At 39.2% G+C, this 144,179-nt stretch overlaps 4 protein-coding genes and 1 pseudogene across 5 annotated transcripts in view; 1 reads left to right on the top strand and 4 right to left on the bottom strand.

The window, feature by feature from the left end:
• Positions 1-35,361: 35,361 nt before the first annotated feature.
• Positions 35,362-105,649, top strand: Jak2 (Janus kinase 2). 2 transcript variants are annotated; one of them, XM_051199950.1, is made up of 24 exons: positions 35,362-35,444; positions 45,045-45,295; positions 56,880-57,003; positions 60,504-60,621; positions 65,184-65,329; positions 66,479-66,800; positions 67,516-67,635; positions 68,880-69,037; positions 71,095-71,206; positions 72,930-73,116; positions 75,326-75,453; positions 78,197-78,331; positions 81,414-81,501; positions 82,352-82,479; positions 83,608-83,746; positions 84,453-84,604; positions 84,747-84,897; positions 85,682-85,818; positions 89,533-89,722; positions 90,261-90,385; positions 90,547-90,719; positions 101,897-102,014; positions 103,165-103,278; positions 104,350-105,649. In XM_051199950.1, exons 2-24 carry the CDS (start codon positions 45,070-45,072, stop codon positions 104,455-104,457), a joined length of 3,399 nt encoding a protein of 1,132 aa, XP_051055907.1. In that variant the 5' UTR covers positions 35,362-35,444; positions 45,045-45,069; the 3' UTR covers positions 104,458-105,649. The 2 variants fall into 2 exon arrangements, with proteins under 2 accessions (XP_051055907.1, XP_051055908.1); XM_051199951.1 differs by lacking the exon at positions 45,045-45,295.
• Positions 105,650-107,404: 1,755 nt separating this feature from the next.
• LOC127233475 (60S ribosomal protein L15-like) lies at positions 107,405-108,049 on the bottom strand (annotated as a pseudogene).
• A 9,032-nt stretch (positions 108,050-117,081) lies between these two features.
• On the bottom strand, positions 117,082-121,154 carry Insl6 (insulin like 6). Its single transcript, XM_051199965.1, has 2 exons — positions 120,884-121,154; positions 117,082-117,475 (listed from the first exon to the last, which is right to left on the bottom strand). The coding sequence occupies exons 1-2, from the start codon at positions 121,152-121,154 to the stop codon at positions 117,177-117,179; spliced, it is 570 nt and encodes a 189-aa protein (XP_051055922.1). The 3' UTR covers positions 117,082-117,176.
• A 5,570-nt stretch (positions 121,155-126,724) lies between these two features.
• On the bottom strand, positions 126,725-129,038 carry LOC127233478 (prorelaxin). The gene is made up of 2 exons (XM_051199966.1): positions 128,783-129,038; positions 126,725-127,032 (listed from the first exon to the last, which is right to left on the bottom strand). Exons 1-2 carry the CDS (start codon positions 128,976-128,978, stop codon positions 126,725-126,727), a joined length of 504 nt encoding a protein of 167 aa, XP_051055923.1. The 5' UTR covers positions 128,979-129,038.
• Positions 129,039-144,066: 15,028 nt separating this feature from the next.
• The window catches only part of LOC127233479 (prorelaxin-like), a 2,319-nt gene continuing 2,206 nt past the window's right edge, over positions 144,067-144,179 (bottom strand). The window contains exon 2 of the mRNA XM_051199967.1: positions 144,067-144,179. This exon is cut by the window's right edge and continues 195 nt beyond it. Within this exon, the coding sequence (XP_051055924.1) occupies positions 144,067-144,179 (113 nt within the window).

The following is a 144,179-nucleotide window of genomic DNA, read 5'->3' as shown; positions in this document are numbered from 1 at the left end:
TTAAGGTTTCTGAAGAATCTATTCCTTTTTGACCTTTTTAAAATTTGGATTCCCTGGAACTGAGGTCACAGGCAGTTGTGAGTCAGCTGATGCGGGTCCTCTGCAGTCCACCCTCACAACCCCTGGCCACCTCTGAAGCACCTTGACTGCCTTTGCTTTGTTTAGAGGGGAATTGGTTCTTGGAGATAGCTTTGCCCTCAGTCATTCAACATCCTCCTAGCCTACGTGAGTGAAATGTGTCTGTGTCGTGGTCCAGGTCTCGAAGTATAATGGTGTAATAGCGATCAAAACCAAGCCCGTGAGAAAGGGCAATCAAGTTTAGTCATAAAAATCGTTCTTTCAGGCATCTATAGTCCAGGGAGACGTCAACGATGCCCAGATTATCTGTGTTCAGTCCCACCTCGGTCACTACCTCCTCTCCTGTTCTGCACTGTCCCTTAGAAGCGTAGATAACCCTACAGTGTCATGTTCCCCTCTAGGAATGATTCTCCTCCTATGGTGCCTGCCTTGGGGAATGTTACCATCCTGTCTAAACCTGGCGCCTGTACATTTCCCTCCCTACCTCATTGTTTAGCCGCTGTTTTCATCCTTTCTCGTCCTCTGTAACTCTGTCACCCATTCACTTGTGTCTTCCCTCTTACCCCCAGGCTGGAGACCATCATTCCCCTGCCCCAGTCCCTAACAGAAGTCCTGCTCCCCTCCCCTCGTAACTCATTCTTCAGGACTCACTTTCTTTAGGGATTCAGTCCACTCCTGTAGCACAATTAGGGGACTTGTCTCTGCTTCTAAGACAACCCTTATTACACAGAACATTTATTTTTGTCACAATAAACAGGAACATCTTTCTTATCTTTACTCTTGTGTCTTCATTGAAAAATGTAGGCCTAATATATGATCAACAAATGATTTTTTTGAGACTTGAGTGTTCCTGTGTAGCCCAGGATAGCCTCATATTTGTGGTCCTCTTTCCCAGCCTCCCTAGTGCTGGAATCCATAAGTGTTCAAATAAATGAACTATGTGCTCGTTCTTTCTGAAAGAAAATTAGAAAATTGAACTTGTAACTTGGACAAGATAACAGGCTAAGAAATACTTTCTTTATATGGATTTTGAAGGTATCATTAGCACTTTCATGTGTCTTAATTATGTTCTGGTTTATAGCTCTGGCATATAGAATTGATCATCTCTTATGATTGCAAAGTGATTTCTGCTTGTCATCCTATAACCCACATTGTCTTGAAAGGAAGCGTGCGTTTTGAGTTCCCATGGTGCTGTTGTGATTTCCACCGGGCTAGGATCAAAGCCGTCTTTGTCAGGTGTGGGTATCAGAGGAGAGCCAGCCTTTTCAGGGATCATTCAGCTTGATGGGTTCTGCAGACGAGAACAGCCCCGCCCTGGTATGCCAGTAAGGGTTGCAAAAGGCCAGAGAAGTGGAGCTAAGTGAGAGTAGAACCAGGAAGGAGCAGCAGCTGTACATGTCAGGATTGTCAGAGACTGAGTGTCAAGCCAGTACCACACCGTCAGGAATGTAAGAATGTCTGAGCAGGGTTACTTATTGGATGCCCTGTCCAGATGTGGGTTTGTATTGATTTATCCTCAACCTGTATTTCAGGGGGTATTTAAAATACAGCATAGCTATAGCCTGGTCAAAAAATTGTGCAGAATGAAAGGGAGAAATCTGGCCAAAGAAGAGAAATGAATGTTCTGCTTAAAAAGAGTAAGCATGGAGCCTGGCCATGAACTTCACAAAAGACTTGGCCAAGCAGGGTTCATAATCTTGAATTCCTATGAAGTAGTTCTACAGTCTTGTATAGATGTTTAAAAAGAGTCTGTGTTAAGTAGAAGAGAGAATTGTGTTTTGCCTATGGACTCAGGAAGATTCTCCATGAAGATTGATCAGAGAAATGGTAAGCAATATAATAAACTACTTAGGTGTGTAGTTCTCTTATCAAGGCTTTGTCTTTTTGATAGATGGTGCTTGGAAGCACAGGATTTGAATTTCTTGATCTTGCCTATATTTATTCTTTCCTTTTTTAAATTCTTTCTCATCATAATCATAACCCAAATGCAGGATCATTGTTTCTCACATTGTTTCTCAGGGCTTCCACTAATTGTGTCTTTATTTATTGGTTAAATAAACCAATAAAAAATGTTTCTCAGTAGTTTTTGCTATAAAATTAAGATTATCAGATACTATAATTGAATCCTTAAACTGCCATCATCAGATTGCTTGAATTAGCTGTATTCTGAGTGATCATTGTCATGCATTCTTTACTCTTTGCTTTGAGTCTCTTCTGTGCCTCTTTCTGTGGGTTCATAGCCCACCCCACTTCCTGTTTCCTCTGATGTCTGTGTGGAGACAGAATATGATCAGCCAGCTCCTCTCTCCTGTTGCTGCTCTGTCCCCACCCACTGTGGCCTGTAGCTTCCTGGAGCTATAGGCCAAAGAGAACTGTCTCGAGTTGCTTCTGGTTATGGTGTTTTATCATAGCATCAGAAAAGTACCAACTACTGGGTTTCATATTAGTGGAAAATTGTTGAAATCTTATGATATATTCATAGACAATCTGGCACAGATTCCCACTGAAATATTCAAAGATATTTTTCTGTAATGCAACAGAAAAATAAAAACAATCTTAACTCATGAAGGGTTATTTTTAGAACTTTGAACTACAAGAATATATGATACTCAGTGATGAATTTACTATGAAAGAAGTCTAGAAAACGGTCCCATTCACAATAACCCACCCCCAAAATGTCACAAAAAACAAACAAAATTCTAGGCATAAAACTTAACTAAATATGGTAAAGACCTCTACAACGAAAACTATAAAGCACTCATGAAAGAAACTAAAAAAATAGAATATGAAAAGACTGTCCTTTTTTTTATGGTTCAGTCAAATTAATACTGTGAAAACAGCCATATCATCAAAATGATGTATGGATCCAATACAACCCCCATTAAATCCCAGTTTCATTCTCCATAGAAATAGAAAAGCAACCCTAAAATGCCTGTGGAAGTAAAAGAAATCCGAGGTAGCCAAAGTAATACTAAGCAAGAAGAATAAGGCTAGAGGTATAACAACATCTGACTTGAAATTATATTGTATAGTGTGTAATGACAAAATAAGCATGACATTGCAGCAAAACTAGACATGTAGTTTGAAGTGCTAGAGGGCTCAAAGTCAATCCACACACTTACAGTCATCTTATTTTTGACAACAGTCCAAAAGCATATTTTGGAGAAAACACAGACTCTTTTAATAAGTAGTGACAGGAAAATTGAGTATCTACATACAAACAAACAAAACTAGATCTGTGTCTCTCACCTTGTACAATAACTTATTATTAAGTCTGGCTCAATAACCTTAACATAAAATTTGAAACTACTAGATGAGGCCTGATGTGGTAGTATACACCTTTAATACCAATATTTGGGAGGCAGAAGTAGGCCGATCTCTGTGAGTTTGTTCAGCCTTGTCTACATAGTGAGTTTCAGGATGGCTAGGGCTAAATAGAGAGATCCTCTCTCCCCCTCCCCCCACAAAACAACCAACCAACCGAACAAACAGCAATAGAAATAAGACTACTAGATGAAAACACAGGGAAAATATTAAAAGATCTAGGAATAGGTATTGACTTTATGAGTAGGATTCTAATGGTCCAGGAAATAATAGCAAGAACTGACAGATTGGATTTCATTACACTGACAGTTTTCTGTGCATCAGACAGCAGGAGACAATCAGTAGATTGAGCACACAGTGTACAGAATGGTAAAAATCTTCCTCAGCTAGCCACCCGACTCACAATAATACTCAGAGTGTTTTTAAAAGTCAAAAATTAAGCCGGTCGTTGGTGGTACACACATTTAGTTCCAGCACTCAGGAGGCAGAGGCAGGTGGATTTCTGAGTTCGAGGCCAACTTGGTCTACAGCGCGAGTTCCAGGACAGGCTTTAAAGAAATACAAGGAAACTCTGCCTCGAAGAAACAGAAACAACAACAACAACAACAACAACAACAACAACAAAACCCTAAAAAACAAACAAATAAAAAAATTAAACACTTCAAGTAATTCAACCAGAAGACAATTCTCAACAGAAAGCTTAGAAATGAATGATAAATCTATGAAAGAAAAAAGCTAACATCATTTGTGGTGATGATGCACAGAAGACCAACTCAAAGTCATTTATCCAAGAGTAGGCCTGATTTATTCAGAAAAGTTCCCATCTCTCCTGTTCAAATCTGAGAGATGTCAAACCTAAGTATAGCCTAAGAGTCCTGAACAAAGGCCATCTTCTCTGTATATTGAACAGCACAGCAAATATGGTAGCAGAAAGGAAGGAAGGACTTTTGTCTTCATCTTTCAGGGAAGTTCCACAAGGGAGAAAATTGGTTTTCTGGTCCTATTGCTTCAGAGCAGCATACAGAGATACACCAACTGTTAATCTCTACCCACTGGTTATTTGAAACGTATGGAAGGGGCTGTTTTCTACGCCTGGCCACTTCCAGTGAATGCCTTCTGGTCACCACCCCTCGGCACGCTTAAGGCTGTTCTGAGTCAGGGCTGTGAAAGACTCCAAGAGGTGAAATATGGAGCATGGTACAGGGAGGAGTCCAAGGAATAGTAAGATTGATCACAACGTTCTCCTTAAAAGTCAGTCCATTCTGAACAGGTTGAATATCCAGTATATAAACAGAATGAATCCATAGTTATAAGTGATCTCAAAGCACATTACCAACATGGGTGAAAGTTTGATTTATAAAGGCACACTTTAAACAGCATTTCTAAGGAAAAAAATTCCCACATGTCTTGATTACAGTTCTATTGCTGTGAAGAGACGTCACAACCAAGTAAGTCAACTCTTGGAAAGGAAAGCCTTTAATTGGTGGCTTCATTACAGTTTCAGAAGGTCAGTCTATTATCATCATGGTAGCAGGAGGAAGACATGGGGTTGAGAGCTTACATCCTGACTCATAGGCAGACAGACAGAGAGACACTGGGCGTGGTGTCTCTCTTCTTTTCTTTCATGGAGAGAAGGAACTACCATTCCAGGTGGTCCCAGGTGATGGACTGAAGAGGTAACACTGTGACAAGGAGGCAAAGACTGTTGGGCTGACGTTCAGGAGATTGTTCCTCTTCTGTCAGGTTGTCGTCTTCTGTTGCCAGGCTAGGGAATAGCTTTATCAGTCATATTGAGATCTGGAGGGGAAAGAAAACAGAGGCAAAGCCTTGGCTCTGATCGATGAGTGGAATAGGAGGGATACCTGCACACTCCTTGCATACTCCTGTTATTGATGCAATATACAGACTCCTCCTGGGTGCTCCCTGAAGGATGGGGTAGGAATGTGTGGCAGTGTGGCATGAGTGCACAGTGGGGCTGCATTCGGTGACACAGAAGAATGAAATTATTAGTAGGAAAACTGGCAAAACTCGAAATCACCATGTTAAGTGAAACATGTAGTGAGGTAGTCCTTCTGTAGCACTGACCACGCCCATTGGGGGGTGGAGCGATGGGCGGAGGTGATCTGAGGAAGGAGGTCGGAGGGGGCCAGGAAGGCGCTTTTTTTCTGGCGTGACTCGGACAGGAGAGGATCGGGTTGAATTTCCTGGTGTTCATCTGTCTAGGTTGTAAGTTATTTCTCCCTGAATAAACATCTATTCGGCCTATTTGTTTATCCTGATCCTTATTTACTGCAATAGAAACAAGCCAACCTCAGGAAGACAAACAAGACACTTTTTCTCTCATATGCATTGCATAAGGGGAAAGAAACAGAGGAGATAGGATTTAAAAAAAAAAGAATAATATAGGAGATATGATCAAAATACATTATATTTTGTGTGGGAATGTCATGCTGTAACCCCTCACTGAGCGTTTGGGGGAAAGACTTGAGGGAATGTTTTAATTGGATGAATAAATACACACACACAAAAATGGAGAGGTAGCTAGGGCTAGAGCAAAGCCTGGAGGAGCATGCCTGTGATCCTAGCACTTGGGAAGCCAGGCCAGGGGGATTGTGGTGAGTTCAAACCCCTCTTGGGCAATCAGTGAGACTTTGTTTCAAAAATGGTTTGGGGGTGGACTTATTGCTTTACAAGCATGGCAATCTGAGTCCCAACCCCAGAACCCACATTTTAACAGCCAGGCATGGTAGCAACTATTTGTAGTCCCAGCACCAAGGGAGATGGAGACAGGTGGGTGCCCAGGACTCACTGGCCAGCCAGTCTAGCCTACATGGGAAGTCTCAGGCCAATGAGAGACCTTGCTTCAAAAACAAGAGTATGGTATGCTGTGGAATAATCCTTTGTACACTGTGTGAATGCATGCCATTGTGATTGGTTTAATAAACAAGCTGACTGGCCAATAGCTGAACAGGATAAAGCCAGGTGGGAAAGCCAAACTGAAAATGATGGGAGGAGGAAGGGCAGAGTCAGAGGAGTCAACAGCTTTACTGATATATCTGACAACTAAAGCTTGCCTGAAGATCAGAGTGCAGAGATAAGACATTAGTTAGCTACACCCCTAGTTAAGAGCTAAGCCACTAGTTAGCCACATACCTAGTTAGTGGCTAAGCCTCTAGCTAGCCATACACACTAGTTAGCCAAAGAGGACAAGCATTGGTGGCCACATTTTTAATCACAGCACTTGGGAGATAGGGGCAGATGGATTTCTGTGAGTTCAAGGCCACCCTGGGCTGCATGAGAGTAGATCAGTCTAAAAGAGAAACAGAGAGCACACCTTTAATCTAGCACTTGGGATGACATACCTTTAATCCAAGCTTTAGAAAGAAATATAAGGCAGGAGCTCAGTGCAGTCTCAAGGCAGTCTGAGGTTTGGTGGAGAGCAGTGCAGTCTGTAGTCATGCTGAGGACAGGATCACCCACCCCTCTTTGGTCTTAGCCTTGGTAGAAGAACTCTCTAGTGGTTTGGCTATTTTTTGATCTTCAGCTTGAACCTCAATATTTGTCTCTAGGTTTTTATTACTTGTGTTACATTGTGTTATAGCTAGCCAAATGGAAAACAAGTCAGACACACAAAATGGAATAGAGGTAAAAACCATGAGCCTTGGGGCAGCACGTGGATTAGTAGAAATGGGTTAAGTTGTAAGAGCTAGCTAGTAATAAGCCTGAGCTATTGGCTGAGCATTTATAATTTATATTAACCTTCTGAGTGGTTATTTGGGAACAGTCGGTCAGAACAGGAAAACTCTGCCTACGAAGGAGGTTTGGGAGATAGTTCAGCTGGTAAAGTGCTTGCCTTTTGAGTAAAATCTCTCATACTCCACATTAAAAAAAATAGGTGTGGTGGCATGCACTTATTATCCCAGCACTAGGGAGGTGGGGACAGGTGGATCCCTGGGGCCCAGCCAATTAATTTTAATCAGTGAGCTCTAGACCAACAAGCTCTAGGTCTGTCCCTGAAAAACAAGTTAATAGGTGTCTCAAGGAATGTCAGCCAAGGTTGACCTTCTCACACACACACACACACACACACACACACACACACACACACACATACACACACACACATATACATACACACAGACACACAGACACACATGCATATACAAGCATATACAGACACAGACACACACACACATGCATATACATGCATATACAGACACACACACATGCATATACAAGCATATACATACACACACACATACACACACATATAAAAGATACACACACACACACACACACACACACACTGTTGTGTGACAGACTTCCTAGAGAGACCTGAACAAATGTCTGTTCACCTCGAGAGGAAGCTGAATGTCTCAATCCAGTGCTAGAGTCCTGTAGGATTTCTGGAGCGCTGCTGATCACCCCTCTATATTGGAATCCTGAAGAAGCTGACTCTAACACCTGATGCAACAAGAGAGAGAAACATCCAGCGAGAGTGAGGGCAAGCAGGCAGAAAGCCAAGCTTCTGTCTTTCTTGTCCTTTTCTGTGGGCTGCCATCAAAAGGTGTGGCCCAGATTTAGGGTGGATCTTCTGACCTCAAATAATCTAAGATCTGAGAAAATGGGCTCAGCAGCTCAGGTTTTAGTTGGTTCCAAATGTAATCAAGTTTATAACAAGATTAACCATAGTGGCTGGCATTGAACTTGTGAGTCTGCTGCTTTAGCCTCTGAATTCTGGGATTACACTTAAGTACCCCAACACCCATGTCTTTTAAATAGTATACGTATCATAAATATATTTTGACACATTAGCACTTTAGCCATTGTGACAAGGCCTTTCTTATTGTTTCTGTCACTACTGTTCACTTCCAAAACTTTTCCCACCATCCCTGTCTTAGGGTTTCTATTGTTGTGAAGAGACACCGTGACCATGGCAACTCTTATAAAGGAAAACATTTAATTGTGGCTGTTTTACAGTTCAGATGTTTAGTCCAATGTTATCACATCGGGAAGCATGGCTGTGTGCAGACAGACATGGTGCTGGAGGGCCCATTAGCTCCTCCTTGTTCAGGTCAGCTGTCTCTATGTGTTTCTGTTGCCTGGTCTTGTCCTCCCTCTCTGCATTGGGATTCCAATTCGGCTCAGTGTTTAGTTGTGGGTGTTTGCTTCTGTTTCCATCACCTACTAGATGAGGGCTCTATGATGGGGAATAAGTTAGTCGTCAATCTCATTATCAGGGAAGGGCATTTATGGTAGCCTTTCCACTGTTCAGATCTCATTTCTTATAGACCACATTAAAAATTCTTCCATAGTGTAGTAGCTTGTATATAAAATTACTCACTCAGTGTTTGACAATTTTCTGTGTTGGGTTGGCAGCAGCCACAGACAACCCAAACTTAAGAATGGGAAAGAAGTAGAAGACACGTGATTCACAATGTATCATTTTCCTAGCAGAGGGGCAGCTCATCAAGTCAAGGACAAAGAAATTGCCCCAAAGTAATTTTGATTAACAATTAATAGGATCTTAGCTTGGAAGGAGCACCGAAAGTCACCTACACACTCTACGTACTTGTGATCTTCTCCATCACTCAGTTATGTACAGTCGCCCTGCACCCAAGCACACCAAGAGCAGGACCCTAAAACCTTAGCCCTTGAGCGACTCTTTCATTGCCTCAGAATTTCATTTCTTCTGAATACCGATAGTAGATTTGCCCATCAGTATCAGGGAAGCAAGTAATGGCAATGAGAGATTTGTAGAAGTCGCTATTCCCTTGAATTTTTGTGATGTTTTCTGAAGAAAGGGACCAGTGTGCTGTAAATAAGCAGGGGCCATAGAAGAGCCCAGGACTGGATGCCGCATTAGCTTCTGATACATAAATGTCTGGAGAGAAATGCGGGTTGGATGCTTTCATTGTGGGGCAAAGAATGAGGGATGATTCACTTAGTGTGTGATTTAATTTGGAAAGTGGAAATAATGAGATGGATGCAGTTTTTATTCCTGAGAAAATGAAACAGAAAGAGATAAAAGCTGAGTAACTACAACCATGGCGTCAATAACCGCAGCCACAAGAAAGCAGAGCCCATTACCCACAAGAGCTGAAACCTTCTTTCATTTGGATTTTGGAATCACTACTATCCCAGGGGAGAAAAAAAAAAAGCTCTTTAATTGAGTTTGTGGTTCCCTTAGTGTTGCATAAGATACGCCATTACACTAACTTAATTTTTAGTTATTTTAATGTCATATGTTTGCTAACTACATGACATATATAACATAATCTATAACTAATATATGCTTCCATGCTTTATGTTTAGAGCCTTTTCTTTTTCAAAGGAGATAATTTTGCATTCAAAACAGAGTTTTTCAGGGAGGTGGCAGTTGGTGAAGGGATAGTTTGCTTTTTGGACATGGGTTTCTCTCAGTCTGTTTAAAAAGCACAGGGGTTATGGGTTTAGCTGTTGTACTTTCCTGAAGGCCCTGGATTCCTCTCTGTTGCTATGACATTTTTACATGAGCTAAACATAAACTTGACCTAATGTGTATGTCTATTTGCACAGTAACCCTTTACATTTTAGGGACATTTAAAATTAATTCTCACTTTACACTTTAATGGAAACACACTTATGACCTCTTGTTTTAAGAGTGGGTTGTTAAGGTAATGGGGAGAGCTAGAATGAAGATGCTTGTGGCCTGAATCAGAGTGTGTGTGTGTGTGTGTGTGTAGGGAGGTAAAGATGGGAGGAAACTTTAAAGCCGCCTTCTTTTCCAGATTTGTAAGGAAAGCATTCTGCAGAGGCTGGCTGGCTGAATAGTCCGTGTGTAATTCTGGTAATGGCTCTCTGGAAGGGCAGTGTTTGAGTCATATTCTAGACCATAGTGATGGAACCTGCAGACTGGCAGAGGATAGTGCTAGCAGCATTTGGGAAATTTGAAGGGTCTTCTGGTGCTTCTTAAGTCATATGCAGCCAATGACATTAATTTATTAGATGACATTGGCATCTTAGATAAGCTCTAAATGCTGTGGGAACTTGTTAAAACTTTTGAAAAGGAATAGAGACTCGAGTTGCTAGCGCTGGTGGTACATGTCTGTAATCATAGCTGAAGCATGACAGTTGATGCAAGTTCAAGATGTGCCTGAGTTACACAGTGAATTCAAGCCCGGACACAGAGCAAACCTCTATCACAAACAAACAGACAGACAAACACACAAAAAAGTAAAAGCTTAATGAAATGAGATGCTTTTATGAATAAATAATAAATAAGACAAAAGCAGAAAGACACCACAATTAAAAAAAAAAAAAAACAAAGAATCCAAAGATTATTAAAGACTATTTTGAACAACGGTGTGCAAACACATTTTCCAACCCAGAAGAAATGGACAGATTCCTGGGGATGGACTATGATTTGTGAAGAAATAGAAAATCAGAACAAAAACTGTGTCAAGTAATGAGAATGAATCAATAATAAAAGTGTGTCCCAGATAGTTTCACTGCTGGGCTATCAAACATCTTAAGAACAACTTCTTGGTTCTTCTCAAATCACTCCCTAAAGAATCCTTTCAAACTCATTCTAAAAGATGAATGTTATCTTAATACCAAAACCAGACATGAGCACAACAACAACAGAAGAAAGCCATAGTCCAATATCTGTAACATATACAGATGCAAAAATGATTAATAAAATACCAACCTTGTCTTCCAAGCAGATACCTAAGTCCGCTCACAGCTCTATCACCCGATATGGAAGCTAAGGGACAGTGTAAGTACACTGTTACATTCAGGTTACTGGATGAACAGATGTTCTGTTCACCCAGGCTTGGGGGTTTTCTGAGGTATAGAACTTTTGGTAGTGACATAGGAACAATTCAGGACAACACCAGTTATTCCATGCATGTCTAATAGACACATCAAAAGTACACATACTTATTGAGTACTCTTTCATTTTGATACACGAATAAAATGTATAATGTTCTAATCAGGGGAAGCAATTCTCTCCCCTTAAAACAATTATTTTTTCTCTCTCTCTTTCTTTTTCTTTTCTCTTTGTTTTTTGAAGCAGTGGCTATTTATGTAGACATGGCTGTTCTAGAATTTGCTTTGTAGACCAGGCTGCTCTTGAACTCATCGAGATCTGCTGGCCTCTGCATCCCAAGTGCTGGGATTAAAGGCATGCACCACCACCACCTGGCTCATTCCTTTCCAGTGAAAGCATTCTATCTCTTTTGAAGTAAACAACTGTCTTAATATCATCTAATCCACAGTCATGTTGCTCTGCAGCCAAACAGCACAGCTCATTTCTCTATTCTAATTATAAATTAGAGACTACTGTCTACACTTGCAAACTCTGACAACCATAGCCTACTGTCAACTCCTCAAAGTCCAACTTTTTAGATTGTACATGTGAATAGGAGCATAAAACATTGGTTTTTCACGTAACACAATGATGTGACAACACATGTTGTGACAAATGAAAGAATTTCATCTTTTAATACCTAAATAGTATTGTATTATACATAAACACCATATTCTCCTCATCAGTTGATAGGTTTTTAGTCTGCTTCCATGGCTTGGCTTTGCCAACGCTGCTGCCATAATGGTGAAGTGCGGCTGTCTCTTTGATGTAACGATTTCATTTTCTTTAGAAACATACCCAGTGGTACGATTATTGGGTCAATATAATAGCTCTAGTTTCAGTGTTATTTATGGGTCTCCATAGTGTTGTCCACAAGGGCTGTACTAATTTACATTCTTATCAACTGGGCAAGCTTTCTCCACATCCTTCACAGTCTGTACTGTCTTTTCTTGTCGCTAATCATTGTTCTTATTCGAGTGAGATGCTATCTTTTGTGGTCTTAGCTTGCAATTCTCTAGGGGCTCATGATGTGAGCCCCTCCCCAATATGTGTATTGATCATTTCTGTGTATGCTTTTGAATAGTGTCTATTGCCCATTGCTATTGACTTGTGTGGTTTCTTTATGTATTTTTGATATGAACCTCTTTAAATGAGTAAACAGCTAGCCATGTTTGGGTGCTGGTCTATTATCTCACCAACATAAGGCAGTCCTGTCATCATCTGAGAACTCTCAAATGTAGTTATCAAAGAAACAGTCACCTGACTAAACTTCCCCAGCTGAAACCACCAGTAAGATGTTGCCAAATTTTAAGAGTATGTGATGATAAATATGTTATATCTGCTAATACCTTTTATTATGTGCTTATTTTCTCTCTTTGTGTGTTACTAGAGCAAAGAGAAGCCAGAAATCATAGCTAGACTTCTGTGCAGGTTTGTAGAGGAAAGAGGCAAAGCCAGCATTTACTAATGTCTGCATGTGAAGTGTTCTAGACAGGTTATTTAAATTGTTTGGTTTCATTGTGTAACTTCCTCATTAACAGCTGAAGCCCAAGGTGGCTGCCCAAGTTCTTATCGGAGGTAGAGCTTGAATGCCTCAAGATCTATGAATAGGCCTTTAGTTTACCGCAAGCTTTTAAACGTGGTGTCGTTTTTTCTAGGCTCCTGTCTGGGAAGCTTGTGGGGCTATCAGCCACTCATGGTTTAAAAAGACTGTTTCAAACTGATGGTCTTTCTAGCAGAAGTTTGTTGTTTTTAAGACTAGAAGTGAAGAGAATTCTAAAAACTGAGTGATGGGGATGGGGATGGGGGGCACTACATCTTGAGGGGGATGATGGCAACAGAAAGAGAAGTGGGAAGATCCTAACCAAAACCTCTATTTCAAAATCCTGAGGACGCTCGGCCCCACCCTCCAAAGGAGACAGTCACTTCTTCCTCTTTTGCCTGCGGGCAACAAGGTAGGTAGTTCTCCATTCTCAGAATCCAGAGTCTCGGGTTCAAGGGCAGCTGCTCAAGGGAAAATGAGTTTGGACTGACTTTAGAAACACGCAGGCAACCTGCCTCTGCTTGATAGCTGGTTCCCCCGAAACTGCACCATAGGGCAGCTTGTGTGCACATGGAACTCTGTGCATTCAAAGTCCTTTCAAAAGCATGTCTCCCTGAGAGGCAGAGGCAGGGGGATCTCTGTGAGTTTGAGGCCAGCCTGGTCTATAATGTGAGTTCCAGGACAGCCAAGGCTACATAGAAAAACCCTGCCTCAAAAAACAAAACAAAACAACAACAACAACAAAAGAAAGTGTGTCTCCCTTCATTGTCCCTTCATAAGTCCTGCTTCTGACCTTGAATTACTCAGTCTGTGTGTTTAAATTGACTTTGATCTGCCATGTACTATTGTTTTTGGCTGATTTGCAAAGTCTATACCTTCAATGCTTTTTGGATAAGGTTAAATAAATGCAGGTAACATGTTCTGAAGATTTTTAAAAAATTTTTGCAGTTACTCTGATATTGTTTTTGTAAAACAAAAAGTTCAAAGTAACAGACTTACCTTGTGGGATAGAGTCACATACAAATCCATAGGTTAATCCACATAAAACCAGTGGCTGTCTCTTTTGTTTTTTGTTTTGTTTTGTTTTCTTAATGATTTTCTGAGAGAAGGTATCTTTGTGTAGCTTTGGAGCCTACCCTGGAACTCTGTTCGAGGCTGGCCTCGAACTCAGAGATCTTCTGCCTCTCCCTCCTGAGTGCTGGGATTGAAGGTGTATGCCACTACCGCCACACTACAGCCTTATTATTTAATAGACCAGTCCTTACTGAAAACTATTTTATAAACTTCATAGTATAAGAATAAGGTGATAAGGTATTGACAAATGAGGTCATTTACTTAACCTATATGGACAGATGTTCCATATCACCCTTAACATTTGAAGAGTAAAAATTAAAACAAGGTACATTTTTTCATCCGATCACTTAGAAAACAAGCAGTACTCATAATGATATTCAAATTTTGTTAGTGCTTTTCACACACTAACAGTGGAATTAAAGACATCTTTCAGCACAGTCAATTAGCAGGATTAAGCAAGAGCTTTTAAAGTATGCTCACCCTTTTCCCTGATAGAATCATCTGAGAATTTATACTAAGGAAATAATCTGAAGATTAAACAATATCTGACTAAATGTGTACTCTGTTACAAGAAAGTTGTTTGTAATATTGGGAATTTAGTCACATCCTAAAATCCAGCAACAGGAAATGTTAAATTATGGCTCAGCTGCTAGAGGTAGATTGTTCAGCAATGGTAAATAATGATTGGGAGAAAGTACCTAACCTAGATAGTCCCAGGGGTAACATTGTAGACAAGTCTTTCCCGTAAAAGATGAAAAAGAAAAGAAAAATGAAGAATCACCAGTTGGTAGCCACATTTTAAATAAATGTAGCACACAATATATCCAAAGGCCTGCATAGAATTATTCTTATGATATAGAATGGAAGAAGAATTTTAATAATTAAGACAACAATCTGATGTGTGTGTAGAGTGACACTCCTGGGTGGTGTGGCCTTGTTGGAGAGTATGTGTCACTGTGGGCTCTGAGGTCTCTTTTTCCACAAGCTTTGATCAATGTGACAGTCAGTCTGTTTCCTGTTGCCTGCATAGCAACATGTAGCAGCTCCTTCTCCAGCACGTCTGCCTGCTCATCACCATGCTCCCCACCATGATGACAATGGACTGAACCTCTGAAACTATCAGTTGCCACTTTGATTAAATGTTTTCCTCTATAAGGGTTGTCATGGTCATGGTGTCTCTTCACAGCAATAGAAACCTTAGCTAAGACACATAGTATGTAAGTTAATTTCTCTACCATAGGATTATTGTCTAAACGTCCCAAGCTAACATTGACTAACAGAGATACAAAATTATTCCTATAATATTGTTGAGCAGGGCTTCAGAGATGAAAATATACCAGGTAGGGAGATAACTGAATTGCTAAAGAGCCACCTTGCAAACACAGGACCCTGAGTTCAATCCTCAGAACCCAGGTCGAAAGAAGAAGAGGAAGAGGAGGAAGAAGAAGAAAAGGAAGAAGATGAGATAATACTAATCACCATTATCATCATCATCAAGCTATGGAGAATGTGATCCCAGTGCTGGGGTGGAGACTCTTTGGGGCTCCCTAGGGGCCCCCTCCTTGATCAATCAGCCTAGCCTAAAGTGTGATTTCCAAAAATAATTATCTCCAGGTTATAGCCAAAATTCTATTTTTTTTCCTGTTCTACCCATCTAAAAAACAATAAAGAGAAACCATGGAGGAAAGATTTACCAGAAGCAAACTTTTGAAGGTTCTGTAAAGTGCTAACAGGAAGGAAGCCTCATTACTTCTTCTGGGATACTCTGGGATACCACTTCATCAGGTCTGATGTTGGTATAGTACCAATGTCAACAGTTTAAGTAGAGAAAACCAGAGCATTGTTTTACTGAGTGAAACGCCACAGGCTCTGACAACTGGCAGGGAACCGAGAGTGATACTACATGAAATATTCTACGGAAGCAGATTGCTCGGTTCTATACCAGCCTTCTCCTCACTCCACTATTCTTGTAGGGCTCTTACCGCTGTAGAATTTTCTTGTGTGCATGTGTGGACATTTGTGGAGCCCAGAAGTCAATGCTGGGTATCCCCATCTATCGTTCACCTTATAATTTTGAAGCTCACTGACTGGCTAGTCTGACTGGCCCGTGAACTCTGGGATGTGCCTATCTGTTCCCAGCGTTGAGGTTACAGACTCTCGCCCCTGGCTTTTTATGTGGGTGCTAGCGATCTAGACTCAGGTCCTCTCGCTTGTGTGACAGGCTCTTCCTTAATTGAGCCAGCTCCTCAGGCCAGCTGTAGAAGTTTCTTTTATTTTGATTTATGCCTTTATTTCACTTTATCTCCAGCTTCATTATGGAATATTATCTGGTATTTTTGTCTAATAACACTGGCTATTTGGATGTACTTGATTATTTGAGCCAGCAAAGTGCCTACAGTACATATTGTAAAGCTAACAATTATTATAAGAGTTATATTAAAACTACCAATCAATTTTCACACCTTTGTACATCAATTAAAAGAAAAGAAAACTAGCCTGACAGTGTTGGTGCATGCCTTTAATACCAGCAGAGGCAGGCAGGTGGATCTCTATGAGTTCAAGGCAAACCTGGTGTACAGAGTGAATTCAAGGACAGCCAATGCTACACCAAGAAGCCCTGTCTCAAAAAAAAAAAAAAAAAAAAAAAAAAAAAAAACTCAAATCTCCAAAACAAAATAAAACAAACAGAAAACAAAAACCAAAGAAAGGAAGAAAGAAAATCTAAATTAGTCAGCTCTTGTTAGTCCTAATAACTGAGCAAGCAACCAACAGCTTCAAAATTCAGTGGCTCAAGAATACATTTACTTTCCTAGTTTGTGGCTTTTTGGGTGAGCTAGAACTTCTCTGTGTTGCAAGAAAGATTGGCCGGTACTGGTGTTTCTGGTTGCCACCAGACTTAACTTCAAACAATCTACTTCAGAATCCCACTGAATATCAAAGGCACATTCTTCTCTCAGCTGGACACCAAATTCAAGAGGTCAAGTTGCATTACTCATTAAGACTTGGACCCATGACTCTATCATCCATTAGTCAAACAATGTCATGCAAATAATCACGTCTAGCATCAGCTGCATAGAGAAATAACCCTGATGAGAAGTTCACAGGACAGTTGGGCGTGGTGGTATATTCCTGCAACCTCAGTACTTGGGAGGCTGAGGTAAGATTGAGGGTTTCAAGGTAGCCTGGGGCGTACGTATAGGGAGACTGAGTCAACAAGTCAAAACCCCACAAACAAAAATAGAAAGAAGAGTACACGATAGATGGGAAATTTATTGAGAACCGGGGAGACAATAAGCAAACATTATCTCAAATAATCAAAAAGGAATACCTATTGGCTTGTAAAGCAAGTAACATTATTTACACATGTGAGTAGTGTCTTAAAGTCTTCATGTCATTTCTATACTATTTACCTTCACATCACACTGTGAACTGAAGATTGATGGTTAAACCACAACTGAGTTCTTGATTTTTAACAAGGCATCTCATTTGAAAATCCTATTTTTAAAATAAATGCCACGACAAAAGAATTCCCTCCCTCTTCCCCTCTACCCCAAAGGGAAGTAAAATTGGAGCTAATGCCTGAGGCTTTGTGAGGGAAAAAAACAAAACAAACTAAAACAAAAAAACCTAGAAACCCAAACCTACAACACCAAAACCACCACCAACAACAACAAACCCAGCCCCAGAGCTCATCTCTCTAAGGGATGTGTTAAATCTAAATCCTAGTCCTAAACTAGTGTTAAAGATACTCTTTCATCCGGGAAGGCAGCATTTTCAAATTTGCCATGCAGATGTGAAGATCTCTTCAGAAATACCATGTGTTACACATGTGTGTCTAAGAATGACTTTCCTAAGTTAAATGGATATTTTCACTAGATCGATTTGAAGATTGTTGTTATTTGGAATAAATACAGTTTAGATTGTATTTGATGGAGGCACTGATTAATTCATAAATGGTTGTTATCTTCAAAATCAAGAGTAAAATATGATGAAAATAGATTGGATAATTTATGAGCACACATTATTGTCACTGATGCAATAGAGGAATTTCCATTTTTGTCCTCATTGACTAGAAGAATGGGATGAAAGAATTGTCCTTCCTTGTCGAGAGCTAGGGCTGCCATATGGGCTTAATGTCATTGAGGGAGCATTTATTGTTCTAGGTATTTTGAGAAGTAATTTAGTGTGTTCCAAATTATTTGACCTACCATATAATCTTGTCTAGAAGCAGTGCTTCTGCTTGAAGCATACAAAGCATGAAGGAATAGAGGAAGAACACTGAATGTTATTACTATTTTCCAGATTTTTGAAAATTAATTCCAAAACCAAATGTCTGGTTTTTTTTTTTTTTGGGGGGGGGAGGTTCAGACAATAGCTGTCTTCAGATACTTCACAGTTTAAGTAGAATTACCAGCTGTGAGAACAGAACCCCCCACCATCTCTCAGCCTGTAATTTATACCACTTTTTACAAAAGATAAGACACACAAATTAGTTAAGACATAGGTGAATTTTATACTTAGTCTTAGCTATTGTCCCCAAGAAATGTCATTATGTACAGGCAAATATCCCCCAGTCTGAGACAATTCCAATCCCCAAGCATTTTGGACATGGATATTTAACCGTAGCAGTCACTTGCGAACACTCTCAACTTTTGCCCGGGTTTCACTTCCTCTTTCACACCTGGGAAAGTTCCAGTGCTGCTTGAGTTGAACTTTTTATTCTGAACTCCGGTCGTGGAGCTGAGTGTGGGTGGAGAAAAACCCACAACAACGCCACTGTTGAGTCCCATGCCAATTTTCTGCAGCCTGGTGGGTTTTTAATTCTGCCTAGTAATCAGCTAGAGTTCCCTGTCCTTTTCCCCCTCGCACCCACTAGATAACTGCCTCGTGCCTCCATTTTATCTTTTAAGCCAACATTTCTACATCCCGCCCACCCCCAGTTCTCTGTCAGTTGATCACGATCTTCTCTATGTAGGGGGGCGGGGATCGACCGGAAAATAAAAAGAATCAACAGTCAGCTTTGCGCCCTTATAATGTCTTCTGTCCCTTTGTCATCTGCAGAGTTTCTCTGCTCAAGAGAAGCTGCTGTGAGTTGCAGGGCTCAGTGGCTGGCTGCAGTTTCTCTTGCTAGGTCTTTGGCAGCCCCTATGCTGAAAGCCTCCTCCCCCTCCTCCCACCCCAGCCCGGCTCTTCACAGCCAATGACTGAGCATGATGAGGACACTAGCGCTATTTTTGTTTGTTTTATAAATAGATATAAATCCTTTGAACAATGCCCAGCATACTGTATGCACTTTGTTATTACATGCTGTTTTCATCAGAATTTTTTTTCTGCGTGTTTTCTACATGATTAATAAATATCTGTTGCACTTGCAGAATCAATGTGATTTAGGATTAAAATTGTCTAAAACTAAAAGATTCATAATATCCAGAGTTGATGTGGTTATAGAAGAAAGCACATTGATGAAATTTTTTTTGCAGAAAAACACCTTTATTATATTTTATTATAAAAATATTTTTAATGTGATGAGATTTTTAAATGTTAGCCTAGCTATCTATAGTCAGTAAATTTTAAAGGCATATTTCCTAACGTATATTGTGGGAAATACTTTTGTGCTTTGAAACGTATGTAAATACTAACTGAATTTATTTTGGTAATTATGAAAAATTAGAAAACTAAATGCCTGTAAGTAGAATTTCTGGCAAATTATGAGCTACCTGTTTCCTGGAGACTGTAAGAGTTTAAACAAATGAGGACAAACTATAAATATTGAAATGAAAGTTCTCCCAGGCATGTGAAGTGAAAAGCTGGTAACAGAAAGTGCTACATATGTAGGCCTGTCACTTTTGCTTCCAGAACTCAAAACTGTAGCTGTTGGAAATGTGTATGAAAATGCACTCTAGCAAGTTTGAAAGGTTAGACCTCCCTTCAGTGGTGGACTCTTGAAAGTGTCGGGAGATGGGAAAGACCAAGAGGAATTTATACTTAGTGTACTATTTTCCAAACTGTTTAATTTTTTCCACAAGTGCTATGTATTAACGTTTATTTAAAAATGTAAATCAGGAGGGTAGTTTTCTCAACGAATGCACATTGAAATCCTTTAATATAGATAGCAGATGTGAAGACAAACAACAGTAAATTTTCTTAAGCTTTAAAACATGTCTATTTCAGTAATTAACAGTTGTCTTAACAAATTTTCCCAGTCATCATTCTTACTAAAGCTGATTTTGCTGGAACGTTGTTTGCCAGCACGCTTCCTGTGTGTCATGGAAGAGCTGACTTGGCATCTGGGAGGGACACATGTGACACCAAACAGTCTTGCAGCCAAAGTCGGCCTAGGACTGTCACGTCTTTTAGAAATAATCGTCTTGTAACAAGTGCAGGTAAACAAACAGAAGCAACATTGTTCAAAATGAAGAGCAGCAACAATAAGGAAACTGGTGTTTTCCACCCCCAACAGGGTCACCTCGTCAGTTCTCAGGCAACATTTAGTGCATCAGACAGGGCAGAAAAAACGTTCAAGACTTGTCTGGACTTGAGTCTGAGAAGTGCTGTGCAGTGTATTATTTACTAGACGGCTCTAGAAGGTACCACATCTTCGATGGCTTCAATCAGTAGAAACTGGATTCTTTCGCAGTTCTGAAGGAGGAGCTATCTAAGGGGTCAGCAAAGGTTAAGCTTCCTATGAAGCCTCTGGAGGTGCTTCCCCTAGCTTCTTCTAGCATTTTTTGATGACCCCCAGGTATTCTTTAGTGCAGATGTGTCATGCGGCTGTCTCCCTCCATTCCTGTCCTGCAGGGTCAGGGTCCACCCTAGTGCTTTCATTTGTTACTTGATTACATCTGTAGAGACGATGTTTTCAAATAAGCATTTCCAAATTCACAGGAACTAGTAGTTAAGGACTTCAACATATTTAATTGGGAAAGCCAATTCAATTCATAATAGACCAGCTGAAGTTTGGTCTGTTCTGGATAACAGCTATTAACATCTGTAATTTTTTGTGCAAGACAGATTTAATGTGCTTTAAAACGATTCACAGAAGTTTACTATAATAATCTCAATAGAAGCCCAGAATGATGAAGGCTTTCTCTCCTCTCCTCTCCTCTCCTCTCCTCTCCTCTCCTCTCCTCTCCTCTCCTCTCCTCTCCTCTCCTCTCCTCTCCTCTTCTCTCTACTTTTCTTAAAGAAAGCAACTTTCTTTAAAGGGGAAAACAAATTCAGGTATGTGCTATTGTAATGGATCTCAGAATAGACCAGCGAGGAAAGAATCGATTTAAAGTGATCACCCAGTGCTCCCTCAACACCAGCTGCCACTCATAAGAACATGTCTACCTTCCACTCATCAACTCTCATGATGTGAAGATAAAGAGGCATAGTTTCAAGACTTCAAAAAAGGGAGGTACTAAAGGGAAAAAGAGAGAGAGGAAGAAAGAGGTCTAAAGACAAACGGGCATTTGCTTTAATGCTGGTGATTTGGAAAAGTTCCTCGGACTCCACTGTAAAAATGGAGAGAGTTGTCAGGAAGCAATTGTGTTAAATATGTGTTTTACAGGAGTTACAGGAAGAGGAGCTACACGGAAAAGATTGGGAGCTCCAGAGCCAGCATTCTCTTGTGGCTACCTTCCCCAGCTTCCCGCTCTGCCAGTCAGCTCCTGGGCAATTCCATGCATAAGAATCAAGACAACACTAACTTCAGTGTGGGTGACCTCACTGTGGGGAAACAGAAAAGGGATGTATGGTCTGTGACTCTCATTTCCAAATTCCCTGGAAGGGAACTTCTGTTGTCCACTATGGCCCAATTGAGGGAAGCAGGGAGGCTCACAAACAGACAATAGAGACTGGGCTATTCAGGACAAAAAGGCCAGGTTTCAGACTGGGCATGGTGGCACACATCTTTAGCCCTGGTTCTTAGGAGGCAGAGATAGGCACAGGTAGCTCTCTGAGTTCAAGGCCAGCCTGATCTAGAGAGTAAGTTCCAGGACAGCCAGGACTACACAGAAAAATACCTGTCTCAAAACCAAAGGAGAAAGAGAGAGATGGGAAGAAATTGATTAAAAAATAAAACAAACCCTATATTTAATAACTGTGCTAGCAATTAAGAAAGCTGGAGAACTTGGAGAAATGGCTCTGCAGTTAAGAGCGTTTGCTCCTCTTCAAGGGACCCAAGTTCAATTCCCAGCACCCGATGGTGTTTCACAACTGTGTGTGACTCTGGTCCCAGCAGATCACACACTCTTTTCTGGGCTCCGTGGACACTGCATGTACATGTAGGCAAAAACCCCATATACAAACAGACAAACAAAAAATAAAATAAAGGCAGGCATGGTGGCATACACCTTTCATCCCAGCATTGAAGAGGCAGAGGCAGGTGGAGCTCTGTGAGTTTAGAGGTCTGATTGGTCTACAAAGACTGTTATGCCCCATCTCAAACAACACCCCCAACCCCAGGAATGTGAGTTGCATTCCCAGGTATTGTAGGAGATTTGGAGGTCAGAGGACAGCTTGCATGATTCAGTTCTCTCTCTGCCTTCCAGGTTCCAAGGACTGAACTCCAGTGGTCAGATTTGGGTGACAAGCACCTTTCATAGCAAACTATCTGCCTCAGTTTCTGTTTTTAACAGTGATCTTGGAAGGAATTGTTTTTAAAAGAAAAATATTATTTGTAAGCATGCAACTCTTACCATTTTAAGTCAATTTTGTTGTTGTTGTTCTTGACTCTGGTGTCTGTGATCCCAGTACTCAGGGCATTGTGGGTTCGTGAGTTCTAGCCTAGCTTGGTGCACATAGTAAAACTGAATTTTGAAAAAAATGTTGTTGTAGTTGTTGAAAGTAGTGCATGTGTATTTTGTCAAATAATTATCTTTACCTGAGAGTGTTTACAGAGTGGAAAACTATTTGGTTCTAACGCACTATTGGTTCATGTGGAATGGAAGAGTTTTGCTCAGCAGGAAAACTTTTCCTTTGTGAATGTAAAGATGAAACCTTTCGAGGACCAGTGTAGGAAGGGGAGAATATACTACACTGTGAGGACCAGTGTAGGAGGAGGATGTACTACACTGAGGACCACTGTAGGAGGAGGATGTACTACACTGAGGACCAGTGTAGGAGGAGGATGTACTACACTGTGAGGACCAGTGTAGGAGGAGGATGTACTATACTGTGAGGACCACTGTAGGAGGAGGATGTACTACACTGAGGACCAGTGTAGGAGGAGGATGTACTACACTGAGGACCAGTGTAGGAGGAGGATATACTACACTGAGGACCAGTGTAGGAGGAGGATGTACTACACTGTGAGGACCAGTGTAGGAGGAGGATGTACTACACTGAGGACCAGTGTAGGAGGAGGATGTACTACACTGAGGACCAGTGTAGGAGGAGGATGTACTACACTGTGAGGACCAGTGTAGGAGGAGGATGTACTACACTGAGGACCAGTGTAGGAGGAGGATGTACTACACTGAGGACCACTGTAGGAGGAGGATGTACTACACTGAGGACCACTGTAGGAGGAGGATGTACTACACTGTGAGGACCAGTGTAGGAGGAGGATGTACTACACTGAGGACCAGTGTAGGAGGAGGATGTACTACACTGTGAGGACCAGTGTAGGAGGAGGATGTACTACACTGAGGACCAGTGTAGGAGGAGGATGTACTACACTGAGGACCACTGTAGGAGGAGGATGTACTACACTGAGGACCACTGTAGGAGGAGGATGTACTACACTGTGAGGACCAGTGTAGGAGGAGGATGTACTACACTGAGGACCAGTGTAGGAGGAGGATGTACTACACTGTGAGGACCAGTGTAGGAGGAGGATGTACTACACTGAGGACCACTGTAGGAGGAGGATGTACTACACTGAGGACCAGTGTAGGAGGAGGATGTACTACACTGAGGACCACTGTAGGAGGAGGATGTACTACACTGAGGACCACTGTAGGAGGAGGATGTACTACACTGAGGACCAGTGTAGGAGGAGGATGAGTTGAAGAGGAACTCTTTGGTTGATTTAAAGTAAGAAATATTTTGCTTGACTGTCTGCCTGATTCAGACACCTATCTTAGATCTGAAATAAATTGGCCTCTTTCCGTAGCTACTAGTTCCTTTTTACTTTCAGAAAAGCATATGTTCTCTATTTTGGAAAAAAAAGAAATACTTTTTGCATCTATCCTCAGACCTTTGTAAGAGTCTGTTTGCCAAAGAGTCAATCTTTGCCTTGACATGCATGCTACCCCTAAGAATATTTCCTCTAGGTGTAGTGCTCTACCCCTCTGGAGGCAGAGCAAGTTCCAACCCAGCTACATAGTAAGACTCTTATCTCACAACATACACACACACACACTCACACCAACAATACCAACATAACCAACTAAACTAAATAAAACACAGCAAAATACAAAAAAGCACACAAACAAAAAACAAAGACATTGTCTTTATTTCATTACACAAGAGTTCTCTTTCAAGTATTTTTCTTTCCTTTTCTTTTTCTTTTTGAGACAGGGTCTTACTTTGTATTTGAGGCTTGCCTTGAGATTGCTGTAAAGTTCAGGCTGTCCTCAAATTCATGATTATTCTGCCTCAGTCTCCCATGTGCTGGGATCATTGGCTTGTAATATAGTGACCAGTTATGAGCAGTTAGTTTTTGACATTTTAAAAATCAAAGGAGACATCTGCATGAGATATATTGAAAGAGTTAGCATAAGGAAAAAAAAAATAGACTTTACTCCAAGCACAGGACAGAAGGGGACCTTTGAAAACCCCCAAAGGTAATGTAGGTTATGGAGAAAGCAAACAAACAAACAAACAAACAAAACACCAACAGAGACCCAGCCAGGTGGCTGTCCTGGGAGGGGTGGGAGATGAAGGCCTCATCCAAAAGGTGAAGGAGGTCACCCTGGTGCAAAGAGATAAGGATGAGCCCATGGTTCATGGCCCTCACAAGCCTCAAATCCAGTTGTGGACTTTGGTGGAACAATAATCTGAGATGCTATCATTCTGTGTGACTCACAGGACAGGGACTGGGAACACCCAGACAAGGAAACTATTGCTTAACAGTGAGTTTCCCTAGAGGCCTGAGTGTAGCGACAACCCCAGGAGAAGACTAGCCAGTCACGGCTCACGGAGAGAGGATGGGATGGCTGCCAAGGGAGAAGGTGGCAGGAGGGTTAGCGAAGGGAGTGAAGGGCATGAGGAAAGGTAGCCTGGTCCTCAGAGACACAGAGGATAATCTGGAGTTTGCTAGCCCCGTGACTGCAGGTCGGAGTGTGAATCAGCCTTTAATTTACTTGTGTGCCATTCATCCAGGCAGAGGATGAGAGCTCAAGCTCGAGGGGGCTACCTGATACTCGAGCTGGGTCCCTCCAGCAGATGTTACTGAGGGACTGTGGAAGTACAAAGGCCGGTCCTGGGCTCGTGCACATCTCAGTGATTTTATTTTCTTCCCCATTTGGGAGGCACCCTCTGCCAGAACACTAGCCACAGAGAGAGTACAGTTTGGGGGGGGGTGTCCATAGAGGGTGAGAGACTGTACAGCCTACGTACTATAAAGGCAAGTGTGGCCAGCAGAGGCCTCTGATGTGCAAACAAGGGACGCTACTGAAATGAGGACAACTCTGGTAGACACTGGACATTTGCCCAGTACAGGTGCAATAAAGCATGAACTATAGGCATGACCTTCCCTCCCCCCCAGTGCTTGTAAGTGGCAGTCTCAAGCCTCCAAGGACAGAGAAAGAAGCTGATTCAGCCCTGTATTCCCTCCTTTTCTTTTGCTTCCAGCAATATGTATGTATGTATGTATGTGTGTGTGTGTATATATATATATATATATATATATAAACATACTTTCCTAAAAATTTTTGGTTTTGTTTCTAAAATTACCTTTGTGTTCACACAATACCGTTTACAGATTCTTTTTTCCATTACTGGGACATGTTTTTCTTTTTTTGTACTTTTCACACAGTTCTTTCTTATTTTATTTTTTGCCTTCTGTTCCTCTTCCCTTTTCCTTTCCAATATACACCTAGTGGTATTTTGTCTTTCTCATACTGTTTTTAAAATCCACACTTCATTCAGTCTTACTCCTTTTTTTTTTTTTTTTTTCATTTACCCAGTATTGGTTTTAAACGTTTTCATTATGTGTTTAATACTGAGAATTTTTGGTTTGTATTTTACTTTACTTTTCCTGCTGTCTTGCCCTTTCCTCCTCCTCCCCTTTCTCTTTTTTATTCATTTAATCTGTGTCAGGTGTTTGCTCTTTACCTATTGTTTGTTCTTTGTTCCTGTTATCTCATCCAGTCTCTGTTTTTGTATTAGTTTTGCCAGTTTTTTGTTTGTTTTATGGACACTGGCGATATATTAGTTGGTTTTAATTAGTTTTAACCACATGTCTTATTTTGTATGCTTTGATGTTCTTTGTATTATATCATTTTGTTTTATATTCTATAAGTGGCGTTAGGGGATTGAAAGGCTGCTGAATAAGAAGACCTCTAAATAAAACCAAAAGAAACATCCAACTTAACAGACATGAAAAAAATCACAATGTAGAAGCATGAATAATCAAGCAATAGGACAGCTCCTAAATATCGTTAACTTTCCAAGCACTAAAGTCAAACATACTGAAGTAGTTAAATCATCAGGTACATTTTTCTTTTTCAAAAGACTTCAAAAGCTATGGATGCTATAAAAGATGATACAGACAAGTAAAGGAATTCAACTGAGACCCAAAGAGGAAAATACACACAACAGAGGAAATGATCAGCAAAATGGATGAGAAAATCAATAATATTGAAGGAAGAGGGAACAACATAGAAGAAAGAAGAAACATTGCAACAAGGAATCAGTGAGTAAAAATGACCATGACATAAAATACCAGAACCCTGGGATAGTGTCAATGGTTGAAACCCAAGGATCCATGAAATGGAAAAAGGAAATGGGATCTAAAACTAAAGACAGAGAATCTACTTAATTAAATTATAACACAACACTCCCAAATATCTAGAGAAAGGGATGGACACAAGAGGAATTTCAGAATTCCAGGTAGATATAACCAGAGAAAAGCCATTTTGTATCATAGTATAGTAAAGATTTTAGGACTACAGAGGAAAGAAATAATATTAAAGGCTTTAGGGAAAATTGTAAGTCATCTACAAAGACAAACATGTTTTCATAACATCAGTTCCCTTAGCAACAACCCAAAAACCAAGTAAAGTATGGACAGTATATGTCAAACTCTGAAAGCAAAGACTGCTGACCAAGATTGCTGTCTGCAGGCAGGGAAGCTATCTCTTAGCTTCGACAGAGAAGTGGACATATAAGACAAGAACAAGTCAAACATGACTAGCAAGTCAAGAATGCAAAGCAAAACAGAGTAAAGCTAAAAACATCCCCAAGGAATATTCTACACAGAGGAGGGGAACGTCTCGGTCAAGAAAGCACAGGAAAGAACACATTTACTGAGAGGAACAGAGCAAAAAGGAGCTGGACAGGAATCCAGCACGTGCCAGGCACTAAACCAGCTAAGATCAAAGCAGGGGCAGGACTGGCGATACAACCCCAAAGTACGATAATTAATAAACAACTCGCAGTACTCGTCCATTGCGGATTATCTCAGGTTACCAATAAAGATGTAGACTGGCTGACTGGGTTAAAACACTAGATCCAAACATCTGATGTCCCCAAGAAACTTCGCTCACCAGCAAAAGATGCACGCAAACTGAGAGTCCCAAGATGGGAGTCAATCAATCAAGTGGATGGAAACAGAAAAGAAGCAGTCATAGCTTTTCTGATATCTGATAAAGTAGAGCTCATAACAAGCTTAGTCAGAAGAGATCAAGTGGGCCCTGCTACATATTAATAAAGGAAACACTTCAGCAAGAAGATACAGGAGATATAAATACATATATATACTGAGTGTAGGCACTCTCAATTTTACAAACACTAGTCAACCTAACAGTTTAGATAAATCTTGACACAGTAAGAGGGGTGATTTCAGTGACCCAATTACATATTCACAGAGGTCATTTGAAAGAAAAATTAATACAGAAATGTCATAGTTAAACTACACTATAGATTAAAGGAATATATATATATATATATATATATATATATATATATATATATATGGAATATACATATATAATTCCATCCATCAGATATAGAATACACATCAGCAGCCCTTGGAACATTCTCTAAATCAGACCTCATTCTAGGTCAGAGAGCAATTTTTTTCTTTAATAATTTACTTTTATTTTATTCATTGGTGTTGCCTGATGTATGTCTATGTGAGGGTGTCAGATCCCCTGGATCTGGAGTTACAGACAGGTGTGGGCTCCCATGTGGGTGCTGGGAACTGAACCCCAGTCGTCTGGAAGAGCAGCCAGTACTGTTAATCACTGAGTCATCTCTCCTGCTCCAGGAGAGCATGTCTTAACAAATAGAAGAAAATCAAACTAATTTCTCATATCGTATCAGATTATATTGCAGTGAAACTAGAAATCGAGAGCAGAAGAAGCCACAGAAATTGCAGAAATACTTGAGGCTGAACACTATATTCATGAAGGACCAGTGGGCCATTCAAGAAGTCCAAAGGGATTTTTTTTTATTTATTCTTAAAATCAAGCAAAAATGAAAGCAGTTCTAAGAGGAAAGTTTATGGCTGTGAGCGCTTACATAGGAAAAAAAAAATCAATGTGATGGCAGATACACAACCAAGCGATTATGTCTCAAGGGTACAAAAACAGACAAGAGAAGCCAAACCCCAAAGCAGCAGACAGCAAGAAATAATAAAGATCTGAGCAGAAATTAATGAAACAGGGTCGAAAAGAACAGTACGTAAAATCAATCAAACAAAGAGTTGCTTCTCTGGAAAAAATAAACAAGGTTGCCAAACCCATAGCCAAACTGACCAAAAGGAAATGTGAGCGAATACTCAAATTAATGACATTAGAGATGAGAATTGGGTGTTACAACAGAATCCAGTAAAGTCCAGAGGATAATAAAGAAATACTTTGAACATTTGAGTTTCAAAGACTGGAAAATCTAGAAAATAAAGATAAATTCCTAGGCACATATGGAATACTAATGTTAAATCAAGAATCTATAACCAACTTCTATAGATCTATAATAAGCAACAAGATTGATGCAGAGATTAAGTCTCTAATGAGGGAAAACACAGGGATGAAAGGGTTCACTAGTGAAATCTTTCAAGAAATGCCAATTACAAATAGCCTCAGGTTGTTCCATAATTAGAAAGAGAATAAAAACAACACTATGAAACAAGTACTACTCCTGTATCTAAAACCGGAGAGGGCACAAGAACAAAAGAGGAAACTATAATTCCCATGATGAACACACGTGTAAAAATCCTCAATAAAGTTCTTGAAAACTTAAAGTTAGAGAAATAGCTCAGGCGTTTTCTGCCTGTAATTCTCCTTCCGGGGGACATAATGCCCCCATTTTGTCTCAGGCATCTGCATGCATGTGGCATACATATACATGTGAATAAAAACAACAAAACCACTTAAAAACTAATTTTATAACTATGCATTATGATCACACACTATGATCAAGTTGGTTTCATTCCAGGAATGTAAGGTTGGTTCAATATATACAAATAGGTAAAGATAATGCAGAATATAAACATTGTCATTTTATTAGATGCAGAAATGTCCTTTGACAAATATCCCTTCATGAAGAACAGCCCCCAAAGAAACTAGTAATAAAAGGAACATCTCTTAACATAGTAAAGGCTATGTACAACAAGCCTATAGATGACACTATTCTAAATGGAAAAGAATGAAATATTTTCCTCTAATGTCAGGAGGAAGACAAAGGTGCTGCTCTCATGAATTCTACTCAACACAGTATTCAAAGTCTTAGCTAGAGCCATAAGACAAGACAGAGAAAGAAAGCAGATATGAGTAAGAATCGAAGAAGGCATATTTTACCTTTTTGCAGACAACAGGAGCCTATACCTAAAAGACACAATGGCACCACCAGAAAATGCTTAGACTTGATAAATACTTTCATCAATGAAGCAAGATACAAAATAAACATACAAAAATGCCAAGGTTATTATATCAAGGGGAAAAAATCCTATTCACAATAGCTTAAACAAATTTAGAAATAAACCTAACCACTCAGCCAAGGAGGCTAAAGACTAAGGTCCTTAATGTTTTAGTCTCCAAAGAAAGAAACTGAAGGATGTACCAGAAGACATAAAGGCCTCTTACATACTCATGGATTGTCAGAATTCATATGGAGAAAATGGCTATATTACTGCAAGTTATATACAAATGCAACACAATTCCCATCAAAATTATGATTAGTATTCTTTACAGAACTAGAAAAAAGCAAAAACAAAAAACAATTCCAAAATTCCCACAGAAGCACAAAGATCTTGAATAATGAAAGCAATACTAAGCAAGAGCGATGATGGTGCTGTTACAATACCTGATCTCATATTATACTACAGAGCCATAATAACAAAAACTGTATGGCACTGACACAAAAACAGACATATATATCAGTGGAATAGAAGACCCAGAAACAAACAAACAAACAACAACCCACAGTTCTAAACTTACATATTTTGACAAAGATGTAAAATACACACTCGGGAGAAAAAGCAGCCTTTTCAACAAATGGTGTTGGGAAAACTGAATATTAACTATAGAAGAATGAAACTAGATACATATCTATCTCCTGGCACACACATGTGCACACAAAAATCAGTTCCAAATGCATTAATGATTTTAGCACCAGACCTGAAACTATGAAATTGCTTCAGGAGAATATAGTAACATATTTCAAGATAAAGACAAGGACAAGAACTTCCTGAAAAAGTCTCCAATAGCACAGAAAATACTCCTAAGAATTGACAAATGGGATTAGGAGATAGTCCGTAGCATTAAAACGAATCTTAGCCAACTATATACCAGAAAAGGTGCTTACATCTAGAATATGTGGAGGGCTGAAAGAATTAATTATCAAGCTGGGCATTGGTGGCACACACCTTTAGTCCCAGCACCCAGCAGAGACAGGAGGATCTCTGTGAGTTCGAGTCCAGCCTGGTCTACAGAGCTAGTTCTAGGACCGGCTCCAAAGCAATACAGAGAAACCCTGTCTTGAAAAACAAAAACAAAACAAACAAACAAACAAAAAGAGAAATAATTATCAAAATAACTCAAACAACTGGCTAATAAACAGTAGACAATTTTCAAAATTTCAAGTTTAATTGTCTAATGAAGATTTGAAAAATGTTGAACATCCTTAACCACGAGGTTTACGCAGATTAGAATTGCTTGGAGATCCCATCTCACCCGTCAGAATGGCTGTTATCAGGAAAACGAACCAGAGCAAACACTGGTGAGGGTGTGGGGTGGGATAAACTCCTGTATGCTGCTGGTGGGAATGCAAACTCATGCAGCCAGCATGGAAATCAGTGTGACAGACAATCCCTTAAAAACAAAAACAAAAACAAAAAAAAAAAAAAAAAAAAAAAAAAAACTAAAAATAGAACTAGCATATAATCCAACTGTACCACTCCTGGGCACATACCACAGAAGTACTCGAACATTCATGTTTGTTGCTGCACTGTTATTCATAATAGCTAGGAAGTGGAAATGCTTGTCCATCAGCAGGTAGGAGGATACTGGAAACATGGTATGTACACACAAATGAAACAGTGACATTCGAGGGGAAATGGGCAGAACTGAAAATCATTCTGTTACATGAAGCCAGACTATGAAAAACAAATACCCTATATGTCCTCTCATCTGTACATGTGTGTAAGTGTGTGTGTGTGTGAGTGTGTGTGTGTGTGTGTGTGTGTGAGTGTGTGTGTGTGTGTGTGTGTGTGTGTGTGTTTTGAAAGATGGGCACAAGAGGGGAGGAAGAACTTTTGAATGGGAAGGAAGGGGAAAGGGGGTAATAGAATATATGTGATGTGAAAACAGAAAGAGGCACTCACTATTTAAGAGGAGGAAAAGGCCCAGGTGGAGGGGGATGAGGAGCTTAAGAGAGAACAGTGGGGAGAGAAAATGTCAGAAGAAAGTGATGACACGCGTATAAAAATCTTATAATGAAATCCATCACTTTGTATTCCTTTTAAAAATTAGTAAAAACGCAGGATAAATGCAGATTCCTGCCTTTGTCTCCATTACAGCTCTGCTTTTAGCATGGCCTGCTATACAGTTCCTTGTGGTGCAATTGTAACAACATCTTCAGGATTACTGATAAAATGGAGCACTTTGTATGCTTCCCAGCTTGATGGTGTCTGTAATCCATTTAAGAGCATTTAATACCTGTGCTTAAGGGCTTTAAAATACTTTTCCTACTATCTTCAAAATGTCTCTTTAAGTATGATGGTGCTATTATACTCAACCCTCATATTCTGATGGGGAAGGTATATTGTTCATTATATGACTAAACAGGAAGCTTGAAATGGCTGTCTTGGTAAAGAGCCTTGATTGAAATTTGGGCCACCTGGACTCTTTTGTAAAACTTTTCTTGGTTTTACTTATTTTATTGCATGGGTGTTTTGCCTGGATGTATGTGCACTGTGTATATGTCTGCTATCCAAAGAAGTCAGTTCCAGGGGATCCTAAGTTATGGATGGTTCTGAGCAACCAAGTGGGTGCTGGGAACCCTTCACTATGGATTTTTTTCAACCTAGGCTTGCTTGGAAACAAATTCTTATTTTGTAGCTCAAGCTGGCCTTGAACTCAGAATCTTCTTGTCCCCCCCCCCCCTTGGCTTTATAGCACAACTACTAAGAACTATAAAAAGGGATAGAACTCAGGGGCTGATGTCACACAATGGAATCAGTCTTGTTAGTGTGTGGATGTGGAACACAGCTTTGCTACCATGTTCTCCCACAGTGAAGGAACAGAATCTTTGGCCTGTCTGTACGCCCAGTGCCGCAGCGGACACCTGGCTATTTGTTTTTACTTTTGAATCTGCCCATGCAGAAAGATCTAAATCGTCTTATCATCTATCACATATTTATTTCTCCACCGTTTTTGAATGTCACAAAAGATTTTTGTCCAATTCCTTGGAACTCTCCCTTATCCTTATCAGAGAATGGGGGGAACTTTGTGAAATGATTATCGGGTGGAACAAATCTCTAGCTATTCCACTACTAGGAATCATACCAAGAGCTAGAAAGATCTCTGATACACAGAGTAAAAAGGGCTCAACATTCATGACTAGTACCGGCTCAGTCCTACTTTCTAGACGAGGACAAATAAGTTAGTTTTTCTGTGTGGGTTAATAGAGGACTGGAACCCTATAAGCTTATCGACCATCATTTATCTTTCCTTGCCTACTTTATCTTTTTGCTTTGGTGATGCTTACTTAAACTCTGCACGGTGTGGTGGTGCACACCTTTCATCTCAGCACTCCCCAGGCAGAAGCAGGGGGATTTTTGTGAATTTGAGGCCAGCAGGCACTACATAGAGAGACATTGACTCAAAAATACAAAAGGAAAGGCAAATGAAAATAAACCACCAGATGTACAATCTGAATAACTGCATCATGTATGTAAGGTGATGTAGGTGCTATAAATGCTTCATTTTGGTCGACAAACCCAGGGCTAAGAGTAGAGGAGGTCCTACACGGAACAGTTGCAGCGACTGCTTTGTCCTCTTACTAGAGCTCCTTTCCTTTACTGTTTTCCATAGACAATTCTTTCTTCGTCCTTAAAAGTGGCAAACACATTCCCTTCTCAGAATCCTTGTCATTGCTAGCTCTTTACTTGAAACCAGATAGTTCCAGGCCTGGGCCATTCTCACCCTTCAAATTTCTGCTCAAATGTCACTCTGGTAGGTCTTTCCTGGTCATCCCAAAATAACATCTCTACTCACTTTTTTCTCTCTCTCTCTCTCTCTGTGTGTGTGTGTGTGTGTGTGTGTGTGTGTACATGTGACTGGCAATCACACACCCAGCACAGTGAAGATTTAATGCATATTTTGTGGCTTCTACGAGACTACAAGCTTCAGCAGGACACAGAATAAAGGTTGCTTTCGTCTCCTATCATTGGGAGCCTGGTGCTTCGCAGGTGGTCTGTGAAAGGTGGTCTGTGAATTCCTCAATGAATGAATGGACTTGGTGGCTCTCTGGGACCTTGCGAGTTTCTTTTCCTTCCTTCCACCCGTTCCCCTTCCCAGAAGTGGTGGCTGACCGATGTCAGTGGCCGATGCACGGGTGACAAGTCCCCTGGGCCGAGCAATTATGGCAGGGAGCTGCATGCACGTGGAAGCGAAAGCAGAAAGGGTGCGGCGAGATCCGGAGAAGAAAAGTCTCCGCGGAGGCAGCGGCCGCCTACTCTATCAGCCCGGGAGCACCGGGGCCTTCCCGGCTCGGCTGACTCATTCCCAGCCGCCTCCTCGGCGAGCGGAGGCCGCCTGCCCGTCCAAGGCAGCGCCAGCCCGCACCCGCCCCGCTCCTCCTCCTCCTCCTGGCGCGCTCACGCCCGGGGGCTGCCCGGGAATCTCCACGCGCGCCTCCGCTTCCCGGGAGCCCGCAGCCGCGGCCCGCCTCCCCGCTCCGGCCCAGCCGGGAGGAGCGGGCCCGCGGGCGGCGCAGGCGCAGTGGGGCGTGCACCCCTCCCCCGTTCCCCGTTCCCCGGACTGGCGAGCCGGCGGCGCCCCGGGTCCGCTGCCCTAGGCCGCCCGCCCGAGGCAGCACCCGCGACGGAGCCCGCCGCGCAGGGGCGACTGAGCCCGCGTCGCCAGCCGAGCCCAGGGGGCGTGCGGCCCCGGAGGGGGGGCGGGGACGGGCTCGGCGGTGGGCGTGGCGTGGGCTGCAGGAAGCCAAGGCAGAGCAGAAAGGGGGCAGCCGCGGCCGCCGACGGCCTCCCGCCGCGCTGACAGGCTGGGCGGGCCCCGGCTCTGGGCGAGCTCGCGCGGCGTCGGCGCCTCGGCCGCGGCCCCGGCTCCCGGAGGAGGCGCCCGTCGGGGCGAGGGCTGCAAGGCGGCTGCCGGGACCGCCGCTGCGGGATGTGAGTGCGGGCCGAGCCCGCGCGGCGCGGGAGGGCCCCCGAGGGCCCAGCCTGGCGGCCGCTCGCCCCTGCGCCCGGCCCGGGGGCTCCCTGGACCTCGGCCCGCCCGACGCGACGCGGAGGAGCAGCCCCCGCGTTCTTGTGTGGCCCGACTCGTGTCGCCGGTGGGTTCAGTCCCTGGCTGCTGGATGCGGGCGGGCGGGCGGGCTGGCGCGGGGCGGGCAGCGGTTCTCCCCTCGATCCCTCGTCCTGCTGCCCACTTGCCCCTGCTACTGACGGGGGACCTGAGGGCAGCGGGTTCCCAGCAGCCTAGGAAGGAGTGTCTGGCTGTTGATCAATGTTTGCATCCCCGTGTGCCCCAACACCCGATCCCCTCTTTCTTATCCTTCTGTAAATTTTTCTAGGCATCTAAGCGCCAGGAAAGGGAAAAAAGAGCATCTCTTTGCCCTGGGTTTCTGAGGTAGTGACTGCCTCTTCTGTTTTTAGGTTCCAGAAGCAGGCGACGGGAACAAGATGTGAACTGTTTTTCCTCCCCTGAAGAAGAGGCCCTTCCTTCCCCTCCCGCGACGGTGGGTGTACGAGCTCCGGGTTGTGTGATTGCTGCAGTTAAAGGCAAGGGTGTCTGCGATCCGCAAGCCACTGCTTGCTAGGGAGGCTGGATGCTTATGTAGAACAGCAGGGGTAATTGTTGCTTACTCCGAACATGGCAGTGCTGAACTTTTCCTGTTGCTGTGGGAGAGTAATTGGTTGGTATTTATTGTGTCTCCTGGATCCTTTAAGAAGCATTCTTTGTTGGTTTTACAGAGTGACTTTGCGGAGAAAAATAAATCGCCCCCTTCTCTTTAGGTAGCCCGAGTCTTAATTTCCAAAATTAATAAGAAATACCTATTGAGGGAACACACCGGTTATTTTTTTTGCTGGGTGTCTGCTGCCACACTGAATGCTTCCTGTATTCACCTGCCTAAGCTTGCTATATCAGTTGAATGTACGCAGTCTGCTTTCCGGTTATTCATCTGTCAGGGGAAACTTCTGAATGAAAGGATAGGAGCAGCTGAGTGTGTCCCAGAGGGGAGGAGAATTGTGCAGAAGGAAAACAGAAGTTGGGAATAAGCGAGTCGGAGGTTGCTTTTGGTTTCATAATTGGTTTGTACAAGTGAGCTGTTTGTTGGCTTACTGCAAATACTCGGATACAATTCACAGCAGATTTGAAAATGAATCACCGATTTTTTGGTCCTTCTCCATGTTCTTCACCTGTTTACCACCCACTCCAAGTGTTAGGATCATTTGGCTGTATGTGAATTTGCCTGCGTGTGCGAGCTACATTGGCAGACTCGATGTGTCCAGGACTTATTCTCATAAGAGTACATAATAGTGCTACAGCGTTTTTACCTGTACAGGAGAGCTACAGTATGTGCTGGCTAGATAAGGACTTATGTTTATTTTTGTTTTTATGGAGTGTTATGGAACTCCGTTCTGAAGACCAGGCTGGTCTGCTACTCAGAAATCTGCAGGTCTCTGCTTCCCCAGTGCTGGGATTAAAGGTTCGAGCAGCAGCTAACCATCACCTGGTTTGGATTTGTTTCTTTTAGTGTCTTTTCCTTTGTGATCTGAAGGTATATCTTCAATATGGAAAGCAAACATGATGCTTTGTTTCTCTACTTCACCCAGATAGGTTATTCTTGAAAGATAGGATCCTTTTCTGGCAAAATACGAAAGACCAATGGCTTGCCTGTTAGGTCTGAGTGTGTCGGCTTTGTTTAGAATGGTGGTGTTCTGTGCATTTAAGAGCGGTATTACTTACAATTTATTTACGTAGATGATTGTGTGAGGATTGATAAGATGCATGCAAAGTAGTAAATGGTTTGGCCACTTTTTGAAAGTCTTAGGTACTCACACCTGGGCAGGTACAGGAGGTAAAGCTGGGTGGTGCACAGGTCACTGGCCAGTGGCTTTTCTTCCTTAGAGTAAGGGGAAACTATATACTAGTGTATTTACAGCCTATGCACGGAAGGCTTTGCTGCCTAAGCCCCATTGTGCTGCCCTCTTGTGGATAACTGTGCAAAGAATTTTCCTTTGCTCCTCCTCCATAGCTGTTTTTTTTTTTTTTTTTTTTCCCCTTTTTAGGCTCCTTCACTTAGTTCTCAGTTTCCCAAACTGTGTGCCAGGTGCCTTGAGCACCAGTGAGTTCAGGCTTCCACTGGTTATTTGGGGCTATTTTCAGAGTTAGAAAGCTCCATCCATTTTTACGCTGGCATGTCTTTGTAAGGCTGTATTTTCAGAGTTTGGTATGTGAAAAGCAGCTATTTAGTATTTGACAGTGAATTTGGAACAAGAAATGTCAATACCAATGATTGAGGATTTTTGGGTACCCCAAAAAACACCACACCCTAAGAATATTAATGCTAAGTTGTTTAAGCCTACTTTAGTGTTTCCTTGGCTTAAAACCATTAGGAGTCCCCAAATGAGGATGGTTTGGTTGCAGTAGGTTTTTCTGATAAAGTTTTTGATTCATAGCTAGTATCCGTTCATAATGAATGGTAGTACTTCTAATAATGCCTGTGTGATTTCTGCTAGGTTCTCTCCTTTTGTGTACTCATTACTCGAGTCATTTCATAGCTTTTATTTTATTATACACAGGTCTCTTGCTGCTATGTTTTTAATGATCTTTTTGTCCCAAATGAAAACTGTTATTTTATGCTACTACTATAATTTGGATCTTGAATGTCTCTCAAAGGTTTTTGTGTTAAAGCCTTTGTTACCAGGCTTTGGATTTCAGGAGACCATGGGTTAATGGGCAGAGGGGAGATGCTATGATGCTGTGATCCTGACTTCTCCTCTGGGTGCTTCCCTGTTGCCATGGCAACCAGGTCTCTACCCTTCTTATTGTAATAATTCTTTGTTGAACCAAAAGACAGTTTTTGAGCCCTTTGCATTTCCCCTCCCCGCAATCTCGTAGAACAATTGCCTCATGTTTGTAGTGTCTGTGTGGCTGTAGGTGAGACTTGCCAATATTATCTGAGAAGAATCTGCACTAATAGTGCTCAGGTTAGCCCTTCCTGATAATCTCTTTGAGGCTCTATTAGGCCTTTATTCATTTCAAGACAGGTTTTAGGTGGGTCCTCATCCCTTCCAAGCTACTGTAGAACTGTTCCTTACTCCAGCAGGTCTTAAAATTATGTACTGGACTTATTGAAACATCTACTGTTGGGTTCTGTCTCCAGAGTTTCTGTTTCAGTGGGCCTGGAGTGGAACCCTTGCATTTACATTTCTTATATGTTTCCAGATGAGACAGTGATTTTGACCTGGGGACCACGACACTTCGAGAATCCCTGATTTAAGCTAGGTTGGCAGTGTTTTTCTGTTAAAGACCAGATAGTTTTTAAACTGTGTTGCAAGATTGTCTCTTTTGCCACTCTCCAGTGGTGCCTGTGTAAGGCAGAAACAGTCATAGGCAGTACATAAAAAAACAGGCATGCTGGGTTCCAGTAAAGGGCTGTTTACAAAAAGAACAACTGGCTGAATTTGGCATATAAACTAAAATATGAAAATTCCCAGTGTACATTATTACATAATACCACAACCTGGGTGATTTACTGCAGGTCTTTCATTCATTTAGTTTAGAGCGAAACTTATTGAAAGAGCTGTCTGTCTTTTTAAAATTCGCTCTTAAAATTTATTTATTTTCTTGAGCAAGTAGCACATTTAACTTTTATAATTCAAAAGCAGTATCTTTTGTTTCTGTGTTATTTTGTTTGAGAAACAGAAGAGGGATTGTTGGATTAAAAGTGGTATGTGTTTCTGATTGCAACACATACATATTGCCAAGTTAGTGTAGAAACACTAAATGCTTTTTATATCTCGACTGTAGTGTTTTCAGGTGGTCTGACTCTAGCCAACTGGAGACATGAAAATCATAAGCTGATCATTTGACTAGCTTTCAATTCTGTTTTGAAATCTGTGTGTTCCAGAATCATGTCGTGCACCTTCTTCCTGTACCCTGGTTTTTAACACCCTGATCCCTGTGAATAACACTATGCTTTTTGTTGGCCAAATTCTCTTTCCCCCAGTCTTGTGTGTGCATATGCTTGAATGCTACAGGGATGCAGGTGCCAGGGAAGGCCGTAAGAGGGCACCAGGTCTCTAGAAGCTTCTCTTAGAGGTAGGCATGGGGCACCAGACAGGGCAGGTAGAAATCAAACTTGCGTTCTCTGCAAGAGTTGGGAGCCCCTTTAACCCTGAGCCAGGTCTCTTAAAATTCTTTTCCTTGTAAAGGTGGAGCCCATGTTTTGTTGTGTATGAAACGTCTAAAAACTTCCTGGGCCAATAACCGTGACCACTCTTTCCTTGTCACCTTTGCTGTTCTTCAGTGAAGAATTTAGTACTAATTATACATTAATTGAATGGAAATTACAGGCTTAGGAAGTGTGAGGAACATTTTAGATTTATTAATTACAGACATGAGGATGGTAAGATCCCCTTATCAAGCCTAATTAGTTTGCAATGAGAATGGGTTACGAGTCATTTTTAGTTTTCTTGGCTTCTAGTTTAACACTTTGCCAACCTATTATGTTATTTTCTCACTGTCATTTGTCCAAAGAGTGTTTTAGAATTATAAGGAGTAAACTTGGATCATATTAGATTATAAAATGATTGTATGTATATACATGCATAATTAAACTTCATTACAGCTCCTATTTAATCTTAATTTATTTGACATCGCTTTGGTTCCAGGGACTATGAATGAAATAATTAATGAAACATGATGCTCCTTACCGTCAAGAAACTTTCAGTCTGGTGATGAAAGAAGATCAATAAACAAAAACCTTTGAGAAGTCAGAACTGATGGCTTCTGGGTAGGGGCAAGGACAGGTGGAGAGGGATCCCGACAGCTTCGTGGAGATGATGAGTTCTAGAGGGTTTTGGGTGACATGGATGAGCATGGTCCAGACCATGACTACACTGTACACTTCATTTTATACGTGGGGGAAATCTATTGCGGTAAATAAGGATCAGGATAAACAAACAGGCCGAATAGATGTTTATTCAGGGAGAAATAACTTACAACCTAGACAGATGAACACCAGGAAATTCCACCCGATCCTCTCCTGTCCAAGTCACGCCAGAAAGAGAGAGCCTTTCCTGGCCCCCTCCGACCTCCTTCCACAGGTCACTTCCGCCCATGGCTCCACCCCCCAATGGGTGTGGTCAGTGCCACAGAAGGACTATCTCACTACAGAAATCCTATAAATACAGATCAGAAATAACTTAGATGCAAGTTCAGAATTAAGTACTTGAAAATACCAGCATTTCAAGAGCTAGCAAATTCAAAGTCAATAGCTTACAGCTACCTCTCTCTCACTAGTGTATTTTGAGTTTACCTTTTTTTGTTTTTAAAAAATGTTCTTTTTGGTTTAATATATTTATATATACCTTAATGAACTATTCAATTTTGCTCAGTGTATTTAAAGTGGTTATCTTAAAGCTTACAGTTTTCTACAACTTACTATTCTATTTTTAATATTTATTTTGTTACACAAAAGCTATAGGTTAATCAGGCGGTGGAAGCTCATGCCTTTAATCCCAGCACTTGGGAGGTAGAGGCAGGCAGATCTCTGTGGGTTCAAGGCCACCCTGGTCTACAGAATGAGTTCTAGGAAAGCTAGAACTACACAGAGAATACCTGTGTTGAAAAACCAAATAAATAAATAAATAAATAAATAAACACCCCCCCAACAATGAAAAATCAAAACCAAAACAAACAGACAAGAAAGGCAGGCCTGGTACAGACTTGTGCTACTAATCACTAGAGGGGCTGCAGCAAGTTCCATTAGGGCTACAGAACATCTTCAAGGCTAGTGTGGCTAACCTGTGAGACCCTGTCTCAAAATTTTATATCTTCAAAAAGGATTCAGAAAATAAAGATCAGTGGTGGGACACTTACCCAGCATGTGTGAGGCTCCATGTTTAACCCTCAGGATGCTGAGCACACCTTCAGATTACACGTACCAGTAGTGAGGGCACCTTGCTGGGTCCTTGTGTAGAGATTGGGGCTTTTTTTTTTTTTTTTTTTTTTTTTTTAATGTTTCGAGACAGGGGTTCTCTGTATTGCTTTGGAGGCTGTCCTGGAACTAGCTCTGTACACCAGACTGACCTCAAAATCACAGAGATCCTCCTGCCTCTGCCTGTCATGCTGGGATTAAAGGTGTATGCCACCAACGCCAGGCTGAGACTGGGGCGTTGTCCTGACTGAGTAACATGGACTCAAGTTAACTTACTGCTAGCCATCTCTTCTCTGTCAGTGAGCTTCTCACCAGATGCTGTCTGATGCTATAGCATTAGATGAGTTAAAGGCTTAGGAAGAAGCGCTGGTCGTGCAGGTTTTCAAATGCTGCGATGGAGCTAAGAATCTTATTTTTGTTCTGACTGGGTCTGCATCATATACCTCTCCAGGCTGACATTTTAACTTGGTATTGTCAGAACTGGTTCTATATATAGACAGCCAGGTAGGCTAATGTTGAGATTTACTACAAATTAGGGAGAAGTGAAGACAATATGGGTGTGTGTGTGTTGTGTGTCTTGGGGAATTGTTGGGGTATGTTAAGGTTTACGGTGAGGTAGAGAATAGTGAAATGTGTATGCAAACCACATTTCAAGAAAGATAACCACTTTAAAATTTAACATAATTCCATTTTATTTCAGATTTAATTTTTTTTCTTTTGAGATGTCTGCCTCTGTAGCCCCAGTTGGCCAGGAGTTCAACAGATAGTCTAAGCTGACCTTAGATTCACGATGATTCTCCTGCCTCAGCCTTTTAAGTACTAGGATCACAAGCACGAGGCACCATACCTGGCTTTAAAATGCTTTAAAATGAATTTTTAGTTTAAGTGTGGCACATCCCTAAGTACAGCCTGACAGGAATCCTCACCAATCACATCAAGAGTGCAGAGTAGTGCTGACATCAGGTGGCCTCCTGCTCATTTTTTATCCCTCACTGTCACAGTTCTGCCATGCTAACCATTGTCCTAACTGTCACCATATGCAAGAGCAGCTGAGAGCTGTGGAAGTAGCTTGAGAGGCTCCTGTAGTAACTAGGGTTCTGCTAATAGAAATCAGGAATGACAAAACGGTAACTTTTGAATGCCTGGTTGCTTAAATTTGCCTGGAATAGGAAGTAGAGACGTGAAGCTTTTGATTAAAAGCATACTGGAAATTTTCATCATGATAAATAAAAATAAGCTAACACCATTGCCAAGACACTGTCAAACTTGGCTGCATTAAATGGAACCAAACATCTTAAATCGCTAGTTGGAAAGACATGACAACAGATTACCATGACTGCTTGATAGATACAGAGCAGTGCAGTAAAGTCTTTCAAATGTGTCAGAGCAGAAGGCCTGCAGATAGAATTTTGAGAGTAAGGGAAATTCTTTTTTCAAAGATTTTGAAAACCCCATGGAGACTACTAAAAGTGTACTTCAGTGGGAAGAAATGAGTCCAGAAGGAAGTCATAGAATCACAATGTGAACACAAACAGATGCATTTAGCAAAATTACTCTTTAGTAATAACTAACGATCTGCTTTAATTGACCTTGTATCTGTTCAAAAACCAACTCTTAGCTTTGTTATATTTTCCATTGTTCTTAAAACTTGTTTCATTTATTTCTGTCTGCTCTTAATTGCTTCTTCCTTTCTTCTAACTTTGAGCTTAAATTGTTCTTCTTTTCCTCATTTCTGAGAGCAATGTTAGCTTGTTAGAGATCTCCCTTTGGTCTTCATGTAAGCACTTAATGTTAACTTCCTTCATAGAAATGCCTTTGCTGTGTGTAGTGGACATGTAGAGCTAACAAAGACTACACACAAATTACAAATATATTTTTAATTATATAAATGTGAACAAATTTAAATTCTTTTAAGGTTTTGCATATTTATTCAAAGATAATCTTCAGAAAGCTTGTAACTTTGTACCTGTTCTAACAGTTGCCAATTGGGAGTTTTGTTGTTGTTTATTTTATATGCTGACAGTTTCATGAGATGTAGATTTTTATAACTAAAGACTAGTTCTAATTTTTCTTTAGTAATTTAAGTCCTTATAGTTGTATGTATAAATATATTTCAAATTGTAATTATTTCTCTTTTTTGAGACAAGGTGTCACTGTGTAGCTCTGTCTGTCCTGGAACTCAATATATAGATCAGACTGGCTTTAAACTTGCAGAGATCTTCCTGCCTCTGCCTCCAAATGCTGGCATTAAAGATGTGTGCCATGCCAAAGTTATAATTCATATTCAGAGGGAAAAGGAGTCTCTCTACTATCCTGGAACTTCCTATGCAGACCAGGCTTGAATTCTCTTAGTAGTTTTTTTCCCTTCTATCAGAGGTAGTTAGAGCAATGCTTTGTGCATAGCAAATGCTTTCAGGTTTTGTTGGATGTTATTTTTATTTATTTGTTTTGCTTTTTCTACTATACTCTCACTATGCGGCTGTCCTCCTCCTTCTGTGGACCACCACTCCTGGTTTATTGTTTGCTGTTATAACTAATACTTTCCTTATGTCCATGATAACATATATTGGAAAGATTGTCAAGTTTTTAATCCCAGGTGTGAAATATTCCAAATAGGCAATCTCATATTTTAGTTGCGAGCTAGGTCCTGGTATAATTGTCTCACACAATGTAAATGAAAAATAAAAATGTGTAAAACAGTACTTATTTTTTAATCTTCTAATATCAAAGGGCAGCATCCTTACTTATGTTAATGGTTTTACAGATCTCCTAAGCTTGAATTCTGTACACTGTCTTTCACTCCCCTGGCTTCCTGCGCATTCATTTAGTCATTGGGTAGCATTAAGTCTTGTGTTTATATTCCTCTCATTGTCTACCAGTGCTGTTCGCATTCATGATCTCCTGTTGCCTATACCACAGCAGCAGCTTTCTAGCTTTATTTCTTTACCTTTCTAATTTGTTGTCTGTGGTATAAAGTTTAAATTCTTTGGTCTGGCATTTGTTTCGTTCTTCAACTTTGTACTATATCAGCCAAGATTGTAATCATTGTAAGTAACTAGATGTCTGGTGGAAGGTAGATGGTTCCTGACACTGATTCTGCTGCTAATCATATCCAAGTATGTTATCTCTTGGCCTTTCTTTCATGATTGCCTCATGGTTTTGAGCTAAAACTTGGTCATAAAAGTCTTGCGCAAATTCAGGTAGAAAGAGGTAAGAGAGAGAAAAAAAAAAAAAAAAAAAGCATAAAGATCATGCTGACAGGATGGGCCTCACAAAGCTCCCCAGTAACTTCTTGAGTTTTATTTTCTGAAACCGATTCATACAGCTAACCATTAATAGGGAAGTAGGGTTCTTTTGGGCCCTCAGTGATGCCCAACAAAATGAGCCTCCATTTCAAAGGAGGAATGCCCCCACAGATACCCATCTGTATTTGCACTTTTCCCAGTGAACTGTTGAACTCACAGCATACTGGTCCACTCTTAAGTACAGCGCATTTCTCTGGACTACATCTAAATCCAATGAACTTTTCAAAATCTGTTTTAAATCTGACTTTCTTTAATTTAGCTCATCAGATAACTCCCATCTGAAATGTTATTTCCCCCTTCACTAAAGCAATTCTCAGGTAATGCATGTAGTAAGGAATGTTTCTATGTGTGAACTCTGCTGTCTGTAATGGATTCTAATGCTTCTTTAAAGATTTGTGTGTGTGTGTGTGTGTGTGTGTGTGTATGCGCGCACGCGCGTGTGCACGCGCGTGTGCATGTACCTCCTGCATGCCTGGTACCTGCAGAGGACAGAAGAGTGTATTGTAGTCATTGGAACTGGAGTTACAGAAGATTGTAAGCCATCTGTGACATGGGTTCTGGGAATTAAACTAGGTCTTCTGGAGGAGCAGTAAGTTCTCTTTATGGCTTAGCCATTTCTAGCTCATGTTTGTTTAGTTAATGCTACACATTTATATTTTCCTGTTAGGTCTACAGCTAGAATTTTATAATTGTCCACTTGAAGCTATGGTATCTTGTGCTGTGCTTTCTGTGTAGTCGTGTACATTGCTTAGTCAGTTGATCTCTTTGGTAGAGTCATGGTTGTCAATAAGACTTCCTTTTATGTGAGGGAAACCTTAACTAATAGTACTTTTTTTGGGGATAACTGTATTGTTTTCTCTAATAGGCCAATGTTCTGAAAAGGACTTTGGATGGGAATGGCTTGCCTTACAATGACAGAAATGGAGCCCACCTCCACATCCCCTGTACATCAGAATGGTGATATCCCTGGAAATGCTAATTCTGTGAAGCAGATAGATCCAGTCCTTCAAGTGTATCTGTACCATTCTCTTGGGAAAGCCGAAGGAGACTATCTGAAGTTTCCAATTGGAGAGTATGTTGCAGAAGAAATTTGTGTGGCTGCTTCTAAAGCTTGTGGTAGGTAGTAAAAATCATCTTTTCTTATTTATAGGTTATTATTTTAATTATGTTACTCTAATACAATTTACATCTGTAAATTATTAGGGCTGTTAGCTGTGTTTTCACATACATAACAATTACAATAACATTACAGAATTTAAAGTGATTGCCATCGAGTAGATGTCAAAACAAATTGGAGCCTGTAAATGTTTTGAGATCACAGATTAAATAATCTGTCATGGGTTTCTCATAAGTCAATCTTTTTAAAAAAGTGATACAGGGTTTGATATATAGCCCAAGTTGGTCTGAAACTGACTATTATATAGCCTAATCTGGCCTTGAACCTGCCTGTTGTCTGGGTCTCTCAAATTCTGGGATTACAGATATGAACTATCATTTCCATCATTATATATAAATCCTGAAACTACATCTTGAGCAGTGTGGAAGTAGACTATCAGTTTGTTGGAATATGTATTTCAGTAAAATTCTTATTTATTTACTTGTATTTTGTGTGTATGTGTATTTTGCCTGCGTGTATGTCTGTGTACCATTTATGTGCCTGGTGCCTGTGGAGGCTGGAAGAGGGTGTGCGTTACAGATGGTTGTGAGCTGCCTCCCAGGCCCTCTTCAAGAGCGTTCAGTACTCTTAATTGTTAAGCCATCTCTCCAGCATCTGGATAAAATTCTTTATTAAATATTTTACAGCTCTAGGCATCAGATCTCTTTTTTTTTAACTCCTGAAGTTCTCTGTCAACCCCATCTATACTTGCCTCCCCCCCCTTCTGTCTCTGTTGTTTTTTGGTGTTCCTTGAAGTCACTTTTATCTTGAAACTCAATGAAACAGTTGTCTTAGTTAGTGTTCTTTCTGTTGCTGTGAAGAGGTTTAGTCCATTGTCATCAAGATATCATGGAGGGGAGCATGGTTGCTGGAGAAGCAGCTGAGAGTTTTACATCCAAATCTGCAGGAAGAAAGAGCCCTGGGCCTGGCATTGGCTTTCTGAAACCTCAGAAGTCCACTCCCCAGTGACACACTTCCTCCAACGTGATCACACCTCCTGATCCTTTCAAATAGTGCTGCTCTGTGGTAACCAAGCATTCCAATCTGTGAGCCTATAGGAGCCATTCTTATTCACACTACCGGGGATTATAAACAAGCACACAGCCATCCCACCTTCTTATATGAGTTCTGGGAATTTGAACTCAAGTCCTGTCCCTTACCCATGAGCCACCTCTTCAGCTCTCTAAGAAAGTTATGTTGGGAATTTCAAAAAGCTGTGTTCTTAATTTTTAAGCTAGTTTAGCTTTTTTTTTTTTTAATAGTGCTGGGGCTGCACCTCAGTGGTAGAGCTCTAAGGCCCTGAGTTGAGTCCTAGCAACACTCAAACATGCACATTTATAAACACACAAATTTAAATCTAAATTTTTTGCATTTCATTTTGGTGAAAGTTTTACCTCAGTCCATATTGAAGATCAAATAAAATGCTTGGCCTTTTTGGTATCATTGATAATTTTTTTTTATTTATCACATTCAGGATATAAGTGAAAAGGCATAAATTCCTAAAATGTAACTATCATCTATAGCGTTTTTAATTTTAGAAGCTAGTGAATAAGGATAAAGTATGTAACAAAATCCATTCTACTTTAGTAATGTTATATAGTTATGAGTGGAGACTGGGAATTTTAGAGCAATGAAGAAGAAGAATTATTATATAGGTGTAAAACTAGATTGCATAGGCCATCTCAAAGATTAACCTTTTTCCTTTCATGACACAGTTAAAGGTAAGTTAATGGAGTGTTTTATACTTTCCTAATAGCTTTGTTTTTGAGGGAGTAGGTGGCTTGCTCTTTTCATGCATAGCACTCACCCATCCACAAAAGCTACTAATAATGCTGGTATTTAACACTAAGCATATAGAGCCGGAACCCTTGCAGAGGACCTAGGTTTGCTTCCTAGCAACCACAACAACCCATAATCCCAGCTCCCTGTGAGTCATTGCCCTCTTCTGACCTCAGAGAGAACAAGGCACCCTTGGTGGGATACAAACACACATGAGGGTAAAACACTTATGCACACACATTTTATAAATCTAAAAATGAGATATAAAGGCTATATAATAAAATTATTAAAATGTTTAATTCTAGTTTAAATTTATAAGTATTTCTTTTTTTTATAAAAATTTGCTTTAGCTGGGCTTAGTGAAACATGCCTTTAATCTTAGTGCTCAGGAGGCAGAAGCGAAAGGAATTCTGTGAGTTCCAGGACAGCCAGAGCTGTGTAGCTAAGTCTTGGACTTAAAGCAGATACACACACACACACACACACACACACACACACACACACACGCACACGCATGCATGTGCACGCATGTGCGTGTGCATTAAGTTCAACAAAATCTTGTTTTACTTTGTTGAAATGCAGTGTAGTTAAATATTTGTTACCCTGATGCTGTTGCTGTACTGCTTGGATCACTGTGGCTTGGTAGTGTGTTACTGTTTATTATAGTGTTGGCATCTGAACCTAGTGTCTTTCCTATGCTAGTCAGGTGCTCCTAACACTCAACTGTCTTTAGTTCTGTAGCATGTTTTGTAAAGAGGAAGTAGTTGTTAAACTTTGTTGTTCTTTTATAAGATTATTTGGCAATTTTAGACCCTTTGTTTTTACCCCGTGAACTCTGGGATTCATTTGTCATTTCGGCGCAAAGGACAGCTGAGACTTCAGTAGCGATTGCAGTGCACATATAGACCCTTTGGGGGATGTTGCTATCTTTTTTAATGTTACCATTTTATTTTATAAAATTAGCTAACTTAATTTAGAAAACATTTCACACAATATATTGTAATCATATTCTTTCCCCTCCTCACCTCCTCCCAACTTTATATTCTTTTTCTCTGTGCTGGGGTTTGGTCTGGTTTCCACTTGTGCAAGTCTTACATTTGCAGTCAGTCTCCAATAGTTCCTGTGTGCATCAGTCCTTTTGTATCAGGAAAACACTGTTATTCTTGGAAATACCAACCATCTCTGGCCCTTAAAATGTTTCCTCCTCCTCTCCCTCATAGATGCCTGAGCTTTGAGAGGAGGGATGTGATAGGGACACTCTAGGCGTGGTGACTGCTCCCAAGTCTTTCAGGGTTAGCCAGTAGCCATTTTATATTCTTTGGTGTTTGATTGAAGCAAGTGGGAGCCTTGGTAGTTGGGAGCAGCACAGGTTCTCACCCTTCCTAATGCTGCAACCCTTTAATACAGTTCCTCATGTTGTGCTGACCCCAACCATATGCCGTTGTTGCTACTTCATCACTGTAATTTTGCTACTGCTGTGAATGGTACTGTAAATATCTGATATGCAGGATAGCTGACCTGCAACCCAGTGTTTGGTTTTACCCAGATCCGTGGAAGAAATAGGCTCACTCAGGGATGAATTTTGGCTTTGCAGTATCAGAGGAGCCAGCTTCTGGCAAACTGACTGACCTTTTTCATTGTTCTACAATTTACACTTAGACAAGCCAAAACCACTTCAAACAAAAGATGTCAGCAGCAGAAGGCAGCATCACAAAAGGCAGTTAAAGGCCAGGTGCTAACACCCGAATATAAGCCAGCTACAGTGTTCTGGGGAAACTTCCATTACAGGACTGCTAAAGCTGTTGCCACCCACAGGTTGAGAACCCCTGCTCAGAGCATTGCAGCTGTGTGTAGCCCTTGTAATAATATTCTTATCTCTACAAATGTTGCAGCTCTTAGGTGCCCACAGGAAGTTGCTGTATCTTAACCCTTAGCCACAACTAGAGTTGTAGATCCCAGGCAGGAGGCTTAGGTATTGACATCCCTTGGTCCTTGACAGTATTACAGTGTTGAAATTGGGGTATCTGAGACCCTTGACCTAAAGGTTTGACAGGTCTCCAGAAGGCTGCCAGTATCATGGGCCTGCACTTCCTCCTCTTCCGCTCTTTACAGAATTCGTTTATTCTCTCTGTACTTCAGCTGTCTCCTTTGCGTGTTTGTGCTTTCGAGCTGGCCTGCCCCTGCTTCAGTTGTAAAGCATTTGGTTACTTTGTTGGTTTTTACAGCTGAATCCACCAACTGCTAAACTGTTGCTGGGCTGCTGCTCCTGCCACTTCTTCCTGTTACCAACTAGATAATAAAGGGCTATTTAAGAGACTCTTTTCATTGGGCTTAATGTTAAAATATAGGGAAGTAGAACAGGGTGATGTCTCTTAGGTGGCTCATTTGCTACAGCTAGAGGTGTTTGGACCAAACCTTCCATGTAAAGGAAGGGTTATACTTTCACAGTCACAGCACTATCCCTTACTGCCAGTCACACAGTCCTTGTCAGGCTGCCAAGGGAAGTGTTTTGCTCTGGCCTGGCGGCAATGGTTACTTGATCACCCTCAGTACACCAGGGCTTATGACAGGAAAAGTTCAGCACAACCTTCTGAAATAGTGTTGGCTGAGACCACTTTAAGAGCAGGGACAAGCAGTTGTGTAGTTTTCTTAAGGAGTCCATGGAGTGCTCAGAATGGCCAGTGTTGGCCAAGGGTAGTCCAGCTGGCTGCTTATCCAGCCTTTTGTTAAAGACAGCCAGGGCAGGAAGAAAAAGTCTAACGGCTGCCAACTAGGGAATCACATTGCCCTGTTCTCCAATATCTGCTCATTTACAGGAAAGTGAGCACGAGTGGGAAGGCTTACAGTAAGAACTCAAAGGCCTAACCATGGACACAGTGAGTTTAACAGTGCTGACATGCTCTCAGTACCTCAGAGGTGGTGGCCTCTCTCTCCTGCCTTGAATGATTAATTCTAATGTATTGTGAAATTAATTTTTTGTTTTAATGTTCTACTTATTATAGTGTGGCCAGAGAAGATAACTGTTGATGGTTTTAACCTTATGAATGTATTGAGACTGTGCAAATCTGGAGTGTTTTTTACATGCACTTGAAGATGTGTTGTGTGGCGGCAAAGCTTTTTGTATGGCTGTTACAGCTAGTTGATTTGTAGTGTTGTTCAAGTTCTTGCCTTTATTGTTCTTTGTAGTTTTCCTGTCTATTGTTGAAAATAGTCTGTTGAATTCTCCAACTATTATTATTGAGTTGTCTATTTTCCCCTTTACTTCTAAATTTTTGCTTCATAGAGTTGTGATAATTGTTCTGTTATGTCTTCTTTTAATTATAATGCTTCCTTGTCTTTGTTAATTTTTCACTTTAAATCCCATTTTCTGGTATTGATAAAACTACATCAGCTTCATTTTGGTTATTACTTTTGTAGATTTTTTTTCCCCAATCTTTCTTCCCATCTCAACCTATTTGCTTGTTTAGATTTTGAGTGAGTCTCTTATAGATGCATGTAATCCTGGAACTCACAGAGATCATCCTGCCTGTCTCCCAAATGCTGAGATTAAAGGTGTGTGTTATCATGCCTGGCTCAAAATGGAACCATTTTTTTAGGAGAAAGCATGCTGTTAATTATGCTAGGACATTAGACATAAACCAGAACTTTCTTGGTCTAACTAGGCTATAAGTAACACACACACGATCTCTCTCTGTCTCTCTCTCTTTCTCTCTCTCGCAGTGTGTGTGTGTGTGTGTGTGTGTGTGTGTGTGTGTGTTATCTGCAGTTGCTATGCTACATAATACCTTTCTTTTCTCTGAATATGGTGCAGTTTCAGAAGTATTTGAAGGTAATAAACACACACTGCCATGCCTATGCAAATTATGACTTCTTTCTGGAGTAACATAGCTAAAGCCAGTTGCCTTCAGCTTGTGTATTACTTTGCAGAAGCCTTTATTGATGTTTTTACTCCACTTGCCCCGTGATAACTTTTATTATCTCTTCTGTGCTTTGTTTTCTATGTTCATAATTATAATTTCAATGTCATTTTTGTCTCATTTACTATATTGTAAGATTCCTAAAGTTACTCATTTATAATTACCCCCCCCCTTTGGAGACAGAATAATTTAGTTGCTCAGAACAACGTTGAAGTTGCTGTGTAGCCCAGGTGGGCTTGCATTTTTCTGCCTCAGACTCCAGAGTAGCTGGGATTCCATAGGAATGCACCGCCACACACATTTCATTCTTGTATGTTCAGTTCCTGCCTGTACCTATTACAGGGATGCTGTTAATGCTCATAGGATGATGATTTGTTTCCTCTGGAACATATAACTGAATCACATAGTTCTGGTAATGGCTTGGGAAGACACTGAAATGATTTTGATTAAAAAAATTAGATTTGGCATATGGGAAAACAAAGAGAGTTAATGACTAAGGTTTCATTGAGGTCCTGTCTTCTTATTATGAAATATATATGAAGTACAGTTCTCATTACTTATTGTTCTCTTTTAGAACAACTCTATTAGCAAACTTTTAAGAAAAACAGAATAAATAGAATATATAATTATAAATAATATATACATATTTAGAATAATCAGCAAGTATATATGACTTATAAATACTGTACTTTATTATTTTGTTTTTTTATGTATCCCTTTATGTTATCAAATTAATTTCTGCTTATATATTTTTTCTCATTTTAATACTTATAACTAATGTGTAGAACTAGTATTCATTATTTTAAAGGTCTCAAGACAAGTATGGTGGCACATGCTTATAATTTTAGCACTCAAGAAACTGAGGTAAGATGGTTGTGATTTCAAAGCCCAGCCTGGGCTTCCTAGTGAGTTCAGCCTGGTTTATATAACAAGACCCTGCTTCAGAAATTCCTGGAGGTAGGAAGATGGCTTAGTGGGTAAGGTGTTTTCTGTGAAAGTTTGAGGATGACAGTTCAGTTGTATAGCACCCATGTCAAAGCTGGATGCGATAGTATGTTCCTGTAGCTCCCAGAGCTGGGTGGGGCAGATACAGGCAAATCCCAGGGGCTTGCTGGTCAGCCAGTCTAGCCAACATGGTGAGTTTCTGTTCAGTGAGTAATGCTGTGGAAAAAAAGTGGAAAGCCATAGAGGGTCAAGTCAGCCACCCACAGTCAGCTTCTGACCTCCCAACATGTCCATGCAGGCAAGCACATCCACATACCTAAACATACATGTGAAGGCACACCCTACCACAAATATTCAGAAACATTGCACACACAGTCTTAATGGTCAATGAGTATGAATTAGCTTTTTGCATTTTGTGTAAGTGCCCTGTTTGAAAAAATGTGGCATTGTCTTATTCTTCAGAATCTCATGAGTTAAGAATAGTGATTAAAATTATATTTGGATGCTTACATTAAAACAAGTACTAGTTTTTAACTTAACTTTTCAGTGTGTGTGTGTGTGTGTGTGTGTGTGTGTGTGTGTGTGTAAAACATCAGGTGTCTTGTGGCCTCTTCTTGGACAATTTCACCTCTTGGCCATGTTTGTCCGGAACATTAAGTTCACAAAGCATGCGTGCAAGGGGGAGGAGGCATGTGCTTCCTGTCAGGAAAGACAGGGACCCAGAGGTGTGTGTTGTGGCTCATTAGAGGGTGACATTTGAATTTTCAACTTTAAAACATTTCTCAATTTAAAATAGTCAGAATAGTGTTTGTGTTATCTCCTGCTCCATTTTGTGCCTTTGTGGTAGTTTATATAATATATATATATGTGTGTATATACATATACACACATATATATATATTATATATGGTTATATAATATATATATATGTATATACACACACACACACACACATATATATACATATATATATATATATTTACAGAGTGAACCCTTCCCCTCCTCTTGTAATGAATCTTCTGTAATCCCCCACCCCAACTCTTTCCATTTTACACAAGGTTTTCTATTTAATGAATCCCTTTTGTTTTTAAGGTAGGGTCGTACCATGTCACATATATATATATTTACAGAGTGAACCCTTCCCCTCCTCTTGTAATGAATCTTCTGTAATCCCCCACCCCAACTCTTTCCATTTTACACAAGGTTTTCTATTTAATGAATCCCTTTTGTTTTTAAGGTAGGGTCGTACCATGTCACCCTGACTGGAACTTGGCATGTAGACCAGGATGGCCTTGCTTACAGAGATGCCTGCCTCTGCCTCCTTAGTGCTGGGATATTATAAAGATGTTCTCATCATGCCTGGCCTTAATGAATCCTTTAAGAACAAAGTTTCTTCTCCTGATGCTCTTTTCTCTTAGTCACATCCTGCTAAGTAGGGAAATAATCTCTTGTGAATGTTCAAATGTTTTCTGTGGTTATATACTACTCATATATTCTGCAATACTCCCTTGCCCCAACTGTAGGAATTTGAGATAATTTTATGAAACTGATATTCTAATGTGTATCTTGCTTTTCTTAAAAATTATCGAGGAAAGGATACTTAAGCCAGGGACTTTTATTCCCACTGTTTTGTTCAACTTTGTAACAGGCTAAATCATGGGTCATACTGCTCTAGGTTTTCTTCTGCCTGAAATTTATATCTTACTCTGTTACTACTCCTTTAGGAGTATACAGGAGGAAGTTCTAGGTTGAAGTGTTAAATGAATGCACATATAGGAGAACTTGTCTGAGCACTCAAAACTTATTCATTTTATTTTTCTTCATCTGCTGCTTGTTCTGTCTCTTTATTTTTCCTTTATCCCTTTTATACCACCTAAGACAAAGAATTCTATGCAAGAAATGATTACCTCACAACCACAAGTTACATATTTTCCAAAAACAAATAAAAAAATCTTTATGTAAGAAGAAATCACATTAAAATCTTTTCCTTAGAAGCTGACAAGTAGTTAAGCATTTTTCTTTGTATTAAGTTTCTCACCATAACATCTTTACCTGAAAGCAGTGATTCTTTTATAATTGATTAACAAAGTTCTAAGCAAGCCAAGTATATTTCAGCCAGCTGCTTTTTACTGGCAGGCAGCTGTTTGGTTTCAGTATAGCAGATTTCTATTCTATTTCTACTCCACTTCATAAATAAGCAGTCAGCTAGCCATCTTCTTTTCTTAATATACAATAGAGTATTTAGTTTTCTTTCACAATTTTGTTTTTTTCCAAGATGCATATGGAAACCTGTGATTAATTCTTGCAATCTACATGTCCAAGGAACTCAGGCCTAATCTTGGACATAATTGCTTTCTTTGGTCATCAGCCTGTTTTCCCATAGGTAGAATTAATGGGTCTGTAATGCATGAAACTTCCTTGTTCTTATTTTTTCATACTCTGAAGTCTCGTATCTAACAAGGGGAAGGTAACTTTTAGCCAATTTGTGTCTTTTTTTTAAGTCTCTTATTAAGGAGCAATTTTCCTAATCATCTTTACTGTCTTAGCTACCTATATCTTTTAGGCTGACCCAGGAAGTTCATTTGAATCACTGATGTTCAGCTAAGATAGAAATCATTTTCATTATGATCTGCTAGTAAATTGCCCAGTGAGGAGTGGGACTTTTCTCATGAAACAGTGACATTATGCTAGATTAGATACAGCGGGTCCTCTCGCACAGTAATCACACCGTGCCAAATACAGCAGGGACATGGACGACAGCAGCAAGCAGGAGGGAGCACAGTAGAAGCAAGGGGCCTTCTGGAGACACCCCATGGCTCAGCCTTGCCATAAGCTCCCTTGCTGACTGCATCTCCTCAACAGTACTCAGCTTAGGACTCTTCTGTTTATTTTGATAAGCAAAACTACTACTGGTTAATATGTCTGTCTGTTCTGGCATCACAGTTTCCTCAATGTAAAATGTGCCATTTCTCTGTAATAGTGGGTGGCATTGCTTCTGGTTTTGGTTGCACTTACTTGTAATGTTTGAACCTGATTTTCCTTTTAGTCTCTTTATTTTCCATAGAAAAATGTAGGTAGGGGGTGAAAGATGGCTCAGTAGGTAAGGGCACTGGCTGTTCTTACAGAGGACCTGGGTACAACTCCCAGCACCCACATGGCAGCTCACAGCTGTCTGTAGCGCCAGTTCCAGAGGATCTGATACCCTCACACATACATGAAACACAGGTACACATAAAATAAATAAATAAATAAATAAATAAATAAATAAATAAATAAATCAGATAAAAGAAAATGTAGATAGATTCTGTCTTTAATATTCATTTTGTTTTTATTATTTTTTGTTTATCTATTTAATATTTATATTTTTTTAAAAGTTACATTTTTATGAAAATTGTCCATCTTTTCAAACTTATTGGTGTAATGTTCTATCACTTTGTCTTCTAATTAACTTTACATATACTTTTAAAAATTGATTGTCCTTTTTTAAAATTCCTTGTCAGATTGGAAATCGCTTGTTAGTTTTGTTAATCACTAAAGAAAATCAACATTTATTATTTAATTTAATCTGCTTTATTAACTTTCCTTTTAAAACTTACGTGTGTGTGTGTGTGTGTTTGTGTTTGTATGTGTGTACACTCAAGCTCGTGGGAGTCAGAGGCATCAGATCTTGCTGGAGCTAGAGTTAAGGTGGTTTTGAGCTGCCCAGTGTGAATGCTAGCAACTATCTTGGGTCCTTTGCAAGCCACAGTATGCACTTATTATTATTATTATTGTTAATCAGTATCATTATCATTATTATTTGGTTTTCAAGACAGAGTTGTAGCCCTGGCTGTTCTCAAATTTACTCTGTAGACCAGACTGGCCTTGAACTAAGAGATCTCTGCCTTCTGAGTGCTGGAACTAAAGGTGTGTGCCGCTGCCACCACCACCGCCAGCACCACTGCCACTCATTTACAGTATACACTCTTAACTGATGGACCATCTCCCCAGCTGTCCTTCAGCCTTTTATGTATTTCTTAGCATATCTGTCTCCTTTGAAATTAACACTATGCCCTCACTCATTTAGACACGCTCTTCACCATTGTGCAGTATCCATACTTTGTAACACATTTGAAAAAGAGATGTTGGGGTGGTGGCAAGGCACACCCCTGTAATCCCAGCAGTTGGGGGATGGTGGCAGGCATATCAGCTGAGCCTGAGGTCAGCTTTGGCTGCAGAAGGAGTTTGAGGTCAACTTGGACTATATAAGACTCTGTTGCCAAAAGGAAAAAAGACAGAAAGGAAATGTATTTAGATCTGGTAAGATCATTTAACTTTATGGGACCCAGTGAGATAGATGGCTCAGTTGGCTTTTAATTTTTAAAATAAATGTAGTGTAACATAATTATTATCATATTGTGTAAAATACTTTCATTATAATATGAAAATGTTTCATTCCTTTTAAAGTATCCAGTGGGTTGTTATTGTCTCAGTGATTTGTTAATCACTACAATTAAAATATACACATGCACACATGTGCATACTCACACTACATATTTTTTCTAGGGGTTAAGAGGAACTTGGAAACTCATTATAAGACAGTTAAAAGCTAGATAAAGTGTATTGTTTATCTCCATGGAGATATATGAACAGTCATATTTTAAAATATAAAGAGGTATCTGATGAAAAAAGTTAGTTTTAAGGGGTTTTCCCACAATGTTCACCTGCTACTGAGGCTTCTGCTGACGGAAGAGCTGTCACCAAGGTTCCATGACAGATTATGTGTTCTGTAAATTCTCTGTTAGCTGTCTGCAGTCAGTCCCTTTTGCTTCAATTCTAGGTATCACATCATGACAGATTATGCACATTATGTAAATGCTCTGCTAGCTATCTATTTTAAGTCCCTTTTGTGCTTAATTTCTAGGTATTACGCCTGTGTATCATAATATGTTTGCTTTAATGAATGAAACAGAAAGGATCTGGTATCCACCCAACCATGTCTTCCGCATAGATGATTCAACCAGACCTAATATACTCTACAGAATAAGGTACTTTCTTATACTAAGTAATTTGTGTGTTGATAAAAGTCAAAGTGGGAGAGAATTTTGGCTATGCAATGTAATAACTAAGATGTTTTCTTTTGTTGGAATGTCATTTTATGACTTGGCTATAATTAAGTATAAAAAAAGAACAGATAAAAATGACTTGTGTAAAATCCTTAATGTTTGGAATATTGCCAATTTCCCAAGAAATATAATCTGTGTGCAGTAAAATACAAGCTTACATCTCTTCTTTACAAATAGTTTTTTAAAAAGATTTATTTATTTATCATGTATACAGTGTTCTGCCTGCATATATTTCTGCATTCTGGAAGAGAGCAACAGATTTCATTATAGATGGCTGGGAGCCATGATTTGTTTGCTGGGAATTGAACTTAGAACTTCTGGAAGAGTTATCAGTGCTTTTAAACTCTCAGCCATCTCTCCAACTCTACAAATAGTTTTTAAAGTTTGTTTGTAAGAGAATTTATTTAGTGATTTACGGAAATGTGCAATATATATTAATGTTCAGAAAAATAAAAATCCAGAAGATTTTCTGTATAAAAAGGGTAGCAAAGAAATAACTTTGATTTTACAAACAGCTACAGTTCTCTAAGCACATATATGTTATTTGATTTTCTTATGTCTTAATGAAATACTAAGCATTCCCTGTAAAATATAAAGGATCTGATGTTGTGACTTATACTCATACTCAGTCTTATAGGCTGGAAAAAGCATCAGAATTCAAACTTAGTTTGCTTCACAAACTGCCTTGTACCTCATTAAAGAGATAATGTGTGTGGTCCTTAGTGTTCATTATTTGATGGTCTCATTTATTTATTTTTTATTTACTGAAATAAGAACTCATGTATCCTAGACTTTCCCTGAACTCACTGTGTAACCAAGGATGATTTTTGAACTCCTGATCCTCATGCCTCTAACTCCCAGAAGTTCTGGGATCACAGGCATGGGCCACCACATCCAGTTTGGTTTTGCTGGAAGTCAAACCCAGAGGGTGTCATTCATCCTAGGCAGTATGGCAACATCATTAGTAATTGATGAGTTCTTAATAAATGTTCATATTTCATTACTTATTTTCTTCTCCTTAGTCTGTATAAAATATGTAGATGCATGAGCTTGAGCTTTCTGTTTTGAAGGTATAATTTTTATTGAGTATAAACATTTTCATGTAAAATTATGGGTAAGACATCAGTAAGAGTTTGGTGTCTAAATAATGAACATATGAAAAGCAGTGGAATAGGCTGGAGAAATGGCTCTGATTTAAAGCACCGACAGCTCTTCCTAGAGGACCAGATTTCCACTCCTAGCACCTACTTGGCAGTTTACAATGCAAAGGCATTCTGACATACAAGTTGTATGTAAGTTGTAACAAAGTAATGAAGCTTTTACAAAATAATTTTAAAGCTTTAACTATTTAGAGATAATTTAAATGTGAAAAAATAAGAAACAATATCTGTGTCAGAATTTCTAGAGTTATGATACACATCATTACTAGAAGAAACCTGGGGGATGAAAGGGTTTATGTCATCTGTGACTTATAGTCCATTACGAAAGAAAGTAAGGGAAGAAACTCAAAGGAGGAACCTGGAATCCGAAGCTGATGCAGAGGCCATGGAGAAACCCTGTTTACTGGCTTGCTTCCCCCTGACTAACTCAGTTACCTTTTATAGACAATGCAGGTCCACCTACCCACCTCCCACATCAATCATTAGTCAGAAATTATTTGACTACAAACCAATCTCATAGAGGAAATTCCTTAATTGACATTTCCTTTGCCAGATGACTCTAGCTTGTGCCAAGTTGACAAAACAAAACAAATCAAAAAAGCCATAACCAGCACAATGGATGAATTAGACACTTAACTTGAAAACGTGAAGAATGAGAATTTAATATAACTAATCCTTCAGTATCCATGTTGTACCCAACCTCTTTGAATATCAAAATTCATGTATGTTCGAGGCAAAGGACTTGAATAAAGATATCTCCAAAGAAATGTTTGATATGCAAATAGCCAATAGGCATTTGAAAATATATTCAACACCATTAGTCCTTTGAGATATGTAATTCAAATACTGGTATGTTAACAACTGATTCACTAAGATAGCAAAAGCAGAAAGGGCTGACAATAAGTGTTGAAAATTATTTGTATTAATTAGAATGCTCATACATTGTCACTTTGGAAGAAGATTGGACATTTCCCTGAAAGATATTAGAGAGTTATTAACATGTATCTATAAAACACTGCTCACAGAGTGCTAGTCACATTAGCATAAAACAACTCAAATGCTTTTCAAGTGACGGGTGGATAAATAAAATATGGTACATTATACAATCCAGTATTAATTCATTAGAAGAAAGGAATATATTTCTTATATGCCAAAAAGTTGATGAAACTTAAAAACATTATGCTAGGTAAATGAAGTAGATAAAAAGATGGCATATCATAGCCATTATTTTTAATGTAAAATGAGTAGAATAGGATTTGTAAAAAATGATATCTTATAGGTAGGGATTATCAGGGTGACTTACTTGGGTGTGATTGCTAATGGCTATGGGGAAATAATCAAAATGTAAAATTAAATTGTGATGTTGGTACCACATTGAATACTACAAATCATTAAGCACTTTAAATGGGCAAGCTTTATGTAGATGAATTACATCTCAAAACTTTTAATTTTTTTAAAATATATTTTATTTTTTATTTTATGTGCATTGGTGATTTGCCTGCATGTATCTCTGTGTGAGCGTGTCAGATCTGGGAGTTATAGACAGTTGTGAGCTGTCATGTGAGGGCTGGGATTTGAACCCAGGTCCTCTGGAAGAGCAGTCAGTGTTCTTAACCATTGAGCCATCTCTCCAGCCATCTCTCCAGCCACTTTAAAGCTTTTACTTTCAAAAGTAAACATACTTAATTTTTCTTTGAAAGACAAATTTTAATCTTCATTTTCCTAAATAGAGGACAAATTGTTTACACAGCAAACTGTATTTTCAGATGCGTCTATTAATATTACCGGGCTTAAGCTTTTGCTGACTTTTATGTCTACATTTCTCCTGTCTCCTTTGATTGTTTCTTCTTCTGTGTTCTTACTGTATATTGCACCAAAGTGGGTAGTATGTTGATTTCACAGTTACTTATGTTTCATTTGCTGCTGTTCCTGTTGTTTGGTGTTTTGTTCATTTGTTTGTTTATGAAAACAGTATTCTAGTTAGCCCAGGATGACCTCAAACTAATGCTTCTCTTGCCTCAGCCTCCTGGGTAGTTGGGGTTACCACTGTGTCCCACTGTGCTTCACTGGGTTTCTTGTATTTTCTGCTGACATCATTACCATGGTGTCCTTCATAAATCTTTCTGTTCACAACCTGTATCAACGCTGCTATTTGTATTTTCTAGCAATGCATTAATAACTTTTAGAATGTTGAGGGTGGTTAAATGCCTGTGGTGAGTGCTTGAGCTCTGGAAGCTAACAGAATGTTCAATTCTCTTACAGATTTTACTTTCCTCACTGGTACTGCAGTGGCAGCAACAGAACCTATCGCTATGGAGTATCTCGTGGGGCTGAAGCTCCTCTTCTTGATGACTTTGTCATGTCTTACCTTTTTGCTCAGGTATAATTATATTATTTTTAATATATGTATTAAACCAGAAATTATCTTCCTATGTAGTATATACCTTAAGTAGAGTAAGTAAGCGTCAAGTGGGAAGACTAAAATTTAACTTGTGCTTCAGGGAGAGAAAGAGAAAAGGATAGTCTATTTAATAATAATTTTTGGTCTCATGATTTACAATTTTTTAGTAATAATTCCTTGAGTTGACCCTTTTGAAATCACTTTCTTTTTCTTTTAGGATTGAGGTCATTTTAAGGATTTTGAAAAAAATGTAGAATAAATTTAACAACCCAATTATGTGGCCATTAGATGGTAAAATTTCTTTAGAGTTTAAAAAATAAATTTTGGGTAATTTCAGGTTTAAATGGTAGGCAGTAAAATGTAACAGGAGGAAATAACATAAAAAATGATGCTGGACAGTTGTAATATATGCCTTTAATCCCAGCACTCAGGAGGCTGAGGCAGGCAGATGTCAGTGTGTTCGAGGCCAGCCTGGTCTACAAAGAGAGTTCCAGGACAGACAGGACTGTTACACAGAGAAACCCTGTCTCAAAAACTAAAAAAAAGACATGAAAAAGAAAGGGAGGAAGGAAGGAAGGAAGGAAGGAAGGAAGGAAGGAAGGAAGGAAGGAAGGAAAGTAAAAGCGAGCTGTGATAGTTGGTAGCCTCCTCTGGTTGGGAGGGTGTCCACATGCTGGTTCATAGAGAGCTGAGCACACATATTTGTCCGTCTTACTGTACACTTAGCATTTTGTAATGCATTCTCTGTTACCTTGAATTAAACAGCAGTTGAAATATTTTCTTATTAAATTACTATATTTTCATGGGCTGCTAGAATAGCATGAACAGAAGTTTAAGAATGCAGAGTAGCTCCCTTGGTGTCTGTTCCCAGTGTGTGAGGTGAAGGGTTCCTAGAGAGATTGATAGCAGCAAAGGGAAGAGCACACAGCTTCACTGCTCCCATTTATGAACAAAAAATGGAAAAATAATTCTCTTTGAGGACATGGGATTGTTAAGTTTTTTCATTATGGTAAAATGTACATAGTGTAATTTTAAAAGCATACCATTTAAAAATTTATAGATCAGTTCATTAAGCACATTTAGCACCTTACAACTGTAACTACCATCCATATCTAGAACAGTGTTCATCTTCATAATCTTAAATAATAACTCCCAATTTCTCCCCACCCTTAACAGTTTACCGTTCTCCCTCCTGCGAGGTAGAATGTGTGTTCATCTTAGTACCCTGTGCATACAGATGCCATTACACAGTATTTTGGTGTGTCTGGCTTATGTTACTTAGCACAGTATCTTCAAGATTGGCTTCCCACTATAGTGACTCCTGCCTTATTTGTCTGGCCAATGCAGATACAAAATTCCTTGGATAAAATGCAGCTGTTCAGAAGGGGGAAGGAAAACTTTTAGTTAAGTGAATTTAATGAAATGAAATTTAATGTGATTTTAAATAATTCTGGCTTAATGACTCTGTTTTGACATTTGGGACTGATTTGCAATTTTTCTCCAATGCCTATTTGTTGGTTTATTCATTAGTAGTGTTCCCATTAGTTTTCCATACATTTATTTTCTTTTGGTTATAATTATTATAATGAGCAGAACTTAATTACCTACTGGTTTTATATGGTAACAGAACATGTGCATGCTATTACAGAATTAATAGTTCCCTGTAGATCTTGGCTAAGGGAATAACTTGCCACTTTTAAGTATGAGGAAATGTGTTTAAAACAGCAAAAATAGGGCTGGTGAGATGGCTGTGTGTAAAGGCACTTGGGGCCAAGTTTGATGACCTGAGTTCGATCCTCAGAACTCCTGTGGTGGAAGGAGAAGACCAATCCTGAAAGTTGTCCTCTGCCCTCCGCAAGCATACTCAGTGCTCGGGCACATTGATCCTCACTCTTTATCTGCCTCTCTGTCTCTATCTTTATCTCTGTCTTCCCCTGTCCACCTCCCTCGTTGTGTGTGTGTGTGTCCATGTATATGTGTGTGCGTGCGTGCATGTACATACATCTCTAGAGACTAGGGGTTGGCCTATGGCGTCCTCCTCAATCATTTCCACCTTGCACTTGGAGGTGGCCCTTTCACTGCACCTGTAACCACTTGGCCAGAATGACTGGCCACAGAATTAGCTCCACAGAATATCCTGTCTCCTTCTCCTCAACACTAACATGAAGGCAGGTGCCCCTGAGCCTGACTTCAGGTGGGTGCTAAGGATGTTGAACTCTAGCCCTTATGTTTGCAGAACAGTCATCTTCCACCCCCTGGTTTCTCACTTCTTTATTTCTTATATGTTGACTTGCAATGTGTCTGTTAATTGTAGCAGACCCTAATTATCATCTGTCTAAACCGTATGTTCTTAGTACACTTTATTTTCTCCAAGCACATCTACTGTTTTTACTGTCCTAGCAGGGAAAGAGACATGGCGAGACAAATGAAACACACCAAAAGAAAAACTTACACTGCCTCTAGTATCAAGTCATTTAAGAATACTTTCAGCCTGGTCTCAGGCAAACTACTAGTTTAAATCTAGTGTGCCCTGTACTTTGCTTTTGTCTCATTCTCTCCATGTCTTTGCTCTGGTTTGTGTCCATCAACAATGTCTTCATCATTTAAAAATCACACGAAGTTTCAGATCTTCCATGAAGCCTTTTAATTATGCCAACTGCAAACAACTTTAACTGTGTCTAAGGTTCCTACAGTGGCTGTTATGTGGTACTTCAGAGCATTGTAATGATCTGCTTCCCTGTTTAGCTTCCAAGAAAATGTTTGGTCATTTTGATGGCTTGAGACCACATCCTATGTTTCTTTATATCCCCTCCACACTCTAGCACAATGTGTTCAGTACAAATTGAAATCAGTGTATATTTGATTAATTAATTTTTAGTTCAGCAATCTCAAATGGTGAAAAGACACTTAAGGAAATGCTCAAAATACTTAGTCATCAGGATCAAAACCATTCTGAGATTCCATCTTACACTGATTAGAATGGCTAAGATCAAAAAACACCAATGACAGTTTATACTGGAGAGGATGTGGAGAAAGGGGAACACTCCTTACTGGTGGGTGTGCAGACTTGTACAGCTGCTGTGGAAATCAGTATGGCAATTTCTCAGAAAATTAGGGATCAGCCTACCTCAAGACCCTGCAAAACCACTGTTGGGCCTATACCCAAGGGAGGCACATTCACACCAGAAGGACATTTGCTCAACTACGTTCATAACAACATTATTGGTAATAGCCAGATCTTGGAAACAACCTAGCTGTCCCTCAACTGAAGAATAGATATAGAAAATGTGGTATATTTATACAATGGAATACTACTTAGTGCTAAGAAACAATGAGATCCTAAAATTTGCAGGCAAATGGACGGAACTAGAACAAACCATACTGGGTGAGGTAACCCAAAACCAGAAAGACAAATATAGTATGTAGTCATTCATAAGTGGATGCCAGATATAAAGCAAAAGATACCCAGCCTACAGTCCACAACCCAAGAGAAGCTAGAACCCTCTTCCAGAAACAGATGGAAACAGATGCAGAAATCCACAACTAATTAATGGGCCAAGCTTCTGGAGTACAATTGAAGTGAGGGATGAGCGATAATATGAACACAGGCGTCAAGATCATGATGGGGAAACCCACAGAATCAGCTGACCTGAGCTAATGAGAGATCACTGACTCTGGCCTGACAAATGGGGAACCTGTGTAAGACCAAACTAGACTCCATTGGCATAGGTGACAATGGTGCAGCTGGCAGTGGGTCCAAGATCTAACACTAACCCACAAACTGACTTAGTGGAGCCCATTCTATATGGAGAGACACCTTGCTCAGCCTAGAGACAGGGGTGTGGGGGTGGGGAGGTACGTTGGTCCTTCATCAACTAGATGATGGGAAAGCTTAGTACACTTCCTAGGGGAGGCCTTACCATCTCAGAGGAGCAGATGGGAGGTAAGGGGTGGGGGTAGTGGGGAGGAGAGGAGGGAGGGGGAAATGGGATTGGAATGTAAAAATAAATAAAAAAATTTAGTTCAGCTATTTTTGTGTTTTTTTCTTTTGTTTTTTAATTTTACATGTTGATCCCAGTTCCCTCCCTCCCTCCTATCCTCTCTTCCCCCTCACATGCACCCTGACCACCCTCCCCTCCCATCTCCCCACCCCAATTCCACATGTAGGGCAATGCCATCCAGGTGGGGTAAATCTGTCAAGTCATTTGGAGTAGGGACTAGGACTTCTCTCCTGTCTCTAGTTTAAGGGAGTATCCCTCCATGGGGGATGGGTCCACAAGGTCCTTTTGTGCACCAGGAATACATCCTGGTTCCACTGTAAATGAATCTTTAAAATATAAAGTGAGATAGGCTGGAACCCAACTTCAGTCAGTTTCTGTTTGTATATGAACCTTTGCTAATGTTTTGTGGTGAGATGACTTACAAATAAAAGTAGGAGTTGATTATGACTTAAATACATATTTTAGAAGTTAATTTATAGGATATAGCATAATTAAATGTGATAGTGAAATGAGGCATTTCCTTGTCATTTCTCTTTCCAGTGGCGGCATGATTTTGTGCATGGATGGATAAAAGTACCTGTGACTCATGAAACTCAAGAAGAGTGTCTTGGGATGGCAGTGCTAGATATGATGAGAATAGCTAAAGAGAAGGACCAGACTCCACTGGCTGTCTATAACTCTGTCAGGTGATTTCCTTTTGTATGTCCAGACATAACAAAAACAAAGATCTCTTATATCATTTACTTGTCCAGTGTTTGTCATAAATTTTGATAAAAATGGTGAGAGTGGGGAAGTGGCTCAGTAGGTAGATGCATTTACTGCACAACCACAAAGGTCCGGGTTCCTATCCCAGAACACACATAAAGCTGATGCAATAATGTATAACTGTAACTGCAGTGTTGGGTAGGTGAAGACAGAGCTTTGGATGTTGCAGTCAACACAGTGAGACAGGTCTAGGTTCAGTAAGAGACCCTGTCTTGTAAAATAAGTTAGATGAGCTAGAGAGATGGCTTATCAGGTAAAGGTGCTTGCCACTCCAGCCTGGTGACCTGAGTTTGATTCCTGAAGCACAGATGAGTGGAGAAGAAGAGAGCTGACTGCACAGAGCCGCCTTCTTACCTCATTCACATACCCACATATAACCTTAAATAAAACATTTAAATAAGGTTTGGAGAGATGGCTCAGCAGTTACAAGCACTGACTGCTTTATCAGAGGACCTGGTTTAATTACCAGCACCCACATAATGGCTCACAACCGATTGCATCCATTCCAAGGCTATCTGGTCCTCTCTTCTGGCCTTTGCAGGCACTGCATGAGTGTGATGTACATGCAAGCAAAACACCAGTGCACACAGAATAATATAATGTTTTTAATTAAAAATAAATTAGGGGGAAGTGATAAAGACACTTGCTTTGACTTCTGATCTCCACTTGAGGCAGCACACATAGGTGTCCTTTTCTACATGTACCACACATACTCAGAAATTAAATACAAAGTTGTGAAGGTATACTTATTTTTAGTATAGCACATAAATTGAGTTGTCCAGAATATCACAGGTGTCTATTACTTGTTTTATTTGTTTTGAAAAGATTAATAAGTTCAGAATAATGGAAGAAATATTTGAAGGGATAATTTTAAAATTAATATGTCCTATTCTAAATTCTGTTGTCACCCAGAATGTTTGTGCACCCAATGAAGTGTTTTTGCATGTGTATCAGATGGTGGTTGCATCAACTTATTCATTCCACTATAGAAAATGCTTCTTGTGGGGAAAGGTGGGAATTAATCTCCTAATTTTGTTTTGCTTTGTTTTCTGTGTGCTCGTTAATTTTAGCTACAAGACATTCTTACCAAAGTGCGTTCGAGCAAAGATCCAAGACTATCATATTTTAACTCGGAAGCGAATAAGGTATAGATTTCGCAGATTCATTCAGCAGTTCAGTCAATGCAAGGCCAGTGCCCGAAACCTGAAACTTAAGTATCTCATAAACTTGGAAACCCTGCAGTCTGCCTTCTACACAGAGCAATTTGAAGTAAAAGAATCTGCAAGAGGTCCTTCAGGTGAGGAGATTTTTGCAACCATTATAATAACTGGAAACGGTGGAATTCAGTGGTCAAGAGGGAGACACAAGGAAAGTGAGACCCTGACAGAACAGGTAATCCTCAATGACATGTTCTTGCTCTTTTATGTTAAGTGCGATTGCCGTGAAAGCAAACTTAAGTTTAGTTACTGGAAATACTCTCGACTTTCTCTGCTGATAGAAATTGTATTTGTGTAAAGCTGTCAAAGTTGTAAACTGTAGCTTTTAAATGTTTTATTAATTTTTGTGACAAAATAATTAGTATTGACTTTCTTACAGTTTCTGAAAAGAATTGAATTGTCTATGTGAGTTTTAAGTTAACTTTATTTCCTTTATTCTTTCACTATTATTGACATTTTAAGCATTGTCATAAATCTAATTAAATGAAAATCTTTTAAATGATCTTGATAATATAATTAGTTCTATTATATTTGCATTGTAACATTTAAGTTTGTTTACATGTATCAGTCATATATTGAGAGATTCAATATTATCATTTTTTTTTACCACAGTTGATAAGTCTCCAATTTTCTAACTGTTGTTCTTTTTAATATTAAGTAGATTAAGTTCTATAAATACAAAATATTTCTGTCATACAATAATGATTGCATTTTTAAGTCAAAGCAAGATATATAAACATTGTTGTAGGGCTCAATTTTTAGGAGATGTAATCATATTTAATGCCTATATATTGATATCAGTACTTCTTTAAAGGATTTTAAATGACTGTTTCTACCTTCTAACCCTTGTTTGAAAGGCATTGTAACTGTTTAAATGGTCTTGATTACAGGGTTTACAGTTATACTGTGATTTTCCTGATATTATTGATGTCAGCATTAAGCAAGCAAACCAGGAATGCTCAAATGAAAGTAGACTTGTAACTATCCATAAGCAAGATGGTAAAATTTTGGTAAGTTTGTATCATGTGTAAAAAGTGGTGACATTTTAGAATTTTTCAGAAATATTTTAGAGTTGCTTAGGTATTCTGGGTACAGTTACAAGTATGATCCAAAAACACCAGCCCAGCAAATGTCTTACTGTGTGCAGATTTTTGTATGAAAATCTGCAGTCTTATTACAAATACTTATACATACTATAATTGACAGTTCCCATTACTTGATCTCTTTTGCCAGTTCTGGGTTGCACTTAATTCCCTCTTCTTTAGACTTCAGCAGTCTGGGATTAGGTGAGAGATGGGGAGGCAGGAAGAAGCTTTCCTCTCCTATTACCTTTGGAGACATCGTTTTCTTATGTTGAATCTGTTGGTGTTCTGAATCCCATGGCTTGTTTTCGATATATATCAACTGTAGTGCCTGCTGGAATTCTCCTTGAGATTGTGGCAATTTACAAATTAATTGAGGATTTTTGTTGTTTTTGTTTTGTATTTTATTTTTTCTGAGATAGGGTCTCATTGTGTAACTTTGGTAGTCCTGGAACTCACAGAAATCTTCCTGCCTCTGCATCTCAAGGCTGGAATTAAAGGCGAGAGTCACTGTGTCCAGTTTAGGATATATATTTATATTTTCACGATTTTGAATTTCCTTACCCAAGAACATAGTGCTTTTTCTGTGTATTTAGAAAATATATTGTGTTGTACAAGAATATTTTGAAACTTCTGATATCATTTCCAAGTTTTTAGTTGTTTAATTCAACATACTATATTTTTCTTACTGCTATAAGTTGAGCTTTATTTTTCAATTATTCAGTTACATTGGTTATTTTGATATACTGAAAATAAATACCTTTTGATATGTGAATGTGCTTTTCCACTAGATAAGAGTGTCACATTTTTGGCTAAGTGTATGTTCATAAGTATGTCTTTTAATAAAAATCACAGCATTGTTCCATGTCCTAACATTTTAGTTTCTAGTATATGTACATTAGCCTGAGAAGTGTACAAAATAAGTGTTCATATTTCTAATTAATCTTAACATCTATATAGATTAGATTTTTAATTGAGTCTAGCAGGGTCTAGTTAAATTATGAATGTTGAGTTATATAACTGGGAAGGTGTTTTAAGCCCAGATTTGGGAAGGTCTTAAGGATCAGACTTAAGAATTTGTTAGATCAGGCTGGATAATTAGAAGTTACAAAAGATATTTGAACAATTAGAACTTAATTTATTTTTAATTATGTGGTTTCTTTTCTGATTAGGAAATAGAACTTAGCTCGTTAAGAGAAGCTTTGTCATTCGTGTCCTTAATTGACGGCTATTACAGACTCACTGCAGATGCACACCATTACCTCTGTAAGGAAGTAGCCCCTCCCTCTGTGCTGGAAAACATGCACAGCAACTGCCACGGCCCCATCTCGTGAGTAATCACATTTAAAAGGGCATTTTCAGGAACTGGCTTGGTGGGTCCTTTTTAAGCGTAATGACCTGAGTTTGAATTCCAGGCATTTACATAAAAACCTGGACATAGCTGTAGGTGCCTGTGATTCCAACATTTGGGAACCGAGACAGGCACAGCCTGAGAATGTCTTGGTCTCCAGAGAGGTGCATTTTTCTGAAGCAGATGTACAGTAACACAGTCAGTCCTCCTTATTTGAAGATTCCACATTCATAGTGTGATATAGATGTTCGTCCAAAGTACTATTTAAAAATGGTGTCTGCCTAGGGCTGTAGCTCAGTGTTCCTTCCATCACTCTCTAGTACTGAAAGCAAACAAATTAAAACATTCTCCTATGTGTGTTATACAAACTTGAAATACTGTGAAAGAACCACAGTGTTAAACTTGAAAGCTGACGTTGTTTTTGAGTAGTCCAGCCTCTTCTGAAGCTTAAACACAAAGTGAGTACTGTACCTTTATTCAGGGGCAGTGCTGTGCAGGGGAGCTCCACAGAGCTGAAAGGGTTCCATGTTTGGACATTCCAATTAAACACAGTTTGAAATTTCTGTTTACTTAGGTTTTAATTTCTTTACCTTTATATACCTATCCATGGCTAAGAATTTCTGTTTTAGTTTGCTTTCTGTTTCTCAGCAGAAGCAACTTGGGGAGAAAAGGGTTAATTGGCTTATACTTCCAGGTCACAGCCTGTAGCTGGATTTTTCTTTGGGCCACTAGCTGGCAAATAACGACACAGAGACTTATAATTAATTATGACAGTTCAGCCTTAGCTTAGAATTTTTCCCCAAGTAGCTCTTATAATTTAATTAACCCATGTTTTAATCTCTCTTCTATACTGCATGCCCTGCTTTTCTGCTTCCTTTGAGTCTGGCTGGCAACCAGCTCTTTTCCTTCCAGAGTTCTCTCTCTGTGGGGAGTCCTGCCTATACCCCCTACCTAGCTATTGGCCGCTCAGCTTTTTATAGCATCGGTCACAGCAATACATCTTCACAAAGTGTTCAAATACCCAACAACAACCCATTATGGAGGGAAGTCAAGGCAGGAGCTCTAACAAGTACTGAAGCAGAAACCATGAAGAAACCCTGTGTCCTGGCTTGCTTTCCTTGCTCTTGGGCAGCCTGCTTTCTTATACAAACCTGCCTAAGGGTAACAGCACACAAAGTAGGCTGTACCCTCCCATGTCAGTTAACAACCACAATGATTCCCACAAACATGGCCACAGGCCAGTCCAATCTGAGCAGTCTTCCCATTGAGACTTCCTATTCCCAGGTGACTCTTGGTTGTTTCACCTTGATAATAAAAACTCATCAGAACAACTACCATATGACCCACACCTTTGCATACTTCCCTGTTTTTATATAAATTATATCTTCCTTTCAAATGATTCATCTTCAAATTTTATGCACATAGCAAGGTTTTTTGTTGTTGTTTTGTTTTTGCACATGGCAATTTTTTTTTTTCAAGACAGGGTTTTTCTGTCTAACAGCCCTGGCTGTTCTAGAACTGACTTTGTAAAACAGACTGGCCTTGAACTCACAGAGATCCGCCTGCCCCTGCCTCCTGAGTGTGTCCAGCTTAAACATAACAAATTTTAAGACTAGTATTTTTCAGTCACTGTAGGTTAGATTTGATAATGTTTTAAATATAAAAAGATACTTTTTGTACTAGTTACTTCTATGATATAAGAAACGTGACAAATATTTTATCATGTACTGTCCTCACTCTCAATGAAGTTTTATGGGGGTATGTTTTTCTTATAACTCAATTTGTAATCAGAAAGCAGAACATTGACATGAACAAATTTTCTTTGTGTTTTTATTGTTTTGTAGTATCTTAATATAGTTGTCCCTAGAGTTGGTTTGAATTCATTACAAAATAACTCGATATTTTGGTTTCTCTCCCTTGAAAAATAATTTGTAAATATACATAATAGGTGAGTCTTCTGAAAATTGTTTTTTTATTTGATTGTCATGATTACATGGTGCATGCTGCCATTCACATTATTTCTTTTTAACTTTTAGAATGGATTTTGCCATTAGTAAACTAAAGAAGGCAGGTAACCAGACGGGACTGTATGTACTGCGATGTAGCCCTAAGGACTTTAACAAATACTTTCTGACCTTTGCTGTTGAGGTTAGTGTGTCATATTTATTAATAGTAACATGTTGTATAATTTGTATAATTTGGTTAATTTTTAATACTCAGAATTATAGTTCTCGATATGGTAACTGGCACAATTATGCTTAGCATACCTTCATATACCATAAAATGAACAATTCATAGAGTTTGTGTAAATATGTAAATAGTAATGTCTTTTTTATGTGACATTTTATTTTTTGATTTTGAGTATTAGCCATGTGTCAAGTGGTATTTCATTAAATATATTCAAGTCTACTCTCTCTCTCACACACACAAATAACCCATAAAATATTTAACAACGTATGTAGAAGAAAATCAGTGAAAGGAACATTTTCTGATTACTAGCAGTGGTTACTAGCTAGAGCAAAGCAGAGCAACAGAAACATGGTAGTACTTCAGCTAGTATTATGTGTTTTAAATGTGAGAATGCAACAAATCCTTGTTGTTAGGTGCATATGAACTTAAACCTCATTGAAGATGTTTACTATCCATCGTTATTTTTAAAAATTAGGCAGTTATGTGATCTAAATCTTGAGAGTATTTGTAGCAACATCCAGACTTATTTTACTTTTTGAAAATACAGAAAGTAGCTGGGTGGTGGTGGCACATGCCTCTTATCCCAGCACTTGGGAGGCAGAGGGAGGTGAATCTCTGTGAGTTCGAGGCCAGTCTTGTCTACAGAGTGAGTTCCAGGACAGCCAAGGCTACACAGAGAAACCCTGTTACAAAATACATACAAAAAAGAAAATAGAGAAAGTAAAGGTGTTATTATTCTGTTATTTTTATAAAGCAGCTGTCTTGTACTCAAAACATGTAGTGCAGGAATTGTCTACAAAAGCAAAAGGTGTATGCATCACTTTACCATCATATAAACTGACAGTCCTTGCTTCCAGTATCTTCCTAAAGCATAGGTCTGTGGTTTAAATCATTAACTCAAAATGCACACATTTTTATGGTATATACCTAATATGAGTGATAAGTAATTAGGGAACATATGATACAATTGTGTGTTTCAAGAACTGTTAGAAAACAAAAATTTTAAAGTATACTAAAAATATTCAATTAAGCATTGTGATTAGTATAGACAATATCATAAAAGATATTATTTGTTCAGAAAAAATTTTTAGAATTTAAAATACATGAGATTGCCTTGAGGGATGAATAGTTGTTTCATAAATGGCTCAAAGTGGGAGGAATACAGTAATAAAAAGCAGGTCAAATTGTTAAGATGAGTAAAATAGTTCATAGCAGATTACATAAGACAAACATTTTTAAGATAGAAAACTAAAAAATGCTGTATTAGAGATATTTTTTAAAGATAGAATGTATACAGTGGAGTATGCATCTTTGCTATGGAAAGGAGCTAGTCCTTTAGGGAGGGTCTCAGCAATAAAGTGCTAATAATCAAACCAGATTGTGTGACCATGGGCAGGATGGAGGAGGAGGATGCAGGAGCTGATGAAGGGCATGTGCTACACCAGTGTTAGACAAGGGGAAGCTGGTACATATGGTGATGGTGTTATTCAGTATGCCTTCTAACAAGATCATGTTACATTATCTTCTGGAGGACATGGCACTGTGATTAGATGCCTTCATGGGGTACTAGTTTAGGATTTACAATTTAAATGTCTAAATACTCTGTTGGTTGTTTTTATGATATCCCCTTTGGCCAAATAATCTGCATGATTACTATAGTGATTTCCCCCCTCTTACGTAGCGAGAAAATGTTATTGAATATAAACACTGTCTGATTATGAAGAATGAGAATAGAGAGTACAACCTCAGTGGGACTAAGAGGAACTTCAGTAATCTTAAGGACCTTTTGAATTGCTACCAGATGGAAACTGTGCGCTCAGACAGCATCATCTTCCAGTTTACTAAATGCTGTCCCCCAAAGCCAAAAGGTAATGAAATTCTCCAGTTATTTTAGAGGAGCTAGTCTTGGACTGCATGTGGTGGGCGGCGATTTGAAATGAAGTGTCCAAAGGCAGTGCTGTATGGAAGCAAGTTGATGCTTCTGGGGTGCTTTGGTACAAATCGCCTGGGGGTTACTGACACCTCCACGCTAAGAAGGCATCTTAAAGATAACTGCTTTACTGTCAGCCACCCCCTCACACAGTGGACAGTCTCACTACCAAATCCCTGGGTGGTTTTAGGTTTTTTTTTTTAGTAATTTTTTATTTTACATATTGATCCTGGTTCCCTCTCCCATCCTCCCTTGCCCTCCACAGGCCCCCCCCATCCCATTTCCCTACTACTCCCCAGGTATGGGGTGAGGCCTTCTATGAGGGATCATCAAAGTCTGTCAAGTCATTTGGGGTAGGGCCTAGGCCCTCCCCTGTGTCTCCAAGCTAAGGGAGTATCCCTCCATGGGAAATAGGCTCCCGAAGTCTGTTCCTGCACTTGGGATACATCCTGGTTTCATTGTCAGAGGGACCGTAGAATTTCCAGGCTTCCTAACTGAGACACACGTTCAGGGAGTTTGGGTCAGTTCTATGCTGGTTTCCCAGATATCAGACTGGGAGCCATGAGTTCCCCCTTGTTCAGGTTAGCTATCTCTATGGGTTTCTCCAGGCTGGTCTTGACCCCTTTGTTCATCACTTCTCCCTCTGCAACTGGATTCCAGGAGTTTGGCTAAATGTTTAGCTGTGGATGTCAGCTTTTGCTTCCATAAGCTACTGGATGCAGGAATCCCATTATCGGGGAAAGGCATTTAAGGTAGCCTCTCCACTATTGCTTAGATTGTTTGTTGGGGCCATCTTTGTAGGTCTCTGGATATTTCCCAAGTGCAAGATTTCTCTTTAAACCTATATTGGCTCCCTCTATTATGTTATCTCTTTTCTTGTTCTCCTCTATTCTTCCCTTGACTCAATCTTCATGATTTTCTCTCCCCTTCTCTTTCTTCTAAATCCCTCTCCCCTCTCCCCTGCTCCCAATTTGCTCAGGAGATCTTGTCCTTTTCCCCTTCTGTGAGGGACCATGTCTCTCTTAGGGGCCTTCTTGTTTCTTAGTGTCTGTGGTTGTGTGGATTGTAGGATGATAATCTTTTGCTCTATGTCTAAAATCCATATATGAGTGAGTACGTACCATGTTCATCTTTTTTTTTTGTGAGTGGATTACCTCACTCAGGATGGTTTCTTTTAGTTCCATCCATTTGCCTTTGAATTTCAGGATTCCATTGTTTTTTCTTTTTCTTTTCTTTTTCCCACTGAGTATTACTCCATTGTATAAATGCACCACATTTTCTTTATCCATTCTTTAGTTGAGGGGCATCTAGGCTGCTCCCAGGTTCTGGCTATTAGAAATAATGATACTATGAACATAGTTGAACAGATGTCTTTGTTGCGTGGATGTGGATCATTTGGGTATATGCCTAAAAATGGCATTGCTGGATCTTGTGGTAGACTGATTTCCATTTTCTTGAGGAGCTGCCATACTGATTTCCAAAATAGCTGTACAAGTTTGTACTCCTACCAGCAGTGGAGGAGTGTTCCCCTTTCTTCACATCCTCTTCAGCATAAACTGTCATTGGTGGTTTTGATTTTAGCCATTCTAACAGGAGTAAGATGGTATCTCAGTTATGTTTTTGATTTGCATTTCCCTGATGTCTAAGGATGTTGAGCACTTTTTAAAGTGTCTTTCAGCCATTTTAGATTCCTCTATTGAGAATTCTCTATTTAGTTCTTTATCCCACTTTTTAATTGGATGATTTGGTGTTTGGTAACTAGCTTCTTGAGTTCTTTGTATATTTTGTAAATCAGCCCTCTGTCAGATGTGGTGTTGGTGAAGATCTTTTCCCATTCTGTGGGCTGCTGTTTTATCTTTTAGTTTTTTATTTTTAAATAAAATATAAGATTGGAAATCTCTTTAATAACTTCTTTAAAATTCCCAGAAAACAATCTGTTAAGAAGTGATTGAAAGTTTGAATGTGTTTCTTGTATCAGTCAGAGCCGAATAATAAAATTCCTTAAGTAACTAAGTAGCTGTTGAGAGTTCCTTAGACGTGGAACACACTCATGTCATTTGTCTTTTGGAGCAGTTCATATTTTTGGTATGCTTTGATTATATCAGATTCCCCTGCACACACATGAAACATCTTGTGTTTTTTTCCAGATAAATCAAATCTTCTTGTCTTCAGAACAAATGGTATTTCTGATGTTCAGATGTCACCAACATTACAGAGGCATAACAATGTGAACCAAATGGTGTTTCACAAAATCAGAAATGAAGATTTAATATTTGTAAGCCAATGTATCTTTATAATTATGTTTTTTGTCCTTTTAAAGCAATTCCTTTTTTTTATTTCTTACCTACTATTATATTCATATGATATTTGACATGTTTTAGTATAAACTTACCTTGTAGGTGGAAATTTCTGTCCTGTCTGGTCCCACAGCAGTATAGTCCCAAACAAGCATACAGAGGTTTATATTCATTATAAGCTGTTGGCTGATGGTTCAGGCTTCGTGTTGGCTAGCTGTCTCTTAATTATTAACCCATTTCTATTATCTGTGTATCTCCATGTGGTCTTGGTTTATTGGTGATGCCTGTGTCTCTTGCTTACTCAGCAGCTACATGGCATCTCCATGACTCTGCCTACTACCTTTCTCTCTCCCTGTTTGGATTTCCTGCCTGGCTAAATCCTGCCTGTCCATTGGTTGGGACAGCTTTATTCATCAATCAATAAGAGAAACATATATTTACAGCATGTATAAGGACATCCCCCTATCATTACATTATAAAATTTTACTTGAAATTTAAGTAAAATTTAATATAATTTGTACAATTCATAAAATGAATAATCCTAGAAAATATGCCAATACAACAGAAATTAGCAAAGAAAAGAGTTATTCTCTTTTCAGAAATTTAAAAATATTTTAAAATTTTTAAATTATAGATTTTAAAAGTTAAAGGTCTTCTACAAAAGACATCTGTCTTGGCTTCCTTGTGTGCAAGCAAGTAAGGGGAATTCAGTAGGTTATGTTTAAGGAACTGAAAACAAAATAGTACGTAGGAGGTGATTTGATTGTTATGTAGTGTATGAGAGAATTTAGTCTTTTTATTGTAGCAGTTAAAATGAAAAGAATTATAAAGAAAGAGGGCTGTTCCTAGGTTTGTTCAAAGGTAGGAATTAAAAGGGAGACTTATCTATGAATAGATTTGGGACCTGAAGAATGTGCATTCATTATATAGAATGTGAATTTTTTACCTCCTAGCCAAAAGGGAAAAATTAATATTGTCTGTTTTAAATGACTTAGTGTGAGAAAAGAGGAGTTCATATGTTTTTGACTTAGGCTTCATTATATTACCTGTATTATATTTGTTACCTGCATGATCTGAGAGATGGTAGGCCAGTAAGTTAAAGACCGTACCAAAGATGCTTGGGAGAAACACATGTGGAGTTTTTGAAAAATATACTCTGAGCCAGGAATAAAATCCCAGCACTCGGGGGAAGAGAGACAGGCCATCCGTAGCTGCATATAGAGTTGAAGGCTATACTAGGCTATATGATACCTTGTCTTTTAAAAAACCCAAACAACCAACCAAAAAGGAAAGAAAGAAAATGTTTGTTCTCTTAACTCAGGCTTCCTGGGTTCCCATAGATAAAACCAACTCCAAGAGTGAACTTTTTATTAAAAAAATTGAATGTACATACAGGGTAGTTATCCAGGATTAAGTAGGAGTCATCAAATCAGATAGACGTCAAACTTAGACTTCTAATAACTTTATGTCATTTTCAAATAGAGACCACAAAATGTAGGTATCATTAAAAAAGGAGTCAAAAATAGTAAAATGAAAACATTTAAAGACAAAATTTCAGGGAAGAAGACATAGATACTTAAAATCTACTCTTGCACTTGCCACTTAACTAAGAGACAGTTTAGAAAGCATGAGATGAGAGTGAGTGAATTAGAAGGCAGACCTGGTGTATGTCAGTGGTAGGGTTTTGTCTAATATGAACTTTAATTGTATCACATCAAATTTAACAACAAACCTTAGATTTTTAAATGTATGTATCTTGGCTTATGTCTGTTACTCCCATACTGAGGTAGGAAGATTGTTAAGTTTGAAGCCAGCTTGTGTGCAATAGTGAATTCCAGGCGAGCCTCATCCTCAGAAACAGTGAGACACTGGATAGGGGGGTGGGAGGCAGGTAGAGGGAGAGGGACAGAGGGAGTAGAAGGAGAGAGAGATAGAGGAATTCCAGAATGTAAAGGACAGAAAGCACTGACTGTTGTAAAGTGCTAAGTATTAAAGCTTGTATTTGACCACAGGCAGCTTTCCCTCAGAGTGCATATCTTCTGGAAAGATAATAGTAAATGTTAGACCTGGGGATAGTGGTGGTAGCTATAGTTTGATGTATATCTAGTCTACTTCATGCTTTGGTGCTTTCATGTATTTATTCACTTGTTATTCAAAGCAATTTTACAGGAAAATGTATTATACTTATTATATGAAGAACCCAAGGCATTCTGAGCTCAAGGCTAGCCTGGGCTACATAGTGACAGGAAAAGAGAGAAGGCGTGGGAGGGGTTGGGGAGAACACCCAAGACAACAGAAGCACAAAGGGATTACAAACCTCCAGAAGGCCAAACAGCTGGCAGGTGGTGAGAAAGGCCTGGATATTGTGGCCCACACACCACACTGTTGAACCTTTGTACTGGACTAGGAGGAAAGCTAAAGAAAAAGATTATTTGTAAACAAGTTTAGAAAAACACTGGCTCTTTCAAAGTGTAGTTGTAGCCTTTACAGGAGATGTGAAAATAAGATAGAGTCAAAACGTATTTTATTTATTAATTCTTGTTTTCTGTTTTTAATTACCACTTAAGGAAGAATAGAGAATTAATTTTGAACCTCAAATTTTGGTTCAGTTTATAAAGGATATGTTTAATAATTTAAAAAGTTTGTTAATTGAATGTATTTTCTAATTCTTTACTTCATCTGTCTTTATTCGCTTCCCCCTTACCTTTTCTTCTTTTAAAGAATGAAAGTCTTGGCCAAGGCACTTTTACAAAAATTTTTAAAGGTGTAAGAAGAGAAGTTGGAGACTATGGCCAGCTGCATGAAACAGAAGTTCTCTTGAAAGTTCTGGATAAAGCACATAGAAATTATTCGGAGGTGTGTATGTTTGTTGGGCCCTTCGTGTATCTTCTTATCCTGTAAAAAGAAGTGCATTCACAAGCACACTAAATGCATGTGTGAGACTTCAAATTATAAAATTCTATGCTTTATTAATGTGTAAGTTAACTATGTATAATACAAATAGGTTCTGTATGGAATATTTATACACTTACAAAATGTATTTCAGATATTCAGTCCTATTACCTCTTACGTCCCCTCCCAGTGATCCTCTTTGTCTTCCCATGGTAACGCCTGTTCTACTTTTATATTTCTGACTGTGTGTATGGGATCTGCTGAGTTTCATTAGGGCTCCTTACAGGAGCATGGGTGAGGGTTTGTTCACTGGAGTATAGTCACCTTGCTGGTGGCTCCACCAGTAAGGAAGCCCTCTCCCTCCTTTTTTATTTTTATTTATTTATTTATTTATTTATTTATTTATTTATTTATTTATTTTTGAATGTTATTTTATCCAAACAATCACAGAGGGTGTGGCGTGATACAGACATCTTATTTATGGCTGAGAGCTTGAGAGTCACTTATTCTCAATATTTTGACCAATTACCAGTAGCTGTGGTCACTGCTGCCCACTACAAAAAGAAGCTTCTTGGACCAAAGCTGCTAGCAACACTAATCTGTGGGCAGCCTGTATTATTTTGACCAGCCATGTGTAGGAAGGTAGCTCACCCCCTGGCCCTGGGATATTTGCTTAACAACCCATGGCTTCTGGGAACAGCTTTATCTGCACATACAAGATCTCTCTGTTCAAACTCCTGGGGGTTTTATTTTACTTTTCTTTTATTAGCTTACAGATTATCGGCTTTAATTATGGCTTTTCATACATGGTTAGTTTTTATTGACTCCCCCCCCCCCCATATCTCTACTCTCCTCTTTAGTCCTTCGATCTTTTACCTCCAGCATTTCCCCTTCTATGTTTGTGTCTGTATCTATATGCATTCTGTTATTTCCCTTTCCCTTAAAGAACCTTCTTCCCCTCTCATGAGCTCTTTGCTAGTATCTTGGACCCTGTACTCCCATGTAAATTCACATGTATGAAAAGTAGAAGATAGGAGTCACATATGGAAGAGATGTGATACTTGTCTTTTGAGCCCCAGTTAGTTACTATACTTAATACTGTTTTTTCCAGTTCCATTCATTTTTCCTTCAAAATTAATTTCATTTTTCTTTATGACTAAATATTTCAGTGTGTATATGTATTACATTTTCATTATCCATTCATCAGTTGATAGTCATCTAGGCTGTTTCCACTTCCTTGTTATTGTATAGCAACAATATGTATGGATGTGTCAGTATCACTAGTAGGATATAGAGTTATTTGAATTTATTCTTAGAAACAGTATAGCTGGGTCATATGGAAGTTCTAATTTTAGGAGCTATGTGTGGGGGCATATGTATGCATGTATGTAAGGATATGTGTGTGTGTGTGTGTGTGTGTGTGTGTGTGTGTGTGTGTATGTGTTTGGAGGTCAGAGATCAGCATTGGGTGTCTTTATTGCTCTCTACCTTACTTGTTTTAGAATGTATTTATACTTTTACAATTTCATTCATGTATAATGTAGTTGGCTAGACTGGTGCCAACTACTGTATATAGAATGTTCTCCTGTATATAGAATGTTGTCCTCAGCAATAGGCACTATCCAAGAATAGACCCACTATGAACATCGAGTGATAGTCAGACCATATTAGTCTCCCTTACGCACTAGTCAGTCGTTTTAGGAAATACCGGGGCATTGATAGTACTGTATTATGAAATTTAGTTATTATGGGCATGAGTGGAAAGAAAAAGAAAAGATAAACTGCTTGGAGACTAGTGTATGGTACTGGGAGAGGAAGAAGAGGAGGAGATTGAAATGGGAATAGAAGTAGAAAAGGAGGGGTAAGGGCATTTTGGCAAAAAGGCAGATGGCAAAGAGTGGTAAAATGATAATGTAGAAGGTCCTGTCTGTCCCCAGGAGGCTGAGGTACAGAGATCTCCAAACCAAAGCAGATTGCGTTCTGAAAGAAAAAGTAAGAGTAAGGGAAAAAAAAATCAGTGCAGAGCAGGGATAAGCTAGCCTGCTAAATGACATTGGGTTTTAAACAAAAATGATTAGATGTAGAAAGAGCTGGGGAAGAGCTGGGGAGATATGTAATATCAAAACCAACTAGCCTCATGTTGCATGCCTTCTAGACTCTCTAGTGTTCCCAGTTCCTTGAGTTCTATTGAAATGTGATTTTTTTTTTTAAAGGAATGTCTATGGCTGCATGATGGTGATACTATAGAAGATGCTAGGAGTTTAGTTTTAATTTTTTCTGTGAACTTTATCCTTAGGGTTTATTTATTTGTTTGTTTTGATTAATTAATTTTTACTTTATGTGAATGGGTGTTTTGCCTGCATGCATGTCTGTGAACCAGGTCAGAAGAGGGCATAGGATCCTTTGAAAATGGAATTACAGATGGTTGTTAGTGGGCATGTGGGTACCAGGAGTAAATCCAGGTCCTCTGGAAGAACAGCCAGTACTTTTAACCATGGGGCCATCATCCCAACCTAAAGTGAATATAATTTGAAAATAACTTACTAATGCAATAATTATTTTCAGTGTTGTGTTATAGAGATTACTAAATCTTTACATATATGGAGGCTGCTCCCTTTAAACAGGAATACTCAAGAGCTTTATAGATTCCTCCATAATTTTACCTACTTAAGAATGTGTTTGAAGCTGAGTATGGTGGCTTTAATCCCAGCACTTGGGAGGCAGAGGCAGGGGATTTCCGTGAGTTCAAAGCCAGCCCGGTCTACAAAGCGAGTTCCAGGGCTACACAGAAATCCTGTTTTAGACAGTAATCAGTCAACCAATCAGTCAATCAATCAGTCAATCAATCAATCACTCAGTCAGTCAGTAAGTCAGTCAGTATTTAAAAAGAATAACTTTGAAAGACACTGTACTAAAAAATTATAATGTCCAACTAAGAGTAAGACAAAGAATATTTTCTTAAGTCGGTATCTTTCTGAATTATGCATAGCTACGGACATCAATGAACAGAAATCCTTCACATTGCTTGTTTTCCTTTCTCCCTTAGTCTTTCTTTGAGGCGGCAAGCATGATGAGCCAGCTTTCTCATAAGCACTTGGTTTTGAATTATGGAGTATGTGTCTGTGGAGAGGAGAGTAAGTAAAACCAATGGCTTTCCTTTGTTAATTCTCAGAGACTTCTTATTATTTAGAACTAACTGCGGTAGGTACCAGTACAACAGTGGAATTACAAATAACGTTGAACTTGAAAGCATTGTGACACCCATTCAGTTATATCTTGTGAAAAGGGAAGCTGGTATTTAAAGCTGAAATGCGCAATAGAGTTAATATGTCTTATAATAGTGACATATAATGATGGATGGAGTATTACAGTAAAGAAATACAAGCTTTGAGCCGGGTGTTGGTAGTGCACGCCTTTAATCCCAGCACTTGGGAGGCAGAGGCAGATGGATCTCTGTGAGTTCAAGGCCAGCCTGATTTACAGAGCAAGTTCCAAGACAGTCCCCAGAGCAATACAGAGAAACCCTGTCTCGATAAAGAAATAGCTTTGTGTGCACATAACACTACAGATTATGGGTAACTCATGTAACACTGGAGTAACTGGCTCTTTCAGTACAAGCTTATTCATATTTATGAAAACAAAGCATATGAATGATAGACTGAATTATTAATGAAACAGATTGAAGTGAGTGAATATTGGCATGAGGTAGGTTCTGTTATGCTGGAGTATGTATAAAATATACTGTTATATATACAGTTATGTGTTAGCTATGAACTGTTTCGAGTCCTGCCTCTTGCTGTTGTGAGTAAGCTAAAAACAAAACAGTGATGATGTGTATCCACTAAATTTCCTTTAAATTAGTGCAGTTTATTTAATTTACATATTGTATCCACAAATAACACAAGTATTTTGAAGTTGTGAATTATACGTGGTTTTTAATTGGATGTATACTTAAGCTTTATTATTACCTATATTTTAATGCAGACATTCTGGTTCAAGAGTTTGTAAAATTTGGATCACTGGATACATATCTAAAAAAAAACAAAAATTCCATAAATATATTATGGAAACTTGGAGTGGCTAAACAGTTGGCATGGGCCATGCATTTTCTAGTAAGTAATTGCTATATTCTTTTTTTAAAAAACTAAAACTTGCTGTTTTATTTCATGAAAGTAATATAATTATTTTAAACTGGCAACCAGAAGTAAGTATTAGAATGAAAGCTAGGTCCTTGAAAGTGATGCTATGCATTGAAAGGTATTACTACACAGGTAGATAGTAAATCAGCTCTGAGAGACAGTGCTGTTACCCTGCCAGTCTCTTGGAACTACTGTAGACACCTGTACTGTTGTGTGTTCAATACAGTGGCTGCACGCTAAGCAACTGTTTCCCAACTGGCAAGGTAGGAATTCTGTTCCCTCAGGCACTGGCTCTATCATAGTCACTAAAGGGAACCTTATCCAGATCTCTGTCCCTTTATAGAACCCGAGTTTCAAAGGTTGAAGTGAAATTCTGTTTCCTCAGAGAGGCTAAAGAGCAAGAAGCTTACCTTCTGTCCTTGGTTGTGACTCCTGAAAAAGCAGGCATCCTTCTGCTCAGCCCCCACTTAAAAATCCTTACTACACTTAGTCCCTCACTACCACTTCTGTCAACTAGTTGCTGACTCAGCCTCCTGACCCCAGGTTAATTTTGTTTAATTAAACAAATGTGATAAATCTTCGCATCTTTAACTCTGCAGAAACAAATGTAACACACCTTTACACAGTTAAAATAATATCTATCCTACAACACACCTGGGTTTAGGAAATTTGACCAAGAATTTATAGGAGCTTATCTTGCTGCTACGATTGCAGAAGATACCTTGTGGTGTTTATAGGCAATTGAACAGGTGTTTAGTGAGAAATCAGTGTTGACAGAGGTGCAGAATACCAGAGAGCCCACCAGTCATTACCATAGGTATATTGAACTAGAGATGGTTTTTCCTAATGCTAGTTACCACCTAGAGGTGCTTATCATTTGGAATCTCTCCTTTGAAAAGTACATTCAGTTCAGTGTGGGTATAGATCATTACATTAGTAAGAAACAAAGACTTCCTTTTATTGTCTCAAAGTATGCCTTCAAATTAGTATTTATTATGCTGTCTTTTGTCTTCTTTAAATCTATGTTGTACCTTTGGGCATATTATATGCACGTTTACTTATATATTGATATTTGAATATATGTGCATTTAACTTTAATAGGAAGAAAAATCCCTTGTTCATGGGAATGTGTGTGCCAAAAATATCCTGCTCATCAGAGAAGAAGACAGGAAAACAGGGAATCCACCTTTCATCAAACTTAGTGATCCTGGCATTAGCATCACAGTTCTACCAAAGGACAGTAAGTTCTATACTCTGTGTCCGAATCCCAGAAGGGAGAGTTATCCCACTGCCCTTCCTCAGATATGATCTTTGTCATGGAATCCAGGACAACAGAGTCTTCACTTGTGGAGCTCCATGAACATTCACCAGCCTGTCAGTTCCATGCTATGTCTATCTTGGTATAATTCAATCATTTGTCTGCTGTAATAATGCCTATTGGGCCTTGTCACAGTGGCCTCTGCTCCTAACCTGTTAAAACACCCATCAGTGATGTAACATTACTTGTATTACTTATGTGCTATAAATATTTTTTAAATATTGAGAGCCAGTTTTAAGGCAAATTTTGTATATTTCTTTCTGTGAAAGAGAAATGGGACTAATGGGAAGGTAATGAAAGAGGTATGCCAGGTAAGACATTTCGGTTTAATGGAAAGAAATTGAGTTGATCATAAATTCATTACACAGGATACTAATTCCAACAACACTGTTAAAAATTTTGTAACCATGGGAAAATTGTTAAGTCTTTGTGGATCTTAGTTGTTAAAGCTAGTTCCTGAAGTAGGATTTCAAAGATCATCCAGCTCTTAGACTTAGTAAACATGAGCCTGATATTCCTCTACAACCACCAAACACTTAATTATTCAAATAAGTTTAAAATCTATTCACATATAAAACAATAGCTTGTAGACTTTATTTAACTATAGTTTGTTCCTGTTGTTTAAAAGTTCTTCAAGAGAGAATACCATGGGTACCACCTGAATGCATTGAAAATCCTAAAAATCTAAATCTGGCAACAGACAAGTGGAGTTTTGGCACCACTCTGTGGGAAATCTGCAGTGGTGGAGACAAGCCCTTGAGTGCTCTGGACTCTCAAAGAGTAAGTTCATTTAAACTGGAGGTACAGTCTGATCCTTCAGCCTTCTTTCACATGGTGTGATGTTTCGTAGACCATCTAATTGAAAAGAAGATAAATAACAGCACTCTAGAATTATTCTTAGCATTTGGTTCTTTAATTACAGAAGCTGCAGTTTTATGAAGATAAGCATCAGCTTCCTGCACCTAAGTGGACAGAATTAGCAAACCTTATAAACAATTGCATGGATTATGAACCAGATTTCAGGCCTGCCTTTAGAGCCATCATCCGTGACCTTAACAGCCTGTTTACTCCAGGTTAGTACCCATGGGGCCATTTTGTTGATTATTGCCCTTCTATCTCTGTTGTTTTCATTGGATAGTTTTTAATTTTGCAGTCCCATCTAAGAAAGTCTTTGATGTCTTTCAGGCCTTTTGTGTCTTACATTTGTGTGAGTCCCTGTGCTGTATACATTCTGCTTGACTGGGCAGTCCTTAATTTTTAAAAAGATATTTTCTCCTTCCATAGCCTAAATTTATTTACTTGTTTATTTGTTTGAACAAGAAAACTTAACCACAAATTATTGTCTGGGAATGTCACAGAGTTTTAGAATCCAATGATATTTAGTTTGTCAGTTAATGAGAAGCATATTTATTTGATCACATTTGTTATTTGACTGCATATAGTTTTTAACAATACCACTTCTGGTTTTTCTAGTTCCCATCTATTTTATAGTTGACATTTTTAAAAACATGAAATAGGTTTATTTTTTTTGTCTTCACCTTCCTCCTTTAGAATGCTGAGGTAAATGCATGCTTGTCTCATAGTTAGTTAGCACCACACTTTTCTAACCTCAGGAATTGGAATCTCACTTTAAAAATACTGAAACTACCTATTTTGGAGTAATTTGCCCCTTGAAACTCTATCTGGAAAGTCTGAGTAATAATGAAAAGTTCCTAATAATATAATGCAAATAATTTTGAGTTTACCTGTGTAATTTAGTATTCCAAGCTCATTATGCTTCTTAGCTTGAATATCTGTCAGTTTTACCCAGGGAATGTATTTGCCAACTTAGTATAATGTTGTTCTTTATTTCTACAGACTATGAACTACTAACAGAAAATGACATGCTGCCAAACATGAGAATAGGTGCCCTAGGATTTTCTGGTGCTTTTGAAGACAGAGACCCTACACAGTTTGAAGAGAGACACTTGAAATTTCTACAGCAACTTGGCAAGGTAAACTGTCATACATTTTCAAATACAATATATTCATATATCACTTTATTTGGGAACAAGAAGACTTTGGACTAGAGCTGCTCAATCCACTTTCCACAAAATTTTAAGAGGTATTTGTAGAAAAATGAGCTTAATTGTTGGATATTAGAGAATTCTGTTAAACAAGCACTTTACTGAAGAATACCTCAGGTCCTTTAACGTGTAATGCAGCCAACATCTTTTAAGAAGATGGGAGATAAACTAAGGAGTATTTCCAAAACTGATTCTGGGTCTCTTGCTTTGAAGGGGTAGTTTGTGCATTATAGTAAGTTAGTGTAATAGAGAAGGGAACACAAAGTGTTCTGTCTGCCTTTCTGACATTGTCTTGGGAGAAATAGTCTGATTGCTTACAGCCTAGGTCCTTGAATTACCATGTTCATTACAGAGGTTCCATTAAAAAGTTTCACACTCACACATAGCCTATATAACAAACAAAAATGAAAAAAGACTCAGTGCTTACTTAGCAGGCCCAATTGTAGTGGCAAGGTCTCTCCCTTATTTGTTTACAGGGATCTATACCATATCTCATTATGAATTGGATTTTAGCACAGATACAACATGAAGACCTTATTGAGATTTGGAGCTATATTAGAAGTTGTAGTTGAGCTTTCTTAAAACTAAACATTGATGGTTATATTAAAATTAGTCTAACTATATTAATAACTATTGTTCATTTTTTATGTAACATACTCAGGAATATTTGAAGGGATATAGCAATTGAGGAAAAAGTGTTTAGGTGGTGGGAATATTCATTATCTATTGCTATATAGCAAATTACCTTAAAACCTGCCAGTTTCTTTGAGTTTGAATCTGGGGACAGTTTATATGGGTTGCTTTGGGTTAAGGTATCAGCTAGGCCTTAAAATTCCTCCGAAGGCTTCATTAGATCTCTTCCATAGCTCATTAACATGGCTGTTGCAGGCCTCCTTCCAAGGTACATGGACCTTTCTACAGGGCTGAATTGCAAAGTGGTAGCTGAGGGCATACACCCGAGGTGGAGGCCATGTTTTTTTTTATAATATAATCCCATATAGTATCTCATTATTCTTGCAGTATTGATCATTTCTTGGTAATATTGCAGTGTATGTCCAAAATTTCTTAGACCATGGAAGTCTTTTCAGTCTCTCTTCCTTTGTTGCCTTCTGACATATCAAAGAAAGTATTTTTTTGCAAAATTTAGGAAATTATATTTTAAATATAAAAGTAATTTCTTCATTTTACAAGGAAAAAATGAAATATAGGAAATTTAAACGCCTTGCTGTAGTCACAAAGCAAGATAGAGGCAGTCGTGAGATAAGAGCCGGGCTCCATGCTCCTGCTGCTATGCACGCTTGTTTGCTTTTGTGTGAACGCACTTCAGCTACATCGTCGTCTGTAATCTTTGCTTTCAAATCACGTGCCTTTTATTCCCAGAGATTGTGGTCACATAGCAAAGACCCATTTATGAAAAAGGGAAAAGTTAATATGACTCATTCCTACATTTCTGTAGAATCCATCTCAATTTGTTGTTTGTTTTTTTATTTTTTATTTTTTTGTTGTTTGTTATATACAAACATTTTTTATGAACATAATGACTGGTCATAGAATTATTGAATATAATTAGTGGGAACAGAATAACGGAAACTTTAAAAGATCTGAACAAACTGATTTTTCAAGTCCTTAGATACAGTTTTCAATGTATATTATAATCCCCTTTAAAGAATTCTCTTGGTAATATGTAACACTTTGGGGGGTGGGGGATCCATTTTATTTGAAGTTAAAGAAATCTAGTAAATTTTTATTAGCTTCAGTTGCTAATGCCGTCTTCAGCTAATATCCATCCTTCCTCACTTCCCCTTCCTCCCTCCTTCCCTCCATCCTCCCTTCCTATACTTTACTATCCTGGGGATTAAACTCAGGGTCTCACATGTGCTAGGCAACTAGTCTATCACTAAGTTATACCCTAAACTCCTTATTATTTTGAGACAAGGACCTGCTTAGTTGTCTGTGCTAGTCTTGAACCTGATTTCAACATTCTAAGAATCTGTGATCAAAGGCTTGCAGCTCCTCATTGGACTTGATTTCCTTTTATGCTTCCATCTCTTCTAAGTTTATGAAGCTTCCATCTAAGTGTGGATGTGTGAGCATTTATGTGATTAAGGTATTTTGTGTCGATTAGCTTGACTGTAGTGAACATTTTATAACTCTGTGTGTGTGTGTGTGTGTGTGTGTGTATGTATATGTGTGTGTGTGTATATATATATATATATGTATATATATATATGCTTAACCATCACTTTGTATACCATGAATGCATATTTTAATAATTACACTATAATAACCTGAAAAGGGAAGAAAAACTTATTTCCATTTTCTAGGTAGAAACTCAGTGTTTCAACTTTGAAAATTGAAAGTGTAAATGTAAAACCATTGTTAGCTATTAGGGTCACACTCTTTTAAGCCTGTAGAAGAAAATTTAGCAGGCATGTTAGGAATCAGGAAGGGTCTTAATTACATTCAGATTTTGAGTTTTTCTGAAATCATGTGGTTTTGATATTACACAAATACTAGCGCTCCTCTTGATGGCCACATGCTTCACTGGCCACTGGGAACAGTGAAAAGCACTGCTCAGCAAACTGAGAATCACAAAGAAGGGTGATGAGCGTATGTCCCTTCAGTGACTGTAGTACCTTAAGACCTTTTACAGGACACAAATTGGAACAGATGTCAAAATTGTATCTATGTTTGTGGCCCATTTAATTATTTTTGGGATGTCAGCTGGTGTTGAGATTGTTCAGACCTTGTTTAGGCGGCCATCTGGTTAAGATTTCAGCTTCCCTGTCATAGCTGGGAGTCACAATCTCAGAGCCAACTTCCTGGTCATCTGGCTCTCAGACCCCCCACCTCCACCCCCCACATTCTCTGGGCCTAGGGTTGTAGATGTGTCAGTCAGGGAAGGGCGCCCACAGCGAGTTGTCTGATTTATGACTAGTTGTGGTTTCTGCGGTATTCTCTTGGCGCTACACAAAGAAGCCAGTGCTCTTAACTACAGGGTCATCTCTCCATTCTTAAGTCAAGCAGACTCTTTATTAGTTTGTGTTTGTATAATGAAATACTGTGTTCTGACTGGATGAGAATAACAGGCATTAATTCTCCACAGACCTAAGGGCTAAAAAAGTCGAGGGTCAGAGTTCTGGCAGGTTTTGGTGTCTAGTAAGTGCTTGCCGCCTGGCTTCAGATAGAAGCTTTTGAAAGGGAAACTTCTGGAGTTATTCTTGTTCTTATGAGGGTACTACCCTTGTGATCATTTAATCTTAACACTCTGTATAAGGACACTTCAAATGCAATCATATTAGGGATTAGGCCTCCTTGTGTAAATTTGGGGGTCACACATATTCAATCCATAGCAATTCCTATTCACTGAGAACAATATGAAGATGCACGGAGATAGAGGAATAGTCTATAATTCAGTCTATACTTTTTCAGTCTAGAATTCATCCCAAAGAAGTTGTTTGTAGGTATACTGCCCAGTTTTTAAAAATAACACTTCCATTTCTTTCTTTAAAAGTTCTCTAACATAAACTGAGAAGTCTTCCTACTAATTCTATATGCCATGTACTTCCTGTATCTTTAGAAGTCAATAGTAAGTTGTTTTGAAGACTTTTGGCTTCCATGCTAACGTCACATGTTGTTTAGGGTAATTTTGGGAGTGTGGAGATGTGCCGATATGACCCTCTACAGGACAACACTGGGGAAGTGGTGGCTGTTAAAAAGCTCCAACACAGCACCGAAGAGCATCTCAGAGACTTTGAAAGGGAAATTGAAATCCTGAAGTCCTTGCAGCATGACAACATTGTGAAGTACAAGGGAGTATGCTACAGTGCTGGTATGTTGCGCATGGAAACCTGTCCTAACTTCACAGTATGTCTTTGACATCCTGGGTAGTAGAAACAGACAGTTGTCAAAGATTTGTCAGTGCGCAGAGAGAGATGCTTGAAAGTGTGTGGGACTATATATAACTACTTCAGTGTTCTGACTGGTTGGCTAATCATCCTTCTCACCACTTCTTAAAAATGTGTTAACTTTTTTAAATACAAAATTAATTTCCTAATGTAGTCTATTAAAATGTTTTTGAATTAGATACTTGTTACAATTGAAAAAATTATTATCAACTTATTTTGATTTTCACAAATTAATTAAAAGAGGCTAAATAATAAATATTTCTAATGCTTCTTTCAAAAAAACTTTTGTATTAAAAAGCCTGTATTCTTAAATACCATATCACCTTTAATTTGTAGTAAAGTTTTATCATCATGGACCCAGATTTTGTATATACTTAAATCATTTACATATATATTTTTCCTAATATTTAATCAGTAAGATACAGCATGATAAAACATTGTGTTCCTTTTGTATATTAAAAGGTCGGCGCAACCTAAGGTTAATTATGGAATATTTGCCATATGGAAGTTTACGAGACTATCTCCAAAAACATAAGGAACGGATAGATCACAAAAAACTTCTGCAGTACACATCTCAGATATGCAAGGTACCTAGCATCCTAAATGTCTGTTAGGGGAGCAATAATTATGGTGAACTAACTCAAAAGTCATACAGACTTGTCCTTAACTAATACAGAGAACTTGTAGGATACAGCCATGTAAATTATGTTCATAGAACTACTGAAAGAAAAATGTATTTTATCCATAGGGCATGGAATATCTTGGTACAAAAAGGTATATCCACAGGGATCTGGCAACAAGAAATATACTGGTGGAAAATGAGAACAGAGTTAAAATAGGAGATTTTGGATTAACCAAAGTCTTGCCACAGGACAAAGAATACTACAAAGTAAAAGAACCAGGTGAAAGTCCCATATTCTGGTGAGTAGGCATTTTTCAGTATAATAAAGTGAAATTTTAGAGAACTTGCTTCAAGCTTTATTTTTATTATTATTTAATGTATAATATCTAATAACATTCAGCTTAGCACTACTTCCTATAACAGCAATACTTATCATATGCTTTGTGTTGAGCTAAACTTATTTCATGTATTATTTCAAATAATGTTTTCTAAAAAAAAAAAAAAAAAAAAAAAAAAAAAGCAGGTGGTTGTGAGCTGCCTGGTGTGGGTGCTGGGAATTGAACGTGGGTCATCAGGGAGAGTGCCATGTGCTCTCAGCTGCTTAGCCATCTCTCCAACCTCTCAGGAACCCTTATTACAACCCATAGAGAATATATATTGTTATGATGATTACAGGTCCAACAGTCCTCGCCCGAAAACCCCAAATCAAACACACTGAAGCCTGCAACATCTTAGGCACTGAATGATATTCAGAGTTTCAGGGTTGGAGTAGGGAAGCTTAACTGATGGACATTTATGTAAGCAAATGTGCCCCAATCTGAAAAGCTCTAAAATCAGAAGCACTTCTATTCTCAAACATTTCTTATAAGGTCTGTTTTGCCTGTAGTTCCATTCTAAGCAAGAGGGGACTTAACTATAAATGTAAGTTAAATAACTTGCCCAAGGTGTCTTTACTAATAAATTATAGCATTATAGCATTGGGATTCAAATTCAGTTTGACCCTTGATTTTGTACTTTTAAACTTTCTAAGCCATGATAATGTTATAATCTGGCATTAATTAAATACTGGACTTATAGATTTGGAGTTAGAAGTAATTTTTGATTTTTAATTAAAATTGTCAGGAACATTCATAACTCATTTTACTTATGTGAATATTTTATTAACATATATAATTATAACAACAATAGATTTCATAACATTTTTCATACATTCATGGAATATTTTAAATCACCTTTACTCTCATCCCCACCGATCTCCTTCATGTTCCCAGATAGCTGCCATTCTGGGATCAGCTGCTGCTTCTTTGTGGTGACCCAGGGAATTGAAATAGGCTTCACTTATGGGAGCACAGGCAAGCGCTCATGCTTTCCCACAGCTACACCACTTAAGAAAACCTTGTCTCTTTCAGATATTTGGAATTATTAACTGAATGTAAATATCATGGAGCACGTGGCCCTCTAAGCTGCCCTCTACTCTAATGATAGAATGTTGGCAGGCCCAGTTTTGTGCAGATAGTCATGGCTGCTATGAGTTCAAGAGAACAGTTAATTGTACCCATATGGAGCCGCCACTGTAGCACTAGTAAACATACTTTGTCTGGCTGATCAGTATTGCACACAGAGTATGACAATTCTCCCACAGCAATCTGCATAACACTTTACAGCACTTATGAGGACTAGCCAGCAGTACAGTTCTCGCTTGATTTCTCTACGTTCTGTGACCACTGAGTGTGGCATCAGGTGTAAGATCTTAACATGCTGTTCTGCATACCTTATTTTTTATGTGTTAGATAGACATCATTGGTTCCATTGAAATGTACTTTGGTATAAAGTTTTGTAGTTTTGATTTGTTTGGTTAATTTGGTTAGGTTTTCTTTTTTCTAGGAGAGGAGTTGTTTTTGAGACTGGGTCTCACTGTGTATCTTTGGCTGGCCTAGAACTTGATACGTAAACTGCACTCACTGGTTTCAAACTCTACCTCTGGAGTTTGGGGATTAAAAGTGTGTGCCACCACCCTGGCTGATGCAGTTTCATGCAGTTTCAATGTGTTCATTTAGGATGTGTTTTGTGTTCTAGGAAGCCATGGTGAGCTTGTTTTAGTTTTATATGTTTCCAATAAACTTTCTGGTTTATTCCTCTGCTGAAGTGATACTATTAAAATAATGTTGTTTGTTGTTCTCCTCTATTCTTCCCCCGATGATTCCTTAATAGAGGGAGCCATTATAGGTATAAAGAGAAATGTGACACTAAAGAAATGTCCAGAGATATACAAGGATGACCCCAACTAAGAATCTAAGCAATAGTGGAGAGGCTACCTTAAATGTCCTTCCCCTGTAATGAGATTGATGACTACCTTACATGCCATCCTAGAGCCTTCATCCAGTAGCTGATAGAAGCATAAGCAGACACCCACATCAAAGCACTGAGCTGAATTCCTGGAATCCAGTTGTAGAAAGGGAGGAGTGATGAGCAAAGCGGTCAAGACTAGGCTGGGGAAACCCACAGAAACAGCTGACCTGAACAAGGGGGAGCTTATGGACCCCAGACTGACAGCTCAGAAACCAGCATAGGACAGAACCAGGCCCTCTGAATGTGTGCTTCAGTAAGGAGACCTGGGAAGTTTATGGGCCTCTGGTAATGGAACAGCATTTATCCCTAGTATGAATGGACATTGGGAGCCCAGTCTCCATAGAGGGATACTCTCTCATCCTAGACACAAGGTGGGGAGGGCCTAAGCCCTGCCCCAAATGATGTGACAGTCTTTGATGATCTCCCATGGAAGGCCTAACACTTTCTATGGAGCAGAAGAGGGATGGGGGTTGGTGGGGAGCATGGGAGGATGGGAAGGAGAAGAAACTGGGATTGATGTATAAAATAAGACTTTCTAATTTAAATAAAAAATAATGTTGTTTGAGTCAAATACTAAAGGATGGTGTTTAAAATTTGTATTAAATATAATTTGATGTCTGACCTAGAATTTAGAAAGAGTAATATAAACACTATAACTGTCAATGTATAAGTATTTTCTAAGTTATTTAAAATACATAGATCAATTTGCTACTGCTCAATTCATAGATCATCCATATGTCCTGGTTTGTTTATTTAATGCTTTAAATTAACTACTCATTCCAGTTACTGTTAGTTCAGAGAGAACCATAGTTTAAAATTTTTGAAATACATTATTTCACATTAGAGTAAGTTATAATGGTATTATGAGTATGTTTTTTAATTTTTTTAAATTAATTTTTTACATTGCAATACTAGTTCTCCCTCCCTTCTTTCCTGCTGCTCCCTCACTCCCCTCCCCACCTTGAATCTGTTCCTCAGAGAGGGTAAGGCCTCCCCTAGGACCAAGGCATCTCTCCACACCCCTATGTCTAGGCTAAGCAAGGTATCTCTCCATATAGAATGGCCTCCACTAAGTTAGTTTGTACGTTAGTGTTAGATCTTGGACCCACTGCCAGTGGGCCTCATATATTGTCCCAGACATACCATTGTTCCCTATATTAAGGGAGTCTAGTTTGGTCTTACACAGGTTCCCCATTTGTCAGACCAGAATCAGTGATCTCTCACCAGCTCAGGTCAGCTGATTCTGTGGGTTTCCCCATCATGGTCTTGATGCCTGTGTTCATATTATCGCTCATCCCTCACTTCAGTTGTACTCCAGAAGCTTGGCCCATTAGTTAGTTGTGGATTTCTGCATCTGTTTCCATCTGTTTCTGGAAGAGGGTTCTAGCTTCTCTTGGGTTGTGGACTGTAGGCTGGGTATCTTTTGCTTTATATCTGGTATCCACTTATGAATGACTACATACTATATTTGTCTTTCTGGTTTTGGGTTACCTCACCCAGTATGGTTTGTTCTAGTTCTGTCCATTTGCCTGCAAATTTTAGGATCTCATTGTTTCTTAGCACTGAGTAGTATTCCATTGTATAAATATACCACATTTTCTATATCTATTCTTCAGTTGAGGGACAACTAGGTTGTTTCCAAGATCTGGCTATTACCAATAATGTTGTTATGAACGTAGTTGAGCAAATGTCCTTCTGGTGTGAATGTGCCTCCTTTGGGTATAGGCCCAACAGTGGTTTTGCAGGGCCTTGAGATAGGCTGATCCCTAATTTTCTGAAAAATTGCCATACTGATTTCCACAGCAGCTGTACAAGTCTGCACACCCACCAGTAAGGAGTGTTCCCCTTTCTCCACATCCTCTCCAGCATAAGTTGTCATTGGTGTTTTTGATCTTAGCCATTCTGATCAGTATAAGATGGAATCTCAGAGTAGTTTTGATTTGCATTTCCCTGATGACTAAGTATGTTGAGCATTTCCTTTAGCATCTTTCCACAATTTGAGATTATTCTGTTGAGAATTCTCTGTTTAGAATTGTGCCTCATTTAAATTGGATTATTTGGTAGTTTGAAGTCTTGTTTCTTGAGTTCGTTGTATATTTTGGAGATCTTCCCTCTGTCACATGCAAGGTTGGTGAAGATCTTTGCCCATTCTGTAGGGATCTGTTTTGTCTTGTTGACTGTGTTCTTTGCTTTACAGAAGCTTCTCAGTTTCAGGAGGTCCTATTTATTAATTGCTGCTCTCAGTGTCTGTGCTACTGGTGTTGTATTTAGGAAGTGGTCTCCTGTGCCTATGCACACAAATGTATTTACCACTTTCTCTTCTTTAAGGTTCAGCGTGGATGGATTTATATTGAAGTTGTTGATCCATTTGGACTTGAGTTTTGTGCAAGGTGATAGATATGGGTTTATTTGCATTCTTCTGCATGTTGGCAGCCAGCTATACCAGTACCATTGGTTGAATATGCTTTCTCTTTTCCATTCTATATTTTTAGCTTCTTTGTCAAAAATTAGGTGTTCATAGATGTGCGGGTTGATACCGAGGTCTTTGATTCGATTCCATTGGCACACCTCTCTGTTTTTATGCCAATATCAAGCTATTTTCATTACTATAGTTCTATAGTCGAGCTTGAAGTCAGGGGTGGTGATGCCCCAGATGATCCTTTATTATTGTACAGAATTGTTTTGGCTATCTGTTTTTGTTTGTTTGTTTGTTTTTCCATATAAAGTTGGGTATTGTTCTTTTGAGTTCTGTGAAGAATTGTGCTGGGCTTTTGATGGGGATTGCATTGAATCTGTGGATTACTTTTGGTAGGATTGCCATTTTTAATTTGTTTATTCTAGAGCATGAGAGATCTTTCCATTTTCTGATATCTTCTTTAATTTCTTTCTTTAAAGACTTGAAGTTCTTGTCATACAGGTCTTTCATTTGTTTGGTTAGAGTTACCCCAGGATATTTTATGTTAATTGTGACTATTATAAAAGGTGATGTTCTCTGATTTCCTTCTCAGCCCATTTGTCATCTGTACATAGTGGGGCAGTACTGATTTTTTTTTTTTTTTTTTTTTTTTTTAGTTAATCTTGTATCCTTCCACTTTGCTGAAGGTGTTTATCAGCTGTAGGAGTTCCCTGATAGAGTTTTTAGGGTACTTGTATAAACTATCATATCATCAGCAAATAGTGAATTTGATTTCTTCTTTTTGAATTTGTATCCCTGTGACCTCCTTTTGTTGTCTTATTGCTCTAGCTAGAACCTTAAGTACTATGTTGAATAGATATGGAAAGAGTGAGCAGCATTTTCTTGTTCCTGATTTCAGTGGGATTGCTTTGAGTTTCTCTCCATTTAGTTTGATGTTGGCTGTTAGATTACTGTATATTGCCTTTATTATGTTTAGATATATTTCTTGTATTTCTGTTCTCTCTAAGACCTTCATCATGAAGGGGTGTTAAATTTTATTGAAGGCTTTTTCAGCATCTAGTGAGATGATCATGTGGTTTCTTTCTTTCAGTTTGTTTATATGGTGGATTACATTGATGGATTTTCATATATTGAACTGTTCCTGCATCTCTGGGATGAATCCAACTTGGTCATGGTGGATGATTTTTCTGGTGTGTTCTTGAATTCGGTTTGCCAATATTTTATTGAGTATTTTTGCATCTATGTTCATGAGGAAAATTGTCTGTAGTTCTCTTTCTTAGTTGTGTCTTTGTGTGATTTGGGTATCAGGGTAACTGTAACCTCATAAAAAAAAGTTTGGCAATGTTCCTTTTGTTTCTGCTGTGTGGATTAATTTGAGGAATATTGGTATTACATCTTCTTTGAACATCTGGTAGAATTCTGCTCTGAATCCATCTGGGCCTGGGCTTTTTTTTTTTTTTTTTTTTTTTTTTTTTTTTTGATTGGGAGACTATTGATTAGTGTTTCTATTTTCATTGGGGTTTAGTGTATTTAAGTTGTTTATCTGTTCTTGATATAATGTTGGTGTGTGGTACTTAGCTAGAATATTGTCCACTTCCTTAAAGCTTTCTGATTTTGTGGAGTACAGATTTTTGAAGTATGACCTGAGGATTCTCTGGATTTCCTCAGTGTCTGTTGTTATGTCCTTCTTTTCATTTCTGATTGTGTTAATTTGGATATTCTCTCTCTGTTTTTCGGTTAGTTTGGATAAAGGTTTCTTGATTTTGTTGAATTTCTCAAAGAACCAACTCTTTTGTCTCATTGATTCCTTGCATTGTTTTCTTTGTTTCCATTTTATTGATTTCAGCCCTAAATTTGACTCTTTCTTACCATCTACTCCTTCTGGGTGAGTTTGCTTCTTTTTGTTCTAGCACTTTCAGTTGTTCAGTTAATTCACTAGTGTTGGATTTTTCCAGCTTCTTTATTAGGCATTTAGTGCTATGAACTTTTCTCTCAGCATTGCTTTCATTGTGTCCCATAATGAGTAAGTTTTCAGGGAAGAGTTTTTCCTATATATTAAAGATAATGGCAATGTATTCTTCAATAGTTATGATTAAAACACAGTCATGTCAGGGATTCATTTCACTACAAGACACAGGCATAAAGTTGAGGGCTTTCTAAATAAGTCTCTGGTTACTCAGGAAACAATGCCAATAATTGGCAAGTGAGACTTGAAATTAAGAAGCTTCTGTATGGGCAAGGAAATAATCAAGTAAAAGGCAGCCTACAGAATAGAAGAAAATCTTTGCCAGGTGTACATGTCCAGAATATACATAAGACTAACACACTAAACACCAAGAAAACAAGCAACCCCTTTATCAAGGGACTGACAGGATCACAGAACAAACAACCTCCCCCCACCCAAGAAGGGACTAAAGGGTCACAGACTAGGTGGAGTAGTGGAGCTGGAAAGACAGGGCACTCCTAGACTTGAATGCATTCTTTCCGTGAGGGGGGGGCATTTAAGAAATGATTAGGCAGCACTCGGGAGGCAGAGGCAGGCGGATGTCTTTGAGCTTGAGGCCAGCCTGCTCTACAGAGCTAGTTCCAGGAGAGCCAGAGCTGCTACACAGAGAAACTCTGTTTTGAGGGGAAAAAATGATTAGTATTGGGACTTAGCTCAGTGGTAGATCAGCCCTGGGTTCTTCTACAGTTCCCCCCCCCCAAAAAAAAGACTGGGCTATGATTGCACCTTCCTATAAAATACCCAGAGCTCTGGTGTCCTGATAGTGAATGTGAACCGAGAACTCCATGCACCGTGCTGTGTTCAGTAGACAGTACTTCTGCTTCTGATCTAGAAAAGAAGCTCTGTGTGGGGTCCCTGCTGTCTTCTTTTGAAGGCAAAATGTTTCATAGTGATGCCACGATTATTTGCCTGTTAGCTCTCATTTTATGAGGCTCTAACAGAATTTTCCAAGGGTATAAAGCATTGTTCTATCTAACCAGCCATTAAAGAAACCTGCAAATATTTAAACTTGTCAGTTTGGTCAGTAAGTCCCCAGATCTTTTGTCTTTGCCCCTCAACACTTGGGTTGTAGGCTGTTGTTCCTGATGTTTTTACATGAATGCTGGGGATCTGAACTCAGGTCTTCATGCCTTTCATAGTAACTAGTTTATTCATCAGGCCACACCTGAAACCCCAAGAAGTACATTAATGTTGAAAAATACTATTTTTTAAAAACTAGTAGTAGTGAGCCAGTGAGACAGCTCAGCTGATAAAAGTGCCTGTCATACCTGATGCTTTGAATTCAGTCCTCTAAATCCATCTAAAAACTAGGAGAGAAATGAGTCTTCAGAGTTGTTTTCTGACCTTTATAGGCATGCCATAGTATGGCACATGTCCTCATCCCATCATGCATACCTACACAGTAATAGGTTAAAAAGTATTGGTATCGTATGCATACCTCTATTTGATCCATAACAGAGCACAGAACTAAATGACCAAACATGGGCTTCTATAGCCATTATGAAGCCAGTGAGACATGCTGCAAAGCCCTTCCTTCTGTGATGTCTTTCTCCTGAGTTTTAAACACTCACTTTCATGCCTTAGTTTTCTTTCGATCACAGTAAAAGTCACCAAACAATACAGCCTTTGCAAACTGTTTTCCTTAGTACATGGAGAGATAATGAGGGCAGTCAAGATGATATAACTAATGTTCTATAAAAATAAGATACATTATTCATCATTACATATCACTAACTGTTCCTACAGGGAGGAAGGTGGAAGGGCGGGAGAGTCACGAAGCCTTTTCCGTAGTATCTTAATCTCATTCTCCAGGAAGGGTCCCCCATGGCCTCACTGCTCTTACTGATAGCTCATTGGCCATTAAGTTTTAACACCTGAAGTTTGGAGAGGACCCAGTCAAACCCTAGCAAGCAAAATGTAGATCTGAGAGAAATCACATGCAATTCTACCCATAGGAGTTAGCCATAATTTTTAAAACAAAGCTTGATTTTATTTAAAAGAAATCTGTCCTCCCTAACACTTTAATTATCAAAATGCTGTTTTGCTTTAATCTCTTGGCATGTTCCAAGATGTTTTAGGAGTTGGTACTAAGAAGAGCTAGAAGGAAAATGCTTCTACTTCAATATTTTTTAAAAAACTTCGAGAAGACTTGTGTTTTTCTCACTGTTCCTCATCTGGACAGTCTGCATCCTGGGCTACTCTGCACTAGTCATGGGCTCTGACTTAAGACTGTAATGAAGGAGAGAGTTGCTAGGGAACTATTTTGAAAAGACGTGGTGGCTCATTACACGTGGCAATAAGAGAGTTAAAAAATTTCTGGGCCAGCCAAAAGGCTCAAAAGTAGGCCTGAGTTTGGTTCTCTAGTACCCGAATGGTAGAAGGAGAAAACTTAAAACCATGGGTTGTCTCTGACCTTCACACACATACAAATAAACAAACACATGTGTGCATAAGTACATAAATTGTAAAATATTTTAAAAGAATAATTCCTAAAAGTCCCTTCCTGAGCAGTTAGATAGATAATGATGCCATTTATTTCATAATCAATGTAAAATGATCAGCAGGATGTAGGAAGATGGAGATGGTATTTACTGTGGAAATGGTGTTTCCATCTAGAGAAGTCAAAGCAGACTATGAATTTAGGAGACTTACACATAAAGGTAGGTAAAACTATCTAAAAACCTTTTAGCAGGAGAGGAAAGGATTAAGTGATAGAACTTTGGGAAAAGAAGTGTTAGCAGAAATATAATTAAAACAAAGTATTCTCTGAACCCAAAAACCTTCTATAGAAGCAGGAGATAGAAAGGTTCGATTGATGAATAAGCCTTATGCATAGGTGTGTCATTGTCATAAACACACCCCTAAGAGATCTCTAGATGAAAAGAAACTGTACATCTCTTTGTAGCCAGGCAGAAACAGCACATTGCATACAAGTGTTCTGGAATGGACATTAGTTCTCAGGTGAAAGGACTTAACCACCATTTGTCATACATTGTTCATCCTAAATTCCCTTGGACACTGTATAATTACCTGTTTTGGCTAATAGCCTCTATCCTGCTGTGACACTGGCTAACTTTGTTTTTTTGTTTTTTTTTTTTTTCTTGGAAAGAGGTTCTGGCCAGCTTAGGTTCCTCCCAGCCCTGAGAAATCAGGAGAAAGGGGCATTACCAAAAGGTAGTTCCTAGGTACACATTTGTAGATCATAAAGCTGACATTGGCTTTTAAGCAAGAACGTTTCAAAGGGACAGAAAAAATACAAGTTCCATAAATCTCCACGGAAAAAGAGGGGGAAGAATCTTCCTAGTGAGACCCACAGAGAGAAGTCTTTCCTGATTTGGCCTACCTTTGCATAAGTAAAGGGCATTGTAGAATAAATCTAGCCACCTAGCCAGGGGTTGGCAATTTGTAATAAAGGAATTAATTGCAAAGAGTGCTTTGCTAAACAAATAAACCCATAAAACCAGCATAGTTGTAATCCCAGTACTTGGGAGGCTGAGGCTGGAGGATCATGAATTTGAGCTCAAGCTGGGCTACACAGAAAGACCTGTCCAGTTAAAAAACAAAACCAGCAAAACACAAAACACAAGAGGGGGAACTGTATTTGAGAGTTAAGAGAATAGCACTGTCTGAAGGAAGTGACATCATGCTGACAGACTAAAACTGAAATTTAAAAATAATAAAAAGTAAAAATTTTAAGCTAAATATATAGATTACATTCCTATTTCGTGTTTGTATAGTACAGACTAAGTCTAGACATACAAGAAGCAGGGGTCATTGAGACAGGGTAGTTAGGAAAGGACTTGTCCAAGTAATACTTGAATTGGATTTTGAAGAAGAAATTAAAGATTAAATATATTTTCATATATTCAGTCTAGTCAGTCAAACAGGTCTCTGTACCTATCTCTATAGTAAAGACAGGCTTGTAACACCATTTTCCTGTGGCTTTGTATTTTCGGTGTTCTTTTATAATTACCACCTTCTTGATTCTTAACAGCTTCAAGTTACATTCCCAGCTAGAAACTAACAATATTCCTCCCTATTTTTAATCTGGATTTACCTAAAAGAACAGCTCACTTTTCAATCCTTAGAAAAAATGTTCAGTTAACACCCAGTGCTGTCAACAGAAACAAAAATAAATGTGCTTAGATTTTTATCTATGTCAGAGGGTCTTAGGACCAGGTTTTCTGATTTGTTAGGAGTACCCACCACTCAACATTTATCATACTCATCACAGAGAAGAGCAGCATAGCAAAAGCAGCAACTAGAAAGGTCTGTGGAGCAAATCACAAACTTGCAAAGGCCCTATCCCCACAGCAAGGAAGACAGCAATGCACATACAATGTTTATCAGGGAGGGAGGTGTGGTGGAACCAGGGCTCAGTGGTTGTGTGGTGACTAGTTTCATGGGCGCTGTCTGCCTAGTATATAAAAGTTCCCAAACTCCAAGAAGATAAGCACTTACCCAAATAAGAACATTGCTTGTGTAAATAGCATGGTAAGCCATACCCCCTCCTGAAATTTAAGTTCCCAGTGCCATCCAAGAGTTAGCATTGCAAAGGAGCCCTTCTGAGGTTAGCCTCAGGCCTGCTGTGTGTGCCCATGTCTTTCTGTGTCCCCTGGGAGAGTTTATCATTTGTTTTTCTCCTTCAGTATGATGAGTTGTTACATCAAATAACTCATCTTTTAAATTATTTCCATATATTGCAGGTATGCTCCAGAATCCCTGACAGAGAGTAAGTTTTCCGTGGCCTCAGATGTGTGGAGCTTTGGCGTGGTTCTGTATGAGCTTTTCACATACATTGAGAAGAGTAAAAGTCCACCAGTGGTCAGTGTGCTTTTTAATTGCTTAACTGCCCCCCCACGCTCTTTCTATTGCTCAACTTTTGTTTTAAGCACAAGAAGGCATTATGCAAAGGAGAATAACAAGCCTAGGGCCTATTTTAGAATCCCTTATTATTCAACAATACCCAACAAAATAACCACAAACTTACTAAATTCAGTGTATTCTCTTGGCCATGTCTCTGTGACTGTAACAAAATATATGACACTGAGTACTTCATAAAGAAAAGGGATGGCTTATTTAGCTCACAGTTTTTTGAAAGGCCAGTATCAAGCAATGATCCTTTGGGTTCATCAAAACATGGCAAATAAGCAGAAAAGATACATGTTAAAGCTGGAGTCCGAGAGCCAAGAGGTAGGCATTCCTCTTCCTGTGAAGCAGCTTGCTCTCACAGGAGCTAAAACACTCAGGGAAACTAGAATTCATCTCTTAAAGAGCCCACCGTCCCAGGACCAAGCCTCCAGGACGCCTCCAATGGCTTTAAAGTACACTGAGTGTGCACATGTACTCCAGCAGCATCACACAACCTAAAACAAACCTTTGGAAGTAACTTCTGTTCCTTGTAGATTTCTTTTAATATATGGAGGTATGAAAAATAAAAAATAATTTTAATGAGATAACCATGTGATACTGACATTTTCTTTCAGCTGTACTATATATTTACAAAGAAATACCTTTGTTTTCTAAAGTTGAGTTTTATAAGCTTCCTGTATAGTTTGTTATTCTGTTAATTATTACATTACTTATTTCACTTTACCAATAATTACTACAAATGTGATTTTAAGTGCCCAAAGGCATTCTGTCATACAGTTGTATTTCTGTAATAGCATCTACAGTTTTTTTTGCATCATGTGTAGTTTTACTTCTGGCTATCATGATAGAATAAAAGTGTAGTTGTCAAACATTATAAGTTAGCAAATTGCTTTTGATTGTTTCAGAAGAAAAGTTGTCTCAGGTTATATCTTCACAGCAGTGATAGGCATGAAATAGTTTGCTGTATTCACCATCATATTTTCAATGAAATTTTACCAACTTAATATGAAAATGGTTATATCTATTTTATCTTAATTTGCATTTCTGTTGTTAGTATAATATGTTTATTTATGAAGGCATTTAAAATGGGTTTATATTTCAGGAATTTATGCGAATGATTGGCAATGATAAACAAGGACAAATGATTGTGTTCCACTTGATAGAGCTTCTGAAGAATAATGGGAGATTACCGAGACCAGAGGGGTGCCCAGATGAGGTAATGATTTTAATTAATTAATTAATAATTTTTGTGTGTATGTATGTATGCTATGTATTTGTGTGAGTGTGTGTCTGTGTGTCTCTGTGTATATGTGTCAGAAAGAGGTGTGTGTGTGTAGGTGTGGTATAAGTGTATGTGTGTGGTATGTGTATAGGTATGGTGTATGTGTGTGGTGTGTGTATAGGTATGGTGTGTGTGTGTGTGTGTGGTATGTGCATGTGTGTGCGCATGTATGTGTGTATGGTGTGTGCGTGTGTGCGCGCACGTGTGTATGGTGTGTGTGTGTTTCTGTTTATGGGTGTGGTGTATTTGTGGTGTGTGTATAGGTGTGTGTGTGTGGTGTGTGCGTGTGTGCGCGCACGTGTGTGTATGGTGTGTGTGTGCATGTGTGTGTATGGTGAGTACATGTGCGTGTGTGCACGCACGTGTGTGCATGGTGTGTGTGTGTGCATGCGTGTGTATGGTGAGTGCATTGCGTGTGTGCGCGCACGTGTGTGCATGGTGTGTGTGTGCATGGTGAGTGCATGTGCGTGTGTGCGCGCACGTGTGTGCATGTGCATGTGTGTTTATGCAGGCTCATGTACCACAGTGCCCATTGTTTGTGAGGAAGTGTTCCCGGTTGGCCTTGCCTTCCTCCTTGCTGAGTGAGTCTGTGTTGTTTCCCACACTGCACTGTGCACTCAGGCTGCTTGGTCCTCACTATGTCCCTGGTGATTTTCTTGTCTCTGCCTCGGTTCTGTTGAAGGAGTGCTGGAATTAAAAGCGAGTGTTGTTGTGTGTGGCTTTGTGGTTCTCAGGAATTGACTCTTTGTTATCAGGCTTCTGTGTTTGCTTCTTTTTATCACTGAGCCATCTCACTGGTGCAACAACTTTTTTTTTAATTGGCAGTAATTATCCCTTTTCTTTTTTTTGTTTTATTGAAAACATATACAGCTGATGTGTTTTAAAGCATAACCGTAGCATTATTACTACTGGCTTAGGCACATCCACCGAGATTTACAGATTCGTATCATCCTCTAATTAACATGATACTTTGTTTCATTCTAATTTAACCTTTTCACTTTATAGATTTACGTGATCATGACAGAATGCTGGAACAACAATGTCAGTCAGCGTCCCTCTTTCAGGGACCTAGCACTTCGGGTGGATCAAATCCGGGACAGTTTGGTCGCATGAATGAGATGGCCTTTACTCAGAGACCAAGTAGACTTCCAGAATCGGAGCAAAGCTCTGTATCCATGTTGCCGTGGACCCTTATTCACACGTCCTTACAAAGCTAGGCTGTCTGCTCAGAACTTTGGAAATGTTGTGAACTCTTTTTCGTGCACCATCTGTAAAAGATAGTGCTAAAAACCTTGCAAGCCGCTGTGAAGAGCTGCATGGAGCTCATGTGTGGCAAAAGAAGAAAACAGACATTTTCAACTCAGCATTTTGAAAAATGAAACAATTATAATGTAAATTTTGCAGTGTTAGAGATACACAGAATATACATGTACAGTTTTTACCATGTGGAGTGTACAATACTTTGGCATCTTGTGTGATTTTCACGAGGGCTGGTGTTTATTAATGTTTTCTAATTTTTCCATAGTTAATCTACAATAACTTCATGATGCAAATTAAAATGCTCATAAAATTGAATAAATACTTTTTCTTTCTTGTTCTTCTATGCTGCTGTCAGGGCTTATAGTTCCATATCACTGTAAATATTTTTCAAAGCAAAAGGAACAAAAGTCTAGTTTTATTTGTATAGGAAATTTCCTTAATTCTAAAGAATTTTGAAATGGAACAATCTTACAAAACATAGCACAATCTATTTTCTTATTTGTTTTCCTTGTGTCTGTTTATGGTAAATATGTTTTTACATAGAACTGTCTCCAACTTTTTCTATGACTATAGTGAATAGTATTCTTTTATATTTTTTGAGATTAAAAATGCCAAAAATACTATCCTCCCTTAAACTGTTAACTGCCAACAAGAAATTGCAATCCCCGAGAGCTGTCATTATATATTAAATTGAAGTATAAGCCATAAATAATTTGTAAAGTGTACAAGCTCTTTACGATGTATAATGGGTTAGAATATGGCCAAAGACTGTGTGAGGGGTTTCTGCACTTGCTATTTCAGTGGTAGGAGAAATGTCCCTTCGTCAGAGTCTCCCACCTGGATAGGAAGTGAGAAGTTGTGGAGCAGATGGTTGTTCATTCTGTTCAGGAATGCCAGAAGATTTGTAAGCACATCTTTAGAAGAGGAGAGAGCATATACATTTTCAAAGTATGAGTAACTGTTTTCTCCTTTAGTGCTGCTCCATGTTAGACAATGTCATGTCAAAAATAAAGACTTTTGTGTGTTATTTATACAAGATTTTAAATATTTGTAATTTATTTTAAAAATTCTCTATTCCCAGTGGTGTGTACTTGTTTGTTTTGCTGAAGAAGGATAGCAAGAAATGGTCCTCACATTCTTTAGGCATCGTAGTAGATACCACATACAGAGACCATCTATGGTAGTGAGACTGGTGGGGTTTGTTTTTTAAAAAATTCTAATATTTTAATGGGAGTTACATAGATTTCATGTAATTTCTAAGGACTTCTCAAGAACACATATGTAATACAGTGTATCAATTCTATAGCATTTCAGATGGAAGTAGTATATCATATGATATGATTGATTTAGAATTCTTATACTAAAACTTAACAGATTTTTCAGAAAGGTCTATATTTTGCTTATTTTTAAAAATAGTAATATAAACTACATTTTGTTAAGCTTTTTAAAGTATTTGAATTTTGACTTTTAAAAAATCCCACATATATATTAACATTGTAGAATGTGATGACAATCTTACTGTAAATCTTTAAAATTTTGATTTGAACAATGCATATAAAAAAATTACTCCCATTCATAGCTACTTGGTTCCTCGTGAGGAAGAAATAGCAGTTAAAGTAAAATGTTTCTTCAAGTTACTATTAGAAATCAAGAAACAGTTTTCTCAGGTTTCTATAGTTGTGTAAATATTTGGTGGTGCTGTTCTATAATCATTAAGTAAATAATTCCATATTATCATGGGTACTTGCTTTAGAAAATATTTATGTTTCCATACTATTTGTATATGTTGCCAGTGGCACAAAATTTACATTGGAGGAGTACCCTTCTTACAGCCCAGGTTTTCAGCCTTAAAGTTAAGTGAAATTTTTTACAGCTGTAACTTCTGATATTTAAGCATAATAACACAGATTCTAATGGGGCTTAATAATAAAAACCCAGAGTTAGATATTGTGGTAAATGCTGAAAGATCAGAGAAGTGAAGGAGCCAGCCACAAGAGAGACTTTTTACTTCTAGTGAGTCCTCTGACCAAAGGGGCGATCCTGTCCCTACACATCCTCAGACTGAATGCACAACCCTGTCTCTAGGAATCCTTAGACTGAATGCATGAGCTCCTGTCTCCTCCTGCTTTATATTCCTCTCTCTGCCCAGCCATATCATTCCTGGCTCCACCTCCCTAATGCTGGGATTAAAGGAAAGATGTGTGGTTCCCAAATAAAGGTGTGAGCCACCACTTGCCTGGCTCTGCTTCTCTTTTAGACTGGATTAATCTCATGTAGCCCAGGGTGGCCTTGAGCTCACAGAGATCCACCTACCTCTGCCTCGCCAGTGCTGGGATTAAAGGTGTGGCTACCACTGCCTGGCCTCTATGGCTAACTAGTGACTTGGCTCTGCACTCTGATCTTTAGCCAAGCTTTATGTGTTAAGGCACAAACAAAACATTATCTAAACTTTATTTAAGTTTTACCTAAAAAAACTTTATTAAGTAATAGAGGTGAGGAAATACCTAGATTTCTCTATCTGGGGAGCCATCCTCCCTGGGGTTTGTCATATGCTCCACGTATTAGAATATTAATTACTTCCTTGGACTATTAACATGTTCCCACAAAGTTGGGAGATTGTTATAGTATTATAAATTATTTTCCTTTGTGTAGTCACCCAACTGACCACAGTTGTACATATAGATGAAAATGTTTTTCACCAAAGAGTTAAATGAATGGTATTTTTATTTAACTTTTTTTTTTTTTTTTTGACGGTCCTAACTTGTTTATTTGGTATGAAATTTTACAAACATCGCGTATATTAGCGGTAACGGTGGCGCTGCAGAGTGTTGTGCCTTCTCCAGGCTGAACTACAGGAGCCGCCGATAGTGTGGTGGAACTTGTGGCCACTTCCAAGGCCACGGCTCTTGTGGCCAACAGATGTCAGCCTACGCATCTCTCTGTGCTTGTGGACTGGTTTGGTGGTCCACTGGGTGTCAGGGTTCCTTCTGATAGCTTTATGGAATGGATCAATGAGGATAACCTCAAAAAAAAAAAATGTATACGTATAATCTTCACCAACCCAGTAAGAATTGAGGACTCTCAAAGCTCCATAATGACGGCCAGCTCTCTCCTCAGCAACAGACTGAAGGCAAACTTTAGCTGGTTAACACCACGATGGACGGGCTTGCTGTAAGTTGCACCCTTAGGAAATGGGCGTTTGCGGCCACCATGGCAGATGCTAATCCTGTATATGACATAACCTTGCTTGGCCTTGTACCCCAGCCTTCGCACTTTATCGGACCGGGTGGGGCGGGGAGCTCTGTGCAGCACAGAGAGCTGGCAGTATTGCCATCACGTCGGACTGCTGCTTCCTACATAATTCCTGGATGTCCTTGTATGCACCCATCTTGGCTCACCTGATGGCTGCCGCCAGAGGAAAGGAAGAAGCCTTTTTCCCACAATCCTTTTTAACTTTTTATCGGGAGTGGTATATCTCAGTGATGAAGCCCTATAGCTTTGAATTTGAGTGCCCTTGTGACTTAAGGTGTTGAATGTTTTTCCAGTGTATGCATTAGCCATTTTTACTTTATATTTTGAGAACTGTCTATCTGGTTAATCTACATGGGTAATTATTGACTGGATAATTTGTTTTCTGGTATTTATTTTTTTAGTTGTTTGGATCAAATCTGATCAAATAGCTGACAAAGATTTTCTCCTACTCTGTAGACTGTCCCTGATTTATTTTTAATCGACTTGTGCAATTTAGAAAAAGGAATTGGTTTTCATAGTTTTACTCCTAGGTATCTAGTTTTATCAGCACCGGAGTTGAAGAGTCTTTCCCCCAGAGTATACTTTTGGTAACTTAAAGATCAGAGTGTTGTTACTGTCTCTGGTTATAATTTGGAATTAGGTATTGTAACATGTCTAGTATTTGGTAAAGGAAGATTGCATTGACTCTGTAGATCACATTTGGTAATTTGTCAGTTTTCACAATAATTCTTAAGCTCCATGAACATGGAACACTCTACTATTTTCTTAATTTCTACAATGCTTATAGTTTTAATTGTAGAGGACTTTATCTTTGGCCAGGTTGGCTTAGTTTAGTTTTTAAGGGTATTACAAGGAGATTGGTTGCTGAATTATTTTTATGAAAATTTCTTACTTGAGTATGAAAAAAACTGCTGACTTGTATGTGTTAATTTTGTGTCTTGCTGAATTGTTTATTAGACATGAGGTTCTTGATGAAGTCTTTGGAGTAAGGGATCATATACTCTGCACATAGGGAAACTTTTATTTCTGTTCCTCTTGCTACCGTGTTATTTCTCTTTATTGCTCTGGCTAAGCACTTGGGTATTATAAGCTATACTCTAAGAGTGGGGACTGATATCCTTGTCTTTCTTCTGATTTTAGAGGAAGTGCTGTCAGTTTTTTCTTGTTAAGTATAAACTATAAATATATTGCCTTTCATATTAAGGCATGATAGCTCTGTTTCTGGTTGGTTTGTTTGGGACTTTTACCATGAAAAGATGTTGAATTTTGTCAAGGGCTTTTCCCTCCACCTACTGTTTTCTTAATGATTATTTTTATGTGGTGCCTACATGTCCATGGTGCCCCCAGGGGTGGGAAGAGGGTGTCATGTCCCCCAGAACTGGGGTTATAGACAGTTGTGTGTGGGAACTGGGAACTGAACCTGGATTCTCTGTAAGGGCAGCAAATGGTGTTAACCACTGAGCAATCTCTCCAGACCCAATGTTGTTATTTTAAAAAATAATTTATTAATTGAGAATTTTATACAGTGTATTTTGATCATATTCACTCCAAGCCTCCCTCTATCCTCTTCACCTCCCGGCCCCTCCTCTCCTCCATCAAGTCCAGTTCTTGTTGCCCAAATACATTTGTGAGTAGGGCCTGACATGGAGTATGCTAGGCCTACCAGCGGCCACATCACTAAAGAAAATTGACTTTTCCTCTCTCCGTAGTTACCAAATGCCACAGCTCCTCATCTAGTAGTGAGGATGTCATCCCCACCTCTGCTAGGATTTTGTCAGGCCTGAGCTTGTGCAAGTTGTAAACTTGCTGTGAGTTCATATGTGCCACTGTGTGTTTGGGAGAACACTTTTCTTAAAATCACCTTCCATCTCTGGCTCTTAAAATCTCTCCACTCCCTCTACTGCATAGTTCCCTGAGCCTTGATGGTGAGGGAGTGATACAGATATCCCATTTAGTGTTGAGCACTCAACATTCTCTTATTCCCTGCATATTGATCAGCTGATGGCTTCTATGTTACTGTTGTCTATAGTAAGAAGAAACTTTTCTGAAAAGGTCTGAGAGATATACTGTTCTGTGCATGTAGCAATAAGTTATTGGGAGTTGTTTTTAGCAGAATAACAGTAGTAGGTTCCCCACAGGGGCCTAAGACCTGTCTAGCCACATGTTCTTGGCCCCATTAACGGTGCCATTAATGAATTCTATCCCAGGGATGGACCTTAGATCCAACCAGAAAGTGGCTGTTCCCATAACCTTTGTGCTGTTAGTGTACCAGTGGGCTTATCTTGTCAGGCAAGGTGTTTTTTATAGTTTGTAGGATTCACAGCAGAGTGAAACTGATATTTTTTTTTCTTCTGGTAGCATGGATATCACCTTCCAGAACTATGAATCTTAGTAGGGATAAATTTTCCAGGTGAGCACCTGCTTGATTTCTCAGTGTTCTGTCAATCCAGCATGTGGAGTCTTCAGCAATAGGGTCTTACTGTCAAGTTCTGGCGGGTTACCAGGAGTATTGGCAATAGTCTGTACTGTTGAAGGGAAGAGTGTCTAAGGGATCCCATTTGTCAGTGGCTTACAAAGAAGTAACCTACTCCTGGTACTGTTTTTCGTTGTTTGTTTGTTCGTTTGCTGGTATGTGGTGTCTGGTTTGGGGTATTGACATTGTATAGCTTCATTAAAACTTTTTATATGTATGTATTTAAGAAGCTTCTACAGTAGGTTTTCATATAGCTTTTTCAACAGGCTTTTAGTATTTGTTTTCTTTTTGCATATTCCTTCCTCTAGCCTGCCCTTTAAGATTGTGTGTGTGTGTGTGTGTGTGTGTGTGTGTCTTAGAGTGCATTTGAAAGGTTTCCTATGTTCCTGGTTTATAAGATACTTACTTGTGTAATCCTAGCTGGCCTAGAGCTTGCTGTATAGACCAAGCTGGCCTCCAACTCACAGAGATCCACCTCACCTGCCTTTGCCTACCAAGTGCTGGGATTAAAGTCCTGTGCAATCATACTTATGTGTTTTGTTGAGTTCAGAGGACAATTTGTAGGATTAAGTTCTCACCGGCCACCATATGGGCCCCAGGGATCAAACTCAGGTAAACAGGCTTAACAGCAAGTACCCTCTCCCATACAGCCAACTCACCAACCCTCTAATCCTTCCCTTTCTGCTTGTGAAGTAGTTTGGAGAACATTGGTATTAGTTTAGGCGAGTCTACAGTTCTCAATGGGCATACCCTTTGCGATCTTCTTTAATGAAACTCACACTTCCTACCTTTTGACAGTCCTGTGTCCCTAGGACATACCAAGTAAAAAGGTTAACTGCCATTTTCCTGGGCACACACTGGTTCTTTCGTGGGAAGGGAATCCTTTGTGGGTTTAATGTAGAAAAGAGCAGTCTGACTGTGTGTCCAAGGGTGAGTCACAGCCTGAGGAAGTACAACACACAGAGGCAGAACTGCGGAACAGCATCAGTTACAGCTGCCAGCAGAGTGTTTGCACACCATGGAAGAGCTAGCAAGGTGATCTGTGCTGAGGAGGAAAGCACGGAGACCAGACTGACATGCACAGAGTAGATTGCAGCAAGGTGGGCACTGAAATAAGGACTGATGGCAGCTTGAGATCCTGGAATTTAAACTTAGAGAAAGCTCCCAGAGAAAAACCCTCCTTATACCCCTGGCATTGGTTGAATTCAGGGTCACAGGAAGAATGCTGAAGAACCTAGTTGAGCACTCTGGAGGTGCAAGTACTCAGATGGGCCAGGCTTTGACAACTCCATTACAGAAAGCACTACGCGTGGAAAGATCTGACCCAAAAACAGCGCAGACTCGAGTTGTGATTTGGTGGGAAGTTTGAGTCCACAGCATTGTGGCAGAGTAAACCTCAGTCACCACAGTGACTTGTCTGATTCACTGATATCTGCAGACCTAGTGAAGACTGATACAAATGACCACCCAAGAGGTGAGAAAAGCCATGTCTTCATGGTGAGGATGATATACCTCATAGTTCCTGTTATTGCTTTATTTTTTATTATTTATCATCTTACATTTTAGTCCCCCCCCCCTGCCATGCATATGTGTGGATGCCTGAGGTTGGTGTTGGGAATATTTCTCAATTGCCTTTCCACTGTATTACTGAGGTACAGCTAATCTGGCTAGCAAGCTTGCTCAGGTAATCCTTGTCCTCACCATCTGAGGCTAGAATGAACAGGTAGGCTGCCACATCCGTGCAACATTTAGGTGGGTTCTGGGTGCTGGGACAACTGAGTCATCTCCTCAGCCCAGATTTTAAATTTTAACTTGTAACTAACTGGGAAATACTTTTATGACTCTTTTTCTATGATTGGAATAGTTTTCTTACTACCTAATTCACATTTTACCCCTTCTTTCTCCCTTTTCTCATTTCTTCATTTTATCAATTAAATATTGGTACCCTTAAATATATACTTACAAAGTGTATACACATATGTTAATATACTTCAGTACATTTCAGTATACTTGTAATATAGATAGAGCTGTGTCGTCGTTTTCCACAGCAGTACCCCACTGTTTTTGAAACTTACTAAGGAAAGAGGTGAAAGGCACAAAGTGTCTTCTACTGAAAAGAACAGGACTCCTGTTATCCACTGCATTTTTTTTACTACAGTCACCATTGTTGCTAAAGAGCAGTAGGAAGTATTATTATAACTGAAGACAAATCACAGGAAAGCTCATGTAAAATAAAACAACAAAAGCAGTAGAAAAAGAGAAAAATAAAAACTAGAAGAAACATCCATCCTAACAATGTGTAAGACAGAAACAACAAAAAGTACGCACACAAGACCCAACACTTTCTTAAGCTCACGGCGCCTCAACAATGAAAATCATAGCTCACAGAACAGCTGTGATACCAGAACAAGATTTCAGAGTCCTATTTTTTCTTTAAAAAAAAAAAAAAAAAAAAAAAAAAAAAACGATCAGTGACCATACACAGACTAATGAAAGAGGTAGGGAAATCATAATCTAACCAAAGTGGGAAAATGGGCTATACTTTGAAGCAGAAATTGGAAAACATGGAAGAAAATTTAATTGAGGAAATAGACTCTAAAAAAGAACCAAACAGGATTTGTGTAAATGAAGAAATTAATGAAAATGCAGTGGAATCTATCAAGAGACAAGACCACGCAGAAAAACAAGCTGTAGCGATAGACTTGACTAAATACTAATAGGCACATATAGGAAAGAAAACTGGTGAACATGACCAACATTTTCAAGAATTCTGGGGTACATCCAAGAAAGTAAACCTGATAGTTCAAGGAGCTTTTAAAGCACAGGCACTTTATTCAATGAAATCACACCAGTAAATTCCCTAAAAATAGAGAAAAAAGACATCCAAATATGAGAAGCATTTTGTTATTTTTGTTTTTTGAGACAGGATCTCACTCTTTAGGCCTGGCTGGCCTGAACTCGCTGTGTAAACCAGGCTGTTCTCGGATGCACTGTAGTCTGCCTGCCTCTACTTCTATAGAGCTAGAATTAAAGGCCTGTGCCACCATGCATAGCACAGGAGGCATTATCAATACCAAGTAGGCATGAACAGAGAGGAACCTCTCTCCAACAGGAAAGCGTAGAATGATGTATTTTGATCCCTCAGAGTAAATGTCGACCAAGATTTTTATACCTATCAAATTTACTTCTTCAATTGATGTAAAAATAAAAAAATTTGAAGATAATAGATTAAGGCAGTTCATGACAACCATGCCAGCACTACAGAAAACATTTAAGAAATGAATACTATACAAAAAGAAAGACAAAGTTTCATCTAGAAAATGCAAGAAAGAATACATTTCACGAGAGGAATAGACGATCAGAAGAGAGCTAGGAGGGGCTCATCATTTCCAACATACAAAACAGTGAAATGTCAATATTAATAGGATAGGAAGGGAAAAATTATCATAACCTAACCAACCAGAACAACAGCCAACAAAACCATAGGAAATAGCAAACCCTTCTAAAAGTAACAGTAAAGTCAAATGGCTTCAATTTACCTACTGAAAGATGAAGACATACCACCCCACATTAAAACACAAGATCCAACTATTTGTTGTCTCAAATACACCTCACTGTCAAAGATAAGCAAACATTGAGAGTTTGGAAAACAGTCTACAAAACAAGCAAATCATAAGCAAGCTAATATAACAAGTCTCATGTCTGATGAAGTAGATTTTGAACTAAAACTAATTAGAAGAGGGAAGAACAATATATATTTTGAAGAAAGGAACAAGTTATCAAAAAATATAAGAATTTGTATTTATGTACCAAATCTTGGGGTTTCTAGTTTCATAAAACAAACTAAAAGGTATAAAAAAAAAATCAGGTATGTCCAGACACAATAGAATATTTTGGTTGCCATTCTCACCTTTGGATAGGTCTTCTAAACTAAAATCTTGCAAAGATTTAAACTATATCACAAATCAATTTGATTTAACAGAGATTTACAGAATATTTCATATAACAAATAGGGACTGTATGTTCTCAGTACTAATAGAACCTTCTCTAAAGTCAGTCATGACGGGCCATGAAGCCAGCTTTAACAAACGCGAAGCAATTAAAAATAATTCCTTGTATCTTAACATAGTGGTAGGATAAAAACTAGATATTAATAGCAAAAGGAAACACAGAAATCACACAAATACTTGAAGATCAAATAGTACAGTTTCATATGACTAGTAGAGGAGAATGTTAAATTCTTCGATTCGGATACAAATCATAGCACAATCCACCAAAACCTCTCAGGTATAGGCAAGAAGTTGTAAGAGGAAGGTTTCTAAAACGTCACAAACCCACGAATCTTTGAATCAATAAACATGCTAATGAACTGAGTAGACAGGTCTCAAGAGGAGAAATGAAGTTGCCAATTTAACTGGGTCTGGATTCAACTAAGAGACAAACATCTAGGTACAACTGTGAGGGATTTTTCTCACATCGGAAGATCTACCTGATGTGGGTCACACCCCCTGGTATCAACCCAGATACAAAGGAGTCTACAGGAAAGGCTTTAGTTTTTGCCTATTTGCCTCTGCCTGAATGTTTTCCTGCCTTGTTCGTAAGTTCATCTATGCTGCTGCTGCCCCCGCCGCTGCCACTAAATGCCTTTGCTGGTAACAGAGCCCATCTTCTTCAAGCTTCCAAGGTAGAGTAATTTGGACTGAAGACCTGTGTCTCTCTAGGAATCTTCCAGGCCTTCAGTACAGGTTGGGACTGCTGAAACGCCCAGCTTTATGGTCTCGGCCACTCCAGTGTAAAGACAGCCATTGTTTGACTTCCTCAACTGAACTATGGAAGTCGGTCTAAGGTTTAAGGAATCCCTTTCATATATATATATATATATATATATATATATATATATATATATATCTGTCTGTCTGTCTGCCTGTCTGTATGTATGTATGTATATGTCTGTATGTATAGGGGTGTGTGTGTATGTGTATATATATATATAGAGAGAGAGAATGTATATATAGAATGTATATCTAGAATATATATAGAATATATATATACATATATGTATATGTATATATATATACACTGTTGTTTCTGTTCCTCTATAGAACCATGACCATATACTTTGAATGCTACTTTTAAAAATAAAAAATATTTTTTTGAAAAACTGCAAGAACTTATGCTTCCTCCACCTAACATTTTCAAATGATTCTCCACCCAGCACCAGTGAGCAGGCAGGGAAGTGCTGGGGCCTTCTCCAGTATCTGCTATGTGAGCCAAAGACCTCCCTTCTTTAACGTTTAGCCAGTGGCAGACTGTGAACCACTGCAGTTTGGTGAGCCTTTTTCTTTCCTCTTTTGCTTATAGCATTGCTAGGGGCCACTCTGTCCCTCTCTACTGTAATGCCCAGATCTGATGTTAGACTTCCATTTCCTTAACAAATCTAAAGTTTTGTCCATCTCCCTAAGGTAAATTTTCATCTAAATCTTTATGGACCTATTCAGTCATGACATAATAACATAAATGTGTATCAAAATTGATAGTTCTCTCTATTCACAAAAGTAACTAAATGCAGGCTATACTCTGAAAGGAGTAGAAAACCAAAACATTGTACAAATGCATGGGAAATGTAGATTTGTGTGGAAAAGAGGTTTTGTTCTAAGACATAGGCGGCCAAAGAGGAATAGAAATATTCCACTGAGCAGAATATCATACTGCACACTTGGGAAGAAAACTAAGAAAGCTTTTGGGGGATGCTTACCTGTAGTGATTTTTGTTTGTAATCTAACACATTAAAGCTTGCCTGAAGATCAGAGTGCAGAGCTAAACCACTAGTTAACCACAGAGGACAAGCAGTGGCACCCACATCTTTAATCCCAGCACTCAGGAGACAGAGGCAGAAGGATCTCTATGACTTCAAGGCCATCCTGGGCTACAGGAGTCTAAAAAAGAAACAGAGTTCACACCTTTAATCCCATCACTTGGGATGGCATGCCTTTAATCCCAGCACTAGAGAGGAATATAAGGCAGGCTCAGCGCAGTCTCCGGGCAGTCTGAGGTTTTGGTGGAGAGCAGTGTGGTTATCCTAAGGACAGGATCACCCCCTTTGGTCTGAGCCCTGGTAAAGATAAGAACTCTTTAGTGGCTTGGCTGCTTCGCTTTCTGATCTTCAGCCCGGACCCCAATATCTGTCTCTGGGTTTTTATTATTTGTGCTACACTTACCCATCAATTAGTGGGTAAGAATTCTATTCTGGGAACTTCAAATTAAGTTTTGCTCAACTTTGTATCATTACAGTTATTTCACATAGGGCTGGCAAGATGGTTCAGCAGGAAAAGGAGCATGAGTAAAACTCCGGGCCCTAAAAATGTAGCCACTATTACCGTATAATTGCTTCTCTGAGAGGTAATATTAGTTGCTTCAAATTGCTGAGACAAACTAGTTTGCTTATGGAAATGAGCATAGAAGTTATGGACATGGATATGTGTATTATATAGAAAGAAATATATTCCATTTAAATGCAGCTTAAGAATTTTCAGCCATAATGACAATCCCCAAATAGGTAATTTCCAAATGTCTGCATGGATTGTGGCACTTATAGGAACATCATCTTTAAAATATATATGACAAATAGGAGTCACTAAATACCAAGGAGCCTGTCACCACCATAAGGCACTGTCCACTGCTTATGAATATTCGCCAGTGTAGTTCACAATCTACCATAACCTACAAATATCACTTCAAGAGTAAATAAGTGGTAAATTAGACATAGTATTTATTAAGCTAGCATAGTTTCTACGATGCTTTCTTTGTACATCTCAGTCACCAGCAACATTTGTTTTATCGTTAAGCTTTAAAAATCAATATACGGAAGACACGCAACAGCCAGCTCTTCCTTTGTACATCCCTTAAGGCAGCATTTATCTGAGAAACCTCTGCGTTCCCTCTGGGGATGGTTCCCCCAAAATAAGCTATTGACTTTGCTTGTACTTTTCTTCTGAAGTTTTACACCCTCATCATAGGGATTGGCATCACGGGATGAAAAATCTCTTGGGTTCTCAGGAAACAAGTTGACCTTCTCAAACTGATATTCAGGCAGTGGCTGGGCCTCCCAAGTGTTTACTGCTTTCTCCTGAGAGGGAGATGCAAGGACTGTTGAGAGAGAATGAGAAGAAATCCTATTCATCCAAATCTTCTATTAGATGTGAATTTAACATTAGAATACTAAAATCAGCTAATTATTAAAAATCGTTTTTAAATAAAGGTTGGGAAGTATAATTATTTGGAGGCTGCATAGTTTTAACTAAAATAGATACAGTGTTTTCCTATGAGAAGGCTTAGCCACCTTTAAATACTTTGCAATAATAATTTTTATTACAATACTCCTCCCATGCTGTAGAATTCAGCATTTTAACCAGTGAAATCAGTGGCTCCTAGTTTTTCTACAAACTCCTGCCAACATTAATTCCACAGCAGCTCTCTCACCTCTCAAAAGCAATAAGAAGCAAAATGACAGCATAAAAGCCAGCAGTCACCACTCACCTTCCCTGCCACGCCCTCTCCCTCAATTTCCCTTTCTATGAATTTCTCTATTCTGTACAGTTCACACAAAGTAGCTTCTGGTGTGTGGTTATTTTTGCCTTTCAATTAGCATAACATTCTCCATGTTTATCCAGGATGTCATCTGTTTATCCCCCTTTATTCCTTTCATGGCTAAACAACTTCCCATTGTGTGGATTACTGAATTACAGTTCACTCATCCATCTATCAGGTCTTGGATATTTTAGTTGTCTTCATTTTTTTTTTAACTATTATGAGTAACACTGCCATGGATATTCACACCCACCTTTGTTTAATTTATTTATTTAATTTAGAATCAATCTTATTTTACTTATCAATCCCAGTTCCCTCTCCCTCCCATCCTCCCATTCCCCACTCCGAGCCCCCCCCCATCTACTCCCCAGGGAGGGTGAGACCTTCCATGAAGGATCATCAAACTCTGTCACATCATTTGGGGGAGGGCCTAGGCTCTCCTCCCTGTATCTGGGCTGAGAGAGTATCCCTCTATGGGGAATGGGCTCCCAATGTCCATTTGTTCACTAGGGATCTATACTGATCTATTACCAGAGGCCCCATAGACTGCCCAGGCCTCCTAACTGACACCCACATTCAGAGGACTTGGTTCAGTTCGATGCTGGTTCCCCAGCTTTACAGCTGGGGTCTGTGAGCTCTCACTTGCTCAGGTCAGCTGTTTCTGTGGGTTCCTCCAGCACCATCTTGACCCCTTTGCTCATCACTCCTCCCTCTCTAGTACTGGATTCCAGGAGTTCAGCTCAGTGCTTAGCTGTGCACACCCTCATTGATGTGTCCGTGTTTTCAGTCATTTTGGAAATAAACCTAGGAGTGGAGCTGCTGGATCCTATGGTAATCCTGAACATCTTCCCACGGGCTTCTGGTATATCATCTTTGGAGGAGTACCTGTTAAGTCCCATGCTCATCCTTATTTGTTCATGTGTTGCCCTTGTTCACTTCCAATCAGGCTGTCTTTGTATGTGTAAGTTATAACTAAGAAGTCAATAGAAGCACATTTTTCTTTAATAAAACCTAAGGACGTGAGAAATGGAGATGTGCTCGAGGGACAGATTCATTGTTATACTGTTCTGAATTCAATCAACATTGGACACTGAATGATAGAAAACTAAAATAACTCCTGGATGTCTGCTGTGGCCATATTCAGTACTTCCTAAGGGGACATTTTTATTTCTTCTGAGGTCTTAATCTCAGCTCCAGCTCTGTGAGCCTTGCTCTGAGTTACACAACTCCATTGGAGGCTCAAAGAGAGAAACCTATCATGGTGGCTGATGAGTCATGGCTTATGGGAAATTAGTCGGCTCAGTCAGATCCCAGTGTTTTGAAATTAGAAGTATTGGAAAAGAAGAGTTCATGAGGTTCTAGACTGAGGAGATTTTATGAGGCTTGTCATGGAATAAGGGAACATGCATACCAATGAGCAAACAGAGAAAGAGGGACGAGGAGGAGGAAAGGGGTACGGAGGAGATAGAGAAGTACGGAGCTGGGCCTTCTGAATTCATTACTGGGTCTTCTGATTGCCCCCTGCTTCTTGCCAGGGATGCTCAGTCCCTGAAGCTACAGGACTACATGCTACCCCTTTCTGCTACAATTATGATGAATAAAACAGAATTATAACTAAACTAAACAAGAAAACAAAGAAAAAAGCAAACCAAATAAAGTTAGAAAGAAATGGTTAGATAGAACCAAGTTTCTAAATAAATGGTTATGAATTCTTAAACGTCTGGAATTCCTATGAAAACCTTAACACACACAGACATACAAAACTTAAGTACTTCAATGACTAAGAAATCAAAAGTATAACTAGTCATCTCCTAGAAAGTGCACACATAAATGGTTTTAGAGATGGATTCCACCTATTTTTAAAGAACAGTAGTTTACAAACAGTTCCATGTCATTTTATGTCAGGTATAATCCCTATTTCCAAACCAGGTAAGAACACCAAATTCTTATTTAAGTTCTTGTAAGTGATTTCACTTACAACCGTAGTTTGAAAAAAAAAAAAAAAACCTATGAAATCAGTTAAGTAAAACTCAAATATACTTTACAAACATAGGAGAAAGGCTTATACCAGAACGGTAAGTGTGGGTCAAGGTCACAAAATGCAGCTCATCATGTTAATTCGAGTTCAGCCAGCGGATGCTGCAATCACCAGGGAATTTCATCATTTTGAGCTCATTTCTTAACATCCATTCCCATATAGTCTCCTTTCTGACTGTTTGCATAGATGAACTATCCATGCCAGGACTTCTGTCCTCGGTCCTTCCTTATGTCCCTTATCGGTTTTCACTGCATGTGAATCGCTCTTTTGTTTTTGCTTTCTTATTCTATCAGGCACTCTGAATGAACCTTACCTGAACTGATTCTTCCACTTCCTGTTCTGGCCACCCTGACCTTGTTGCTCCCGGTATAATTCAGATATAGGTGTCTTTCCCCTGCTGCTCATCTCTGCGTGGCTATCCTCCCACTACCTCTATCCATTGCCTACCGTTGTGACACGGTGCCCGGCAGTGGCTAATTTTAAATGAACAAAGATGTACTTAATTCTTGCTTTGTAGATGGGACGGTGTCCAGGGACCTTCCTGTAGCATCATTCCACAGTGAAAGTGTAGGACAAGTGTGAGATCAAGAAAGTGAGGAGGCTGAGGTTGATTTTCCAACAAATTCATTCAGGATAATCTAAGTCTGTGATGAGGCCTGACTCCATTTCAAGGACATTTAGTTCCCGTTTCCTAAACCCCACCACAGCAACGTCTTTTGTCAAATGTTATCTTTTTAATAAGGCCGACTCTGACCACACTACTTTATATCTAAAGTACACTTCATATTAGTTTGTATGTTTTAAAATTGTAGGTACATATATTCTAGGCACAAATTTCTCTTTCCCGTAGAAACTCACCGGTGGAGCAAAGTCTAGTCTAAGAAATGCACAGTGGTGAGCAAACACACACCACCCCTTCAGATGTTTACCTGGGTTTGTGAATCTTCCCCAGGCCGAAGACGGGATTTGGTGGGGGCTGAAGGTTTTGACCAGCTGTGAGGACTGATCAGAGAGATGTGTTAAAGCAGCTCCCTGGTCCATGTCCAAGTGGAAATGCCTCCAATCAGTTTGGCCACAGAGCTTTATAATTTCTGTCAGCAGGTGCCTGCCACACAGCTTCCTGGGTTTGCTTTCCTCTTGCTCCAGGGAGAAAGTAGCCTGTAGGAGTCCAAGACACAACAGACAGCACAGCTGCTTCATCCCTGGGCTCCGCGGCAGGGCCTGGCGCGCTGCAACGGCCGTCGCCCCGCCCCCTCCCCGCCCCTCCCCGCCTCCTTCCCAACATACCACGCCCCTGGCCACGCCCCTCTCATGCAGTCCTCGGGATCCGCCAATCTTCTCCAGAACACTGAGATTCAGTGTGGGGTGTTCCAGGCTTGCAGGATGTTGAAGAAAATAAGCTCTTGTTCCCTCAGAAGTGAAATATCTCCGTTCCCTGACTTTTATTAATTTTCCTTGTCGTCCTCACCAAGAGACTGCCATTAAAATATGAGAACACAGGAGGACGCTGAGTAACCAAAAATACAATAATGGAAGATGCTGCAAACTATACCTGGAATGTGAACTCCTTTTTACCTAGTGGTTACATGAGACATCTCGTCCCTTCGGAGACCTCTCATCTCCTTCATGGGTTATATCTTGTAACTTATTTATTTATTTATTTACTGGAGCTGGAGAGATGACTCCTCAGTTAGGAGGAGCCTTTGCTGCTCTTGCAGAGGAACTGGGTTCCTTTCCCAGTACCCATATGTCAGCTCATAATAGTCTGTCACCCCAGTTCTGGCCTCCATCTGTACCAGGCACACACATGATGCATATACAGACATGCAGGCAAACACTAATACACATCAAGTAAAATAAACCTTTTAGAATTATTACTTTTTTTTAGGTTAGCACACAAAGTGCTGGGCTGAATTCATCATGGCATCTTCTCACATCTATGGCATTGTAGTTTGTTCTCACTCAGTCCTTTCCCTTACTGCCCTCTCCCATACCTCCCACAAGTTCAGTTTCTTCTTCAGTAAGTCCCTTCCTGCTTTTTTGTTCCTGTATCCTATTATTTGATTTCCTCCTATCTTCTTTAGGTACTCATCCCTCTTGGGTTTCCCTTTGTAGCTCCATGAGCTACAAGCACACATATTCAAGCATACACACACACACACACACACACACACACACACACACACATTTAGTATCCTGGTAAAGTTTACCTTAGTTTATTTGTATGAACACATTCTTCTTATAATACATCTCTACTGTTTTATTATACTTATTTATTGGTGTGTGTGTGTGTGTCACAGTGTGTGTATGTGTATATTAGATACATATGTGTGTGTGTGCCACTGTGTGTGTGTGTGTGCATGTGCTACAGTGTGTGCATGTGTATATATATGTGTGTGCATGTGTGTGTGTGGAGGTTGGAACCAGTTCTCTCCATGAACCACATGGGTCCCAGGGATCGGTCCCTTTGTCAGGCTTGGTGGCAAGTGCTTTAACTTGCTAACTCACTTAACTGCTACACATTATTATTACCATATAACAACTGAATGGATTTGTTTAACTGAAAACTTTATTATATAGATGACTTAGAGTGAACAAGTTCTAATATTATAAAATTAATTTCAGACTGATTTATTTTGTTCCATTGACTTTATTCTAGAACATTGCCATAAAACATTTATCTTAGAAAAGTAAACTATTTATCTTTCTGAGTCAAACATACTTCAACATGATTCACAATTGTATCCATTTTTTCTACAAAGCTAATAATTTCATGTTTTCTTTTTGAACCTATAAAAATTCCATTGTATATATTTGCCATTGTTTTTTAGTTTTTAAATTCAAGTATGTGTGTGGGTACCCACTGAGATCAAAAGAGGGTGTAGGGTCACCTAGAGCTGGAGGTACAAATGTTAGGAGCTGCCTGACACGGTGATGGGAACCAAACTCAGGTCCCCTGAAAGAGCAGCAAGTGCTCTTAACCACTGAGCCCTGTACCAGTTGGATCAGCTGAAGGACATCTAGGATGCCCATTTCCTAGCTATTGTAAGTAGTGCAGCAATGAACAAGTGAGCATCTCTGTGATAGGTTGATTCAGAGCCCCTGTGATAGATTCCCAAGCACCATAGTGCTGAATTCTATATAGTTCTATCTTCAGTTTCTTGAGGAATCTTCATATGGCAACATGCTGTGAACAAATTTTCCTTTTCCCTCACATTTTTGCCAGAATTTGCTGCCAAGTGCTTTGTTTATTGGTAATATTCTGACTAGAGCAAGATGGACTCTCAAAAACAGTTATAATTTGTATTTTACCAAAGCAGTTATAACGTGTATTTTATCAATGCAGTTATATTTTGTATTTCCCTGGTGGGTAAAGAATGTTCAAGTACTTTTTAGCCATTTTCATTTTTGCTTTTGAAAGCTCAATTCATTAGCCCATTTATTGATTAGAAGACTAGCTTTTCTGGTGTTTAAAATTTGCAGTTCCATGGGCTGCAATGATGGTTCAGCCATTAAAAGGCTAGGCTCACAACCAAAAATATAATTTGCAGTTCTTCATACATAGTGGATATTGTTGCCTTGTCTAATGTGTAATTAGTAAATAATTAGTAATAATTTCCCCCCATACTGTAGGCTACCTCTTTACTGTGGTGGCTGGCTTAATTATTTATTTATTTATTTATTTTTATTTATTGTTGTACAGAACTTTTTAATATCACATGATCACAGTTTTTAATATTGGGATTACGTCCTGTGCTCTCGGGAGTCCTCAGAAAATCTCTGGCTATAATGTATTTTGAAGTGTTTACCCTATGTTATCCTCTTGCATTTTCACAGTTTCAAGTTTCAAAGTCTTTGAGAATTTTGAATGAAAAAAATACCGCGTGGAAGAATCTAATTTCATTTTTTTATGAGGAAATCCAGCTTTTCTGAGCACCATTGTTAAAGAGGTTATCTTTTCTCCAAAATATGTTTCTGATACTGTTGCCAAAAATTAAGTGACTGTAAATGTGTAGCTCATTAGGGGGTCTGCTGTATTATTCCATTGGTCCATGAATCTGTTTTAAGTTTGTATTGTTTTGTTTTTTGATTGGTTGGCAGAAACAGAGTAGCATAAGGTTTCTTGTAAGCAAGAATCTTAAGGAGGAAAGCATGAGAGGGATACAGTTCAAAAATAGCTCCTGACCAAGATTGTGGTGGCTAGCAAAGCTATCTTTCAAAATGGATGGAGAAATGGCACAGTCTTTAGTATCTGCCAGGTATAAGATGGTGTCATCAGCAAGTGGGGATACTTGAACTGCAGGCTTATATAGGTGTATCTCTTGCATGTCTTTTTCTTGTTGCCCTAGGAATTTTAGCACCATATTCAAATCAATAGAGAACAACGTTGTTTTGTTTCATAATTTTCAGTACACTCTCTCAATTTTTTTTCCCCCTTGTAGCATAATATTGCCCATAGATGTGTTAGGTTGAGACACTTCATTTTATTCCTAGCATCTCCAGGGCATTTATCATGAAAGGGATGCTGAACTTTGTAGAATGCTTTTTCTATGTCAACTGAGATGATCTTGTGATTTCTGTACTTAGAGCCGTTTATGTGTTGAATAATACATATTTGCTTGAATATGTTGAACCGAGCCCTTCTTTTGACTCACTGAATGGCTTGAATGAGCATGGGTAAGTTACTTCCTGTGTCATGGGCAACTACACCCCTGCAGAAACTGACACCTCTCAGGGAGGGGTAAGACCTCACAAGCACCCCCATCCCATTCCCCGATCCATGATGGAATGCTGAAAGGCCCAATTTTGTGCAGGTCCCATGTCCAGAAGACAGGGAGGCAGCATTTCAGAGCACTCAGCCCCATTGTGTAGAGCATTACATGTTTTGCCACTCCACTCTTCCCAGCTGTCCCATGGGCCTTGATGGAGGTGACACAGATGTCCAGGTTAGAACTAAGCACTAGATACTCACTTCTTCTCTCTACAATGAGTCATTATGAGTCCCTGCATTAAAAACTGCCTTTTTCATCATTTCCAATGAAATTTCATTATATGGAAGTAATTTCATCAACTTCAGAATGAAAGTCACAGAGAGGCATGTAACTGATTCCTATCTGTCTGCTGACTCTCTTTTCACAATTTTCTGTACTCCTGGATTTTTTGTTTGATTGTTTGTTTCCTGAGTTCTAGTGGCATCCATGAATACTGTTAAATCAACTCTCAGTCGGGGGTTTTAACAATGAAGTATTAAAGACTAAGACAATCTCATCACTATCCTTGAGAAATAACCGACACCCAAAATACATTGGGCCACTTGTTCTACTCAGAACTTTTTAGGGGAATGCTGTGAGACAAGGGCATGCCCATCGTCTATAGGGGGAGACTTAAAGGCTCAAACTACATGTACCAGACAATCTGGTTTACATGATGTTCTATGCTTTCTTTACCAGTTCTGGCTAGTTCTGTGTTGAGGTAACACAATCTAGAGTCATTGGAGAGGGGGATCCTCAGTTGAGGAAATGCTTCCATAGGACTGCAGTGTGGGCAGAACTGTTGGGCATTTTCTTAATCCCTGATTGATGGGGGAGGGACCAGCCCACTATGGGTGGTGCCACCTCTGTGCTGTTGGTCATGGGTTCTAAGAAAGCATGCTGATCAAGCCATGAGGAGCAAGCCAGTAAGCAACTTTCCTCCATGGCCTGGCCTCTCCTGCCTCCAAGTTCCTGCCCTCTTTAAGGATCGTCCCTACTTCCTTCAGTGATGAACAGTGATGTGTAAACATAAGCCTAATAAATCCCCTTTCCCCCAAGTTCCTTTGGTCATGGTGTTCCAGCATAGCAACAGTGACCCTGTTGTCTTGCTCTATATTTTCACATGTCACCTCTTACACACTGACACGTGGTAGATCTAACTTCCTCATCTGTTACTCCCATCGTACCAGAACGTCTTCTCCATGCAGGTAAGAATCTTCATCTAATTTCTTCACTGTGACATCTTCCTTGACTTGAACAGTGTCAGGTATACAGTAGGTTCTTAACAATGCTTTAGTGTAATAGATACAACTAATAGTATTATCAACGAACGATGAATTAGTACTAGTATGTTCATAGTATTTGATAAATTAATGAATAAGTGAATAAATGAGAATGTATGAGTTATTTTGTACTGCTTCCCTGATTCTGACATCATTTTGGTTTATTATTATACTGTTTAGTTTAAAATCCTTTTTAAAAAGCTCATCCGTGAATGGAGTCATCTTTTGTTCCTATCTATTACCTTGTGCCTCCTAAATTGGACATAAGGAGTATCTGTTGTGTAAAAACATATTTAAGTACTATTGATCATTAGCATAGTTGAATGGGTTTATTAAATTATGTTAAATAAATGCATATTTAAATGCATTTTATTTTACTATTACCTTTTAATTTTATGTGTATGGCAATTGTGCCTCCATGTAGTGTGGTGCCTGCAGAGGCCAGAAGGGGGCGTAAGATTTCCTAAGACGGTATTGTATTAAGCTGAACTATTATGTATGGTTAAGTGGTAAGATTTTGTAGCCATTTTAAATGAACATTATTAAAAAGGCAAAGTGAGTTTGGCATAAAAGTATTATTAACAGAACTACAATAATGCAAAGAAAGTTTATTTCACATCAAATGACAAATCCAAATGTGAACAACCACTTCTCAGATTCTTATAAATGATCAAAGGAAACAGGCAGAGGCATCAAGCAGGTGGAAAGGACGCCTGTGAACGCCGTTAGCTCCATATCAGCAGTACGGAATAAGAGATCTTCTTGAACAACCGCGGTAGCAGCACTGATGGCTCATGTGTACACCGGCATACCGCTTTTTCCGTGAATGAGTGTCCAAGTGTAAGGATTCAAGTTCTGGTGGATTGCTATCTTCCCCTTGGGTACCAACTGAATCGCTCACTCCAGGCACATATTCTTGCTGCTCTGGTAAAGATGGGTGCCCATCAGACACTGCTGCCTTGGGCTCCGGTGTCAAATCTGGAAGGCGTTTAGGCATCATGTCAAAAGGCTCTGCATCTTCCTTGATGAGGGAGGGTACAGTGTCTGTCAATAGAAAGAGGGTGGGGAGAGACAATGGCCATGTCAAGCAACATTCCCAAAACTAAAGATGTTTGAATAGAAAAAATTTTGTTTTGCCAGGATACAATCAAACCCTGAAACAGAATCAGCAAGTATTTAATATCTAAATGGTTTTGATCGTAGGACAGTTCAGAGTGTCCCAATCTTACCAAGGTTCTGTTCCTTCCAAATGGCCTTCCTACATCTTTCTTAAACACTTCCCCCTTGCTTTTTATCACAGCAAATTTCACCTTTTGATATTGAACTCATATTTTTCTGAATTTATGTTGGCCATTGAAGACACTAGTTTTCAAGTTTTCTAGTCAAGTATGGTGCCACACACTTCCAATCCCAGAACTTGGGGGTGGGGGGAGAGGCAGGTAGATCTCAGTAGAAGCAAGTCAAGGCCAGGAAGGTCTATGGAGTGAGTTTCAAGACAGCCAGGACTATGGAGAGAGACCTTGTCTCAAAACAAAGCAAAAGAGAACAAAACAAAACCCCACTCATCTACATGCTTTCCAAAGAGATCAGTGTCTCCCATGGTGTGTCACAGCATTAAGTTAAGTGCCCTGTTTGCCCATTGCTGTCTCGAAACTCTCTCTGAGTTTTAGCAAACCAAGAAACTGGAAATGTTGGATACGTTTAAGTTTTAATACAATGGCTCTGTTCTTGCTGCTGCTCTTCAGCTTAGGAGTAAGTCATTCCTATTGAAATAATAAAACCAAACAATCTAAAAGTACAATTGAATGTGGAGGGGAGATGCCTGGTTAGCTGTGGAGGCTTACCCTGTAGACAAAGCCAAACCCTTCACCTATAAAAGATGCCCTGGGACAAAGCTTCTTGCTGAGAAGCCTGTTGCTCATTCACTCAATCATATACTTCAGCATCTGGAATTTGGCAGAGGGAAAGCAATAGGACTGCCCCCTCTTTCTCTTCTCTCTGCGCCTGATTCATTCCCTGTCTAAACCAGGTATGGCAGGTGACATTCTGTATATGTATATCAGAAGCTTTCTTCTTTTTTTGCAGAGAGACTCTCTGAATTTAACGTACTTTATTGATCCCTCCTTGCTCTGAAATTTGTTCAAATAAGTTCCTTGGAGGCCAAGCAAATCTGATGACACCTCTCTATATGTTAGAGTAAGCAAGCAAAGGCCAGTTATAGTTTGGGTCAGAGTTAACTTACAGGCTTATGTGCCGATAGGTTAATGATATTCATTATTTAAAATTATGTTGGCCCATCCATTTTAATCTACCAGAATTCACACAGGTACACGCTTTTTCATCTCCGAGTTTAACCAGTGAGTTTACGGCCATGAGAGTCTGCAAGCCTCCTTCTTGCAGGTCCCCTTCACTTTTCTCCAGAGTTTCTCCTGCACTTGCCTGCCCGTTGAATTGAACTGCAAGACCCAATTCGAAAAGATGCAGGACAAGGCTTGCTTAGCGACATGTGTCAAAAACGGGGAGCTGGAGTTTTCCCAGGCATGCTCCACAGTCCAGATTTTGGTTCCTGACAGGATCAAGCACCACCCTTGCACAAAGTTGCTGGCAGGGGCTGGGCTGCCCGCCCTTCTGCCTCTGATGGGTTCTCACTGGAACTCTGAAACCCAAGCAAGTTACAAAGACCCAACCTGAGGCTGGGGATCACAAACCACAGAGGACTGGTTTGTGATTTTCCAATCTGTGGGCAGAGGGTGGGAAGCCCTAGAAGGTAGGGAAGAGGGCAGAGGGCGCTCACCTGTCATTCGCTTATGTCGAGGAGCTGACTCTTCCAGCCCCACCGAGGCTGCACAGATTTCGAAAATCGCACGGACATATTCACGACCGCACACCTTGATGACTTGGTCCAACCACTCCTTGGAGACCCGCGCCCTGCAAGGCTGGCTTAGCAGCAGCCAGAACCCCAGGAGCTGGAGCACGAATCTGCAGGACATCTTAGTGGGGCAGCTTCTGGGAGGCTCAGCCTTGGAGAGACTGTGTTAGGCTGCTTTCCTAGTGCTCAAACCCTGGCTTTTATATCCCTTGGGCTCTCTTGGAGCCTGGATGTAATCTTCCAGCTCCACCCCCTTCCCGCCCACCCACAGGTATCTCCTTCTTGGATCTTGATCACCTTTCCCACTTTTCCTTCATCACGTCACCCTCCTGACCTTGTCCCTTTCACAGCATTTTTCTCCCTCTGCTCTTGCCCTCAAATTACTTTGTATGCCAAAATTACTCTGGATTTAAGCCATTTCTTCATTACAGAATAAGTCATGCCCACTGCACTAACTCACATCAGCAGTAAAGTCAAGACCACCTTCTCACAAACAAAGGCTTGCCAGCGCGACCATGGGCGCTGCTACCTTCCAATCCCGGTGGCTGGTATGTCAGTCTGGAGAAAATATGGCAGGAGCAAGTTAAACTGTTGACGAGAGAGAAACTAATGACTTTTTTTTTTTTTTTACCTGAAACATGGTAGAAAACATTGGAACTTGTTTTGTTTTGTTTTGCTGATGTGAACGGGGTTGATTTCATGATTTCTTTCCACCAAATTCCTTTTTTGCTGTTTCAAAATGCTGTTGAGTTTTTGTTTGCTTGTTTGTTTTGTATGTTGGTTTTAGACACTAGAGTGGACATATACCAAAACTGCATCACTTGATATTTGACATTTGACCTCTTCCTTCCCTCTTAGTCTTCTCTGCACTTTATTGACTTATCCTTCATCCTAAACTCTTTAGGACTATATTGAACCAGAACGGTGAAAGTCGATGTCCTTGTCTTGTTTTAAACATCAGAGGAAATGCTTTCAGCTTCTCTGTATCCAATAGGATACAGGCTGGGGCTTGGTATATACACTTGATTATGTTAGGGATGAACCTCCTATAAGTATTAAATCATGAAGCAATGGTGAATTTTATTCGGTGTTTCTGCTGCTTCTGTTGAGATAATTTTTGTATTGCATTTGTTGATTTGCATATGGTGAACAATCCTTATATCTGTCTCTAGGATGCATCCACCTTGGTCACCTTGGAGACAATGAACAACCTTTCTGTTGTTTTGATATTTTGTTGAGTGTTGTTGTGTCTATGTTCATCAATGACATTGGTCTGCAGTTCTGTTTCTTGGGTCTTTGTCTCCTTTTTGGCAAAGGGCAATGCTGACCTGGCAGAATGAATTTCACCTTTAGAATAGGTTGAGAAGAAGTGATGCTTCTCTCACAAATTTGGTAGGATACCAATGCAGAGCCATGTGGAGCAAGCTATTTCTCTGTTGGGTGACTTCTTGATTACACAGTCTTATTACTCCTGTTAGTCTAATCTGGTTTTCTATGTCCTAACAGTTCAATTTTGGTAAGTGATCTATGTCTAGAAATGATCCATTTTCTTGAAACGTGTCCATTTTCTTGTACCCTTTCATTTGTTTTTAAATGAAATTGATTTATTAGACATTATACTTAGCATATAAGGCTTTTTCATATTTTTTACATTGTTCTCAGTCATGCAACTATAATATTTTGTAACAGACATGTAATTGAAATAAAATAATAACCTCAGTTTGTGGTGCCTCAGCCTGGGGGTCTATGAGAATAAAGATCCCAAATCTGCCACATTTTTACCAAACAAGCCTGGAAATTAAGTGAACATTCCTGACTCCAACTAGAGGTCATTTTAGTGAAGACGCCTAAAAATCAATAATAATAATAATAAATAGTAATAAAAATTTGTAACACTTTATATAGTTCATTTGCTCGTGGCATGTAGCCAGACTAATGCCTTCAAAAGGCATTAGTATGTTTTGGTTTTTCTCAGAAAGTTCAAACTATTTTTTGTATTAAACTCGTGTGAGGAATGTTTAGCATATGAAAATACTGGTACAAGAAAACCTAGCTTCTGACAGCATCATTCCAAACTCCACAGTAAGTTTTATTTTCATATACCACCAAGTCATACGGTGCATGGGAGGCTAGCCAGGGTAGCAAGTGAAAACCTCAGAGTAGTGAGTGTAGTGAGGTAGTTTGAGGGCTTGGGAAAAATTCTTATCTTAGGGTTGCTGGTCACCTAAGAAAAAACAAGCAAGTACATGATTTCCTGATGGTAAATGTCTCTTTTCCTTCATCATAAAATTTCTCTGAAAATCTCACTGTCTCCACACTGCTACATATCTTTTCTTAGATTCCTAGTTATTTCTACACAAACTCTTCTCACAGCTCTACCAAGTTCCTACTCTCAGTTCTTCTCCATAGCCAAACTCTAGAGAATTTTTAGGGCCCAACCCATGACCCGTTATTCTAACACAAAGGAAGTCATGTAGTTTGCCTTAGGCTGGGGATGTCCCATAGCTTCTCTTAGGCTGGGAATGTCACTTAGTTTTTCTTAGGTTAGGGATGTCACATACTTTCTCTTAGGCTAGGCAAGTCATGTAGTGTGTCTTAGGCTGGGGATGTCCCATAGCTGCTCTTAGGCTAGGGATGTCACATAGTTTCTCTTAGGCTAGGAATGTCACATAGTTTCTCTTAGGCTAGGAATGTCACACTGACAGGCCACTGAGTAACACCTGGGCAAGCATGTAGCTCTAAGTTTGTGAGGGCTCCCAGACAGTAAACAATTGGCTGCACATTGAGTAGTATGGAGTGCAAGCAGTAAGTGAAGTTATGTTTAATAAGTTGTGGGAGATGTCAGTCTGTAAATATGTTTCTCATACTGGTTAATGAATAAAGCACTGTTGGAAAATAGGAAAGCAAGATAGGTTGCACTAGTTGACAAGGAGGATTCCAGGAAGTAGTAAGGAGGAGTCAGCATGGAGAGACTGGGGAGACCAGATGCCGGCCCCTCTCCCTGGCAAGATGAGACCACGTGGAAATATTTAGAAGAATAGAAATGGGTTAATAATTAAGACAGAGCTAGCCGATAAGAAACAAATATCTGGCCAACAGCATTATATCAAATACAGCATCTCTGTGTGTTAATTGGGGCTGGCATAGCAGTGGGACCAGAAGGGCTGGCAGAAAAATCTTACTCCATACAAAATTGCTTCATCAAAAAACAAAACAACAACAACAAATGCCAACAAACAAACAAACAAAAACACCTGGGAAAATTACATTGTCTATTTGTCTCTAGGGGCAAGCAGACTGATTAGAGTTCGTTCCGCAGTAAAAAAATTAGCTGTCTATATAAAAGGCTGTTTTTGCAACTGAGAATTCTATGTCAGTCTGTGTAATGGAAAATATCTTAGTATTGTTTCTATTCATTAAAGTTGTACATCACAAATCATCTTCCTGACCATCCACAGCTATTTGTGTGCCCAAGAATGTAAAACACACCACCAAAGGGCTGTGGCAAAGACCCAACAGCTCTTCTTATTTGGGAGGCATAGAGTGACACACAAGAAAGTTACAGATGGAAAACAACCAGTCCATGACAGTCAGTAACCCCATGGCTTTGCCAAGTGTGGACCCCAAGCAGGGAACCGTTTGTCCGGTGGGTTGATCTGATAGACACTAGTTGGCATTGCTGTGTATTTCTATGGCCACCTGCATTATTCTAAATCCCACAGAGAGTTCTATTTTCACAGCAATGAGACTTTGCATTTTTAAAAAAGAGTACACAATTAACTTGATTCTAAAATCCAGCAATAGACTATACCCTGTCTCAGCTGTGTGAGAACAGGCAGCATTGTTGCTGGAGTCTGACAGGCATGCTCCCGGGCAGCAGACAGATGGACAGCTGCCCCTGGAGCCATGTTCTGAGGTTTTGAGGTGGTTGGTGCATGGGTGTTCACAGGTCGATAAGGATCCTTGGCGGTCATCGCATACTGGTTTAATGCCTCCTTCTTTGTTTGTAACTTTAATTAGCTGCATGTCCTTTATTCTCTGTCTAAGTTATTCTAACTAAAAGTTTCTCAAGTGTGTCTATCTTCAAACACCAACTCTTCACTATTTACCTTTTCAAGTGATTTACTCTGTATGTAGCCTTTGGTCTTTGTTATTTTCGATTTTCCCTGCCTTTGCTTTTCCTGGTCTTTGAAATACACAATTAGGCTGTTATTTGAAATCGTATACTTTTTTTTGAAGCATTTATTGAGTTATGTCACTCTTGTTATTGATTTTTTAAGTTCCATATCATTTGGTATGTTAATTCTGTCTTTATGAATTTTAAGAATTTTTTTCCTTTAAGCTAAAATTTGTAATTTGCATTACATTGTTTAAGGACGTACAACAAAAGAGAAATAAAATATGGCTTTTTGAGATGTTATCAAACCAATATAACAGAATATAATTTTTTCCTTGTATTTTGTAATAGGAGTATATATACATGGTTGCAAAAATATTATTTTACTTTTTCATTTCTTTAATTACTCAATATTTACTCAATATCATATGTTCAGTCTGTATATAATTTATGAAGTTTCTTTTATCCTAATTTTTTTCAGGACAGCGTTTTTCTATGAAACTACACTCTTCGTCCTGGAGATCTCTCTCTTTCTCTCTTTGTCTCTTTCCCTATGTCTTTCTATCACTCTGTCTCTCTGTCTCTCTCTCTCTCTCTCTATGTGTGTGTGTGTTTGTGTGTGTGTGTGTGTGTAGACCAGGCTGGCCTTGAACTCACAGTTCTGCCTCTACCTCCTGAGTACTGAGACCAAATGCCTGCACCACCACTGCCCAGGTAGTTTCTTGGTTTCTTTCTTTCTTTCTTTCTTTCTTTCTTTCTTTCTTTCTTTCTTTCTTTCCTTCTTCCTTCCTTCTTTCCTTCCTTCCTTTTGCTTTCTTTCTTCCTTTCTTCCTTCCTTCCTTACTTTGTTCCCTCATTTCTTCCTTCTTTCCTTCCTTCCTTCCTTCTTTTCTTTCTTTCTTCCTTTCTTTTTCCAGATAGGTTCTCTCTTTGCAGGTTTGTAGACCAGGCTGGGCTGGCATTCACAGAGATCTGCCTTCCTCTTCCTCCTGAGTGCTGGCCACCACCAATGCCCAGCTTCCGGCTAGTATCTTTTATTCTTGATTTCTAGCTATATTGTATTATGAATAGAAAAAGTACATGACATGATTTTGATTTTTAAAAATCTCTTATTTTGTTTTGCCAGATGCATAGAATGCTCACATGCTGATGGAATGAGTGAGTGTTTGGCAGCTGTTGGTTAAAAGATTCCACTATTATTTTTCTGTGTGAGTTAACGCTGGTGTTTCTTTGTATCTAGAAGTCTGTCCAGTGTTGAAAGCAGGAAGTTGAAGTTCCCCATTCTCACTGTAGTGGAGATGATTCCCCTGTTAGTGTTTTATGGACCACATGCTTCAGCATGGGGGATTTACATCTATAATTGTTATGTCTTCTTGGTGAATTGATGTCTTTGTCCCTTTTTATAGTTTATATCAAACTGTACTTCTCTGATGGAAGAGTAGGTACCCCTCTCTGCTACTGGTTTTCATTAGTATGGAATGTGTTTTTCTATCTACTCAGTGTATCTATACTGGTTAAGAGAATTTCCTGTGGGCTACTTACTGTTAGATTGGGTGCCTTACTGAGTTATTTATATTTAAGATCATTGGATCGTCATTTTTTAAAACCCATTCAAGCTACATCTTATTAACTTTGTGGGGGTTTTTTGTTGTTGTTGTTGTTTTCTTTTCTAGACAAGGTGTCTCTGTATTGCTTTGGAAGTTGTCCTAGAACTCCCAGAGATCCACCTGCCTCTGCATTCTGAATGCTGGGATTAAAGGTGTGAGCCACCAATGCCCAGCATTCTTCTTAGCAATTAAACAAATAATTTTCCCTTTTTATTTTGATAACACATTAATGGTACATATTAATGTGCCTCAGTATGACATCACAGGCAGATGTGTACAGCATGTATTAGTCAAATCTAGCCTTCCTTTGTCCACCCTACCTACATTCCCAATCTCATTTATGACATACACATATAGTTTAAATTTTTACAATCTTATACATTGCCTGCTCAGAAAGCGATTGGAAGCAAATAAAATGACTACAAATATGATGGTATACAAAAATGCCACTGATTTCTAAGTCTTGTTACATGGATATTTAGGGAGGAAGGATAGAGCTAACTCCCATCAGGATGTTTTTTCCCAAAACTGAAAGACATTGTGTTAAGTGAAATAACCCAGGCACAGAAAAAGAAGTGCAATCTTTTCTTTCTCCTTAACGAAGTCAGTATTTTTTATCCTGGGTATCTAGTCCATTTATATTTATTTTAATTTTATTAGTAGCTAAACACTCCTGTTATTTTGCTTATTTTCTTGATTGATATCTTGTACTTTATTGCTTTGATTGTGTATAGTGGATTTTTCCAACTTGTCTTTTGAGTTACAATTCAGTCTTACTCTTACAGTGTACTCTGGTGCAAGCTTTCATTCTTTTCTTTGCAGTTGAAGACTCAGCTAAGTGTCTAATTCCCTGATTTTTCTCCTTCAGGGTCCTCATTTCTTTTCTGATTTATTTTGTCGAGAACAACTTTCCTGGTTGTCAAGTGTTTTCTTTCAGAACTTGGAATCAATCATTCCCTTAACTTCCCATGCTGAAGGTTACATTTTGTAAAGCAACTGGTGGACCCATGGGAGCTGGGAATGGGACTTTTTACTTTCCTCTCTCATGTTTTAAAGTTCTCTCTATTTAAAGATTGAGAGTCATTTTTAAAGGGCCTGTTGGCATAAGGGTGTGTGCTCTGTGTGTGGGTGACCTCTCTCTCTCTCTCTCCCTCTCTCTCTCTGCGTCTCTCTCTCTCTGTGTGTGTGTGTGTGTTTGTGTGTGTGTGTGTGTGTGTGTGTGTGTGTGTGTGTGTGTGTGTGTGTATGAATACAGGTCCCTGAAAAGCTCAGAAGATCATATTGGATTGCCTAGAGTCGGAATTACCTTATATTTTTCACAGCGAGACTAAACATGCCACAGGAGGTGAATTCTAACCTTTCTACTTGGGGATCCATGTGGCATCTATATCTGCATGTCTATCTTTGAGATTGGGGCATTTTCTATTTGCTACCTATCATTTACTAGATTTTGCTTCTTTCTTTTTACTATTTTCTCATTATCTTTGGTGCCCAAATGTATTTATTCTTTAATAGTATCTCAGAGGCACTATTTTCATTTCCTTCCATTTCTTTTTTAAATTTTGTATTTATTGTTATTTTTCTAGCATTGGTGCTTGTCTGCATCTCTGTTTCTGTGAGGGTGTCTGATCCCCTGGAACTGGAGTTACAGACAGTTGTGAGGTACAAATAGAACTTGAGTGCTCAGGGACAAGAACCAGAGCTCTTAAACACTTTGTTTTCTGCCTGAGATATTTTAAGAAATGCTTTCAGGCTCAGAATTCTTTTATGTTTGAGCTACCCTGTAAGTTTGAGCCCTGTTTACAGGTGACTTCTCAAGTTCTTCATTTCTTAGTTTTCTGCTTTGGTTTTTTTGAAAGCATGAAGCACTCTCTTAACTGCTCATCCATGACATAGTTTGTTTTCCCAACTCAGTCCTCTTGTTGTCTTTAGTGCTGTTCATTTCCCTTGTACTCACTCTTTGATTTTGGATTCTTTTTCAGGTATGCATGCAGTACACTTTGTATGGAGGCCTGTTGTTTGTGTGTTCCTTTAGAAGGCCCATGTGTTACACACTGATGGAACACATGTGGCTTTTGTAGCACCTTTTGTGTGGCATCAGTTTGGTAAGACACGTTGCCTTTTGTTCCTGTTGATCCCTGTGCTGTAGGTGCTCTATAATTTTAGCTGTGAATGATGGTTATAAATATGTATTATATGTGTGGCTGGATGGAAGAGGTGCAGACCCTTTCTGTCTCCCAGGACAGATGAGTCGAGAGATACCCAGTGAGTGTGTTCCTACACATGTGGGGGTAAAGCATTTATGTGGGAGTCCCTCTGTAGTGGGAGTGTTGGCACTGAAAGTGTGTAGCATGACTATGCTAACTAGCACAGTTCAGGTGACTAGGAGCTGTGCATGGCAGCAGATTTGGAGGTGAGAAGCATAGAACCATGTCTGGGTCTAGAGGTGTCTCAGGTTAACCCTGTAGCTTGAGCCAAAAATGGTGTTAACAAGAACAACCATATGCCATCAGGCCCAGTGGTAATACAGGCTGTGTCAGAAGTCTCTGTCTACTGGACTCCCCCACTCACCCTTTCTACAGTTGTGTGCTTTCCCCCAGACCAGGACTACTGGCATACAGTTTTCCACACTCAATTCTACTCTCTAATATTTGTGTTTCCCAGGATTCCTGTTTCTCTTTTCCTGTATCCAGCACCACTCACTTTAAAACACATCTAATCATTGTTATTCTGGTTCTTCCTATTGGACCAGGAGCCAAGTACTAGGCACCTTTAGTCAACCATCTTTCTCTTGCCCCAAATACATGTTTTATTAGAAGCATTAAACTGAGAATACACTAATATGTTTCTGACAAAGGGTTTAGGCACACTTTGGCAATACAAACATGAGCTATGGTTATATACTGAAGTTCAATGTGATTGTTTGGCGGCTTATTCCAAATGGTTCACCATGGCTTTTCTTGACAGCACATAAAGTTGGTCATGTAATAAGTGCACGCCTATTCAGAGACTGAGGGCTTTCTTTGGAAAGGGAAGGAGGAAATGGGCAGGGATGAGTCTGCACATCTGCTTCAATTTCTGAATGTCATCTCTGTCCCATTGTCCAGGCTCTTCTGACACATCGTTTCATAGAGCATAGGTCTCTATGTCAGCTGGCCTCGAGCCTCTGAGTTACCACAACTGATAATAGAGTTTCCCTACTCGAGGCCTTCTTCCTGAACCAGCTCCTGACCTTCATGATAACCTGTCAGGAGCCTCAGGCTTGGCCAGCAACTCCAAGGGAAAAGAGAAACTCAGTTTTTTCAAGATGAGCTACCTGCTCTTTCAAAGCTAGCTTCTAATAACTTCTCAGGGCTTTGAATTTTCTGGTTAGTTCTTACTATTCTCTCCAACCATCCACCATCAGACAGTCTGCACCTGATACTAGTGATGATCCCAGCCACATGGCACCTCTGCTTGTTGTCTACTGTTCTTTTGTTTCATTGAGACCAGTGTGCAAGCACTAAGTGAAGACAAGCATTTCCCTGCATTCTGTGTAAAGCCCATGGCAACCTCTCCAAGCATTCTTGGTAAAGCACAGCTCTACCCCCCCCCATCCCATGTGTGGGAGCAGCCATTCAACGGTTGTGCTCCCTTCAGGTACATGCTACATTATCCAAAATGATTATGACACAAAATGGATCTGCACATTTCTAGAAAATGACTAGAAACTTTTTGTTATGAGAGAAACACTTTTACAAGGACATACTACCCTTATGGTAACTTTGTCTTTTATTTCATCATAAATATGCTCTCTGGAAATCTCACTGTCACCACACAGCTACATAAGTTTTCATACATTCCTATCTCCATACAGTCATTTCTCAAGCTCTGCTAAATTCATTCACTTAGTTCTTCTACATACTCAAACTCTGGACAATTGCAAGTTACATTATTATTGCCAGACCAAATGACCCATTATCATAACACAAGACAAGCCACATAGTTTCTCTTAGGCTATGGATGTCACATAGTTTCTCTTAGGCTAGGGATGTCATGTAGTTTGTCTTAAGCTAGGGATGTCATACTTAGGTTAGGGATGTCACATAGTTTCTCTTAGGCTAGGGGTGTCACATATTTCCTCTTAGGCTAATATGTCCTGTTGTTTGTCTTAGACTAGGGATGTCACTGTGATCAGCCAGTAATTAACACATGAACAAGCATGCAGCTCTAAGTTAGTGAGGATTTCCAGACAGTAAACAATTGGCTGCACCTTGAGTAGTATGGTGTGCATGCAGAAAGTGAAGCTATGTTTGTTAAGATGCTTTAAGCTCTGATCTTCATTCATCAAAACAGCACCTGAAAAAATTACCTCATATATGTGTCCCTACAGGCAACCAGATATTTGTCCCCAGGGTCAACCAGGCTGCTTTGAATTTGTTCTGCAGTCAAAAATCAGCTGTCTGTGTAAAAGGCTGTTTTTGTAACTGAGAATTCTATGTCAGTCTGAGGAATGTTAAATGTCCTAGCATTATTTTGATTCATTAAAATTACATTTGTGTGCCCAAGAAGTGTAAAAAACACCACCAAAGGGCTGTGGCAAAGACCCAACAGCTCTTCTCATATGGGAGGCTTAGCAGTGACACACAAGGAAGTTACAGACAAAAAATACCAGTCAATTACAGACAATAACCCCATGGCTTTGCCAAGTGGGGACCACATGCAGGAATTGAACTGACAAATACTACTTGGCATTGCTGTATATCCTAATGGCCCCTTTTATTATTCCAAATTCCACACCAAATTTTGTTATGGAATATATATATATGTATATATATATTCTTGTTTTATATATTGATCTTAGTTCACTTTCCTTCCCTCCCTCCCATGCCTCTTGAACCCATTCACATCCATTTTCCCCATAATCCTCAGGTAGGGTGATGCCTTCCAGGAGGGGTCATCAAAATCTGTCAAGTCAGGCTCTAGGCCCTTTCTCCTGCCCATAGGCTAAGGGAGTATTCCTCCATAGGGAATATGCACCCAAAGTCCTTTCCCCGACCAGAGATGCATCCTGGTTCCACTTTCACACATCCCTTAGACTTCCTAGGCCTTCTAACTGAGACCCATGATCAGGGGGTCTGAGTTGGTCCAATGCTGGTTTCCCAGCTATCAGTCAGGGGGTTCATGAACTCGCCCTTGTTCAGGTCAGCTGTCTCTATGGGTTTCTGTACCCTGGACTTGACCCCTTTTCTTATCACTCCTCCCTCTCTGCAATTGGATTCCAGGAGTTTGGCTCAGTGTTTGGCTGTGGGTGTCTCCTTCTGTTTCCATCAGCTACTGGATGAGGGCTGTATGATGGCATATAAGTTAGTTATTAATCTCATTATCATGGAAGGGCATTTAAGGTAGCTTTTTCACTGTTGGTCAGATGTTAGTTGGGGTCATTACTGTAGGTTTCTGGACATCATTTCTCTAGAGTCAGTTTTCTATTCAAACCTATAATGGCTTCCCCTATTATGGTATCACTTTTTTTTTTTTTTTTTTTTTTTTGCTCTTGTCTATTCTTCCCCTGTTTTAATCTTCCTGTTCTCCTCTCCTTGCCTTCTCTTCTCCTAACTCCCTCTCCACTCACTGCACCCCCCCTCCCAATATGCTCAGGAGATCTTGTTTCTTTCCCCTTCTGTGATGGACCTTGTATGAATACCTTAGGTTCCTCCTTGTACCCTAGTGTCTCTGGCTGTGTGAATTTTAGGCTGGTGGACCTTTGATCTATGCCTAAAATGTATATATGAGTGAGTGCATACCATGTTCCTCTTTTTTGACTGTCTTACCTCATTCAGGATGGTTTCTTCAATTTTCATCCATTTCCCAGCTAATTTCAAGATTCCATTGTTTTTTCCCCCACTGAGTAGTATTCCATTGTGTAAATGTGCCATATCTTCTTTATCCATCCTTCAGATGAGGGGCATCTAGGTTGCGTCAAGGTTCTTGCTACTATAAATAATGCTGATGTGAACATAGTTGAACAGATGTCTTTTTGCATGGATGTTGTCATTTGGGTATATGCCTGAGTGGAATTGCTGCATCCTGTGTAGTCTTGTTTCCCATTTCCCTGAGGAATTCCATACTGATCTCCCAATTGTCTTTACAAGTTTGTACTCCCACCAGCATTGGGGGAGTGTGCCCCTTTCTCTATATCCTCTCGAGGATAAGATGCCATTAGTGTTTCTAATTTTAGCTATTCTGACAGGAATATTATTGTATCTCAGAGTTGTTTTGATTTGCATTTCCCTGATGGCTAAGAATGTTGAACACTTTCTTAAAAGTCTTTCAGCCATTTTAGATTTCTCTATTGAGAATTCTCTGTTTAGTTCTGTACCCCAGATTTTAATAGGGTTATTTGGTGTTTTGGTGACTAGTTTCTTGAGTTCTTTGTATATTTTGGAAATCAGCCCTCTGTCAGATATGGTGTTGGTGAAGACCTTTTCCCAGTCTGTGAGCTGCTGTTTGGTCTTGTCAACTGTGTTTTTGCCTTACAGAAGCTTCACAGTTTCAGTAGGTCCCATTATCAATTGTCCATCTCAGTGTCTGTGCTACTGGTGTTACGTTCAGGAAGCAGTCTCTCATACCATTTTGTTTAAGGGTGCATCTCACTTTCTTTTCTAAGAGGGTCATAGTGGCTGGATTTATCTTAAGATCTTAGATCCATTTGGACTTAAGTTTTGTGCACGGCGATAGACATGGGTCTATCTGCAGTCTTCTACATACAATTATCCAGTTGTGCTAGCACCACACCATTTGTTGAAGATGCTCTTTTTTTCTGCATTATATAACCATGGCTTCATTTTCCCAAATCAGATGTTCATAGGTGTATGGATTAATATCAGGATTTTCGATTCAAATTGATTGGTCTGTCTATTTTTGTTTCAATACCAAGCTGTTTTCAGGACTATAGCTCTATAGTAGAGCTTGAAGTCAGGGATGGTGATAGCTCCAGAAGTTGCTTTATTATACGAGTTGGTTCGGTTATCCTCGGTCGTTTGTGTTTCCATATAAAGTTGAGTATTCTTCTTTCAAGGTCTGTGACATATTGTGCTGGTGGTGGGAGATGTCAGTGTGTACATATGTTTCTGGTATTGGTTAAAGAATAAAGCACTGTTGGCCAATATGATTAAAGATGAGGACAGAGAGAGTAGATCACCAGGCCCTCTCTCTGGTAAGATAAGACCACATGGACAAATTTAGATTAATAGAAATGGGTTAATATTTAAGACAGAGCTAGCCAATAAGAAATGCTAGTAACAGGTTAACAGCTTTATATCTAATACAGTGTCTCGGTGTGTTATTTGGGGCTGATGGGGTAGAGGGACAAGATTGGCAAGGAAAACATACATATAACATCCTGGGATTTTGATGGGGATTACATTGAATCTGTATATTACTTTTGGCAAGATTGTCAGTTTTATTTGTTGATCCTACCTATTGAGGAGTATGGGAGATATTTCCATTTTCTGGCATCTCCTTTAATTTCTTTCTTTAAAGCATCAAAGTTTTTGTCATACAATTCTTTCACTTGTTTGGTCAGAGTTAACTCAAGATATGTTATATTGTTTGTGGCTATTGTAAAGGGTGATAAAAAGCCTTCCACAAATCCAACAGCCCTTCATGACAAAGGCCTTAGTGTGATTAGGAATAGCAAGAAGATACCTAAAAACGATAAAAAGTAATATACAGCAAACCAACAGCCAACATCAAACTAAATTGAGATAAACTCAATGTGATTCCTCTAAAATCAGGGACAAGAAAATGTTGTCTACTCTTTCCATAAATTCTTAATATTGTACTTGAATTTCTAGATAGAGCAAGGAGATCAAGTGTATATAAATAGGAAAGGAAGAAGTCAAACTTTCACTATTTGTAGATGATATGACAGTTTACATAAGTGACGAGTAAAACTCTACCAAGGAACTCCTACAGCTGAGAAACACCTTCAGCAAAGTATCAAGAAAGAAGACTAACTCCAAGAAATCAGTAACCCTACTCTATAGAGACAATGAATGGACTGAAAAAGACATTGGAGAACATTCAAGTACTCCCTGAATTATTCATTCATCACATAATTTGTTTTCCCAATTCTGTCCTCCCGGTGTTGCCTTTAGTGCTGTTCAGTGTCCTTGTACTCAGTCTTTAACTTTGGATTCTTTATCAGGTATATTAGCATGACCATTCGTATTGAGGCCTGTTGTTTGTGTGCTCCTTTAGAAGCATCATGTGTTTTCATATTTTTGCCACCCTGAGCTGATAGTTACACACTGATGGACCACATGTGGCATTTGTAGCACAGTTTGTATGGTATCAGTTTCCTAAGACATGTTGCCTTTTGATCCTGTTGAGCCCTGTGCTGTAGGTGCTCTATAGTTTCATATGTGGTTGACGGTTATGGATATGGGTGATGTGTGCTTGGTTAGAAGAGTTGGAGACGCTTTCTGTATCCAGCACCAGATGAGTTAAGAGATACCCAATGCCCCAGTGGGTGTGATGCCTACAGCTCTGGGGTGAGGTATTTATATGGGACACCCTCTGTAGTGGGAGTGTTGACACTGAAAGTGTGTAGCATAGCCACACTAACTAGGGCAGCACAGTTGAGTAGGGGCTGTGCATGGCAGCTGATTTGGAGGTGAGAAGCATAGAAGCATGCTTCTTCATCTAATTTGTTCACTGTGACATCTTCCTTGCCTTGAACAGTGTGTGGAATACAGTAGGTTCTTAACAAGGCTTTAGTGTAATAGATACAACTAATAGTATTATCAACGAACGATGAATTAGTACTAGTATGTTCATAGTATTTGATAAATTAATGAATAAGTGAATAAATGAGAATGTATAAGTTATTTTGTACTGCTTCCCTGATTCTGACATCATTTTGGTTTATTATTATACTGTTTAGAGTTTAAAATCCTTTTTAAAAAGCTCATCCGTGAATGGAGTCATCTTTTGTTCCTATCTATTACCTTGTGCCTCCTAAATTGGACATAAGGAGTATCTGTTGTGTAAAAACATATTTAAGAACTATTGATCATTAGCATAGTTGAATGGGTTTATTAAATTATGTTAAATAAATGCATATTTAAATGCATTTTATTTTACTATTACTTTTTAATTTTATGTGTATGGCTATTGTGCCTCCATGTAGTGTGGTGCCTGCAGAGGCCAGAAGGGGGCGTAAGATTTCCTAAGACGGTATTGTATTAAGCTGAACTATTATGTATGGTTAAGTGGTAAGATTTTGTAGCCATTTTAAATGAACATTATTCAAAAAGGCAAAGTGACTTTGGCATAAAAGTATTATTAACAGAACTACAATAATGCAAAGAAAGTTTATTTCACATCAAATGACAAATCCAAATGTGAACAACCACTTCTCAGATTCTTATAAATGATCAAAGGAAACAGGCAGAGGCATCAAGCAGGTGGAAAGGACGCCTGTGAACGCCGTTAGCTCCATATCAGCAGTACGGAATAAGAGATCTTCTTGAACAACCGCGGTAGCAGCACTGATGGCTCATGTGTACACCGGCATACCGCTTTTTCCATGAATGAGTGTCCAAGTGCAAGGATT

Source organism: Phodopus roborovskii, unplaced genomic scaffold, assembly GCF_943737965.1.
Source record: "Phodopus roborovskii unplaced genomic scaffold, PHOROB, whole genome shotgun sequence".
In the NCBI taxonomy this organism is placed as follows: Eukaryota; Metazoa; Chordata; class Mammalia; order Rodentia; family Cricetidae; genus Phodopus; species Phodopus roborovskii.
This window is presented reverse-complemented; position numbering and strand designations above follow the sequence as displayed.

What these genes read in the sequence shown, in the direction of transcription:
- Jak2 (XM_051199950.1), top strand. Translation starts at nt 45,070, where the DNA reads ATGGGAATGGCTTGCCTTACAATGACAGAAATGGAGCCCACCTCCACA. An exon ending in AGCAAGATGGTAAAATTTTG is followed by an intron (nt 67,636 to 68,879) that starts GTAAGTTTGTAT and finishes TTTTCTGATTAG; the next exon opens with GAAATAGAACTTAGCTCGTT. An exon ending in GGGAGTATGCTACAGTGCTG is followed by an intron (nt 89,723 to 90,260) that starts GTATGTTGCGCA and finishes GTATATTAAAAG; the next exon opens with GTCGGCGCAACCTAAGGTTA.
- Insl6 (XM_051199965.1), bottom strand. Translation starts at nt 121,154, where the DNA reads ATGAAGCAGCTGTGCTGTCTGTTGTGTCTTGGACTCCTACAGGCTACT. An exon ending in GGGAAGATTCACAAACCCAG is followed by an intron (nt 117,476 to 120,883) that starts GTAAACATCTGA and finishes CTCTCTCAACAG; the next exon opens with TCCTTGCATCTCCCTCTCAG.
- LOC127233478 (XM_051199966.1), bottom strand. Translation starts at nt 128,978, where the DNA reads ATGTCCTGCAGATTCGTGCTCCAGCTCCTGGGGTTCTGGCTGCTGCTA. An exon ending in TCGACATAAGCGAATGACAG is followed by an intron (nt 127,033 to 128,782) that starts GTGAGCGCCCTC and finishes TTCTATTGACAG; the next exon opens with ACACTGTACCCTCCCTCATC.